Source organism: Melanerpes formicivorus, unplaced genomic scaffold, assembly GCF_026170545.1.
Source record: "Melanerpes formicivorus ecotype bairdi unplaced genomic scaffold, bMelFor1.0.p_v2 SCAF_80, whole genome shotgun sequence".
NCBI classification, from domain to species: domain Eukaryota; kingdom Metazoa; phylum Chordata; class Aves; order Piciformes; family Picidae; genus Melanerpes; species Melanerpes formicivorus.
Window position 1 is genome coordinate 2256973 of NW_027142432.1, and position 139790 is coordinate 2396762.

Sequence of the window (139790 nt, forward strand, 5' to 3'; positions counted from 1 at the left end):
AGGAGTCACCTGATTTCTCACTCCCTCTCTGTCCCCCTTGCTCTCATCAGCTGCTGCCTGAGGTGTCTGCAGGGTCCCTCCCCAGCCCTCATCTGTAACCCCCCTTGGCTTGGTGCTGTTCTTTCAGCCCTCCAGCTGATCCCAGCCTTTAGTCTCAGGCCCCTTCCATTCTTGTGCTGCTGCTTCCAGCCCAGTTCCTTAGATGCTTCCTCAGCCACAGCATTTCCCACTCCACCCTTCCAGCTGCAGTGGCAGTGGAGGTGGGGGACCCAGGGCCATGGGACAGCCAAGGCAGCAGGGACATGGATGGGCTGGGAATGAGGGAAGGGCCTGGGAGTGGTCAGGCAGGAATTAGGCCTTGTCCCCTCCAAAAGGGGAGAGGATCCAGGGCCCAGGTGGCAAATGTGTGTGCAGGAAATGGCAGAATCTGGCAGCATTGGAGGAGGTGAAAGGAGTGAATTGTGCTGCAGCTCTGCATGTGTCAGCTGGGAGATGAACAGCAGCCCATGGGCACTGTGCCCTCCCATCCAACATCATTTTCTCTTTGGGATGTGGAGAGGCAGCTCCAGGAGAACTGCAAAGAGCAAGGTGAGAGAAATGGTCAGGGAGAGAAGGAAGCCAAACCCTTTCCAGTGAGTCTCTTTGGACTGCAGGTGTGTGAAGGGTGCTGGAGGTGTTAGGTGTGGGCAGGAGCCAGAGACTCCTCCAGCATCCCAGTGAGGGCTGAAGAGGTTTAGCAAGAAGCTGCCCAAGTCCCTTCCCCCTCATGAAGCTCCCTTTGTGTGTGTCCTGAGGGCTGCTGTGATCTTCTCTTGGGGAGTGGCCAGCAGAAAGGTGTATTCAGGGCAGAGCTGAGCACAGAGTGGGTGTGGTGGGGGCAGGGCCAGGGAGGGGAACTGGGACCAGAGCAAAATCTACTGTCAAATGCAGCTGCAGGCAGCAGAGCCCTGGGCAGACAGTGTGAGGAAGCTTTAGGCAAGGCCTGGGAGAGGCTGTGTGGAGGCAGCTGTGTTGTGGTGCTGCCCTGCAGCTGTGTGCTGGGCAAGGAGCTGAGTCTGCACTTTTTGAGGCCTCCCATCTTGAGCAGCCCTGGCTGTGTGCTGTGGCTGTGCTGCTGGGCTTGGGAGCTGCCCCCAGCAAGGCTGAGCTGTGCTGCCTGGTCCTGGGCAGTGCTGAGTCATCCCTTGCAGATCAGTGCTCTCCTCTGAGCCCTTTGCTTCTCTCTTGCAGGAGTTGTGTCCCTCTCTCTCCATCATCCCTGCCCCTTTGTGGGGGGGAAGAACAGTTTGCAGATTTGTCCGTTGGAGCAGCCCAGCAGGTAAGAAACCCAGAGTGGGTTGACAGCAGGATCCTAGGCCCCCAGGGCAGCTCTTAGCCTCCTCCACCTCCTCCTGTCCAGCATATTTCACCTCTCTAGGAGCTCTGAGGCACATCAGGTGTTATGGGAGTTGATAAATGCTCCTGGCTGCTGGGGGTCAGTTGTATGGCAGGAGGTGATGTTTAGGGGTTGGGATCTGGAGGGTGGTGAGAGAAGGTTGGAGGTGGTTTGGTGTTCCATGTTCATTGCTGCTGCCTCCATTGTCTGAGCCAAGGGAGATCAAAGGACAGGGCCTAGGCCAGGAACCACCCTGCCAATGTCACCAGGCTCAAGGAGAGTAGGACAAGACCACTTGTAAGCCCCAGGGTACCTCAGGGCACTGATCACAGGAACCTGGGGTCTCAGCAGAGGTATTGGAGGTCTGTGCCCATACTGTGGCAAAACCTGAAGGTTTGAAGTCCCCTCTGCATTCTCTTCTCCAGCTGGGTGTTGGGAGTCAGGGAGTGTCATGACCCAGGCAGGATCTGAGGGTTTGAGGTCCTGGGCTCAGGTGCTTCCATCTTCCCTATTGCAGAGCTGTGACCCCTCCCTCCCACAGTATGGCCTCACAGAAGGACCCAGACAAGAGCTGGGAGGAGAAGCAGCACCCAGAGATCAAGTTGGAGAAGCCAATATGCAGTACAAAGGTAGAGGAGGATGGGGAGGAAAAAGAGGACAAGATGGAGGACAATGCTGAGAATGACAGCTATGAAGAGGAGGATAATGATGGTGATGAAGGTGAGCAGGATGAGGGGGAGGAATGTATGGAGGAGGATGAAACCAGAGCAGGTCCCTCAGTGTCACCCAAAGAGCTGAATGAGTGTGGGCAGAGCTTCCCAGGTGGCTCAGAGCTAGTGAAGCACCACTGCCCACAGCCTGCCTCCCGGCCCTTCGTTTGTGGTGACTGTGGCAAGAGGTTCCGCTGGAACTCTCAGCTCATCAAGCACCGCCGCACCCACACTGGAGAGAAACCGTTCACTTGTGCTGACTGCGCTCAGAGCTTCACCCAGCGCTCTCAGCTCACCCGGCACTGCCTCACCCACACTGGAGAGAAGCCCTTCTCTTGTGACAGCTGTGGCAAGCGGTTCAGGCAGATCTCTCATCTTATGCAACACCACCTCACCCACACTAGGGAGAAGGCCTTCAGATGCAGGGACTGCGGCAAGAGCTTCAAAAGCAGCTCCAGTCTCACCATCCATCGCCGCATCCACACTGGAGAACATCTGTTCCCCTGTGCTGAGTGCGGCAAGAGCTTCACCACGAGCGCTGCATTCATCCAGCACCAACTCATCCACAGCGGTGAGAAGCCTTACAGCTGTGCCGACTGCGGCAAGAGCTTCAGTAAGAAGGGAGACCTCACAGAGCACCGTGGTGTGCACACTGGAGAGAAGTCTTTCAGCTGTGCTCAGTGTGGCCAGGCCTTCAGACATAAGAGCACTCTCATTCGCCACCACCGCACTCACACCGGTGAGAAGCCTTACAGCTGTGATGACTGTGGCAAGAGCTTCAGACAGAGGCAACATCTCAGGCACCACCGCAGCACCCACACTAGTGAGAAAGCGTTCAGCTGTGCTTACTGTGGGAAGAGCTTCAGCCGCAGGGACAATCTCTTTCATCACCGCCGCACCCACACCGGTGAGAAGCCGTTCACTTGTGTTGATTGCGGTAAGAGCTTCACCCGGATGGGGCACTTCAAGAAGCACCGCTACATCCACACCAGAGAGCAGCCTGCACTGGAGGGGAGGCATAACTCCTGCTAGAATCTGTGGGGTAGTCATGATCCTTCTGTGCGGGCCTTTCCAGCACCAAAATCATCCCTTTTTACTTTGCAGTTCTCAGGGACTGGGGACACCAGCAGGAACAAACACCTCCTGCCCATCTGAACACCAATTATTGCTAATGAGAACAATTACAGTGCTGAGTCGGCACAGCTGGAGCTCCCAGTGGAGCTCAGCAGGGCTTTGCCAGGGTCTGTCTGGTTCTTCCCTAGGGTCTGTCTGGTTCTTCCCCAGTGCTTTGTGTCTCCCTGGGGTTGGAAATCCTCTGTCCATTGACCAATTGTCTCAATAAACCCCAAAAGTTACCCAAATCCTGTCTGTTTGCTTTTATTTCAGATATCTCTGCCTCAATGACTGAATTTTGGGGCCATTTGCTCCCAAGGGATGGGGTGGAGCTGTGTGCCCAGTTGAGGGAGGGGAAAATGAGGTTCTCAGAGGAGTCTTGAGGGGCATCTCAGAGGCATTCTGCAGGGGCTTTCAGGTGATCTTAGGTGTTTGGGATTTGGATGGTCCTGGGACTGACTCTTGGGATCTTTGGAGGGTGTAGGGGGAAGCTCCTGGAGATCTTTGGAAGGACTCAGAAAGCTTCTGTTGGCTTTCCACTCTGGGGCTGGAACAGGTTGAAGAGCTGAGAAGAGGTTAATCTGCCTCTTCCCCCCAAAACAGAAGTGAGGGAAAAATAACACACAGAGGAACCAAAAAACCCTCTGGGTTGAGATAATGACTTGAGATAAGATCAAAAGAGTTGAATCCAAAGGAGATCCCATAGTGCACACTGACCTGAGGCTGTTTGCAGAAAGAAGCACAGCAGTAAGCAGCAGCAGCGAGCAGCAGCCAGGAGTTAAACCCCTACAGCCTTCCCGCTCAGCAAAGAGTCAGCACCTGAGAGCCAGAACCCAACAGCAGCAACCAGAACAGGAAGCCTCTCATGTTGCCATCTGAACTTCAAGCCCTGTAGTACTTTGCTCCAGCCAGCACTGTCCCTGTGAAGGTGGCATGAGGCAGGATGGAGTAATGGCAGCAAATTTCCAGCTTAACCTTTGATATTCCCAAGCCCTCATTCAGTGCCACCTGCACCATGCCCAGCAGCAATCAGCAGCACACCTCAGGCACTGTCCATTCTCACTCCACAGGAGGTCGCTTTGCAGTACACAGAGGGCTGCTCACTGCAGGTGCTCTGCAGCTCCACTCTGTTCCAGCACAGTCTGGATCAGTCCATGCCCAGGCCAAATGCTGCAAATGCTGGGGCTGTGTTTCCACCTCTGGGGCAATCGAGTCCAGTGACTCCTTCCATGCCTCCAAGTGAAAGCAAACTGTGGCTTGCATCCCAGTACTCAGCTTCCAACACATCCAGGTGTGGGGATCCTCCTGTCACACCAGAAACACAGATGGGTTCCACCCCTCGTGGTCTGATGGCGTCAGAGCACTCTGGGCACCTGTATCTACTAAAGCTTTATTCTCTCATGGCTTCAACTTGCCAGGCCATTGGTTCTGTGTGGTCCAACAAACCAATTGGTCTCTCCCTTGCATCTGGTTGGAGGCAGAGCCCCTCTAATTCTGACTAGGGTCACTTGCATCTTGTGAAGATGCTTTGGGAGTTCCTTCAGCAGGACCAGAATCAGTTTCAGCTTCCCTGCTCTTCTTAGGCCATTTCCCACTGGAAACTGAGGCAGCATCTCTGGGGGGACAATTCCCTTGTAAGTCACAGACTCCTGCAGCCCGGACTAGATTGGGTTTTCCTTTCCACTTCCTCACGTCCTCCCCATGGTCACACAAGTAAAGCAGAGGGTGTGCTGTGCTGTGTGCCTCCCAGATTCTCTCCCTTGGACAGGGGAGCAGCTGCTCCTCATGGCTGAAACACAGGACAATACAGGTGGGGAATAAAAGCTTCTTCTGGAGCTGATGGAACTCCTGGGACAGTTCCTTCACAGCTGAAACACAGACCTGGACAAAGGACCTGAGATTTCCTTTGCCTTGCTGAGGCCTGCTGCTTGTTTCATCCACTGTTTGTCCTTGGCCATCTTCCAAAGCCAGAGATAAGAACCAAGCCAGCAGCCATGACTCTTTCCCTTGTTCCCATGGGGATCCTGATCCCTCCTGGTCCTTTGCAGGATCAGCTGCTTTCCTTATAGGCTTCTTTATCCCTACAGGAGTGTTGCAGATGTGCCCTGGGGAATGAGCAGCAAGGATATCAATGAATAGATATATTGGTAGTCTATTGATATACAAACTGTGCAGCAGGGGATTTAGTTTCTGTTCACAGGCAGCAGTATTGGGTTGGTGGAACCACCTCTGCAGAACGTTTGTGCCTGGGCACTTCAGAGGAACCAAATGAGTTCTAGAATTTAGAGTTGAAACTGATTGGAGAAGCAGTGGGGGAGGGGTTGGTCGGTGACCGAAAAACCCTCAACCCAGGACAGTTTCAGCACTACCTGAACCCAAATTCTATAAAGCAAAGGTTTGGCTTCCTCACGAGCTGAGAACCTCATGAAATCTTTCCTTGGTGATGTGTTTAGAGTCCTGACAGTGCGGAACAGCTGTGCCCTCATGAGGAACTAGAGAACGGCGCCGACCGCGTGGCTGTGCCGCGGGGTTGCTGCTTCTCCCAGAGCACAAAGGTCCTGGAGCCTCCCAGGGGAAGCTTCAGAGGCTTTTGCTGCTGGCTCCACGAAGCGCAGCACCTGGCAAAGGTTCCCCGCTCTGGGGGCTGTAGCACTTCAGGACCGGTGGTGCACAGGGGCTGCCATGGTTTCCTCCCGTGGCGATGGCTCATGCGGCAGTTGACCCCACGCTCCACGGCACTGCCCCCAGCCGGGCAACAGTGGCAATGTGCAGCGAGGCCTTCTGGAGCTGCTTCAAGTCCCGGGCGAGGCGGACCGTAGCGGCACAGAGACGCACGCAGGCATAGGCACGGACAGCAGCGTGGGGGGCACTTGTTTACCAAACAACTCCTATTTACCATTTGCCCCAAAGAATGCTGCTCCAGTCAGCACCCACTGCTAACACAATAATTAACCAATCAACTGAGACTTTGCCAAATGAGCATAAGCACACGCCGTAAACAGGGCAAACAAACATGTAGCCTGGGCCTTGTTTGCCACAGGGGTGGAAACATGCCCAGGCAGATTGTTGTCCTGGACTCAGTGGTGCCAAGGTGCCCCCGCCCAACTCCAGAAGGGAGGGGGGACAAAGGGGGTTTGAGTCACACACACAGAAGCATGTTCTGGTAATATTTGGGGCACAATCCTGGTCATAAGCACCACTCGCTATGAGGGGCTTCTGATCCTGGCATGAACTGGTTCTCTGACACAGCTGCCATGCCTGTGGCACTGTCTGTAGGTTCAGAGACCTTCTCTTGCCCCTGAGCCCTCTGCACAGAGATGAGAAGGGCTCGAGAGGCATGGGCCAGGCCCAAGCACATTGCAGTGATTTCTGTCTCTCAGGAACTCCCAGGCTGACAACAGACTTTTCCCAAACCTTTCCCTAGCTGGGGAGGATTTAGCACTTACTCAGAGCTGAAATTCCAAAGCACCAGTGGTGACCACCAGCCTAAGAATTTGCCCCTTCCCTCTCCCACCCCCTGCCACTCCTCAGTATCGAGTATCTGGGCAGATCTCACAGTGGTTTCCTTGGGAGTGTCGTGTATTGCTCTGGATGAAACCAGAGCAAGCTGCCCAGCAGTGGACAGCACATCTCTGAGCCATCACCCTAAGCTAACACTTAGCACCATCAACAGTATAAACAGGGCTGCCACTCATCAGATCCCCCAAAGCAAATCCATCAACAATGTGAACACACCACAGGAAAGAAAACTTCTGTCAAACTGTGTTGACAAGGCTCAAGCCTTAATTGAATCCTCTTCTTATCTCTTTTTGTTAGCACAATCCTTTTGTCTCCTGCCAAAATCTGTCCTCATTAAGGCAGCTGCTTTCCTGCCCCCCGTTGGGCTCCAGAAAAGGAATATAATGGGTTCAGCTGAACCAGGAGCTTAACCTCTCTGCCTCCCCCAACACAGAATGCAGGGAAAAAGAACAACACACAAAACCTCTATGTGTTAATACAGGTACAAATGAGAGAAGAGTTTCCTGAGCAAATCAGAGCATCAGAATACAAAAGTACAGTGACCTCAGCCTGTGTGCAGAAAAGGCACAGTGGAAAGCAGCAGCAAGCAAGGCAAAAGCCCAAAGCAGGGAGCTGCTTCCCTACCCTTCCCTGTCCCACTGCCATCCCAGCAGAGCAGCCAACACCCAAAAAATCCCAGAATCCAGAAGCAGCAAGTGGAACAGGGAGCCTCCCATGTTGCAACCTGAACTTCAAACCCCATCATCCTTTGCTCCAGCCAGCACTTTCATTTCTGAGGCTGGCATGGCTGCAGCATGGTCTGGATAACAACAGCAGAGTCAACTCAACCCATGACAATCAGGAGCCCTCCAAGCAAAATGGAAAGAGCCTCTCAGCTTCTGTGAACAACTTACACTGCTTTGAAGGCAGCTGGACTTGCCACATGGATGCATTAGCTGAGAGCCCAGAAGAGTCCAAGGGGGCAGTGGAAGGTGACTTCAGAAGGATCCTTGAAGATGAGGCTCAAACAGACTTCATGATTTGTAGCTGGAACCTTGGTATTTCCTACTGGGATCTCCTTTGGATTCAGAGCCCTGTGACAACTCACAGGGTTAGGGTTTGGGAGTGACCTCTGGAGATCCCTGAGTCCCCCTGCCAGAACAGGACCATTGAATCCAGTGCAGGTCTCACAGGAACACATCCAGACAGGACTGGCAAGTCTCCAGAGAAGGATACTCCACAACCTCTCTGGGCAGCCTGTTCCAGGGCTCTGTCACCCTTACAGTAAAGTTCTTCCTTCTGTTGAAGCGGAACTTCCTGTGCTGCAGTTTCCATCCATTGCCCCATGTCCTATCCCAGGGCACAAGTGAGCAGAGGCTGTCCCTGCCTCTTGCTTCCTGACACCCAGGCCTCAGATATTGATAGACATTGATCAGATTCCCCCTCAGTCTTCTCCTTTCCAGGCTAAACCGACCCAGGGCTCTCAACCTCTTCTCATCAGGCAGTGCTCCAGTCCCTTCAGCATCCTCACAGCCTTTGTAGCAGATCCCTGTGCCTCTTGAACTGGGGAGCCCAGAACCGGATGCAATATTCCAGGTGGGGCCTCCCCAGGGCAGAGTAGAGGGGGAGGAGAACCTCCCTGAATCTGCTGGCCACACTCTTCCAAATGCACCCCAGCATCCCATTGGCCTTCTTGGCCACAAGGGCACATTGCTGTCCCATGCAGAACTTGCTGCCCACCAGAACTCCCAGGCCCTCCATGGGGCTGCTCTCTAACTCTTTGTTCCCTTGAGTGCTGTAGGGTTCACATTGCTCTGGACATTGCATGGGGCAGATCAGCTCCAGTGAATCTGAGGCTCCCCAGAAATTGCCAGTGGGTTCCTCTTAATCACATGGATCCTGTCCCAGCAGGCACTAGTGCAGGAGAAGGAACACCAGGCTGAAGAGAAGGAGAAAGGGAACTGAAACTCTCATCACCTCAATCTAGAAAGAAAGCCCTTGGTAGCAAATGTCCATTCTGGATTGACACAGAACACAACACAGAGAGCTGATGAGAGCAGCTGCTGGGGGTGCAGCAACTGCCCTGAGAACCCTAAGGAAGGGCTGGAGGGGGGAGGGCATTCACTGGAATTCCAACACCTGATAATACCTCTTGGGCATACTGAGAATCACAGAATTGTCAGGGTTGGAAGGGACCTCAAGGATCATCCAGCTCCAACCCCCCTGCCATGGTCAGGGACACCTCACACCAGAGCAGGTTGCTCAGAGTCACATCCACCCTGGCCTTAAAATCCTCCAGGGATGAGACTTCCACCACCTCCCTGGGCAACCTGTGCCAGTGTCTCTCCACCCTCATGGGGAAGAATTTCTTCCTAACATCCAATCTCAGTCTCCCCACTTCTAGTTTTGCTCCATTCCCCCCAGTCCTATCCCTACCCAACACCCTAAGAAGTCTCTCCCCAGCTTTCTTGTAACCTCCTTCAGATATTGGAAGGTCACAAGAAGGACTCCTTGGAGCCTTCTCTTCTCCAGGCTGAACAGCCCCAACTCTCTCAGTCTGTCCTCATAGCAGAGCAGCTCCAGCCCCCTGCTCATCCTCATGGTCCTTCTCTGGATACCTTCCAGCACCCCCAGATCCTTCTTGTAATAGATGCTCCAGAACTGGACACAGAGCTCCAGGTGGGGTCTCACCAGGATGGAGCAGAGTGGGAGAATCACCTCCCTGGCCCTGCTGGCCACATCTCCCTTGCTGCAGCCCAGGATACAATTTGCTCTCTGGGCTGCAAGTGCACACTGGTGGCTCCTGTTGAGCTTGTGGATGAACACTTCCCTTAAGGATAATCCAGAATTAGAAGCACAGGATGGGGATGGAAGAGGCTCCTGATCCAAAGAAGAGACATTCCAAATGTGTCCAGAGTTGCAACCTAACTGATTAGCAAACATTGACTGCCTGAAGTCAAGGCACCTCTGTGGGAAAAACACTCAGGGTGTGCATCCATCCAGGCTGTCAACATCCCATAATAAGGAACAAACACACAGGGTGGACAGCACCAGGAGGAAAGGGAAAGTATTGGAGATGTGGCAGTAAAGGCAGGAAAAGATTACCCCTCAGCTGGTCAGGAATCTGTGCCCCTGGGGCAGTGCTCCCAAATACAACTGTGGCTGATCAGTGAGAGACTCCAAGTTGGGTCCAAGGAGATGTGAAATGGCACAAATGAAACAATGCTGCAAAGGAAAGGGCCTCTGCTTGGCACAGCTTTGCCTGATGCTTTCTGCCTTGCTCAGGAGAAAGTGAAGCACAAAAGGCCATGGTGAAGATCTCTGCTCTCCCAGTCCTCTGGAACAGGACTGCTGCTGCAGGATCAGCTTCACAGGGAGGAGGGAAACAGGTTGCAGAAAGAGCTGCTCAGGAGGGAATGGCTCCAGGCATGGTCTTTGCCTCAGAAGGAGGAGTGGGCACAGCACTGAACACAAGCTGTTGTGTTTCCATGGATCAGAGAGGAAGGACATCCATAGACATGGGTGAGAGATGGGAACAAAGCAGGATTGTGCAGGAAGGAGGAGCCGGCACAAGTTCTGCACTATGAGGGTAGTGAAACAGTGGAACAGGTTGCCCAGAGAGGTATTTGTGGTGCCATCCCTGGAGATATTGAAGGTGAGGCTTGGCAGGGCTCTGGGCAACCTGATCTAGTTGAAGATGTCACTGGGAAAGTTAGACAAGATAACCTTTGGAGGTCCCTTCCAGCCCAGCCCATTCTATGATCAGTGAGATATGTGAAGCAAGCAGATTCTGCATGAAGTGTGTGATGAATATACTGGTGATTTATGTTAAAATGATAAGACTTAGAGTGCACTGGGATTAAGGGTCAGGATCTTGGGAGGCCTGTTTTGAGAGTAAAGGGAAAGAAACATATCTTGCAGACTTGCAAGGATACTGTCTGGTTAGTTGGAGACATCACAGCTGAGAAGGAGCTGTCTTAAAGATAAGCATAGTATCATAGTATCATTCAGGGTTGGAAGGGACCACAAGGATCATCTAGTTCCAACCCCCCTGCCATGGGCAAGGACACCCCACACTAGATCAGCCTGGCCAGAGCCTCATCCAGCCTGGGCTTAAACACCTCCAGGGACGGGGCCTCGACCACCTCCCTGGACAACCCATTCCAGGGCTTCACCACTCTCATGGTGAAGAACCTCCTCCTCACATCTAGCCTGAATCTCCCCACCTCCAGCTTCATTCCATTCCCCCTAGTCCTGTCACTACCTGAGATCCTGAGAAGTCCCTCCCCAGCCTTCCTGTAGGCCCCCTTCAGATACTGGAAGGCGACAATTAGGTCACCTTGGAGCCTTCTCTTCTCCAGACTGAACAGCCCCAACTCCCTCAGTCTGTCCTCATAGGAGAGGTGCTCCAGCCCTCTGATCATCCTCCTGGCCCTTCTCTGGACACGTTTCAGCAGGAATTTGTTTTCTTCAGATAAGAAGCCTGGACAACTGAGCATGGGTGAAAGTGGATGCTTTGACCCTTGAAGGGATTTGACCACCTATTCTAAGACTCATTATCATATGCCTGCCTTCTATTTAGCATAAGTTTGTTTATGTAGATGATGTAACTATGTAAGATGAAGAAAGCTATTGTAAGGCTGCTGTGGAGATGGAGTTTTGTCCCCTCTCCAGCCCAGCATGCTGCTTTGCTTGCCTTTTATTGCCTTTTATTACCTTTTTATGATCTTTTAGTGCCAATAAAACTGTTACCAAAAACTTTTACCTGGAGTCATCTCTAACACTCTGACCAGCTGTGCTCTGTCTGTGCTGGCAGGTGCTGACCTTCAACTAACCAGATGAGAAACTAATTCTTGCATATGCTTTGAGCTAACAGAATTTCCTCCTTAATAATTACCTTTTGTCTCTCTAACCCTTTCTGGGACAAAAGGGAGGAATGGGTAGAAGGGGGGATAGCTGGGGAGACCCTCCTCCAGTTGGAGGTTTTCTCTGTTATGTTCTTTGCTGTATATTTCTGTATATATTGTAAATCCTGTATATTGCATATAGATTCACTGCATCTCATCCTGATTGTAAATAAAGCTTATATTCAGTTTTGCTTCTCCAACTGAGTTAGCCGTGGTTTCTCTGTGGGGGGGAGAACTGAACTTTCTCTCACCACCACAGGGAATGTTGGGGAAGACACCACACAGCAGGCTATGGAAAGCTGTCTATGCCCTGAATTATTTAACCATCTCTCTGAGTGGTATGAACCCTGCCATAGTAACTCATTTCTTGTCATTGCAGTCTGTGAGCAATCCTTTGGCAATATAAGGCCCCAGTGTAGGTCTGCAATTTACAGACCCTTGACTGGGAAGGCCCCTGGGATCTTGTGACCTGGGGCCATGGCTAGGCTTGTGTTTCCACAGGTGCCAGGGTCCAGCAGGTCTCTGCATGTTGTGTTTGGCCTACTGAAGAGCATGATCAATGGAAACAATGCCCTCAGCCCACATCAACTAGCTCCACGGGATAGCAAAACATGTGGGCAGCACTGCTGCATGCATTAAATCAAACCTGGAATTTAAATGCCTGTCAAGATTAAATTGTAGCACAACAGTAAGGTATTTTGAGAACCAGGACATGTGGGATGATAATTTGCTCTTGGCCCCATTAGAGCCTCAAGAATTAGATATTTCAGGGACTTTCCAAGCAGACAGCTGTGTGTACCTGCAGCATAGATGTGGAGCTGATCTAGTACTATGATCTTTAATCACACTCCCTTTGCCTTAAAGCCATGCAGGCTTAGCCTAACAGCTGAATGAGATGATCATGGAGGTATGAAGAACAAAGCTGAACACATAGCAGTCAGGGTAATCTTGCTTCAAATTGCTACAGCAAAGCACCAGCTCAGCTAAGGGAACTGGCATCTTGGGTTGCAAAACAAGACAAGGAAACATCAAAAGTGTTGCTTGAATTAGCCACTGATGAGGACAGTGTCAGCCATGCCAGGCTGCAAAATCGAGCTGCTGTTGGTTCTTTGTTATCAGCTCACGGTCAGGGCTGGGCAGAATTTGATGGTCTGTGTTGTACACACTGAAGTGATCATTCTAAACATAGACATAAGAGTATTACAAACTGGGTTGTGAATATTGCTGATTGGATTAATCCTGGTGTTGGCAGTGCCCTGTTCATTCTCATGCCTGCAAAGGGCCCTGCAGAAGAGAATGAGCCCTGGGCAAAAAGGAGGAATTGTAGATAAAGCAGGTGGCCATGGGCAGCTTTAACCTTGAACTAAGCAGAGCTCTGCCCTTGAATCAGGAATGTAAACAACTCCAGGAAAGAAGATCTGTGAACAACAAAGGAAGAAACAGAGAGAACTCCCCAGGCTACCAAAAGGGGGAGAGAGGTGCCTGGACACCAAGCCTAAACCAACCACTTAAGGACAAAGGGCACATGGACACAGAAAGAAAAATATATAAGCCATGATGTGTATGAATCAAGTGGCCTCTGCTGAGGGCTGGTACTTGAGCACATCTTGGTGTCATCCTTTTTCTCAGCCACCAACACTGCACAGCCTTAGCTATCGAGTTTTTCCAGTTCTCTGAGTCCCTTCTTCCTGTTGTTTGTTTGGAGAACCTTGAGTTTTCCCTTCCATCAGCTAGCCAGGAGAAGTTCTTATCACCTTTCACTGCCTGTTTTGGAATCTCTTTGTTTTGTCACAAGACATTGGTTTGGTCACCATCTGTTCCCAGACTTCTACAAAACCTTCACAAAGTGCAGCTCAGAAAGTTCAGAGTGGAGATGAGACCAAAGAAATGTCCTTCAAAGGGCAGAGCTGCTATGCATGAGGCCATCCAGAGATATAAGGAAATGGCAGGGAGAGCTGAGACAGCTCAGGGAAGGGATGGAAATGGCAGGGGGAGAGCTGAGTGGGGAAACAAGATTGGTGTCAGCAGCCTGAAGGGGAAGAGCTGCAGGCATGGGTCTGTGTAGGAGAGGCTGCAGTGGGGATGGCCAAGGGCTCTGGCAAGGATAAGAGGCCCAACAGGACCAAGGCCTTTGTCCCCTTGGCTCTGCCAGTTGCCTCTGCCACCAAGGCCTGTGAGGAGAAACTTTGCTTTGAGGCTTTGAGGCTCTTCTGTTCCAAGGGCAGTGGTCAGAGCTTGGCCTTTCTGCTTCCTAGACCAAAGGCAAGTTTTTCTCCCCTGTACTTTGCCTTTGTCTCCCTGCAATCCTGGCCTCTAACAAGCTGCTCTAACGAGTCCCTGGGGAGCCTTTGTCAGTAACAAGCCTCAGTGAGGCCAATCAGTGCTTCAAGGTACTTTGGAGTTTTCTTCTGACTTGGACTTCTTGAGAGGCTTCTTGGCAGTACCTTGGCAGAGTCTCCTGGCAGTACCTCAGGATGATGTAATCAGCCCCAAATACTCCATGGGGCTCATTAAATACTGCTGAACCTCTAATTATTGCCAAGGTTTCTGCAGCTAATTATCATAGTATCATAAGATCTGCCTTGCCAGGGGCTGGGGCTCAGGGCTTGGCCCTTTGGATCAATGAAACCCCTCCAGGTTTCCTCAGCAGCAGAGCCACCTTTAGCTACTTGTCCTGACCTGTCAGCACTGCCTCAGTTCTCTGCTCTCACCACAGCCTGGAGGTGCTTCAGTGCCTCCAGTGATGCTTCCCTTGCATCCACTCTCTCCTTCTGCTCTAAGCAGACCCTGGGGACCCTTTCCCAGTATGCTTCACTGGGACCCATTAACAGTGGAAGAAACTTCAGAGTTTGACTCTGACTTTGACTTCTGGAGAGGTTTCATCAGCTTCTCAGACTCTGAGGTTCAAGGACTCAGCACCAAAGCCACCGGAGGGCTCCTATAAATGCCTTGGGCTGGTCCTGAGCTGCTGAGCCATGCCAGGCTCCTGGGTGGGAGGTTGCTGCTGGCAAGAAGCCTGCGCTGAAGGAGACAGCTCTGTCCAGGAGCAGCTCCTCTGCACAGCACAGCAGGGCTGAGGACACTGCCAGAGGATCTCAGGGAGATGGGGAAGGCAGAAACAGCTTCGAGGTGGCCAGAACTGGGAGGATGCTGAGAGCTCACTGGAGGAGAACTCACCGCAGTCACAGACATGGTGAGGCTGTGGGTGCAGGACACTGCAGCTGTAGCTCCTGGAGGCATCTCCATCTCAGCAGCGGACGCTCAGCTGAAGGCTCCTGGAGAGTGCACACAGAAGGATGACCAAAGCCCTTCAGTTCCATCCTGTGAGCAGCAGTGAGCAGAGCTGGGGAAGGAGAAGGCTTCACCCCCAGCCCTTCTGCCTTTCTCTCTTTCCTTCACTGTCTCTGCAGCACTGCAGGCCTGCTCCCTGTTTCTCCACCTCTCCATGGCTGTGGTGGTTTTAGGCAATGCCTTTAAAATTTAGTTACAGATTTTGAGCAGAAAAGTAGAAACAAAATAAATAGATCACTCTTGGGTGTAAAAAGGAAAAGAAAAGATTATTCTAAGCAAATTCATTGGATAAATATCTGGAATCAGAGGAGCTGTACCATAACAATTCTCTCTCTTCTCTTCTGATCTCAGCTGTTTTGCTTCGCTCGGGAGAGATCACCTGCTTTGGCTGCCCTTGGCTAAGTCTAACCCACTGCTTTTTTTCTCTCTCCACTCCTCCTTTCTTTCTTGGAACAGGGGATTAGGGGCAATGGAACAGCTTCCCTGGTCTATGACCAGGAGGGTTTCATGTCGTGTTAATTTGAAATACCTGTCTAATATTGTCACTCCTGTATGTTCTGTACCTGTTCATTGCATTCCATTGTAGAGTGTAGCACTTGCTTGTCCATACAGCTTCATTTGCTTCTAACTGAGCTGCTCTAGAAAAGCTACTGATGGAGGGGAAAATTCAACCCACCACAATGGGACTCTTGTTCCAGGGGATTGGGCTGTTGGTCACTTTCTGTTCTGACACCAGAGGAATCTTCATGGCAATGCTTGATCCCTGCTGCATTTGAAGTTGTCATGAACTCTGCCATGGGTTGGTAGTGATGGGACTGAGCTGATCCATTGCTCAGGCAGCTCAAGGACAGGGGTTACAATGAGGCTGAGAGAAGTGTGCCCTAACTTGTCACTGCCTTTCCCTCCTTGGACAGGTCTCCATGGCCAGAGGCAGCAGATGGCCAACAGCAGCTCCATCACCCACTTCCTCCTCCTGCCATTCCCAGGCACAAGGCAGCTGCAGCTCCTGCACTTCTGCCTCTTCCTGGCCATCTACCTGGCTGCCCTGCTGGGCAATGGCCTCATCATCACCACCATAGCCTGGGACCACCACCTCCACACCCCCATGTACTTCTTCCTCCTCAACCTTGCCCTCCTTGACCTGGGTGCCATCTCCACCACTGTCCCCAAATCCATGTCCAATTCCCTGAGGGACACCAGGGACATCTCCTATGCAGGATGTGTTGCTCAGGTCTTTCTCTTTGCATTTTTCATGCAAGCAGAGTTTTCTCTCCTCACCACCATGTCCTACGATCGCTATGTTGCCATCTGCAGACCCCTGCACTATGAGACCCTCCTGGGCAGCAGAGTTTGTCTCCACATGGCCGCAACTGCCTGGGCCTGTGGGGTTCTCTATGCTATGCTGCACACAGCCAATACATTTTCCCTGCCCTTCTGCCAAGGAAATGCTGTGGACCAGTTCTTTTGTGAAATCCCCCAGATCCTCAAGCTCTCCTGTTCCACATCTTACTTCAGGGAGGTTTGGCTTATTGTGGTTGGTGCCTGTTTAGTCTTTGTCTGTTTTGTGTTGATTGTGGTGTCCTATGTGCAGATCTTCAGGGCAGTGCTGAGGATCCCCTCTCAGCAGGGACGCCACAAAGCCTTTGCCACCTGCCTCCCTCACCTGGCTGTGGTCTCCCTCTTTCTCAGCACTGGCATCTTTGCCAACCTGAAGCCCTCCTCCATCTCCTCCCCATCCCTGGACCTGGTGGTGTCAGCTCTGTACTCAGTGGTGCCTCCAGCAGTGAACCCTCTCATCTACAGCCTGAGGAACCAGGACCTTAAGGCTGCACTGAGCCAACTGATCACTGGATACTTTCAGAAGCAATAAACTCTTTGTCTTCTCCTGCAGAGCAGTTCTGACGTCACTCAGTGCAGGCCCAGCCTGGCTGCTCCAGTTCTGGCTGCTGCTGGTGCTGTTCCCCTTGTGAGAATGTTGTACTTTCTTCAGACCATTTCTGATTCAGTGTTGTCCTGTCTGGTGTGACCCAGAGGCTGCAGACATGAGGAGCTGTGCTCTCTGTGTTCAGCACAATAAAAGACTTTGCAGCGAGTTGTTTCTCTGAGCTTCTTCCTCCAAGGCACCTTCCTCTAAGGCCTCTCCTGCTGAGCCTCTGTGATGGGGCAAGGCCAGAGTGCTCTGGCAGCTTGGGCATTTTGCTGCTGTGTGGTAGCGCTGGGACTGCAGTCAGGCCCAGGCCAGGGTTGCTTGTGGGACAGAGCTGGGCTCCATAGCAGCACTGCCATCAGAACAGGAGGTCTCCTCATGCCTTCATACCCCAACCCCCTCCCATTACACATTGCACCTGGGTTCCATCCAATCACGGAATGTACTCCCTGGCTCCCTTCCCAGTACCATCTGCATCCATCCCAGTACAAACTGCACACCCTCATGCCCTCCCAGGACAGTCTGTGCCCTGTCCCAGTCCGAACAGGATCCCTGTCATCCCTCCAGGTACACATTAGTTATTGTCCCAATAAAAAGTGGAACCACTTATGCCCACCCATTACAGCCTGGACCCTATTCCAGTACAAGCTGCATTCCCTGACTCCCTTCCAGTATAGACTGGGCCCTGTCCAAGTACAAACTGTTGTCCTGATCCAATCCCAGTATAGTCCAAGACCTGTCCCAGAAAGTAGATCCAATGGCATCACCCAGTACAGACTGGGGACCATCCCAGTGCAAACTGCATCTCCTGATCTCCTCCCAGTACAGACATGGGCAAAGTTGAAGCTCTGGCCACCTCCCAATACCCACTGCCAGGCAGACTGGGCCCCATCCCAGTACAATCTGAGTCCCCTGGCCACATCTCAATACAGTCTGGGACTCATACCAGTACATACTGGATTCCTTTAAACTCTCTGAGATGGGTTACACCATCCTGGGGTTGGGTTGCAAGAACCCTGCCTCGCCCAGGGGACAAAAGAAACCTGATCCTAGTGGATCTGCTTTCTCCGTCCTGGGAGGAGGGGACCCTGGGACTAAATCGGTCTGTGTTGCTCCTACTTCCCATCCAGCAAGATTAACCCTACCCCTAACTGAACTCTAACCCAAACCCTAAACCTAACCCTATCCATAAACCTAACCCTATCCATAACCCTAACCCTAAACCTAACCCTAATGGACCCCAACCCTAACCCTAACCTAACCCTAACACAAACCCCCAACCCTAACCCTAAACCTAATCCCTAACCCTAAACCTAACCCTGACCATAATGCACCCTAACCCTAACCCTAACCCTAACCCTAACCCTAACCCTAACCCTAACCCTAACCCTAACCCAATCCAGCAAGACTATAATGGTGAGACCATGGCAGCCATGTGCTCTTTTTGTTCCTGCCTTGCCTGTTTGAAAGGACCCACAGCTTCTGGTGACTTCCTGGTTCTGCCACATGGTCAGGACTTATCCTCTCCCTGCCGCATCCACACTTCTCTAGAGCACTGAACTCCACATGCACTGAGGGAGATACAAGGCCATCCACATTTGGGGTTGCATATTCTCCTATCCATCCTTACTCCTTACCCTTGTACATCCCCCTCTGTTATTGCTATAGATATTTTGTTTAAAAATTTACTTCTACTTCCAAACTGACTCCAGGTTATTTACTTTTTTTGGCAGATTAAACTCCAGTGAAAGCTTAAACCACTACAATATTTTGGTGCTCCAATGCCAGCACTTTGGAAAGAAAGGATTGGAAGCAGAGATGTTGATCTTGAAGGCTCTAATGTTCCAAGCTTTTGGACAGGTTTTTGGCTGGATCTTTTGGACCCATGTCACGTGGTTTGGTTAATGACAGAGATGCTGCTTGACTGGATAAAAGCTTTCCCAATGCAGTTGGGCATGGACCTCTTAAATTCTATGAATTTCACTGGCAGTGAAACTTCTCTGACATAGAGAATGTTTCTGAAGCAGGCTATGAAACTAACCCTGTAGACAAAAATGTCTTTGTGGGGAAACTGCATTCTATAACAATATATTCTTTATTTATAAATGTAATAATCATAACAGCATTCACTCCACTGTGTGGAGAGGGGGGAGGTGCTAACCCATTAAGAGCTCTATGCAGACCTACAGTGAGCAGATACAGTCCTTTGTGAGCTCTGATGGCCAAGGGGTGGGGATGTTGTGAACACTGTAAGCACTGTAAACAGGGACACAAAGAGGGAGGGGTTGGGTTGAGTGAGTTCTGCCCAGTGAAAAGGGCTGCTCCATCTCAGCCCCAGGCACAAAGGTTTGCCCCACCACCAGCAGACCCACACTTAAACCCTGATGCTCCTGCCTATGAAGCTTCTGTAGCATCTGTCACCACACGCAGGAAAAGGAGACAAAAATCATCTCCAAGCAGGGATGGAAAATTGCCATACATTGCAATATGCTCTCTATGCTTAAACATAATCCTTATAGGGGCATTTGTGACGATGTTGGGTGGGGGAAGAGCTAACCCATGAAGAGCTCTTTGCAGAGGGACAAGGCAGTCTGTCGTAAGCTCCAACCACATGGGTGGGTGTGTGCTGTGAGCACTGCAAGCACTGTGCAAACACAAAGAGGGAAGGGTTGGGTTGTAGTGAGTGTGCCAGATCTCAGCCTGAGCCCCAGGCACAAGGGTTTGCCCCACCACCAGCAGTTCTACATGTAACTCCTGAAGCTCTAGCACTTGTCACCACACACAGGAATAGGAGGCAAAAATCATCTACAAGCAGGGATGGTGAGGAAGTCACACTAGAGGGGCCTAGGACCTCGCAGAACCCAGCAAGCCAATCAGGGGATGTCAAGGGGGTCTCTGTGGAGGATCCTCTGTGACCATGGAGAGGACATGGACACCTGGCATGGCCAACCCACCTCTGCCCTCTAGGACAGAGTGTGGGAACTGCAAGGTGGCCACACTGGGGATAACTCATCCAGGAGAAGGGCTGCCCCACTTTCCCGGAGGGGTCCCTCTCGCTCAAGAGACCCTTCCCCTAGTAACACAGGACCATGTGACAAGTGTGGACATTGCCGCCAGCATTAGAGGTGCCCTACCTCCAGCCAGGTGGAGGCCAGGGATAACAGAGTATACTGGGATGTGTACGTGAAATGGCCTGGCACTTCAGAAGCCCTGAAGTACCGAGCTCTGGTGGACACAGGGGCCCAATGCACCCTGATACCATCGGGGTACAAAGGGGCTGAGTCCATAAGCATTCAAGGAGTCACAGGAGGCTCACAAGACCTGACTGTACTGCAAGCTGAGATAAGCCTGACCGGGAATGAATGGGGAAAGCACGACATAGTGACTGGTCCAGATGCACCTTGCATTCTTGGCATTGACTTTCTGCAGGAGAGATGCTTCAAGGACCCTAGGGGGCACAAGTGGGCGTTTGGGGTGGCAGCTGTGGAGACTGCAGGCAAAGAACAGCTGTCCACCATGCCCGAGCTTTCAGATGACCCCTCCGTAGTGGGCAGCCATAAGGTGCAGGATTTGAAGTTCCCTCTTGCCTCTCACATAGTACATCACAGGCAATACAGGACCAACAGAGACTCTCTGCACCCCATACACCAACTGATTCGATGACTGGAGAGCCAGAGGGTGATCAGCAAGGCTCACTCCCCCTTCAACAGCCCGATATGGCCAGTGTGGAAGGTAAATGGGGAATGGAGACTGACTGTGGACTACCATGGCCTGCATGAAGTGACTCCTCCAATCAGTGCTGCCATGCCGGACATGCTGGAGCTCCAGTATGAGCTGGAATGGAAGGCAGCCAAGTGGTATGCCACAAGGGACATTGCTAATGCCTTTTGCTCCATTCCCATTGCAGAAGAATGCAGGTCACAGTTTGCTTTCACCTGGAGGGGAGTACAGTATCAATGGAATAGGTTGTCTCAAGGCTGGGTCCATAGCTCAACCATCTGCCATGAGGTGATCCAGACTGCCTTAGAGAAAGGTGGAGCCCCTGAGCATCTGCAGTTGATTGATGACATCATTGTATGGGGTGACACAACAGAGGAAGTTTACCAGAAGAGTAAAAGGATAATTGATATCCTGTTGGAGGCTGGCTTTGCCATAAAAAGAAACAAGGTCAAAGGGCCTGCCAGGCAGATCCAGTTCCTGGGTGTTCAATGGCAGGATGGCCGTTGCCACATCCCTCAGGAGGTGGTGAACAGGGTAGCCACTATGGTGCAGCCCACGAACAAGAGAGAGACACAGTCGTTTTTGGGGCTTGTGGGCTTCTGGAAAATGCACATTCCCGGGTACAGTCAAATTGTGAAGCCTCTCTTCCATGTAACAAGGAAGAAAAATGATTTTGTGTGGGGACCTGAGCAGCAGGTGGCGTTTGACCAGATCAAACGAGAGGTGGTCCAGGCTATGGCTCTGGGACCTGTTCGAACTGGGCCAGAGATCAAGAATGTGCTGTACACTGCGGCTGGTGAGAATGGTCCTACATGGAGCTTGTGGCAGAAGGCTCCTGGTGAAACCAGGGGCAGGCCCCTAGGTTTCTGGAGTAAGGGGTACAAAGGCTCTGAGGCCAACTACACCGCGACAGAGAAGGAAATCCTAGCTGCCTATGAGGGTGTCCGGGCTGCCTCTGAGGTAATTGGGACTGAGTCACCTCTATTTCTAGCTCTGAGACTTCCAGTCCTGACCTGGATGTTCAAAGGGAGAGGCTCAACCAAACATCATGCCACAGATGCTACCTGGAGTAAGTGGATGGCCCTGATAACTCAGCGAGCTTGGATGGGGAGCTTCAAATGCCCTGGCACAGTGGAAGTGATCCCCAACAGGCCAGAGGGTGCTGACTTGTGAATGCCACCAGGGCAGACAGTGAGCTGTGCTGAGGAGGCTCCCCCATACAATGATCTCCCTGACAACAAGAAGGGCTATGCTCTCTTTACAGATGGGTTCTGCCAGCTTCTAGGCAGCAAGCGGAGATGGAAGGCAGCTGTCTGGAGCCCAACAAGGCAAGTGGCAGAAGCAAGGGATGGAGAAGGTGAATCCAGTCAGTACGCAGAGGGAAAAGCTGTCCAGCTGGTCCTGGATGTGGCAGAATGAGAAAACTGGCCAGTGCTGTACCTCTCTGCTGACTCCTGGATGGTAGCCAATGTCTTGTGGGGGTGGCTGAAGCAATGGAGGAGGAACGAGAGGCAGAGAAAAGGGAAGCCTGTTTGGGCCGCTGACCTGTGGCAAGACATCGCTGCCCACCTGGACAGGCTGCCAACAAAGGCATGACACATGGCTGCACACATCCCCAAGAGCAGAGCCACAGAGGAGCACAAACACAACCACCAAGCAGATCTGGCTGCTAAAATCTCCCAAATAGCCTTGGCCTGGGAACACAAGGGTGAGCTGTTCATAGCTCACTGGGCCCATGACACTTCTGGCCACCAAGGGAGAGATGCCACATCCCGGTGGGCTGGGGACAGATCAGTGGACATCTCCATGGAGGACATCTCACAGGTCATCCATGAGTGTGACATCTGTGCTGCCATCAAGCAGGCCAAGTGCATGAAGCCTCTGTGGTATGGGGGGAGATGGTTGAAATATAAATATGGAGAGGCCTGGCAGATCAACTACATCACCCTTCCTTGGTCTCACAGCAGCAAACATCACCTACTGACCATGGTGGAGGCAAGTACATGGTGGCTGGAAACCTACCCAGCACCTCATGCCACTGCCTGCAACACCATCCTGGGCCTAGAGAGACTTGTCCTGTGGAGACACGGCACCCCCGGGAGGATTGAATGGGACAATGGAAGCCACTTCAAGAACCATCTCCTAAGGGACTGGGCAAAGGAACATGGGATTGAATGGATTTACCACATCCCATACCATGCACCAGCTGCAGGGAACATCAAGCGCTACACTGGCTTGCTAAAGACCACCCTAAAAGCCATGGGGGGTGGAACCTTCAGGAACTGGGAAAAGCATCTAGCTCAAGCCACTTGGTTAGTGACCAGCAGAGGAGCTGTGAACCGAGCTGGTCCTGCCCAGTCCGACCTGCTGCAAACAGTGGATGGAGATGGAGTTCCTGTGATTGCTGAGAAGAACCAGCTGGGGAAGTCAGTGTGGGTTTTCCCTGCTGCTGGTGGGGGCAAACCAACCCGAGGGGTGGTCTCGGCTGAGGGGCCTGGTCACACGTACTGGGTTATGTTAGAAACTGGGGACATTCAGTGTATCCCACAGCAGAACGTGACTCTGGCTGAGAGAGGATGAACTCGGAGGAGGCAACACTCATCAATGTAATTATGTGAATAGTTATAAGTTGTTCTAAGTTTCTCCATCCTAGCTTAATACCAGCCCAGCATCCAGGACTCAACGTACCCACTGCACAGCAACCCAGAGAGCTCCTGCATCATCTCACCTGCACCTGTCCCTGATGTCCTTACAGAAATGGACTGTTCCTGATGTCCCTACAGCAACAGACTGTTCCTGACTTTTTCCTTTCCCTTTCAAAGACAGACTGATTCCTGATTCTTTTCCACATGCCTGCCCAGTTCAAGCACCACCTACAGTGACCATCACCAGAGAGAGAGACTGCCCTGGGAGAGAGCAAGCAGGGATAGCAAGAGACTTGCACCAAGGCTTCAAATACCATGTGTCAAAATCACATGAAGGGGCTGTGGCAGGAGAGAGGAAGTGGAACAGAGGGTTGGATTGTGGTGGGTTAACACCTTTTTCTGAAAACAAAAGAAGAAAGCAGGGTGGAGGGCTTGCGGGTACTTTACACTCCCTGAAGGGCGTTTCCCCCCTGGGAAAGCTGAGTCTGTTCCACTCCCCCCTCCCTGCCCAGCTAGGGTATAAAAAGCAGGACATCATAGCTGTTGGATCTCCTTTTTGGCTCCTGCCTGTGCTGGATGAGAGCTACTGCAGCTGCCCTCCTGCTCCTCAGCCACGTGGCCGGACCTGATCCTTTTCCCTGCTGCCTCTGCACCTCCTCAGAGAGAGACTGGTTTTGTATTATTCTTTTCTGTCCCCCTCCCATCCATCCTTGTTCCTTGCCCTTGTGAATCTTTCCTGTTATTGTTATATATATTGTTTAAAGAAAATTCTTCACCTCTCTACTTCCAAGCCGACTCCAGATTATTGTTCAGTGGATTTGCTCCTTAGCCTTTTTTTTCCCTCTCTGTTTGGAGGGAGGAGGGGGGAGTGGGGGAGAGATTCTCAGCCTTTCCCCCATCTGGGCCTTTAACTCCCAGTTAAGGCTCAAACCACTACAACCAGGGAAACTGTTCCACTGCTGCCCCTCCCCCTGTCCCAGGAGAGAAAGGAGCAGAGAGAAAGAAGTGGGTTAGACTTATCTAAAACAACGCAGCCAAGGTCAGCCGACAAGCAGGTTAATCTCTCCCGAGTGAAGCAAGAAGAGAAGAGATCAGAAAAGAGAAAGAATTGTTATAATAATAATAATAATAATAATAATAATAATAATAATAATAATAATAAACAACCAGGTTGGAAGAGACCTTCAAGATCATCGCATCCAACCCATCAACCAATCCAACCCACCTAAACAACTAACCCATGGCACCAAGCACCCCATCAAGTCTCCTCCTGAACACCTCCAATGATGGTGACTCCACCACCTCCTCGGGCAGCCCATTCCAATGGGTTTTGGTACAGCCAAGCTTATAGCAGATATCTCTCCAATGAATTTGTTTAGAATAATCTGTTTTCCTTTTTACAACCAATAGTGATTCATTTATATTTTTCTACTTTTCTTCTCAAAATCTCTAACTAAATTTTAAAGGCATAGCCTTAAACCACCACACTCCCCCCCTTCTATTCAATTCCAGCATTTTCGAGTCTGTCCAGCAGTCGGGCAATTTGATTTAAGGTGCCCAGGTTTCTCAGAAGCACAATATTTTCCACCCAGGTTCTTTCACTTTTGCAAAAATATAAGATAAAAAAAAAAAAAAAAAGATTAAAACTAGGTAAAAAAATAAATTTAAAAAAAATGATGAAAAAATGAAGCTATGCCAACCATGCTCTCTGAGTCTATATAAGCTGTAAAGGTTCCCTTAATAAGCACTCTCTATTATTAGCTCTCCATATTAGCTCTAAATTAGCACTATACAATGCTATACTCGCACTATACTCGTACAACACTGGAACAATAAAGGAACAATACTAGATCGTATTGGTCATTCATATTGACACCCATCCATCCTTGTTCCTTGCCCTTGTGAAAACTTACCTACTATTGTCACATATATATATATATATATATATATATATATATATATATATATATATATATTGTTTCAAGAAAATTCTTTACCTCTCTACTTCCAAGCCAACTCCAAATTATTTCTTGGATTTGCTACTTCCCTTTCTTTTTCCTGTCTATTGGGAAAGAGGTAGGGGGGAGCAGGGGAAGCATTCTCAGCCTTTCCCCTATCTGAGCTCTTAAGTACTAGTTAAGGCTCAAACCACCCAATCAGAAAGGCTCCACAGGGTTTGAGGGGAACCATTCCAAATGCCGTGGGAGGGAGTAAAGGCCAACCACAGTGGAAAAGGCCAACTGAGGCTGGGCTGCAGAAGGAGGAGTGTGGCCACCTGAACACAGAAGTTGTCCTCCCCCCAGACTCAGCACTGCTGTGGCCACATCTGGATGCTTGGTGTCTCACTTTGGGAATGTCCACTCTGAAGGAATGAAGAACAACTGCAGAGGCTGGAGAGGAGATCTGACAGGACGGAGGTTGACGTCTCTGTGGAGAGCCTGAGGCACTTGGGCTGCTTCAGCCTGCTGAATGGAGGCGCAGGGCACTGCCATAGCAGTGTGCAGAAGTCTGAAGGGTGGTTTCAGAGAGGATGAAGCTCTTCTGAGGAGTGTGAAGAGGCTAAAATCTCCACAAAGTGCAGCTTGGATGGTTCAGACTGAAGATGAGGCCAAAGAAATGTCCCTCAAAGGGCAGAGCTGCTATGCATGAGGCAATCCAGAGGTGTCAGGAAATGGCAGGGAGAGCTGAGACAGCTCGGAGAAGGGATGGAAATAGCAAGGGGAGAGCTGGGAGGGGAAGCAAGATTGGTGTCAGCAGCCTGAAGGGAAAGAGAAGCAGGCATGGGACAGTGTAGGACAAGCTGCAGTGTGGATGGCCAAGGGCTCTGGCAAGGCTGAGAGGCCCAACAGGAACAAGGCCTTTGTGCCCTTGGGTCTGACAGTTGCCTCTGCCACCAAGGCCTGTGAGGAGAAACTTGGCTTTGAGGCTTTGAGGTTCTTCTATTGCAAGGGCAGTGGCCAGGGCTTGGCTTTCCTGCTTCCTAGACCAAAGTCAAGTTTTTCTGCCCTGTCCTTTGCCTTTGTCTCCCTGCAATCCTGGCCTCTAACAAGCTGCTCTAACAAGTCCCTGGGGAGCCTTTGTCAGTAACAAGCCTCAGTGAGGCCAATCAGTGCTTCAAGGTACTTTGGAGTTTGCTTCTGCCTTGGACTTCTTGAGAGGCTTCTTGGCAGTACCTTGGCAGAGTCTCCTGGCAGTACCTAAGGATGATGTAATCAGCCCCAAATACTCCATGGGGCTCATTAAATACTGCTGAACCTCTAATTATTGCCAAGGTTTCTGCAGCTAATTGGAGAGGTTATTATTACACAAAGCATCTGATAAAAATGATTTCACAGGGTGAATCAGAGCCCTGAGCCACAGGTGAGGGATAGGATTTGCCTTGCCAGGGGCTGGGGGTCAGTGCTTGGCCCTTTGGATCAATGAAACCCCTCCAGGTTTCCTTAGCAGCAGAGCCACCTTTAGCTGCTTGTCCTGACCTGTCAGCACTGCCTCAGTTCTCTGCTCTCACCACAGCCTGGAGGTACTTCAGTTCCTCCAGTGAAGCTTCCCTTGGATCCACTGTCTCCTTCTGCTCTAACCAGACCCTAGTGACCCTTTCCAGGTATGCTTCACTGGGACCCATTAACAGTAGAAGAAACTTCAGAGTTTGAATCTGACTTTGACTTGTGGAGAGGTTTCATCAGCTTCTCAGTCCCTGAGGGTTACAGGGCACCGAAAGCCACTACACGAGTCATTAAAACACCTTGGGCTTGTCATCTGCTGCCCTATTGGGCCAGACTCATGGGCTGGAAGGTGCTGCTAGCAAGCAGGCAGTGCTGCAGGAGACAGCTCTGGCAAGCAGCAGCACAGCACATCAGGGCTGAGGACACTGCCAGAGGATCTCAGGGAGATGAGGAAGGCAGAGAGAGCTTCAAGCTGTCCAGGACTGGGAGGATGACTGAGAGCTCACTGGAGGAGAAGTCACTGCAGTCACTGATACAGTGAGGCTGTGGGTGCAGGACACTGCAGCTGTAGCTCCTGGAGGCATCTCCATCTCGGCACCTGATGCTCAGCTGAAGGCTCCTGGAGTGTGCACACAGAAGGAGGACCAAAGCCCTTCAGTTCCATCCTGTGAGCAGCAGTGAGCAGAGCTGGGTAAGGAGAAGGCTTCACCCCCAGCCCCTCTGCCTTTCTCTCTTCCCTTCACTCTCTCGGCAGCACCACAGGCCTGCTCCCTGTTTCTCCACCTCTCCATGGGTGTGGTGGTTTTAGGCTATGCCTTTAAAATTTAGTTACAGATTTTAAGCAGAAAAGTAGAAACAAAATAAATAGATCACTCTTGGGTGTGAAAAGGAAAAGAAAAGATTATTCTAAACAAATTCATTGGTTAAATATCTGGAATCAGAGGAGCTGTACCATAACAATTCTCTCTCCTCTCTGCTGATGTCAGCTCTTTTGCTTCGCTCTGGATAGATCACCTGCTTTGTCTGCCCTTGGCTAAGTCTAACCCACTGCTTTTTTTCTCTCTTCACTCCTCCTTTCTCTCTTGGAACAGGGGGCAGGGGGTACGGGCAGTGGAACAGCTTCCATGGTCTCTGGTTTTGTGTTGTTGGGTAATTGTAAATAGCTGTCTAATATTGTCACTCCTGTATGTTTTGTACCTGTTCATTTCATTCCATTGTAGAGTGTAGCTCTTGCTTGTCAATACAGCTTCATTTGCTTCTAACTGAGCTTCTCTGGCAAAGTTAATGCTGAGGGGAAATTTTAACCCACCACGATGGGACTCTTGTTCCATGGGATTGAGCTGTTGGTCACTTTCTGTTCTGACACCAGAGGAATCTTCATGGCAATTCTGGGACCCTGCTGCATTTGAAGCTGCGATGAACTCTGCCATGGGTTGGTAGTGATGTGACTCAGCTGACCCATTCCTCATGCCGCGCAGGGAGGGAGGTTACCATGAGGCTGAGAGAAGTGTGCCCTAACTTGTCACTGCCTTTCCCTCCTTGGACAGGTCTCCATGGCCAGAGGCAGCAGATGGCCAACAGCAGCTCCATCACCCACTTCCTCCTCCTGCCATTCCCAGGCACAAGGCAGCTGCAGCTCCTGCACTTCTGCCTCTTCCTGGCCATCTACCTGGCTGCCCTGCTGGGCAATGGCCTCATCATCACCACCACAGCCTGGGACCACCACCTCCACACCCCCATGTACTTCTTCCTCCTCAACCTCGCCCTCCTTGACATGGGTGCCATCTCCACCACTGTGCCCAAATCCATGGCCAATTCCCTGAGGGACACCAGGAACATGTCCTATGCAGGATGTGTTGCTCAGGTCTTTCTGCTTCCCTTTTTCATGGCAGCAGAGTATTTTCTCCTCACCATCATGTCCTACGATCGCTACGTTGCCATCTGCAGACCCCTGCACTATGAGACCCTCCTGGGCAGCAGAGTTTGTGTCCACCTGGCAGCAGCTGCCTGGGCCTGTGCTTTTCTCAATGCTCTGCTGCACACAGTCAATACATTTTCCCTGCCCCTCTGCCAGGGCAATGCTGTGCACCAGTTCTTCTGTGAAGTGCCCCAGATCCTCAAGCTCTCCTGCTCCACATCCTACCTCAGGGAACTTGGACTTCTTGTGCTCACTGCCTGTTTATTCCTTGTCTGTTTTGTGTTCATTGTGGTGTCCTATGTGCAGATCTTCAGGGCAGTGCTGAGGATCCCCTCTCAGCAGGGACGCCACAAAGCCTTTGCCACCTGCCTCCCTCACCTGGCTGTGGTCTCCCTCTTTCTCAGCACTGCCTTCTTTGCCTACCTGAAGCCCTCCTCCATCTCCTCCCCATCCCTGGACCTGGTGGTGTCAGTTCTGTACTCAGTGGTGCCTCCAGCAGTGAACCCTCTCATCTACAGCCTGAGGAACCAGGAGCTCAAGGCTGCCCTGAGCCAACTGATCTGTGGCTGGTTTCAGAAGCAATAAACTCTTTGTCTTCTCCTGCAGAGCAGTTCTGATGTCAGTCAGTGCAGGCCCAGCCTGGCTCCTCAAGTTCTGGCTGCTGCTGGTGGTGTTCCCCTTGTGAGAATGTTGTTCCCACACAAATGTCTTTCTCCAGACCATTTCTGGTTCATTGTCCTGTCTGCTGTGACCCAGAGGCTACAGACAGGAGGAGCTGTGCTCCCTTTATGTTCAACACAATAAAGGACCCTGCAGGGAGTTGTTTCTCTGAATTCCTTCTTCCAAGGCTTCTGTGGAGCTGCAGGGCAGTGCCTGTGTGCAGAGATGGAGGAGCAGAGTCTCAGCACAGCAGCAGTGCCAGGGAGCCCCAGAGCCTATGCTGTCCTCAGCTGCTCTTTCTTCTCTTCCACCCTCTCCTGCTGAGCCTCTGTGCTGGGGCAAGGCCTGAGTGCTCTGGCAGCTTGGGCACTGTGCTACTGTGTGGCAGTGCTGGCACTCCAGGCAGGGAGAGTCCAGGGCTGCTTGTAGCACAGAGCTGCTCCAGAGCAGCACTGCCATCAGAACAGGAGGTGTCCTCATGCCTTCATACCCCAAGCCCCTCCTATTGCAGACTGCACCTACTCCACTGTCCAGACTGGATACCTTGACCCCCTTCCAGTGTAGACTCAGTCTGAACATGGTCCCTTTAACCCCTCCCAGTACAGTTGTGGCCTCATCCCAGCACAAATTGGATCATACTGTCCTCTAGCACTGCAGCCAGGGTCTCATCCCAGCACAGAATCTATCCATCCCCTGGCTCTTTTCCCAGTACTGAATACATCCATCCCAGTACAAACTGCACACCCTCATGCCCTCCCAGTACAGTCTGGACCTTGTCCCAGTCCAAGCAGGGTCCCTTTAATCCCTCCAAATGCCCATTAGCCCTTGTCTCAACAAAAGCTTTATCCCCTTATGCAGTCCCAGTACAGACTAGGCCCTGTCCGAGTGCAAACTGATGCCCTGATCCCATCTCAGTATAGTCCAAGACCTGTCCCAGAGGAAATACATCCACTGGCATCACCCAGTACAGACTGGGGACCATCCCACTGCAAAGTTGAAGCCTTGACCTCCTCCCAGTTCCAGCTGCTTCCCTCCCAATGCAAACCAGAGAACAGGACTCCTTCCCAGAACAAACTGTGCCTGCTCCCAGGAAAACCTACATCACCTGAACCCTTCCCAGGACCAGACTGGGACCCCTCCCGGTACAACCTGAGTCCCCTGGCCACATCCCAATACAGTCTGGGACTCTTCCCAGTACATACTGGGTTCCTTTAACCCCTCCTGCCACAGGCTGGGCCCTGTCACAGTCACAACTCCATACCCTAAGCACACCAGAGTCCAGTCTGGGCCATCTCTTATTTCAAACTGGGTCCTATTAACATCTTCAATACAGCCCAGGCCTTGTCCCAGTACAAATTGACTCCACTCATCCCATCCTGTGCTGTTTCATATTTTTATCAGTGCTATAGACAGAGGGATGGAGACACCACCAGCAAGTGTGCAGATGGCACCAAGCTGAGTGGTGCTGATGAGATGCCAGAGGGCAGGATGGCATCCAGAGGGACCTGGACAAGCTGGAGAGGTGGTGCCCAGGTGACCCTCATGAAGTTCAACAAGAGCAAGAGCAGAGTCCTGCAGCTGGGCTGGAACAATCCTCACTATCAATGCAGGCTGGGAGAGGAGGTGATAGAAAACAGCCCTGAGGAGAAGGCCTTGGGGGTGCTGGTGGGGGAGAAGCTGGCCAGGAGCAGGCAGTGTGAGCTTGCAGCACAGAAGGCCAAGGGCAGCCTGGGCTGCATCCAAAGCAGCATGGCCAGAGGTGGAGAGAGAGGATGCTGCCACTTTGTGATACTCTGGTGAGACCCTCCCTGGAGTACTGCATCTAGCTCTGAAGTCTCAACACAGGAAGGACATGGAGCTGATGGAGCAGGTCCAGGGAAGGGACACAGAAATGGTCAGGGGCTTGGAGCAGCTCTGCTATGAGGACAGGCTGAGGGAGCTGGGGTTGATCAGACTGAAGAAGAGAAGGCTCTGGGGAGACCTAGTAGCAGACTTCCTGTGCCTGAATGGTACTGGATGGAGAGAGATTGTTTGCAAAGACCTGCAAGGACAGGGCCCCGGGCAATGGCTTCGAACTAGATCAGAGCAGATTTAGATTGGAGGTGAGGAAGAAGTTTTTTACCATGCAGATGGTGGAACACTGGAACAGGTTGCCCAGGGAGGTGGTTGAGGCCCCATTGCTGGAGATACTCAAGGTGAGGCTCAACAGGGCTCTGAACAACCTGATCTGCTTGAGGATGTCCCTGCTGGCTGCTGAGTGGATTACACTAGATGACCTTCAGTGGTTCCTTCCAACCCAGACCATTCTATGATTCTATCATCCCAGGACAGACTAGGCTTCAGTGAAGTAAAACTGGATCCCCTCACCCCTTCTCCGTACCACCTGGGTCTCTCCCAGTGCAAAATGGATGCTCTGCACCCTTCCTAGGACAGACTGAAATCCTGCCCAGGACAGAATGCATCCACACACCTCCTCTCAGCACACACTGTGCTCTCAGGACAAACTGGACCCATCCCAGTTCACTCTGCAACCTCTTCTTGTGGAAATCAGATCCCATGGTCCCCTCCCAGTTTAGACTGGGCCATGTGACAACACAAACTGCTTTGCTTTTGCCCCTCCCCGTTCAGACTTGGCTCTCTCCCATTCCTAACTTGCTTCCCTGTCCCACTCCCAGTACAGACTGGGACAAAGGCTGAGGTGGCACAGATCCCTGTGCACACCTGTGGCATGGGATGATGGTGCTGATGCCAAGTATGGCATAATTCCAGCTTCATGCCTCCCATAGGCTGCAGCCAGTTTTTTATGAGAGTGCCCTTTGGCCACATCCAGCCTCCAGAAACCTATCAGTATTACCCCAGCTTGTAAATATGTTGCCCTCTTTCTCTTTGTTCTCTCTCCTTGCTTGAGTCTAAGGTTGTGCCTTAGCCTTACTATTAAGCCAGCATCTGGGCAGGCCTGTTGAGCCTCAGCCCTGAGAGTATCTCCAGAGGAGAGACCAACACTGAGAGTCTGAGAAGCTACAGCATTGTGTTGCCAGCCTCACCGGTCGGAAGAGCCTGATGTGCCTTCAAGAGGACTGGACCCCCGAGGGTAAGATCTGCCCAGTTGCCAGGGAAGGGACTTAGCCGAGTCCGGCAGTGCAAACATCTGCCGCAGCCTGAAGCAGCTGACTGAGGAGCTGCACAACCCTGTGTGTCAGCTCAGAAAGCAGGACCAGCACTGCCTGCGTGACCCTGCCATTGAGGGATGAGAAGAGGAGCTGATGCTTCCACTGCTCCGTGCCCAGTGAACCCCAGGGGAATCCAAAGCACCGTTCATGCCCTGTGCTCCAGGGCCAGGACCACTCTAATAGGCTCCTCCCAGCTCCTTCAAGCCAAGCAAAAAGGAAGTTGCCATGCCACACAGCTGTGCTTCTTCCCTGGGGCTGCCCTCACCAGCCCTGAAGATCTTTGCCACGAGGGCCAGCCCCATCCCAGGATCAGCCCTATCAGCCCTGCCAGGCCAACCCTGCAGGACCACTCCCTGCTGTCCAGAGGGAGCTGCCTGAGTCCTGCGAAGGGAGCCTGCCTAACAGCAAGCCTACATTCCATCCCCTCTCTGCTGCCGTGGGAGGGAGAAGGTTGTCTCCGCCATTTCTGTCCAGGTCAGCCCAGGAGCCAGCCCTGGCAGCAGCAGCCTGCCGGAACCTAACCTTGCTACAAACAAAGGACACAGTGTATCTTCCACCTGATTCCCACTCACTGACATTCAGTTCAAAGCACCTGCACCTAGCAGCACATTTCTAGTTCCAGCCTCTGACACATTGTAATGCCTCCGAATAGAGTTAAGCAGCTGCCAGCATCTCATCGAGTCACCACCTGGTGGACAAGCAGCAGAATTGCAGCCTGAGTTATATTAATAGAAATTAATTCTGTAAATATTCTAATTGAGTCCAAATGATCAATACTGAACCACTTCTGGGATGTATTTCACAATCATGCACTAGAATATGGATATAAAATAGTGATTCATTGGTTAGTGATAATTTTAATAATTAATACTAATTAATATTTATATAATTCATATTTCATCTTCATAAATTAATAACCTCTTCATCACACCAAGAAATTTAATCTCTTGTCTGGGATCTTGACATTGGCAAGGTGGAATGTCTAACCCACTCTTGGTGGGCTCATAGGAAGGGAAGTCTCTCCCTCTCTCCCCACCCAGTCCTCTGCAGTGCAGGAGTCTTACTGGTGTCTGAATTGAAAATACCACACCTCACAGTACAGACTGGGCCCCGCCCATCCTCTCTACTCAGTCCCCTGCTCTAACACAGTGGAGCTGAACCCCCCCTGCATCTCACCCCTTACAGCTCATCCCCTCCCAAACCCACTCCTGACCCTGACTCTGCCCCCATTGCTCATCTTGGCCCCAGCCTTTACCCTTGGCATTGATCCTTTGACCTTAACCCTAGGCCTCAACCTAGCCCAAACACAACCCCTGCCCCTCAGAGCTGGCCCTCACCTGAGGCCTGCCCAGCACTCTCTGCAGGACATCTGAAGGAAGGAGACTCATTAACTCCTCACTAACTGTTAGAAACTTTCCCACTCATTAGAGTAGCTTTCAGCCATCAATAAAGGAACCATTGAGCTTGGTAGAGTGGAGGGACATAAGGCAGCTGCCCACAGCCCTAGACATCAGAGGGAGAGATAAGGCTGAGTCTGGAAAACAGGATGGGGTCTCACCCACCTGGGCCTCAGTACCAAGATGAGAACAATCCTGCGGGATTGGCAGAGGACCAACAGGAAAAATACAAGATGATGACACAGTGACTACAACATTGACACAAGGACAGAAGAGGGCAGCAAAGAGCAAGAAATGGAAGGATTTTAGCTCTTCAAAGAAGTTTTTATCACTCTAATGCATATGTATTACTAAGTCCTCTATGAGGAATATATTTAACCTTGTTTAGCACTGTTATGAATTGTTAATATTTATTCAAATACATTAATACAAATATATTAATTCTTTATGAATATAAACATAATTTAAATCAATTTATTAATATAAAATCTCAACAATGTGTATAAATAAATACCTGAGGGGTGGGTGTCAAGTGGAGGGGGCCAATCTCTTTACAGTGGTGCAAAGTAATGAGGCAAGAAACAACAGGTTCAAGCTTGAACACAGAAGATTTCACCTCACCATGAGGAGCAACTTCTCTGCAGTGAAGGTGACAGAGCACTAGAACAGGCTGCTCAGAGAGGTTGTGGAGTTTCCTTCTCCTGAGACTTTCAAAACCCACCTGGGTACACTCCTGTGTGGACTATCCTAAGTGATAGGGGGGATTGGACCTGATAGTTTCTTGAGGTCCCTTCCAACCTCAAATGTGACAGTGATACCGCCCACACAGGTACAGCTGTTTGGTTGTGGTTAATTGTGGAAATGGTGGCAGTAAGCAGTGTAACCAATCTGGCAGTATATGCTTAGAGCCTGACATGGTGGTAGGCCATGCTTACCATAAACACAAACGTAGCTAGCAGTTTAGCAAAACAGTGCTGTGCCTGCAGCATGTAACTAAAGCAGGGCACTGGTAGCTATAAACACAGAGAGTTATCTGGGAATAACAGCATGCATACATCGATCAACAACCTCATGTGATATTAGTAGTTTAACCAATGGTGTATAACAGTAGGACATGTGGACAGTTGCAGAGAACCAATGAACTTATGCCAGCTATGCTCTGTGAGTCTATAATAAGCTGTAGAGTTTCCTTAATTAATCTGAACAATACTTAGATCATATTGGTCGTCCGTATTGATTCCGTACTCTGTCATCAACAACTGGCACCCAAACTCATGGATGGGACCCTCGGACTACGATGCTGCTCAGCCCAGCATAAGAGGTACGCTGCGAAAGGGGATAGAAAGCCGGTCGGATCAGCACTGCCCCAGTGCTGGAGAAATAAGCAGTGTGCGCTCAGAGAAGGAAGAGAATCTCACCAGGATCTGGTGAGCGGACAGGGAGGAAATGGGTGTAGAACTCAGTAAAGAAGAAGAGGCTGTGCTAAAAGTCCTCCAAAGTATCCTCTCCATGAGAAGTATTACTTATAATTCTGGGATTTTAAAAGGGGTATTAGCCTGGGCCCGGATCAAGGTCTTATCCCCACAGTAAAAGAAGCTTTTACTTCTGAAGCCTGGGACAAAATTGGAGTCCAGCTGCGGGATGAGGTGTCTAAAGGCTCAAAAGGAGCTTTTTGCTATAGCACCCTGTGGCACATTGTCACATACACTGCAATCTATAAAAGCAGAAAAGTCTACTCTTGATTCAGCTGCTGCGGTGCTGGTTCTAACTGAGATCAAAAAGGGAGACTTGGAAGGCTCCGCACCCTCCACCCCCCACACCCCCTACACACATTGTCTGCCGCTCCATCAGCGATACCTTACATATGGCATTCAATACTAATCCAGATTTGACTCGTGAGATGAAGGTAAAAATGCTGGATGTTCTGGCATTTGACAAGGTGAACAAAAACAAAACTAAAAAATAAAACTAAAATTAAAAAAAAAAAAGGAAAAAATATATTAAAAAATAAAATTTAAAATATATTAAAAAATATATTAAAAATTATTTAAAACAACAAAATATAGATTAACAAGTAACATTTTTTAAATAGATAAAATAAATAGATAAGAAATGAAAATTTTAAAAAATTAATTAAATTTTAAAAGTAAATTAGATTAAAATTAAAGGAAAAATTAGATTAAAATTTAAAAATTACAAAATAGTAAAAATTATAGATAAAAAATACATATAATGAAAAAATAACTTTATAAAATGCATTAAAAAGGTATAAAAAATAAATTAAAATATTGAAAAATAATAATATTGAAAATTAAATTAAAAAGTAAGAAAAAAATTTAAAAAATTAAAAATAACATTGAACAAAATTAAAATAAAAATTTAAATAAAAATAAAATAAAACTAAAATGAAAAAATAAAAAGGAAAATACAATTAAAATTAGATTTAAAAATTAAAATAAAATAAAAATATAATTAATTTTTTTTTTAAAAAATAGATTAAATTTTAACAAATCAAAACAAAGTAAAATAAAAATAAATGAAATTAAAAATTTTAAAAATAAAAATTTAAGATTTATTAAAATTTTTAAAAATTAAAAATTGAAATAAAAAAGTAAAATTAAAAAGTAGATTAAATAAAACAAACAGGCAAAGAATAAAAATTAATTAAAATAAAAAATTTTTAAAAATATAACAAATAGAAAAATAATTAATTTTTTTAACATTTGAATTTAAAAGTGGATTAAAAAATTAGTTTTAAAAATTAAATAAAAAAAATTAAAATACAGAAAAAATCTAAAAATATTAGAATTAAAAGTTAAAATAAAATTTTTTAAAAATAATATAACAAAATAAAAAAATAAAATTCAAAAAATGTTTGCAATATATATAAAAACCCCATAAAAAAGCAAAAAGAGGATGTTTATTTTATAGCTAAAGGTTTTTATTGACACCAGCAAGAAACAACTACCCCATGTCAACTGCAATCATCACAATAAACAACAGTGGAAGAATCAAGGCCATGAGCACACAGCATTTCCCATGCAGTCGAACATCGATCACAGTAACTGCTAGGATAATCTGGGATCAAAAGCATCAATCAGAAGAATTTACCACAGCATCATGTGAATTAGGACTGAATATTATGGTGGTTTGATTGTTGTGTGATAAGAGAAAATGTTCATATGGACTTACACGTTATCTCACCAGTTTGCTATAATTTTAAACACTTAGAGGGAAAATCAAAATTCATTATAACACAACATGCATTCTCATTGTAGGCTGAAAACAAACACAGTATCACAGTATCACTTAGGTTGGAAAGGACCTCGAGGATCATCGAGTCCAATCTATCAACACAGACCCCATGACTAGACCATGGCACCAAGTGCCACGTCCAATCTCCCCTTGAACGCCTCCAGGGTCGATGACTCAACCACCTCCCTGGGCAACCGGTTTGTGGCCGGTTGACGTTGCCCCCTTAAGAAAGGGAATATGGTGGACGGAAGTTGGTAAACGGAAGGAATAGTCTAAACTAATTTCATTGGATGAGTGGGAGGAAGCACTTCTGAGCTGGGACTATACTGGACATTTCCAGCACTTCTCAGTCAGTCTTGCTTCCGCCTCTTCTTCAGGCAACAGCTTTCCTGTGCTGGGCTTTCTGCCAAGGCCTCGTCCTTGAAATCCAGACACCAGGCCTGTATACTAACTCCCTTCCAATTAACACGAACTGCTCCTAACTTTTTTTTCCTCTCTTCTCTTTCTCTTTCTATCCCATTCTGGGGAAAGGGGGGGAAGAGAGGGGAGAGCGGAGGTGGGGGACCCCTCTCTGCCGAGGGGGGGGGCACTCTCATTTCTGTGTTACTCTGTTGTATATCTTTGTATATATTGTAGATATTGTAAATTTGTAAATATCTCCCTGCAAACCCTACATCACTTTGTAAATATAGCTCCACTGCTTTGCTAATTCAGCTTGCGAGTTTTTTTTTCCTTTCCCTTCAATTTTTTTTTCCCTTTTACTTTACAAAGGGGGAAGGGAGGAGGCTTCTCGGCCTTACCTTCCATCCCACCACACGGTTCCAATGCCGAATGACTCGCTCGGTGAAGAACTTCCTCCTCACCTCGAGTCTGAACCTCCCCTGGCGCAGCTTGAGACTGTGTCCCCTTGTTCTGGTGCTGGTTGCCTGGGAGAAGAGGCCAACCCCCTCCTGGCTACAACCACCTTTCAGGTAGTTGTAGAGGGCAATGGGGTCACCCCTGAGCCTCCTCTTCTCCAGGCTAAACAATCCCAGCTCCCTCAGCCTCTCCTCATAGGGCTTGTGTTCAAGGCCTCTCACCAGCCTTGTTGCCCTTCTCTGGACACACTCAAGTGTTTCAATGTCCTTCTTAAACTGAGGAGCCCAGAACTGGACACAGTACTCAAGGTGCGGCCTAACCAGAGCAGAGTACAGGGGCACTATGACCTCCCTGCTCCTGCTGGCCACACTATTCCTAATGCAGGCCAGTATGCTATTGGCCCTCCTGGCCACCTGGGCACACTGCTGGCTCATATTCAGGTGGCTGTCGATCAGCACCCCCAGGTCCCTCTCTGTTTGGGAGCTCTCCAGCCACTCTGACCCCAGCCTGTAGCTCCGCATGGGATTGCCGTAGCCAAAGTGCAGCACTCGGCACTTGGACTTGTTGAAAGCCATCCCATTGGACTCTGCCCATCTGTCCAGTCGGTCGAGGTCCCTCTGCAGAGCCAAATAAATACCCACAACCACCCCAAAAAAAAGGGGAAAGACAGAATACCCCATAGCAAAAAAGAAGTTTGTTAGTGCTACCAACAAGAGATAGTTAGCTCATGGCAACACCTAGAACCACCAACTTTGCAAAGTGCTGCAACCCTCTCACCACAGGACACACCAACACGGCACAACTGTCATGAAAATGACAGTCAGCAAACCTGCCTAGCACTGACCTCAACGACTGTCACGATAATCCAAGATGTCAACGGAAAGCATCTAACATAACTTTGCTGTATATTTCTGTATATATTGTAAATCCTGTATATTGCATATAGATTCACTGCATCTCATCCTGATTGTAAATACAGCTTATATTCATTTTTGCTTCTCCGACTGAGTCAGCCGTGGTTTCTTTGTGGGGGGGAGAACTGAACTTTCTCTCACCACCACAGGGAATGTTGGGGGAGACACCACACAGCAGGCTGTGGAAAGCTGCCTATACCCTGAATTATTTAACCATCTCTCTGAGTGGTATGAACCCTGCCATAGTAACTCATTTCTTGTCATTGCAGTCTGTGAGCAATCCTTTGGCAGAAAAGGCCCCAGTGTAGGTCTGCAATTTACAGACCCCTGACAGAGAAGGCCCCTGGGATCTTGTGACGTGGGGCCATGGCTATGCTTGTGTTTCCACAGGTGCCAGGGTCCAGTGAGTCTCTGCTTGTTGTGTTTGGCCTACTGCAGATCATTTTCCATGGAAACAGTGCCCTGAGCCCACATCAACTAACTCCATGGGATAGCAAAACATTTGGGCAGCACTGCTGCATTCAGTAAATCAAACCTGGAATTTAAATGCCTGTCAAAATTCAATTGTAACACAGCAGTAAGTTGTTTTGAGCATCAGGACATGTGGGATGATAATTTGCTCTTTGCCCCATTACAGCCTCAAGAATTAGATGTTTCAGGGACCTTACAAGCAGAAAGCTGTGTGTACCTGCAGCATAGATCTGGAGCTGATCTAGTACTATGATCTTTAATCACACTCCCTTTGCCTTAAAGCCATGCAGGCTTAGCCTAACAGCTGAATGAGATGATCATGGAGGTTTGAAGAACAAAGCTGAACACAGAGCAGCCAGGGTAATCTTGCTTCAAATTGCTACAGCAAAGCACCAGCTCAGCTAAGGGAACTGGCATCTTGGGTTGCAAAACAAGACAAGGAAACATCAAAAGTGTTGCTTGAATGAGCCACTGATGAGGACAGTGTCAGCCATGCCAGGCTGCAAAATCGAGCTGCTGTTGGTTCTTTGTTATCAGCTCACAGTCAGGGCTGGGCAGAATTTGATGGTCTGTGTGGTACACACTGAAGTGATCATTCTAAACATAGGCATAAGAGTATTACAAACTGGGTTGTGAATATTGCTGATTGGATTAATCCTGGTGTTGGCAGTGCCCTGTTCATTCTCATGCCTGCAAAGGGCCCTGCAGAAGAGAATGAGCCCTGGGCAAAAAGCAGGAATTGTAGATAAAGCAGGTGGCCATGGGCAGCTTTAACCTTGAACTAAGCAGAGCTCTGCCCTTGAATCACGAATGGAAACAACTGCAGGGAAGAAGATCTGTGAACAACAAAGGAAGAAACAGAGAGAACTCCCCAGGGTACCAAAAGGGGGAGAGAGGTGCCTGGACACCCAGCCTAAACCAATCACTTAAGTACAAAGGGCACATGGACACAGAAAGAAAAAGATATAAGCCATGATGTGTATGAATCAAGTGGCCTCTGCTGAGGGCTGGTGCTTGAGCACATCTTGGTGTCATCCTTTTTCTCAGCCACCAACACTGCACAGCCTTAGCTGTTGAGTTTTTTCAGTTCTCTGAGTCACTTCTTCCTGTTGTTGGTTTGGAGAACCTTGAGTTTCCCTTCCATCAGCTAGCCAGGAGGAGTTCTCCTCACCTTACACTGCCTGTTTTGGAATCTCTTGGTTTTGTCACAAGACATTGGTTTGGTCACCAGCTGTGTTCAGACTTGTCCAAAACCTTCACAAAGTGCAGCTCAGAAAGTTCAGAGTGGAGATGAGGCCAAGGAAATGTCCCTCAAAGGGCAGAGCTGCTATGCATGAGGCCATCCAGAGGTGTCAGGAAATGGCAGGGAGAGCTGAGACAGATCAGGGAAGGGATGGGAATGGCAGGGGGAGAGCTGGGTGGGGAAGCAAGATTGGTGTCAGCAGCCTGAATGGAAAGAGCTGCAGGCATGGGACAGTGGAGGACAGGCTGCAGTAGAGATGGCCAAGCGCTCTGGCAAGGCTGAGAGGCCCAACAGGAACAAGGTCTTTGTGCCCTTGCCTTTGGCAGTTGCCTCTGCCACCAAGGCCTGTGAGGAGAAACTTTGCTTTGAGATTCTTCTATTGCAAGGGCAGTGGTCAGGGTTTGGCCTTTCTGCTTCCTAGACCAAAGGCAAGTTTTTCTGCCCTGCACTTTGCCTTTGTCTCCCTTCAATCCTGGCCTCTAACAAGCTGCTCTAACGAGTCCCTGGGGAGCCTTTGGCAGTAACAAGCCTCAGTGAGGCCAATCAGTGCTTCAAGGTACTTTGGAGTTTGCTTCTGACTTGGACTTCTTGAGAGGCTTCTTGGCAGTACCTTGGCAGAGTCTCCTGGCAGTACCTAAGGATGATGTAATCAGCCCCAAATACTCCATGGGGCTCATTAAATACTGCTGAACCTCTAATTATTGCCAAGGTTTCTGCAGCTAATTGGAGAGGCACAAAGTATCTCATGAAAAGTATTTTTAAAGGGACATTTCATTACTTCTCAGCAGCAAACCACAGCAAAACCTGACAAGTTTCTACCCTGCTCACTGCTCACCCTCATTCCCCACCACCCCCAGAGGATCCCTGAGCCACAGGTGAGGGACACGATCTGGCTTGCCAGGGGCTGGGGGTCAGGGCTTGGCCCTTTGGATCAATGAAACCCCTCCAGGTTTCCTCAGCAGCAGAGCCACCTTTAGCTGCTTGTCCTGACCTGTCAGCACTGCCTCAGTTCTCTGCTCTCACCAGACCGTAAGGACATTTTCCCTGTAGTGTCCCCCAGTGGAACCAATTAACACTACAAGAAACTTCAGAGTTTGACTCTAACTTTGACTTCTGGAGAGGTTTCATCAGCCTCCTCTCAGTCCCTGAGGTTTACCTGGCACCAAAGCCACCAGAGGGCTCCTTCAAATGCCCTGGGCTGATCATCTGTGCTGAGCTAGGCCAGGCTCCTGGGCTGCATGGAGCTCTGGCCAGGAGCAGCTCCCCTGCACAGCACAGCAGGGCTGAGGGCACTGCCAGGGCATCTCAGGGAGATGAGAAAAACAGAAAGAGCTTCAAGACAGCCAGGACTGGGAGCATGCTGAGAGCTCACTGAAGGCGAAGTCACTGCAGGTGTTGACATGGTGAGTCTGAGATGCTCTTGAGCCTTTCCTGGCAGGGTCAGCTCCAGGCAGGAGAGACATGGGCTGGGGATGAGGGGAAGCTGCCAGGAAGCCCTGAGGGAGGCTGTGTTCAGGCTGCTCTCTCAGTCCTTCTCTGCAGATGTCTCTGGGTGCTCTCTGCTGAGCAATGACTCTTTAGAACATCTCATCTCCAGGATCCCTGACTGCTCTGCCTATCCTGCTGGGCTTGGAGCAGCCCCCAGGAAGGCCCAGCTCTGCCACAGGGCACTGGGCAGTGCTGAGCCTTTCCTTGGGGGTCAGCACTCTGTTCCCAGAGTCCTTTGATTCTCTTCAGGAGAGGCTGAGTCCTGCTCTGTCTCTCACAGCTGCACCTCTGGGCTGGGACAGAGAAGAGTTCACAGAACTGTCCTTTGAAGCAGAGCTCTCCTGCTCTCCTCAGAGCACAGAGAGCTGGGGGGGTCCTAAAGGCTAATTTGGGCAGAACATCTGCAAGGCAGCACAGGGGAAAGTGCAAGGCAGAGGGAGCAGCCTGATGGGCACAGTAGCTCCACTGTAGCAGAGCCAAGATGAGTCCTTGGCAGTACATGGCCTGAGCTCCTGCTCCTCACAGCAGCCTCAGCCAGAACAAAGCAGATAACAAAGCCATTTCAGCTGGGGGATTGCTGTGCCCCCTGGAGTGCTTCTTCTCAGAGGAGTCTGTCATCAAATTTTGCTTTCTTTTCTTTCTTAGACATTCCCACAGGCAGCAGATGGCCAACAGCAGCTCCATCACACACTTCCTCCTCCTGCCATTCTCAGGCACAAGGCAGCTGCAGCTCCTGCACTTCTGGCTCTTCCTGGCCATCTACCTGGCTGCCCTGCTGGGCAATGGCCTCATCATCACCACCATAGCCTGGGACCACCACCTCCACACCCCCATGTACTTCTTCCTCCTCAACCTCGCCCTCACTGACCTGGGTGCCATCTCCACCACTGTTCCCAAGTCCATGGCCAATTCCCTGAGGGACACCAGGGACATCTCCTATGCAGGATGTGTTCTCCAGGTCTTCTTTTTAGTATTCCTAATTGGTGCAGAGTATTTTCTCCTCACCACCATGTCCTATGATCGCTATGTTGCCATCTGCAGACCCCTGCACTATGAGACCCTCCTGGGCAGCAGAATTTCTCTCCACCTGGCAGCAGCTGCCTGGGCCTGTGGCTTTCTCTATGCCCTTCTGCATACAGCCAATACACTTTCCCTGCCCCTCTGCCAGGGCAATGCTGTGGAGCAGTTCTTCTGTGAAATCCCCCAGATCCTCAAGCTCTCCTGCTCCACATCCTACCTCAGGGAACTTTGGCTTATTGTGGTCACTGCCTGTTTAGTCTTTGTCTTTTTTGTGTTCATTGTGGTGTCCTATGTGCAGATCTTCAGGGCAGTGCTGAGGATCCCCTCTCAGCAGGGACGCCACAAAGCCTTTGCCACCTGTCTCCCTCACCTGGCTGTGGTCTCCCTGTTTGTCAACACTGTAATCCTTGCCTACCTGAAGCTCTCTTCTATCTCATCCCCATCCCTGGATCTGGTGCTTGCAGTTCTCTACTCAGTGTTGCCTCCAGCCGTGAACCCTCTCATCTACAGCCTGAGGAACCAGGAGCTCAAGGATGCCCTGAGGAAAATGATGACCAGATGCTTTCAGAAGCAATAAACTTTTTGTCCTCTCCTGCAGAGCAGTTCTGATGTCACTCACAATCTGGTTTCTCTCTGGTTGGGTGCTGCTGGTGCTCTTACCCTTGTGAGAATGTTGTTTCCCCACCACAGTCTTTCTTCAGACCATTTCTGATTCAGTGTTGGCCTGTCTGCTGTGACCCAGAGGCTGCAGACGGGAGCAGCTGTGCTCCCTGTGTGTGCAACATGCAAGGAAAAATTCTTCCCATCTAGAAGTTCATAACAGAGACAGAGGAGTCTTGTAAAACTTCCTTTGAATAAAGGGAGAGTCCACAGAACAATTCCCTGTGGGGTCTCTCTCATTGCTGAAGGCACAGCTCCCCTTTCATCCTACATTTCTGGACACGAACCTCCCTCTCCCTTTCCCCACTGGCTCAGGTACTCAGGATTTAGTCTTTCCCAAAACCCCTACTCCATGTCCCACTTCACATGAACCCTCCCTGCTTCATACATCCTATCTTCATTTATATTAGGTTCGGCACTTCCCTGGGTGGAGAAGTTAATATTCAGTAGTCTGTTAAGCTTGTGCTCTGGCCTAAAATTTCAGCAGTTCAGGCTGTGTTCAGTGTCTGCTATCTGCAGACAGACCCCTACTGATTTACAGCAAGGTTCAAGGGGCCCCTTTGTGATTTACATACACATAGAGAAGGTGAACTGTCTGGTTCCTCCCTTTCTCTTCCAACTCCCTCTTAGCCAATTCTTCCTTTGTAAGGACACTCCCTCCTTTTGATCCCATCAATCCCTCCTCTCCCTGCTTTAATAATTGCCTTTACAAAATTCATTCACCATTAACTAAATCCTTTCCTCTTGGCTCATTTCTGATGTTGGTCTGATTTGCAGATACGTCATACTGCTCTTTTTTATAGCCTTTTCAGGCTCACTTGATATGGCTACAACCTGCACCTGCCTGACTGCAGAATAGATAAGCCATATAAACCAGGGTATCAGACATGGTAGAAAGATTAGAGCTGCTGTTGCACAAAGAGAGAAGAATGACACTTGTTTGACCCATGGCCCACCAGGCAACCAAGACAATGTGTCCCATTCCAGTCCTTTCCAGGTTTGGACTGGTCCATGAGCTATTTCCCTGCTGTTGGTGGCTATATTTATTGCTGCCTCCCCATTGTCCTCAATCTTTAGGCACCAATCAGATGGATTAAACTTTCCACATCCACCTCCTTCCTCAGCTAACAGAAAGTCTGGAGAGTCCATTTTGGTGCATTACCTCTCACGCCTGAGTTTGGTGTTTGACTAATAGCACAAAGTACTACTACAAAGTAAAAGTACAAAATAACAACAATAATAATAATAATAATAAAAAAGCAAATTATAAAAAAGAAAGAAAAAATATTTAATATAAAAAACAATTTAACATAATAATAATTTAAAAAAACCCAAACAAATAAACCCCATAAGGATTACTAACAAAAAATAACTATTAACAAAAAACATAAGGATTATTAGCAAAATAGAAATTTACAAAAGTTAAAAATGAAAAATAAGGACAAAATATTAAATACAAAAAAGGTTAAAAAGAAAATAAAAAAGGAAAAAATAAAATAAAATAAAAAAGGAAAAAATAAAATAAAATAAAAAAGGAAAAAATAAAATAAAATAAAAAAGGAAAAAATAAAATAAAATTAAATTTAAAATTAAATAGAAAAGTAATTAAAAGATTAGATTATAAAATAACATTAAAAATTAATTAATACAAGATTAAAGTATGTTAAATAGAATTCAAGAAAAACTAAAAGCTATAACAAAATCAATAAAGATTTAAAAGAAAAATAAAATTATCTTAAAAAAATTAAAAATTATAGACCAAAAAATACAGATAACAACAAAAGAAAAAATATTTAAAAGGCATATTAAAAACATTAATTGCAGTAAAAAGCTTTAATTATATTAAAAATTAGATTATAAAAATTAAATAAAAATAATTAAAATTAAAATTAAAAAATAAAAATTAATTAAAAATGTATTAAAAAATGAAATAAAAATATAAATAAAAAAATGTAAAAAATAAATTTTTTTAAAAGGTAAAAAAATAAAACCAAAACAAAATAAAATTAAAATATTAAAAAATAGATTAAATAAAAAATTAATATATTTAAAAAATGATTAATTTTTAAAATTGAAATAAAAAATATAGAAAATTTAAAAATAGATTAAATAAAGCAAACAATACAAAAATAATTAAAATAGTTTTTAAAAAATATTATAAGATCAAAAACAATAAATTTTAAAAATTGGATTAAAAATTAAAATTAAGAAAAATATTTTAAAATAAAATACTTAAAAATTAAAATTAAAAATAAAATTTAAAAAAATAAAAATAATAAAAACCAAAATTTAATAAAAGTAAAAAATCTATCAAGAAAAAATCAACAAAACAAAAAAAGAGGATGTATATGTTATAGCTAAGGGGGTTTAGTGATAGCAGCAAGAAATGTCTACCCCATGCCAACTGCAATCATCACAACAAACAACGGCAGAGGAATCAAGGCCATGAGCACACAGCATTTCCCATGCAGTCGAACATCGATCACAACAACTGCTATGGTAATCTGGGATCAAAAGCATCACTCAGAAGAATGCACCACAGCACCGTGTGAATTAGGACTGGCTGTTATGATTGTTTAATTGTTGTGTGACTAGAGAAAATGTTCCTATGGATTTCTATGTCACCTCACCAGTTTGCCTTAGTTTTAAATAGTTAATGGGAAAGTCAAAATTCCTTATAACACAACATGCATTCTCATTTTAGGTTAAAAACAAACAAACAAACAAAAGGCCTAGGCCATGAAGTAGCCCAGGGTAAGCCAGGGATGGATCAGGACAGAGAGAAATAGAGAACTGAGAAGTGTCCTTGCTGTGCTGCACCCTTGCTCTCCCAGCCTTGCACTGCTCTCCCTATGGCTTGGGGGTTGGTCACCTCCTGCCAGCTCAGAATTAGAATTAATGGAATAGAATAAACCAGGTTGGAAGAGACCTTCAAGATCATCGCGTCCAACCTATCATCCAACACCACCTAATCATCTGTGCTTGGACCACAGCCAACAGGGAGGTGATAGAAAACATTGGAGGTCAAAACCTTCAGGGTCTGTACAAGTGGCAAAAGATCCCAGCATGATTCAGCATCCAAGGTTCTCCAGCTCAGAGAAACACCTGATGGAAGTCAATGATCTCCCCCTCTAAAAGCAGTGACCCTAAAGCCAGAGTCTTGGAGCTCTCCTGGATCACAGCAGCTGTGTCCAGCATCTCCCCCAGTCAGACATCTCTCAGGCACAACCTGCACCAAGAGCCAGCACCAAGTCAGACTTCTCCAGGCTCAGTTCTTTTGCCCTAAGAATGCCAAAGCTTTGTGAGTGTTTGCCCTGAGCTCCAGCAGAAGGAACCTGAACTCCCGGGCACCCTCTGCCAGCCTCCTCTCCACCACTCTGTGTCTTTGGACAGACACCTTTGCTGTCACCACGGTCAAGGTTTATATCTTGCACTGAACCCAGCCAGCTCTGTCCCTGTATCTTTGTCCTTGGTGCTTCTCTCCAGGCACAGCCATAGAAATAGATTTGAATTCAGGATCCCTTGCAGCCAGTCAGGGTCAGCCTTGTCCTTATCCACTCTGTCATTCAGAGGCTCTTGGATTAGAACACATTCTGCTGAATCACCTTGTAAGCCCCAGGTGGGCAGTGACAGCAATGGTGAGGTTGGGGAGGGTGAGGAGCAAAGTTGTCCATTCAATGTCAGACTGAAGGACAGATGTTCCTGCAAGTGCAGATGTCCTGCTGAGACAGCCTGGGTCAGTGTCACTTGGGGAATTATCATCTCTGCTCTAAACTGAAATGGAGTAAAATATTATATCTTTGACATAAAAAACTGAGCTTTGTGAGGTGCACTTTGAAATCCTGAAGAAGATTGCAGAGACAAAAACATCTCCTCAGGGCACTTGGGAATCATTGCAGGAACCTCAAGTACTGAGAGGAGACTGAAGAAACTTCTTCAGAAGTCAGAAGGAAAACACAAAGTCCCTTGAAGCACTGATTGGCCCCACTGAGGGGCATTACCAACAAAGCCTCCCAAGGGCTCCTTAGAGCAGCTCAGTGGAGGCCATGATTGCAGCAGACAAAGGCAAAGTGCAGGAGAGCAAACTCTGGGTTTGGTTTATGGAGCAGAAAGGCCAAACCCTGACCACAGTGCCTGGGCAGGCAGATCCTGTCCCTCATGTATGGGTCAGGGCTCCCCAGGCGCTGTGGGGTGTGGGGTTTGTGATGCTGAGAGAAGGACAAGGGGATGACAGTCCCCAGCCTTCCTGGGGGTGTTTAAGGAAGCACTGAGGACCCCCTGGTGCCTTAGGAAGTCTCCTCACAGCCCTTGGTGGTGGATGACTGCCACAGTGAGGAAGGCAAAGCCTTGGGTTCTCTTGATGACTTCCAGCCTTGCCAGTGCCCATTGCCATCCCCACCACAGGTTGTCCTACACTGTCCCCCACACTGGGTTTGGTTTCTGCAGCAGAAAGCCCTGACCACAGAGCCTGGGCAGTCAGATGCAGAGAGGCTCAAGCTAAAGTTTCACCTCCCTGGCCTTGGAGGCAGAGCCAACTGCCATAGACAGGAGGAGAAAGACCTCAGTCCTGTTGAGCTTTCAGTCTTGCAGGTGGTGCTACACTGCCCCATGCCTGCAGCTCTTTCCCTTCATGCTCTTGACACCCATCTTGCTTTCCTAGCAGCTCTCAGCATCACATTTCTGTACCCTCCCTGCTCTGTCTGTTCTCCATGGCCATTTCTTGAAACACATAGCCAGGGCCTCTTGGACCATGAGGATCCCCTCTGAGTGACTTTTCTTTGTCCTCACCTCCACTCTGAACCCTAAAATTTGCACTCTATGGAGGTTTTCTTCCCTTCCCACAACCACCAGATGCTCCATCATCACCAGATTTCAATCAGGTGCACACTGCATCTGTAATGCCCTGAACTGGGACTTCACCAGGTTCCAGAAGCCCCAGTCCCTCAGGCTGTCCACCCCAGTCCTTGCAGATATCCTCTGAAGCTTCTCAGGATCGTCAAAACACCTTCAGAGCAGGAGGTCCATAACCAGACACTAAGAATCCAGATGTGGCCACAGCAGTGCTGAGTGCAGGGGAGGACAACTCTCTGTCTGGGTGGCCACACTCCTCCTACCACAGCCCAGCTGCACTTGGCCTTCTTCACTTTGCTCAGGCTCTGCTCCAGCCCAGGCCATTGGCAATGGTCGCTGCCAGAGGCCTTTCTGCCTGAGCAAAAAACAGAACCTCCAGCTCCAAAGCAACAGCCAAGGCACCTCCCTGCTGCTTCCTCTCAGCTTGGCAGGCACAAGGGATGGCACAGTCCCCAGCCCAGCCCTGGGCTTGCTGCTGGCCAATGACACAAAGGGATTGGATTTTGCAGTGACCTCAAACTCACCTCATGGCCATGTGGCTCCTCCTGCCCTAGTTGCTCCTCAGCCATCCCTGATGTCCCAATGCTGGCCCAAGGCCTCAGCCTGCTTGTGGCCTGGCAGCTGAGCAGCCACAAGAAACCTCTGCATGGGCTTCCAAGGCAGGTCCCTGCTGCTGCCTTGCAGCTTCTCCAGCAGCCACAGCCAAGCCCTGTCCCTGCTGCTGTCCCCTCAGGCCCTCAGGTGGCAGGGAGTTGACAACCCAGCTCCAGGGCTCTTCCTGCAGGGGCCACCAGCTGCTTAGGGACAGGGAGTCACATAAGTCCCTTACCCACCACATGCCTTCTGCTGGCCTGTTGGGGACTCTGGCACCTGGGAGGCCAAAAGCACAGAGGCCAGGAAGGAGTCAGGGGCTGCCCTCTCAGTTGCTGCAGCAAGAAGTGACCTCCCAGTCCCTTTCCTGCCCTCTCCCTGCTGCTACCCTCTCAGCTGCAGAGCCAGCAGTGACCTCTCAGCCCCTGCCCAGCCTTGTGGCTGCTGCTGTGCAGGAGATCCTGAGGCACAGATGAGCTGCCCATGGCATTGCCACCCATCTGCTCCTGGTGTCCATTAGCTGCTCAGCCACAGTTCACTTCCTGCTCTTCTTCCAAGGCCATGAGGCTGCTCTGAGAGTTCCCCTCCCCTGCCCTGTGCCAGAGGCCAAGCAGAATCCCTCAAGAGTGGGGGGGGATGCAGGTGAGGAGACAGAGCAGAGGATGGAGGACTGGGGCTGAGGTGTCAATATTGGGGCTGAGGGATCAGATCTGTCCTTCAAGTCTGTGGTTCAGGCCAAGGCTGAAGAGAGGCTTTGGTGTCCTGCTGAGGGTGCTGGATAGGGCTGAGGGGAGAACCAGCTCTGAGTTGCACAGCTTGGGCTGGGGATCTGTTGAGGGTTGGGGTAAAGGGCAAGGCCTCAATGGCAAGAGTAATGGCCTGGACCAGGATGAACAATGATTACAAAGTCAGGGTCAGAGGTAGGTGTGGGAGAGGCTGAGTTGGGATGGGTGAGTTGAGGAATGAGCTCACTGCCTGTGAGTTAGAGCAGGGGACTGGATTCAGGGGAGGAGCAGGGATGGTGGGGACTGATTAGAGTGTGAGGGGTCCAGGCTGTACTGTGAGGCAATCAGAGGATGGATTTTTTATTGGGGCAAGGCCTAATGTGTATTTGGAGGGATTAAAGGGATCCTGTTTGGAGTCAGGCAGGGCCCAGACAGTACTGGGAGGGCATGAGGGTGTGCAGTTTGTACTGGAATGGATGCATTCAGTACTGGGAAGGAAGCCAAGGGATACATTCTGTGCTGGGATGGGACAAGACTATAGAGGAAGAAGACAATATGAGCTAGCTTTTACAGGGATGAGACCACATCTGTACTGGGAGGGGTTAAAGGACTAATATTTGGCTGAGTCTATACTGGAAGGGGGTCAGGGTATCCAGTTTGAAGTAGGTGCAGTCTGTAATTGGAGGGGGTTGGGGTATGAAGGCATGAGAAGACCTCCTGTTCTGACGGCAGTGCTGCTCTGGAGCACAGCTCTATCCAACAAGCAGCCCTGGCCTCTCCCTGGCTATAGTCCCAGCACTGCCACACAGAAGCAAAATGCTCAAGCTGCCAGAGCACTCAGGCCTTGCCCCAGCACAGAGGCTCAGCAGGAGAGGGTGGAAGGGCAGAAAGAGCAGCTGAGGACAGCCCAAGCTCTGGGGCTCCCTGGCACTGCTGCTGTGCTGGGACTCTGCCCCTGCACCTCTGCACACAGGCACTGCCCTGCAGCTCCACAGAAGCATTGGAAGAAGGAACACAGAGAAACAACTCCCTGCAGGGTACTTTATTGTGTTGAACAGACAGAGGGAGCACAGCTCCTCATGTCTGCAGCCTCTGGGTCACAGCAGACAGGACAACACTGAACCAGAAATGGTCTGAAGAAAGACATTTGTGTGGGAACAACATTCTCACAAGGGGAACAGCCCCAGCAGCAGCCAGAATTCGAGCAGCCAGGCTCGGTCTGCACTGAGTGGCATCAGAACTGCTCTGCAGAAGACAAAGAGTTTATTGCTTCTGAAAGCATCCAGGGATCAGCTGGCTCAGAGCAGCCTTGAGCTCCTGGTTCCTCAGGCTGTAGATGAGGGGGTTCACTGCTGGGGGCACCACTGAGTACAGAACTGACACCACCACATCTAGGAATGCAAAGGAGACAGAGGAAGGCTTCAAGTAGGCAAACATGCCAGTGCTTGTAACCAGGGAGACCACAGCCAGGTGAGGGAGGCAGGTGGCAAAGGCTTTGTGGCGTCCCTGCTGAGAGGGGATCCTCAGCACTGCCCTGAAGATCTCCACATAGGACACCACAATGAACACAAAACAGACAAAGTATAAACAGGCACCAACCACAAGAAGCCAAAGTTCCCTGAGGTAGGATGTGGAGCAGGAGAGCTTGAGGATCTGGGGTACTTCACAGAAGAACTGGTGCACAGCATTGCCCTGGCAGAGGGGCAGGGAAAATGTATTGGCTGTGCACAGCAGAGCATAGAGAACCCCACAGACCCAGGCAGCTGCTGCCATGTGGAGACAAACTCTGCTGCCCAGAAGGGTCTCATAGTGCAGGGGTCTGCAGATGGCAATGTAGCGATCGTAGGACATGGTGGTGAGAAGAAAATACTCTGCTGAAATGAAAAAGGGAAAGAGAAAGACCTGAGCAACACATCCTGCATAGGAGATGTCCCTGGTGTCCCTCAGGGAATTGGCCATGGACTTGGGGACTGTGGTGGAGATGCAGCCCAGGTCAAGGAGGGCAAGGTTGAGAAGGAAGAAGTACATGGGGGTGTGGAGGTGGTGGTCCCAGGCTATGGTGGTGATGATGAGGCCATTGCCCAGCAGGGCAGCCAGGTAGATGGCCAGGAAGAGGCAGAAGTGCAGGAGCTGCAGCTGCCTTGTGCCTGGGAATGGCAGGAGGAGGAAGTGGGTGATGGAGCTGCTGTTGGCCATCTGCTTCCTCTGGCCATGGAGACCTGTCCAAGGAGGAGAAGGCAGTGACAAGTTAGGGCACACTTCTCTCAGGCTCATTGTAAGCCCTGTCCCTGAGCTGCATGAGGAATGGATCAGCTCATTACCCATCACTACCAACCAGGGATGGTTCATCCCAGCTTCAAATGCAGCAGAGACCCAGAATTGCCATGAAGATTCCTCTGGTGTCTGAACAGAAAGTCACCAACAGCCCAATCCCAGGGAATGAGAGTCCCATGGAGAGGTGGAGAACCAGGGACCAGCTCTGCAGTGCTGCAGAGACAGTGAAGGGAAGAGACAAAGGCAGAGGGGCTGGGGGTGAAGCCTTCTCCTTACCCAGCTCTGCTCTCTGCAGCTCACAGGATGGAACTGAAGAGCTTTCATCCTTTTATTTGCACACTCCAGGAGCCTTCAGATGAATGTCAGCTGCCAAGGTTGTGACTCCTGACGTGGAGCCCATAGCTTTGAGGGCACTGCCCCTGCTAGGTAGAAGAAGAGAACAAAATGTTGCATTGGGAAATGTGTCTGCAGTGCAGAGAATGGCACAGAGGTGCCTGATCCCCCTTGCCAGGGCAGCTCTGCCACCCTCTCCCCACCCTGCCCAAGTCCCTGCTGCCAACACTTGTCCCTGCCAGAAGCTGCATCTCTGTGCCCAGCTCTCCTCCCTGTCCCTGCTGACAGAGCTCATCCCACCTGCTGTGTGCTGAGCTCTGCCCTGCAGACCCCTCCCAGCAGCAGGACACAGCCCAGGGGCAGCTCTGGGTGTGCAGGGGCTCAGGAGCAAATCAAAGGCTGATGAGAGTCTTCTCCAGAGTGGAGAAACAAACTCTAGTATCACACAGCCCACCCAGCACACCAAGGGGATCAACATTCAAAGCCAAGACTCCTTCCCTTCCAGCAAAATGCTGCCTTGATGCTCCTCTGGAAAGCCTCCTCAGAAATGCCCAGGGGGGAGCCAGGACTGTGAGCAGCTCTGGCCAGCACAGCTCCCTCCCCACAGCAGAAGGACCCTGCCCTGCCCTGCCCTGCCCTGCCCTGCCAGGACTGTCTCCTGCCACTCACAGCTTCTCCCCACAGCACTGTGTGGAGCTCCCTGGGCAGGCTGAGAGCTGAGCCTGGCAGGCAGCACAGTCCCTGCCCTAGCACACAGCCCCTGGGCCGCAGGGACCCTGCTCTGAAGGACAGCCCTGACCACCCCTGCCTGCACCCCAGGGCTCCACAGCTCTTCAGAAAAGCCTGAAAAGAGCCTCTGCACAGGAAGATTTCCTTCCAGCCCCCAGCAGCTGTGGCTGTGCCAGCTTTAGGAGATGCCTCTAGGAGCTGCACCTGCACTGCCCTGCTCCCACAGACTCACCATGTCAGTGCCTGCAGTGACTTCTCCTCCTGTCAGCTCTCAGTCACCCTCCTGGACACCTCCAAGCTCTCTCTGCCTTCCTCATCTCGCTGAGATCCACTGACAGTGCCCTCAGCCCTGCTATGCAGAGCAGAGGAGCTGCTCCTGGGCAGAGCTGACACTTTTCATTGCTGCCTACTTTCCAGCAGCTCCTTCCAGCCATGGAGCTCAGCCCAGCTGAGCAGCAGAGGACAAACCCAAGGGCATTTTAATGACCCTCTGGTGGCTTTGGTGCCAGGTAAACATCAGAGACTGAGAGGGAGATGATGAAACCTCTCCAGAAGTTGAAGTCACTTTCAAACTCTGAAGTTTCTTCTCTTGTTGATGGGTCCCAGTGAGGACACTGCTGGGAAAGTGTCTCCAGGTTGTGGTTAGAGCAGAGAAGTGGAGGCAGTGCTGAGAGGTCAGGACAAGCAGAGGAAGATGTCTCTGATGCTGAGCAAACCTGGAGGTGTTTCATCAATGCAAAGGGTCAAGCCCTGAGCCCTGGTTCCTGAACAGGCAGATCCTGTCCCTCACTCACTCCTTGGGGTTCTTCCTGGAGCAGTGAGGTGTGGAGAGGACCAATGCCATGGGCAGGACTATGGCACAACCCCTCCCAGGCTCCTGAGGATGGACAAGGAGGCAATGAGGCCCCAGGGCTGCAAGGAGGAGTTGTCTCCTCAGAGGCATCAGTGGCACAGACCACAGCCAGAACCAAAGGCATGAAGAGCTTGGCTCTGCCAGGAGCCTTTCAGCTCTTCCACAGCCCTCTGTCATCTGCCCCTCAGGCTGTCCTCTGCTGCTGCATCAGCTGAGCCTCTTTCCCTGCAGGCTGTAGTCACCCAGCCAGCTGCCCCACCTTGCTGGCACCTTCCTTTGCTGCTCTCTCTCCATCCTCCCTGGGTGTTCCTTGAAACTCCAAGCCTTGGAGTGCTTCAGGCTCCTGCTGGGGGATGTCTTGCAGTGACATTTCTTTCTCCTCATCTCCAGTCTGGACCTCCCCAGCTGCACTTTGTGGCTTTGTTTCTTTCTCTTGCACTTTGTCAATGTGCAGAAAAGTTTCTCCATGTCTCAAACCACTCCCCAAGCACTCTCAGGCTACTCTGATCTTGTCCTCATTCTTCACACTACTGAGCCCATGGCCTTCAGCCTCTACCTACTAGTTATGTACTTGAGGCCTCCCAAGCACATCTTGGGAGATCTCTGGGCACTCTCCAAGGTCTTTGTAGATGGAGATGTGGTGCTCATAGGACAACAAAGAGACTTTTGACCAAGTGCTGTAGTGGGTGGACAAGGGGAAGTGGTTTTGAACTGAAAGAGGAGACTAAGATTGCATAGAAGAAAGAAATGTTTTGCAAGGAGGGTGGCAGGAGACTGGAACAGGTTGCCCAGAGAAGGGGATGTCCATCCCTGGAAGTCTCCAAAGTCAGGAGTTTCAGCAACCCAACCTAGTGGGAGATGTCCCTGGCCATGGTCAGGGTGTTGGACTCAATGCTCTGTTCCATCTCTGCCAATCCAAACCATTCCAGGATTCCTTGATTCCAATATCCCCAACCCTTTCTCCAGAGGGCTGCAGCTACCTCCCTACACCATGGGGATGTTTGCATCTCCCCTAGGCCCCTGCACCCCCATACAAAGGAAATTGTTGCCATTCCTGGCTATGAATGGCAATGGCTTGGGCAAATCCACTCCAATCCCAAAGGCACCTCCCTCAGAAGGGAAAGCAGCAGTGAGTTCTGCTGAGACAGGAGGAGAATCTGAGACATTGGAATTAATTGGATGGAATTCAGCAAAGGGAACAGAGATGTCAACAGGTTCAGTTTGGTGCCAAGGGTCACTCTCTCACCTTCACCATGGGAGAATCCTGCAGAGGAAAATCAGTTTGGGGGAGGATTAGAAAGATTGTGAAAGGAAAATCTCCTTGGGGCTGGAACGATTTTACATGGAGCCTGGGAAGAAAGGCCTCAAGGAAGCCCTTCTGTTGCCTCACAAGGCTCTGAATGGACTCCCTCACTCTCTCAACAACTTGAGAGAGAAGCCTGTCTGGGGTTAAATTCAATCCTAGTGCCAGACTCAGTCCCTGGTTTATGACTCAGAGTGTTTGGGTGCAGGGATTTCAGGGGCAGTGCTTTCCCAAGGCACTGTGGCTCCTGTAGAACTTGAAGGCAGCAGCAGCAGCAGTTTGAAATCCCTTCAACAGTCCTGGTGAATCATGAGCTCAGGCTGTGGGATTTCATAGCAACACTTAACAAGTCAAACCCCAACAGCTGGTTACAATCAATGCAGGGATTTAGATCAGGATTCCACAGGCTTTGACCCACGGTCCCCATCTTGAGGTCCAACAGCTCAGGAGATGTGAGGAGAGAAGCTGCCAGGGGAGACTGAAGCTAAATGTGTTTGTGTAGCTCAGCCTTCTCCTCATGTGTTGTTACCAGCTGTCCAGTCTGACTCATCACAGAGGACATCCTTCCTTTGACTTTTGTTCTCTGGCTGGCAGGCCTGGAGAATCTGCTTCTTGTTCTTTGCATGCCTAGGAAGGTTCAGCTCCAGCCATAGCTTGGCCTTCCTGACCCCATGTGGGGAAGGCACATTATGCCCAGAATTATGCCCAGATACTGAAACTTGTCCCAGCACGTGGACAAGTTCCCCCTTCTTTCATGAGGAGAGCAAAAGCCAAGGTGGCACAGACCCCTGCACACCTCCATGGCATGGGATGCTGGTGCCAATACCAAGCATGGCATAACTCCAGCTTCACACCTCTCATAGGCTGCAGCCGGTTGTTTATGAGAGTTCCCATTGGCCATTGGCCACTTGTTTGTCCAGGGCTCTTCTCTTTCTACCTCCACACTCTCCTGCTGAGTCCCTGTGTTGGGACAAGGCCTGAGTGCTCTGGCAGCTTGGGCACCATCCTGCTGCGTGGCAGTCCCATGACTACAGGCAGATACAGGCCATGGGAACCTCTTTGGCTCAGATGACCTCCACAAGAGCAGTTCCACACAGACAGGTGATCTGCTTGGGGCAGTGCCTGAAGGCTTAGGTCTTCTTCCAAAGTTTCCTTCAAGAGCATGCCCAAGAAATTGTCAAACAGATGCAAACAGCAGGGAACAGCTAAAGTGTGTGAGTGTGCAGGGCTGGGGCACACAGCAGCATCCTCACCCAGCCAGGCCTCCTGCAAGTGACCTGAAGGATCAGCAGAGAAGGCTCTGGACTGTGTCTGTGTTCACTGGACACCCTGGGGAAGCTGTCCCAGGGCAGTCATCCTAGACTGGGCTTCACAACCACTGTTTCCAGCAGCAGCCTCACACTCAGCTTGGATAGACTCTTTGTCCCTCCACAGGAGGACATGGCCTCAGGAGGTCAGCAGTGCCTGTTTGCATTGTGCAGATGAGATGTCAGCAGATGAGCTGAGGTGAACCTGAGTGAGCACAAACACCATCAGCTATTGCTGGGGGTGCCAAGGCACTGGAGGTGTGAGAAGCCTCCCAGCCTCTGGCAAGGGCAGCAGGAGGCCAGGGAGACTCTCCACTGCTGCAGGACAGGGTCTGTGTGAGTGATGGGGAAAGACTCTGTCTCTGAACATCCCACACTCCATTAGGGGTCCACCAGGACAGCTCAGATGTGGACACCTGACAGAGCTGGGACATTGCTGTGTGTCACTCCAGAACGAATCCTACTGGCCCAGGGAGATTCATCTCAGATGTCTTGGGCAGGCTGCGGTCTGCTCACATCACCCTTGCTGGACTGTGCCCTGAGATGTGCACAGAGCCATCCAAGAGTTTCTGGGCTCCTTGGAAAAGGCCTCTTCAAGAACACCAAAAAGGAGGGTGGGGAACATTGCAGGCTGGTCACCCTCAGCACAGTGCCTGGGAAGGTGAAGGCTCAAACACCTTTGCAGCCATTTGCAGGCCCTTGCAGGACAAGAGAGGTATTGCTGAAGCCATATGGGTATGGACAAGAAGGGGATGTTTTGTCCCTGGACATTAGCCAGCGCTTTGCCATGGTCTCCCATAGCCTCCTTAGAGCCAGACTGCTGAGAGCTGGAGTGCAGACATGGATGAGGTGGTGGCTGGGTGGTGGATGAAACCCAAATGTCACCAGTGGAGAGTCCTCCTTTCAGACACTTCCCAGTGGCATCCCTCAGGGCAAGCCCTTGGGCCAGCACTGGGGAATGTCTTCATGAACTCCCTGCACCATCTGAGCCAGGGCCTTTGCAGCTCCTCTGGAGATGAAGCCAAACTGGGTAGAGGCCTTGAGGGACCTCATCTGCTTAACCCTGCCCTGAGCAGGATCATTGGACAAGAGGAAGTGCAGGAGTCTGCTGCCCAACTGCAACAGGACAGAGCCAGCAGCTTCTCCACTCAGACCCTTGGTAGGAAATCTCCCAGATGGATCTGGTGAAACTTGGATCTGCTCAGGCTCTGGCCACAAGGAGGCTGAGGGCTGAGTGTGCAATCCTGTGCTCAGTTGTGTCTCAGGAACTCACCATTCAGTAGGAAGACAAGGACTGGGAAGGGGGAGGTGAGGCCACTTCTGCCTCCTGAGAGAATTGGCCAACAGCAGGAACACAGCTGGGAAAGGGACTGTGAGGTCAGTTGTGTCTGCAGGAGCTGTTAGGGCAGCCCTGGGCTCATGGCTGGCAGATGGGCACAGTGATCTGGGAGATGCCCTCTGCCAAAGGGCCTGGGCTGACTGCAGGAAGGGGCTGATGGGTTGGTTGCTGTGTCTCTGCTGCCTGAGTACCTGATGGGACAGCAGCAGGCACAGGGCTTGGTGCTGTCTATGCAAGAAACTGCAAGGCCAGCAGCCTTGGGAGCTCCTGGTGAGGTAGGAAAGAGCAGGAGAGAGGAACACTGCCAGATGGTGCAGCCTGGCAGGTGGAGACGGGCCATGAGGATCAAGAAACCTCCCTCAAAGGGTAGTGCTGTGGCCTGGGAAGTTCTCCAGCATGAGTCTGGGATCAGCCCTTCTCTTTGTGTCCCAAGGAGCAGAGTGTGAGTGTGGGCAGGTGTCAGTGAAGGCATGGAAAGGCCAAGGTGGGGAAGTGAGATGAGTGTCTGCAGCCTGCAGGGCAGGAGAAGCAGCTGTGAGACAGTGCAGGACAAAGCTGTGGTAGAGCTGGCAAAGGCCAATGGCAGTGGTGGGAGTGATGAAGAGAAGCCAAGGCTGTGCGCTCTTGACTCTGGCAATTCTCTGCCCCCAAGGCCTGTGAGGAGATGTTGTCCTAAGGCACTGGGAGGGCCTCACTGCCTCTTTCCACAGCCCCAGGAAGGCTGGGGACTGTCAGGCCCTTGTCCTCCACTCAGCATCACAAATCCTACAGGGATCCTAAAGGAAGGCTGGAGAGGAACTTTTCATGAGAGTGTCTGGTGACAGGACAGGAGGGAAAGGTTTGAAGGTGAGGAAAAGGAGGTTTAGACTGGGTCTTAGGAAGAAAGTTCTTCAGTATGAAGGTTGTGGGACTCTAGAATAGGCTGCCCAGATAGGATGACCTCTCCTGAGGGTGTTGAAGGCCAGGCTGGATGAGGCCTTGAGCAGCTGAGTCTATTGGAGAGGCATCCCTGCCTATGGCAGGGAGGTTGGAGCAGAGGAGCTCTGAGGTCCCTTCCAACCTAGGCCATGCTATGCTGCTATGAAACCCACACCCCACCCCCACTGCACCTGAAGAGCCTTGACCCACATATGAGGGACAGGATCTGCCTGCCCAGGGGCTGTGCTCAGGCCTTGGCCTTTGTGCTGCAGAAAGCAGAGCCAGAGTTTGCTCTCCTGCACTTTGCCTTTGTCTGCTGCAATCACAGCCTCTCCTGAGCTGCTCTAACGAGTCCCTGGGGAAGCTTTGGCAGTAACAAGCCTCAGTGGGGCCAATCAATGCTTCAAGGTACTTTGTGTTTTGCTTCTTGCTTCTTGCCCAGTTTCTTCACTCTTCTCTCAGTACCTGAGGTTCATGGAATGATCCCCAAGTGCCCTAAGGAGCTCTTTGCGTCTTTGTTGTTGACTTCCAGATTTCAAAGTGCACCTCACAAAGGTCAGATTTTGATGGCAAACTCTTTGATTCTTTCTCAGATGAGGGCAGAGGTGACAGCAGCATCCACCAAGCCAGAATGATGCAAGGTGTCTGCTCAGGAGGTCTTGACTGGGAGGAGAAGCTGTCCTTTGAGGGCTGACATTGAGTGGACAACTTTGCTCCTCACCCTCCCCAACCTCCCCATTTCTGTCACTGCCCACCTTGGCCTTACATCCCTGCTCCTTGCATCAGACTTCTCCACTGCTCTCTGCAGCTGGAGCTCACTGCTCTATGGCACCAGCTGCCCCCTGCTCTCCTTAGAGAGCTGCCTGCACACAGCCACAGAGAATTGTTGCTCTTTGGAAGCTAAGCAAAGTGAAGGCTGAGAAAGTTCCTTCAGCAATCCAAGCCCTCTGGAACCATCTGCTCAGCACAAGCTGTCTCTCAGCAGCTTGCCTGTCCACAAGGCTGAGGCAAAGCCAACAAGTTCTGCCATGGCTGTGATTTCTCAGCCAGTCAAGAGTTCTTGAGAGTGAGAAGCAGAGGAAAAGGTTGGATCCTAGCAGCCCTTCCTCATGAACCAATCCTGAATTCAAATCTCTTTCTATGGCTGTGCCTGGAGAGCAGCACCAAGCACACAGACACAGGGACAGAGCTGGCTGCCTCCAGTTGAACATTGTGATGTCGTGATATGGTGACAGCAAAGGTGTTTGTCCAAAGACACAGAGAGGTGGAGAGGTGGCTGGCAGAGAGGCTGCCCTGGAGTTCAGTTTCCTTCTGCTGCAGCTCAGGGCAAACACTCACAAAGCTTCAACAGTCTCTGAGGATCAGACCCGAGCCTGGAGAAGTCTGACTTGGTGCTGGCCCTTGGTGCAGGTTGTGCCTGAGAGATGTCTGAGTGGGGGAGATGCTGGACACAGCTGCTGTGATCCAGGAGAACTCCAAGGCTCTGGCTTTAGAGTCGCTGGTTTTAGAGGTGGAGATCATTGACTTTCATCAAGTGTTTCTCTGAGCTGGAGAACCTTGGATGCTGAATCATCCTGGGATCTTTTGCCACTTGCACAGACCCTGAAGTTTTTGACCTCTAAAGTTTTCTATCACCTGATTGTTGGCTGTGATCCAAGCACAGATGCACTGAGCTGGCAGGACGTGACTAACCCCCAAGCCATAGGGAGAGCAGTGCAAGTCTGGGAGAGCCCTGGTCAGGGCTGAGTCATTCCTTGCAGGTCAGTCCTCTCCTCTGAACCGTTTGCTTCTCTCTGCCTGGGCTCATATCCTGCTCTTCTCTCCATCAGCCCTGCTCCTCTGTGCTGGGCAGGAACAAAGTTTGCAGACCTGCTCCTTGCAACAGGCCTGAAGGTAAAGAACCCAACTTTGGAACAGCAGCAAGATCCCAGGCTCCAGCTGACCCCTGAGCACCACCCAACCTTCTCCAGACCCTTCTCCCAAAACACACTTCACTTGTGGAGCTTTGAGGGTCATTGGCTATGATGGGAATTTAGGAGTTCATCTCCCTGACCCCCAGGTGATCAGGTATCAGTTGTATGGGCAGAGGGGGATGGTTGGGATGGCTACATCCTGGGGGTGTCAGCCCCATCAGCACTACAACCAGAGGACTCAGCACAGGAGTTAGGGCTCTGATCCCTCCATTGCAAGAAGTCACACACAGTGTCCTTACTTCTCAGTCACTTGGTCCCCAAGAATTTGTTCAAGAGCACAGGGGTGACCATTCCTCTCAGCAGCATGGCCTCCCAGAAGGACCTGGACAAGATCTTGGAGGAGAAGAATATCCTGGAGAATAATTTGAAGGAGCCAAATCTCGGCCTTGAGGAAGAGGAGAAGTGGTTGATGAAGACATGGATGAGGACAGCAAGGATGAAGTATATGAGGATTAGGAGGAGGGTGACAATAATTATGAGGACAAAGGGGATGATGTGGAAGAAGAGGAGGATGATATGGAATAGGACAAATAACAGAAGGAGGAGGAATATGAAGAGGAGGAAGATGGGAAACCCATATCATCCGCTCTGTGACACCCAAGCAGCCACATTAGTGCCCTGAGGGTGGGCAAAGCTTCCCACCCAGCTACTGGAGCTGCTGAAGCCCCACTGCCCCCAGCCCAGTGCCCAACCCTCTGTCTATGGTTACTACAGCAAGAGCTTCACCTTCAGCTCCAACCTCATCCGGCACTGCTGCGTCCACAGCCAGAAGCAGCTGCACCTCTGAGCTGCCTGAGGCCAAAGCTCCACCCAGATGGCCACCCTCAGCCAGCACCGCTGCACCCACACGGTGCCAGCCCTTCTCCTGCACAGGTTGCAGCAAGGGTTTCATCCACAGCTCCTCCCTCACCTGGCATATTCACCCCCACACCGGTGACCAGCGTGCCCCAGGGGACACAGCAATACACCGACCCCAGCACTGCCAGGCCAAATGTGACCCCCCGGGGGGGTCTTCTTACAGGCATTTCACACCTTCTTTCCTCAGAAGCAAATGTGTCTCTGCCCTTCTCAAAACCAGCCAGTGCTGAGGTGAGTAATGACAGTGCTGAGTCAGCACAGCCAGTGCCACCACTGCAGCTGGGCTGGGATTTGGCTGTTTGTTCAGTATCACTAAGGTTGGAAGAGACCTCAAAGATCATCGAGTCCAACCTGTCACCACAGACCTCATGACTAGAGTAGGGAGGACACTACTGCCCACTGCAGGCTTGAACTCACGACCTTCCCATTAAGGGTCTTATGCACTACCAACTGAGCCACATGCTGTCAACTGTCAAATGTTCCTCAACAGTTTGGGTTTCCTAGAGGTAAAAGAAAAACCTCATCCCAAGGATAATGCCTAATTAGAATGGAAACCCCAACCCTAATAAAGTATCACCTTTGGAAGCGAGGGGAGGCAACCCACAGAATGTTTAAGGATGTTGCTAGGTCTTGTAGGAAGAGAATTAGGGAGGCAAAAGCACACTTGGAGCTTAAACTGGCCTCTACTGTGAAGGACAACAAAAAGTCCTTCTATAAATACATTAATAGTAAGAGGAAGGGGAAGGAAAACCTCCACTCCTTGGTGGATACGGAGGGGAACATTGTAACCAAGGATAAGGAAAAGGCAGAGATACTTAACACCTTCTTTGCCTCAATTTTTACTAGAAGGGCAGAACGTCTTCCTGACAGCTGGCCTGCAGAGCTAGCAGAAGGAGCCAGGGAGCTGCACAGTTTCCCTATGTTCCATGAGGCGGTGGTTGGAACTCTCCTTAGCAGCTTGGATCCCCACAAGTCCATGGGACCAGATGGGATTCATCCTAGGGTGCTGAGAGAGCTGGCAGATGAGCTGGCCAAGCCACTCTCCATAATTTTCCAGCAGTCCTGGCTCACTGGCGAGGTCCCAGAGGACTGGAAGCTGGCCAACGTGGTGCCCATCCATAAGAAGGGCCGGTTGGATGAGCCAGGGAATTACAGGCCTGTCAGCCTGACCTCAGTGCCAGGCAAGATCATGGAACAGGTCATCCTGAGTGCAATCACACAGCACTTACAGGATGGCCAAGGGATCAGGCCTAGCCAGCATGGATTTAGGAAGTGCAGGTCCTGCCTGACCAACCTGATCTCCTTCTATGATCAGGTGACCCGCCTGGTGGATGTGGGGAGGCCTGTGGATGTAGTCTACCTGGACCTCAGCAAGGCCTTTGACACCGTCCCCCATAGCAAACTGCTGGCCAAGCTGTCAGCCCATGGCTTGGACGGGAGCACACTGCGATGGGTTAGGAACTGGCTGGAGGGCCGAGCCCAGAGAGTGGTGGTGAATGGTGCCACACCCAGCTGGCAGCCAGTCACTAGTGGTGTGCCCCAAGGATCAGTGCTGGGCCCTGTGTTCTTTAACATCTTTATTGATGATCTGGATGAGGGCATTGAGTCCATCATCAGTAAATTTGCTGACGACACCAAGCTGGGGGCAAGAGTTGATCTGCTGGAGGGTAGAGAGGCTCTGCAGAGAGACCTCGACAGGCTGGACAGATGGGCAGAGTCCAATGGCATGAGATTGAACACATCCAAATGCCGGGTTCTGCACATTGGCCACAACAACCCCATGCAGTGCTACAGGCTGGGGTCAGAGTGGCTGGAGAGCAGCCAGGCAGAGAGGGACCTGGGGGTGCTGGTTGATGGTAGGCTTAACATGAGCCTGCAGTATGCCCAGGCAGCCAAGAGGGCCAATGGCATCCTGGCCTGCATCAAGAACAGTGTGGCCAGCAGGAGCAGGGAGGTCATTCTGCCCCTGGACACTGCACTGGTTAGGCCACACCTCGAGTACTGTGTCCAGTTCTGGGCCCCTCAGTTTAGGAAGGATGTTGACTTGCTGGAACGAGTCCAGAGAAGAGCAACAAAGTTGGTGAGGGGTTTGGAACACAAGCCCTATGAGGAGAGGCTGAGGGAGCTGGGGCTGCTTAGCCTGGAGAAGAGGAGACTTAGGGGTGACCTTATCACTCTCTACAACTACCTGAAGGGAGGTTGTAGACAGGCTGATGATGGTCTCTTCTCCCAGGCACCCAGTACCAGAACAAGAGGACACAGTCTCAGGCTGCGCCAGGGGAGGTTCAGGTTGGATGTTAGGAAGAAGTTCTATACAGAAAGAGTGATTGCCCGTTGGAATGGGCTGCCCAGGGAGGTGGTGGAGTCGCCGTCATTGAAGGTGTTCAGAAGGAGACTTGACGGGGTGCTTGGTGCCATGGGCTAGCTGTTTGGGTGGGTTGGATTGGTTGATGGGTTGGACACGATGATCTTGAAGGTCTCTTCCAACCTGGTTTGGTTTATTCTAATAAAGGTTTATTCTAATAAAGGTTTATTCTATTGTCTTTGGTTGGTTTTTCTTTGACATTTCTGTCCCAAAAGGCCACTTTTGGGGGCATTTCTTCCCCAGGGCCAGGGATGAAGCCATGTGCCCACTTCAGGGAGGTGTCCTTGGGGGGTCCTGGGAGGGTCTTGGTACTGAAGTGAGGAAATCAAACTCAGTGCCTCCCATAGCCATACAGCAGTATTCTTCACTAACCTGCATTGACACAGAATGATGCCTCCAAAATGTAGCTGTGCTGAAAAGGTTAACCATGGTCCCCATCTAGGACTCAGTAACACACAGGCATTAGAAGCCTAAAGCCTTATTTGATAGACAAAGTGCTTCCATGTCTTGGCCTTTGCTGCCATCTCCTCTCCTCTTAACAGCATTGCAGTCCCCATGTCTTCTGCCATGTATTTTTCCTGTTGGTCCTCTGCCAATCCCACAGAACTGTCCTTCTCTTGCTAGTGAGGCCCAGGGGTGTGAGAACCCAGCCTGCTTTCCAGACTCAGCCTTATTTCTCTCTCTGTCTAGAGCTGCCATCTGCTGCTCTATCTCCATTTGCTCTCCTAAGCTCCAGGTTTACTTTCTTGATGTCAGAAAGCCAAGCTCTGAACCAGTGGGAGAGTTTCTACCAGTTAGTGAGAAAGTTAAGGAGCCAGATGTCCTTCAGATGTCCTGCTGAGTGTTCTGGGAAGGGCTCAGGTGAGGGCCAGTTCTGAGAGGCAGAGTGTAGGTTGTGCCTGGGTTGAGGCCTGGGTTAACACCCAAGGGTCAATGCCAAGGGTAAAGGCTGGCTGGAGGCAGGATGAGCAATGGGGACAGTGTCAGGGTCAGGAGTGGGTTTGAGAGGGGCTGAACTGTAAGGGGTGAGGTGAGGAATTGGCTCAACTCCACTGCATTCAAGCAAGGGACTGAGTAGAGAGGATGGGAGGGGCCCAGGCTCTACTGGGAGTGCAACCTAGGATCCAGCCTGTACTGGGAGGTGATAAAAGCATTCAGTCTGTAATGGGAGGTGTGTCAGTTTCAATTCAGACCCTGAGGAGACTCCCACACAGTGGGGGAGGCCTGGGTGGGGAGGGAGGGATACACTTCCCTGACAAGGAGCCCTGCACCCATGCCTGGTGAAGGAAGACAATGATCCCCTGATGAGAAGCAAGCTGCAGGGCTGGCCAGGAATGGATCTTGATCAGATTCCTGATGTCTTCTTTTTGTCTTGTCTCTCTTGGCTTGAATGCTGCTCACTGGACAGTCACTGGAAAATGGGAAAGGCTCCAGCAGAAGTTTCCAACCTACCACAGCCTGGGACTGCAGACACAGTGCTGTTAGGTCTGCCCTATGAACTGTCTCCAACTAAGGCAGCAGCTGAGCTGACCACAGACTCAAATGCAGGAAGAGTGTGGTTCACAGCTGACTCCACCCACTGTATGGGATGCAAATGGCAACAGAGAGCTGCAGTGCTGGAGGTTGATACTGGGAAGACTGTGACAGAGGAAGGTGGTGCACAGGAAGGAGAATTGCCCTGCATTCATGCTGGCAGCAGAGAATGGTGCCACTGCTATTCACACTGATTCCTGTGCAGCCTACAAGGATGTCACTGAATGGATGTGTCAGGGGGAATCTAATCAATCTGGAGAGCTGGAGACTGGCAATGATTCTGAGAAATAGGTCAGTCAAGACCGTCAAAGGTAGGATGGGTCAAAGGCCATGCCCAGAAGGGAAGAGCTGCTGCAAAATGGAACCAGCAGGCAGATCACCCAGTAAAAATTCCTGTGGTGAACAATGAAGGGGAAGATTGAGCAAGACTGGCTGAGTGGCTGCACATAAGAAGAGGCCACTCAGGGAAGGCCAACCTGTATTCTGAGTGTCAACCTCAAGGATAGTCAGTTTGAAACATTTGAAACAATTATCACAGCTTGTCCACAATGTTGGGTAAGGCTTAAGGCCAACCACCCAAACCAAGCCTCTGCCAAACAGATCAGACACAAGAAGACTCTGTGGAGCCCCTGGCAAATAGATTATGCTGGCCCTTTGAAGACCTCTCCTGGGAAAAGTTATATCCTGGTAGGAGGAGAAGTGGTTTCAGGATGAACCATGGCCACAGCTCTCAGTACTGCCACAGGAGCTCAAAGGAATGAAGCTCTGGAGAAATGGTTCAGCATTCTACCTGTGCCTGAGTGTGTGCAAAGTGCCAATGGATCACACTTCACAGTGAGCACAGTGCAAGACTGGGAGCAAGAAGAATGAATTAAAGGAGTGTTCCCTACCCCATATTATCCTCAGGCTAATGGTGTAGCAGAACAGACCAATGGTCTTATTAAAAGACATGCTGATAGCTCAAGGCACAGCTGGGACTCATGGTTGGCACAAGCAGTTTTTACTGTCAGCAGCTGATGAGGAATATATGGAAGCCCCAAAATTCAATCATTCAGTCCCATGGAACTAGTGATGGCTACTGCCCATGGACCTGATGGACAGAGGAGTGAATCCCTACCACAGCTACAGATAGCCCAACCTGTACTAGTGAAGCTACTGTCCATTGGCATTGTGCCCATGATATTGGCAAAACCCAGAGGCTTCTATGCCTGGGAAGCCTTGGATGGGATTAGGATTGGGCAGGGACAACAATGGGGAGGCTGGGGAGGGTGAGGAGCAAAGTTGTCCATTCAGTGTCAGACCTGAAGGACAGATTTCCCTGCAAGTGCAGATGTCCTGGTGAGACAGCCTGGGTCAGTGTCACTTGGGGAATGATCATCTCTGCTCTGAACTGAAAGCTAACAGAATATTCTACCTTTGATATAAATAAATAATAAAGGAGCACTTTGAAATCCTGAAGAAAACTACAAAGACACAAATAGCTCTTAGGACACTTGGGGATCATTGTCTGAGCCTCACACACTGAGAGGAGACTGAAGGAATCTGCTCAAGAATTAGAAGCAAAACAAAAATTCCTTCAAGTATTAATTGGCCTCACTGAGGGCCATTAGCAACAAAGCCTCCCAGGGGTAGTCAGAGAAGCTCAATGGAGGCTATGATTGAAGGCAGAAAAAGGCAAAGTGCAGCTGAACAAACCCTGGCCTTGGTTTAGGAAAGAGAAAGGCCAAGCTCTGACCCTCAGGCCTTGCAAAGGCAGATCTTGAGAGCCTCCAACTACAACTTCGTCTCAGCAGCCATGGTGGCAGAAGCTGCTGCCAGAAGGAAGAGGATCAAGACCTTGTCCCACTTGAGCCTTTCAGCCCTGCCAGAGCCCTTGGCCATCCCTCCTGCAGGCTGTGCTTCACTGTCCCATGCCTGTAGCTCTTTCCCTTCAGGCTGTTGACATCCATCTGGCTTCCCCAGCCATCTCTCCCCTTGACATTTCCACACCTTCACTCAGGGACCTCCATTCTTGCTGCCTGTTCCTTGACACACAAAGGCAGACATGGGCTGTCAAGACTCCTTCTGGGTCGCCTCTTGCACCACAGCTCTAGAATTTGTCCTGACCTCCAGTCTGAACCTTTAGGTTGCACTTGCTGAAGGTTACCTTCTGTGTCCACAAGCAATAAAAGCTCCATCACCTGACACCCCCCTTCAAGCAGGTGCACATCACCCCTGAGCCTTCACTTCACCAGGCTAAAGAAGCTCAGCAGCTTCAGGTTCTATGTGGAGACTCCAAACTGCATCCAGGCAGATCTCCTACAGAGCTTCTCCAGTACCTGTCCAGACTAAGAAACTCCACAGCCAGACATCAATATTGCAGATGTGGTCACAGCAGTGCCGAGTGCAGGGGAGGACAACCTCTGTGTCTGGGTGGCCACACTCCTCCTACCACAGCCCAGCTGCACTTGGCCTTCTTCACTCTGCTCAGGCTCTGCTCCACCCCAGGCTATTGGCAATGGTCCCTGCCAGAGGCCTGCTGCTGGCCAATGACACAAAGGGATTAGAGTTTGCAGTGAGCTCACACTCACCTCCTGGCCATGTGGCTCCTCCTGCCCTAGGAACTTCTCAGCCATCCCTGATGTCCCAATGCTGGCCCAAGGCCTCAGCCTGCTTGTGGCCTGGCAACTGAGCAAGCACAAGAAACCTCTGCAGGGCCTTCCAAGGCAGGTCCCTGCTGCTGCCTCTCAGCTTCTCCAGCAGCCACAACCAAGCCCTATCCCTGCTGCAGTCCCCTCAGACCCTCAGGTGGCAGGGAGGTGACAACCCAGCTCCAAGGTTCTTCCTGCAGGGGCAACCAGGTGCTTAGGAACAGGGAGTCACATAAGTCCCTTGCCCACCACATGCCTTCTGCTGCCTGCTGGGGACTCTGGCAGCTGGGAGGCCAAAAGCGCAGAGGCCAGCCAGGAGTCAGGGGCTGCCCTCTCTTGTGCTGCAGCAAGAAGTGACCTCCCAGTCCCTATCCTGCCCTCTTTCTGCTGCTGCCCTATCAGCTGCTGAGCCAGCAGTGACCTCCCAGCCCTGCCCAGCCTTGTGCCTGCTGCTGTGCAGGAGATTCTGAAGCACAGCTGAGCTGCCCATGGCATTGCCACCCATCTGCTTCTGGTGTCCGTGAGCTGCTCAGCCGTAGTTACCCTCCTGACTCTCTTCCAAGTCCATGAGGCTGCTCTGGGAGCTCCCATCCCCTGTCCTGTGCCAGGGGCCAAGCAGAATCAGTCAGGGTTGGGGGAGTGCAGAGCAGGGAGGTCAGAGCTCAGGAAAGAAGTTTGAGGTTGTTTTTGCACTGGGAGGGGGGAAGGGATTCCACTCTGCTCCAGGATGAGCCCATGTCTGTACTGGGAGATAATCTGGGATTTGCACTGGGATGGTCCCCAGTCTGCAGTGGGGGATGCCATTTGATCCAGTTCCTGGGACAGGTCTTCAGTTATAATGGGGTGGGATCAGGGATGCAGTTTATAATGGGTGGGGTGAGCAGTCTCTACTGGGTTTAAGTCAGGATACAGTTAACACAGGGAGGGATGCAGTAGGTACTGGGAGGGGATCAGGGAATTCACTTTGCACTGGAATGGGACCCAGTGTATACTGGGATGGAATAGTTACATTCAGGGTTGGAAGGGACCACAAGGATCATCTAGTTCCAACCCCCCTGCCATAGGCAGGGACACCCCACACTAGATCAGCCTGGCCAGAGCCTCATCCAGCCTGGGCTTAAACACCTCCAGGGATGGGGCCTCGACCACCTCCCTGGACAACCCATTCCAGGGTCTCACCACTCTCATGGTGAAGAACCTCCTCCTCACATCTAGCCTGAATCTCCCCACCTCCAGCTTCATTCCATTCCCCCTAGTCCTATCACTACCTGAGATCCTGAGAAGTCCTTCCCCTGCCTTCCTGTAGGCCCCCTTCAGATACTGGAAGGCCACAATGAGGTCACCTGGGAGCCTTCTCTTCTCCAGACTGAACAGCCCAAACTCCTTCAGTCTGCCCTCACAGGAGAGGTACTCCAGCCCTCTGATCATCCTTGTGGCCCTTCTCTGGACACCTTCCAGCACCTCCACATCCCTCTTGTAATAGGGGCTCCAGAACTGGACACAGTACTCCAGGTGGGGTCTCACCAGGGCTGAGTAGAGGGGGAGGATCACCTCCCTCGACCTGCTAGCCACACTTCTCCTGATGCAGCCCAGGATCTGATTGGCTTTGCGGGCTGCAAGTGCACACTGAGAGCTCATGTTGAGCTTTTTGTCCACCAGCACCCCCAAGTCTCTCTCTTCAGGGCTACTTTCCAGCCAGTCACTGCCCAGCCTGGATTTGTGCCTGGGATTGCCTCGACCCAGATGCAGGACCCTGCACTTGCTCTTATTGAACTTCATGAGGTTGGCTTGTGCCCACCTCTCCAGCCTGTCAAGGTCCCTCTGGATGGCCTCCCTTCCCTCCAGCGTGTCTGCTGCACCACACAGCTTGGTGTCATCAGCAAACTTGCTGAGGGTGCACTCAATGCCACTGTCCATGGCACCCACAAAGATGTTGAATAAGACAGGTCCCAGGACTGATCCCTGAGGGACTCCACTTGTCCCTGGCCTCCACTGGGACATGGAGCCATTGACAGCCACTCTTTGGGTGCAGCCATCAAGCCAGTTCCTTATCCATCTAGTGGTCCACCCATCAAACCCATGTGTCACCAGTTTGGAGACCAGGATGTGGTGTGGGACAGTGTCGAAGGCTTTGCTCAGGTCCAGGTAAACGACATCAGTTGCTCGCCCCTCATCTATTAATTTTGTCACCTGCTCATAGAAGGCCACCAGGTTGGTCAGGCAGGATTTGCCCTTGGCAAAGCCATGCTGACTGTTCCCAATCACCTCTTCACTATTCTTTTGAGCGAGTAGTGACTCCAGGAGGATCTGCTCCATGATCTTTCCAGGCACAGAGGTGAGACTGACTGGCCTGTAGTTCCCTGGTTCCTCCTTCTTACCCTTTTTGAAGATGGGGGCAATGTTTCCCCTTTTCCAGTCTGTGGGGACTGCCCCAGATTGCCATGACTTTTGAAATATAATAGAGAGGGGTTTAGCAACCTCATCTGCCAGTTCTCTCAGTACCCGTGGGTGTAACCTGTTGGGTCCCATGGACTTGAACACTTTCAGGTTCTTTAGGTGATCACCAACCTGATCCTCACTTACAATGGGCAGTTCTTCCTCCCCGTCCCTGGCTTTGACTTCCATAACATCAGGAGTGTGGCTAGAGGCCCTTGCAGTGAAGACTGAGGTAAAGAAGTTATTAAGTACCTCAGCCTTTTCCTCATCACTTGTGACCATGTCACCATTTTCCTTTCTGAGGGGGCCCACACCTTCCCTAGTCTTCTTCTTCCCATTCATATACCTGTAGAAGTTCTTAGTGTTCCCTTTAATCTCCCTGGCTAGATTCAATTCAAACTCTGCTTTGGCTTTCCTAACCAGGACTCTTGCTGCTCAGGCAGCTTCCTTATATACCCCCTGTTCTACCTGTCCTTCTCTCCACTTCCTGTAGAGTTTCCTTTTAAGTAATAGTGTGTCCAGTAGCTCCTTGCCCATCCAGGCAGGCCTCCTAGCATTCTTACCTGCTTTTCTCTTTGTTTGGTATACAGAGCTCCTGGACACAGAGGAGGTGGTCCTTGAATGTCCTACTCTTATACACCATTGGTTAAACTACTAATATCACATGAGGTTGTTGATCGATGCTTGCATGCTGTTATTCCCAGATAACTCTCTGTGTTTATAGCTGCCAGTGCCCTGCTTATAGTTACATGCTGCAGGCACAGCACTGTTTTGCTAAACTGCTAGTTACTTCTGTGCTTATGTTGAGTGTGGCCTACCACCATGTCAGGCTCTAATCTTATACTGCCAGATTGCTCACACTGCTGATTGCTACCATTGCCACAGTTTCTGGGACAGGTCTTGTACTATACCGGGATGGGATCAGGAGACTAGTTTGTACCTGGACAGTGTCCAGTCTGTACTGGGTTGGAATCAGAATACACAGTTAACATGTGGAGGGATGCAGTAAGTACTGGGAAAGGACCAGGGAATCTACATTGTACTGGGATGGGACCTAGAGTATACAGGGATGGAGCAAGATGATGCAGTTTGTGCTAGGAAGAGGCCATGTCTGCTCTGGGAGGAGACCAGAGGATTCAGCTTGTTTTGGAATAAGGCCCAGTCTGTACTGGGAGAGCTCAGAGAGGTTCTGTTTATAGCTGGAGGGGGCCCCAGTCTGAACTGGGATGGCATCAGGGGATCAGTTTGCAGGGATGGCTCCTGGTCTATGCTGGGATGGAATCAGGGTTTCAGGAGATGCACTTTGTACTGGGATGAGACTCAGACTGTGCTGGAAGATGGCAATGGGCTCCCATTGGTACCAGGATCAGGCCACAGCTGCACTGGGATCAGAATATCCACTTTGTGCTGTGCTGGGTGCAGTTGGGACTGGGAAGGGATGCAAGGGATGCACTTTGTACTGGCACAGGAAACTGTATGGGAGATGAGAAAGAGATGCAATTTATTCTGAGATAAGACCACATCTGAGCTGGGAGGGGTTCAGGTGATGAAGTTTGTACTGAGGTGTGACCAGGCCTGTACAGGGAAGAGTTAAAAGGATCCAAATTGTACTATGTATGGACCAGGCTGTACTGGAATGGGCCCAGGGAATGCAGTTTGTACTGGAAAGAGTTCCAGTCTGTATTGGGAGGGCACGAGGGGATTCAGTTTTTATTGGGACAAGGCCAAATGTGTACCTGGAGGGATTAGAAGGACTGGGACAGGGCCCACGCTGGATTGGGAGGGCATGAGGGTGTGCAGTTTGCACTGGGATGGATGCATTCAGTACTGGGAAGGGAACCAGGAGGTAGATTCTGTGCTGGGATGGGACCTAGGCTGCAGTGCTAGAGGACAGTGTGATCCAGTATGTACTGGGATGATGCCACATCTGTACTGGGAGGAGATAAAGGAACCATGTTTGGAAGGAATCTCTACTGGAAGGGGGTCAGGGTATCCACTTTGGACTCTCAGTAGTACTGAGAGGGGATAAAGGAACCATCTGTACTGTACTGGGAGGCAATAAAGGAACCATACTTGGAAGGAGTCTATACTGGAAGGGAGTCAGGGTATCCAGCCTGAAAGCTGAGTAGGTGGAGTGTGTAATGGGAGGGGGTTGGGGTATGAAGGCATGAGGAGACCTCCTGTTCTGATGGCAGTGCTGCCCTGGAGCACAGCTCTGTCCCACAGGCAGCCCTGGCCTGCCCCTGCCTGCAGTCCCAGCACTGCCACACAGAAGCACAGTGCCTAAGCTGCCAGAGCACTCAGGCCTTGCCCCGGCACTAAGGCTCAGCAGGAGAGGGTGGAAGGGAAGAAAGGACAGCTCAGGATAACCCAAGCTCTGGGGCTCCCTGGCATTGCTGCTGTGCTGGGACTCTGCCCCTCCACCTCTGCACACAGGCACTGCCCTGAAGCTCCACAGAAGCCTTGGAGTAAGGAACTCAGAGAAACAACTCCCTGCAGGGTCCTTTATTGTGTTGAACACCCAGGGAGCACAGCTGTCTGCAGCCTCTGGGTCACAGCAGACAGGACAACACTGAACCAGAAATGGTAGTGCAGCTGCAGTATCTATTTACAGGGGGAATGTACAGTGCTTAGGTAATATTTAACAATTTAAAAGACTTTAAGCAAACTGGAAAAATAGTACAGAGCAGAATGACCTCCCTGCTCCTGCTGGCCACACTATTCCTGATACAGGCCAGGATGCCATTGGCCTTCCTAGCCACCTGGGCACACTGATGGCTCATGTTCAGCCTAGTATATACCAGTAGCCCCAGGTCCCATTCTGCTTGGCTGCTCTCCAGCCACTCTGACCCCAACCTATAGCCGCAGAGGGATCAGGATATTCACTTTGTGCTGTGCTGGGTGGAGCTGGGACTAGAAAGGGGTCCAAGGGATGCAGCTTCTACTGGCACAGAACACTGAACATGAGATGGCAAAGTGATGCAGTTTGCACTGGGATAAGACCACATCTGAGCTGGGAGGGGTTAAAGGAACCGTGTTTGGATTGAGTCTATACTGGAAGGGGGTCAGGGTATATAGTTTGGACTCTGAGTAGGTGTAGTCTGTAATGGAAGGGGTTGGAGTATCAAGGCATGAGGAGACCTCCTGTTCTGATGGCAGTGTTGCTCTGGAGCACAGCTCTGTCCAACTAGCAGCCCTGGCCTGTCCCTGCCTGCAGTCCCAGCACTGCCACCCAGCAGCACAGTGCCCAAGCTGCCAAAGCACTCAGGCCTTGCCCCAGCACAGAGGCTCAGCAGGAGAGAGTGGAAGAGAAGGAAGAGCAGCCAAGGAAAGTCCAAGCTCTGGGGCTCCCTGGCACTGCTGCTGTGCTGGGACTCTGCCACTCTACCTCTGCACACAGGCACTGCCCTGAAGCTCCACAGAAGCCTTGGATCAAGGAACTCAGAGAAACAACTCCCTACAAGGTACTTTATTGTTGAACAACCAGGGAGCACAGCTCCTGATGCCTGCAGCCTCCGGATCACACCAGACAGGACAACACTGAACCAGAAATGGTCTGAAGAAAGACATATGTGTGGAAACAACATTCTCACAAGGGGAACACCACCAGCAGCAGCCAGAACTCCAGCAACCAGGCTGGACCTGCACTGACATCAGAACTGCTCTGCAGGAGAAGACAAAGAGTTTATTGCTTCTGAAAACATCCAGTGATCAGTTGGCTGAGGGCAGCCTTGAGGTCCTGGTTCCTCAGGCTGTAGATGAGAGGGTTCACTGCTGGAGGCACCACTGAGTACAGAAATGACACCACCAGGTCCAGGGATGGGGAAGAGATGGAGGGAGGCTTCAGGTAGGCAAAGAAGGCAGTGATGATAAACAGGGAGACCACAGCCAGGTGAGGGAGGCAGGTGGCAAAGGCTTTGTGGCGTCTCTGCTGAGAGGGGATCCTCAGCACTGCCCTGAAGATCTGCACATAGGACACCACAATTAACACAAAGCACACAAAGTATAAACAGGCACTGGCCACAAGAACCCAAAGTTCCCTGAGGTAGGATGTGGAGCAGGAAAGCTTGAGGATCTGGGGGATTTCACAGAAGAACTGGTCCACAGCATTGCCCTGGCAGAGGGGTAGGGAAAATGTATTGGCTGTGTGCAGCAGTCCATGGAGACTCCCACAGCCCCAGGCAGCTGCTGCCATGTGGAGACAAACTCTGCTGTCCAGGAGGGTCTTATAGTGCAGGGGTCTGCAGATGGCAATGTAGCGATCGTAGGACATGGTGGTGAGGAGAAAATACTCTGCTGCAAACAAGCAGAATACAAAAAAGACCTGAGCAGCACATCCTGTGTAGGAGATATTCCTGGTGTCCCAGAAGGAATTTGTCATGGATTTGGGGACAGTGGTGGAGATGCAGCCTATGTCAGTGAGGGCAAGGTTGAGGAGGAAGAAGTACATGGGGGTGTGGAGGTGGTGGTCCCAGGCTATGGTGGTGATGATGAGGCCATTGCCCAGCAGGGCAGCCAGGTAGATGGCCAGGAAGAGGCAGAAGTGCAGGAGCTGCAGCTGCCTTGTGCCTGGGAATGGCAGGAGGAGGAAGTGGGTGATGGAGCTGCTGTTGGTCATCTGCTACCTCTGGCCATGGAGACCTGTCCAAGGAGGGAAAGGCAGTGACAAGTTAGGGCACACTTCTCTCAGCCTCATTGTAAGCCCTGTCCCTGAGGTGCATGAGGAATGGATGAGCTCAGTCCCCATCACTACCAACCCATGGCAGAGTTCATCACAGCTTCAAATGCAGCAGGGACCCAGAATTGCCATGATGATTCCTCTGGTGTCAGAGCAGAAAGTGACCAACAGCTCAATCCCAGAGAACAAGAGTCCCATCGTGGTGGGTTGAAATTTTCCCCCCTCATTAGCTTTGCCAGAGCAGCTCAGTCAGAAGCAAATGAAGCTGCATGGACAAGCAAGACCTACACTCTACAATGGAATGCAACAAACAGGTACAGGACATACAGGAGTGACAATATTAGACAGGTACCAAATGACACGAAATCCCCCTGGTCAGAGTCCTGGGAAGCTGTTGCACTGCCCCTACCCTCTAACCCCCTGTTCCAAGAGAGAAAGGAGGAGTGGAGAGAGAAAAAAAGCAGTGGGTTAGACTTAGCCAAGGCCAGCCAAAGCAGGTGATCTCTCCAGAGTGAAGCAAAACAGCTGAGAACAGAAGAGAGAGAATTGTTATGGTACAGCTCCTCTGATTCCAGATATTTATCCAATCAATTTGTTTAGAATAATCTTTTCTTTTCCTTTTCACACCCAAGAGTGATCTATTTATTTTGTTTCTACTTTTCTGCTCAAAATCTGTAATGAAATTTTAAAGGCATAGCCTAAAACCACCACACCCATGGAGAGGTAGAGAAACAGGGAGCAGGTCTGCAGTGCTGCAGAGACAGTGAAGGGAAGAGAGAAAGGCAGAGGGGCTGGGGGTGAAGACTTCTCCTTACCCAGCTCTGCTCACTGCTGCTCACAGGATGGAACTGAAGGGCTTTGCTCATCCTTCTGTGTGCACACTCCAGGAGCCTTCAGCTGAGCGTCAGCTGCTGAGATGAAGATGCCTCCAGGAGCTACAGCTGCAGTGTCCTGCACCCACAGCCTCACTGTATCAGTGACTGCAGTGTCTTCTCCTCCAGTGAGCTCTCAGTCACCCTCCCAGTCCTGGCCACCTTGAAGCCCTCTGCCTTCCTCACCTCCCTGAGATCCTCTGGCAGTGTCCTCAGCCCTGCTGTGCTGTTCTGCTCCTGGCCAGAGCTGTCTCCTGAAGTGCTACCTGCTTGCCAGCAGTTCCTTCCAGCCCAGGAGTCCAAACCAATAGGGCAGCAAATGACCAGCCCAAGGTGTTTTAATGACTCTTCTGGTGGCTTTTGGTGCCCTGTAACCCTCAGGGATTGAGAGTAAGCTGATGAAACCTCTGCAGAAGTCAAAGTAAGAGTCAAACTCTGAAGTTTCTTCTACTGTTAATGGGTCCCAGTGAAGCATACTGGGAAAGGGTCCCCAGGGTCTGGTTAGAGCAGGAGACAGTGGATGCAAGGGAAGCATCACTGGAGGCACTGAAGCATCACCAGGTTGTGGTGAGAGCAGAGGACTGAGGCAGTGCTGACAGGCCAGGACAAGCAGCTCAAGGTGGCTCTGCTGCTGAGGAAACCTGGAGGGGTTTCATTGATCCAAAGGGCCAAACCCTGACCCTCAGCCACTGGCAAGGCAGATCCTGTCCCTCACTTCAGGGCTCAGGGCTCTGCTGGGGGCAGTGGGGAGTGAGGATGAGCAGTGACCAGGGTAGAAACTTGTCAGGTTTTGCTGTGGTTTGCTTGCAAAGAGACAACTCCTGCTGAAAAGGAATGAAATGTACCTTTAAAAATACTTTTTATCAGATGCTTTGTGCAACAAAAACCTCTCCAATTAGCTGCAGAAACCTTGGCAATAATGAGAGGTTCAGCAGTATTTTAATGAGCCCCATGGAGTATTTGGGGCTGATTACATCATCCTTAGGTACTGCCAGGAGACTCTGCCAAGCTACTGCCAAGAAGCCTCTCAAGAAGTCCAAGGCAGAAGAAAACTCCAAAGTACCTTGAAGCACTGATTGGCCTCACTGAGGCTTGTTACTGCCAAAGGCTCCCCAGGGACTCGTTAGAGCAGCTTGTTAGAGGCCAGGATTGCAGAGAGACAAAGGCAAAGTACAGGGCAGAAAAACTTGCCTTTGTTCTAGGAAGCAGAAAGGCCAAGCCCTGACCACTGCCCTTGCAATAGAAGAACCTCAAAGCCTCAAAGCCAAGTTTCTCCTCATAGGCCTTGATGGCAGAGGCAACTGCCAGAGCCAAGGGGACAAAGATCTTGGTCCTGTTGGGCCTCTCAGCCTTGCCAGAGCCTTTGGCCATCTCTACAGCAGCCTGTCCTGCATTGCCCCATGCCTGCAGCTCTTTCCCTTCAGGCTGCTGACATCAGTCTTTCTTCCCCTCCCAGCTCTCCCCCTGCCATTTCCATCCCTTCCCTGAGCTGTCTCATATCTCTTCGCTATTTCCTGACACCTCTGGATGGCCTCATGCATAGCTGCTCTGCCCTTTGAGGGACATTTCTTTGGCCTCATCTCCACTCTGAACCTTCCAAGCTGCACTTTGTGAAGGTTTTGGTCTCTTCCCACACCCTAGAAGAGCTCCATCCTCTCTGAAACCTGCCTTCACCCATGTGCACACTGCTTTGGCAGTGCCCTGTGCCTCCATTCAGCAGGCTGAAGCAGCCCAGGTCCCTCAGCCTCTCCACAGAGATGTCAATCCCCGTCCTGGCAGATCTCCTCTCAGCCTCCCCAGTTCCTTCTATGCTCTTTTAGTCTGGAGAATGCAACATTCAGACACCAAGCATCCAGATGTGTCTACAACCGTGCTGAGTCCAGGGGAGGACAATGTCTGTGTCTGGGTGGCCACACTCCTCCTGCTGCAACCCAGCTGCAGTTGGCCTTCTTCACTCTGTGCAGGGTTTGCTGCATCCCAGGGTATTTGGAATGACTCCTGCAGGCCCTGTGGTGCCTCTATGCCTGGAGCTGGGACACACCAGAACCTCCAGTTCCAAACCAACAGGGAACCAGTTTGTCCTGGGATGGGCTTGTTCCCATGGCAATGGCAAGCTCCATTTGCTTCAGTGCAGGTTGTGCTTTTGCAGTCAGGTATCAAGAAGACAAAAGATCAGGGTCTCCCTTCAGTAAGTCAAATAAGGGAGCTAGCAGGGTCATGCTAAGACCTAGCAAGGGTCTTATCCAGTTTATGACTCCAAGTAATTTCTGCAAATCATTAAGGGTGGTCACAGATTGCTGAATTTGTATCATTTGTGGCTCAATTGCTTGATCTAAGATTTTTAGTCCCAAACATTTCCAAGGTGCTTGGTGCTGCACCTTCTCTGTGGCTGTTTCTAGCCCATATTTCCTCAACACTTCTGTCACATCAGGCACAACTGCACTCAGCACGTCCTCTGTCTGTGTAGCAATTAGCACAGCATGCATATAGTGGTAACACTACATGGTGTGATATTGTGCTCTGACATGGGATAATGCCTGTGCTACATACCATTGACAAATTGTGGGGCTGGTTTTCATGCCTTGAGGCAACACAGTCCACTGACTGGGTTCGCTATTATTAGTCACAGGGACTGTGAAGGCAAATTCTGGAGCATCATCAGGATTCAGTGGGATGATAAAGAAACAATCTTTCAAATCAATAATACAGCTATTCCATTTCTCAGGCATCATTGCTGGTGAGGGCATTCCAGGCTGTGAAGAACCCATACTTTCCAGTGCATTATTCACTTGTCTCAAGTCCTGAAGCAGCCTCCAGTTCCCTGATTTTTTTCTTAAATACAAGGCCAGAGTATTCCACAGGCTCTGAGATGGTTCTAAATAGGATTGTTGCACCAGTTCCTTTGGCAGTTCTTTGATGGCTCAGTGATTTTCATTGGGTAGGTGGCGAGAACGGAGACAGGGATGACAGCACTGAATATGAGTGATAGTAATCATCCAACTTTATTGTTCCACACTTCATTATTCATAGTCTTATCTTATGCATAGTTAATTCTGTTCTAATTTAACACATACTATTGGTTTCTCTCTAAAAGGTTACATCATTGTTTTCACTACTCTGTGGAATTTTTCTACTCAGTCTAATTGCTCTTTTTCCCAGACCTCGCCTCCTCCTTATCTTGCTTGCCTCTTCTCAGGGGCAGCTTGACCTCAGCATACCAAAGCAATCAGCACTTCCCCACAGCTCCTACTCCATTGCTATATTATCAACAGAGAATCCTTCAAGGCCTGAATTGCACAGGTGTTCCTGGGACCCATGTCCTCTCTTGTTTAAACCAAACCCCAACAGGTAGGGGCCACTGGTCCATCCACACAAGGGTTGATGTTAGCCACCATAATGGGATAGTAGGCCTGCATGTGCCCTCAGTCACAGTGGCCCCTACTAAAAATCCTGGGCATTGGTAGTGATAGTCACCTCCCACATACTTAAGATGCCTCGACCCCATGGATTCAGAGGCACTACAGCTATGTGAGGATGAACAGCAGCCACTTGCTCCTCAGGGCTGACTACCTGGACAGGGAGCACACTTTGTGGACTGGTTGTTGTGCCACCAGCTCCTGCCACAGCAGCTGATGTGGACATCATTGTCCAGGACGAAGGCCAATGCCTGGAGGATATGATTGTAACATCCACACCTGTATCAATCATCCCCTTAACCGTCACCTCTTTAGGCTGTTCACTCTGAGGATACACATCATTGTTGGCTGAGAAGTGGAAATAGTCTGTGCCCAAAAGCCTTCAGGCTTCCCTGTGGAACTGAAACCTCACATTCCCCTTTCCTGGGCTTCAGCTGCCAGGACCTGTGTGGTAAAAGGCACTAACTGCGTGATTCAACTCCCTGCAGGGATAGTTACTGGAGGAGATGGTATCCACACCATGGCAGAGATTTGTCCTTGGCAATCAGAATCTATCACCCCTGGGAGCACAAAAAGTCCTTGTAAGGTAGTGCTAGATCTTCCTAACAGTAAGACACTTAGCCCATGTCCTATGTCCAGAGAAGGGCAACAAAGTTGGTGAGGGGTTTGGAACACAAGCCCTATGAGGAGAGGCTGAGGGAGCTGGGGTTGATTAGCCTGAAGAAGGGGAGGCCCAGGGGAGACCTTTTTGCTCTCTACAACTACCTGAAGGGAGGTTGTAGACAGGTGGGGGCTGGTCTCTTCTCCCAGAACAAGAGGACACAGCCTCAAATTGTGCCGGGGAGGTTTAGACTGGATGTTAGGAAGAAATTCCTCATAGAGAGAGTGATTGCCCATTGGAATGTGCTGCCCAGCGAGGTGGTCAAGCACTAGTGATGGAAGTGTTTAGGAGGAGTCTTGATGGGGTGCTTGCTTGCATGGTTTAGTTGATTAGGTGGTGTTGGATTATAGGTTGGATGCAATAATCTTGAAGGTCTCTTCCAACCTGGCCTATTCTATTCTATTCTATTCTAGTCTAGTCTAGTCTAGTCCCAAAGGTCCATGTGCCTTTATGCACCTTTTCATGTGTTATGGTGAGTGAAATGTCTGTGGTGACATCCACTCCGGCACTGCCGCTGGTTCTTGGTTGCAATTGACTCCACAGGCCTGAAAGGTGCTGTGGGGAGGCACTTGTGTCTGTGTGCAGGGTCCCACGGCCCTCTGCTTCCTGTTTCCCAAATTATTTCTCGGGGGAGGAGGTTATCTTGGGTTATTAAACCCAAAGCAGCCATCTTTAGTGAGGTTTCATTCTTACCATATTGTGCACAGGGGCCAGAGAGGAACAGGCTCCCACACCCATTATTGCTGCTACCTTTTGGTGGACAAGTTTTCTTCTAATGTCCCAGCTGCCCACATCTGAAACAAGGTTTACATGCATGAACAGCAGCAGCAAACATTTTCACCAAAGCCTCCATCTGATAAGCAGTGGAAGTGTAGGAGAAGGGTTGTTTTCAGATAGCTTTGGGACAGCTATGTTTTTTCTTGAGTCCAGGGGTGTATACCTTATCAGGAACTGAAAAGAAAGATCAGGCAGGATTGGGCTGGATATGTTCAGAAGCTTGTTTGCTAGATTGACTTATTGTATGCTTTGCTTAAGTGCTTGGCAGTAGAAATGTAACCAATCAGAGTGTGACAACACTGCAATAGAAACATAAATAAGTCAACTGTGTGACAATAAAGGTCTTCACCTGGAAACATCTTGTGTTGGGTCTAGGTAAGAATGTCAAAATATAGGCAAGAATGAGTGCTTATAAATCTTTAGTGATTGTGCTAAGCTATGTTCCCTAAGGAATAAGCACAATTCTGTGTCAGTGCTACTGGGTGAAAGTCAAAATGGATCATAGCACAAAAGACATTTTCATTTTAGGTTATAAAAAAACAGAAAAGGGGCAGCTCAGGCATTATGTCACAAGAAAGAAAAGTTAAAGCATGTGATGTTCTCAAATTTTCATTTTATATGTGGTTTTAAGGGTGGTCTAATAAAATTTATTGAGGATATAAAGATGTTGGAGGCTTTACTTGGGAGAAATTTGAAAGGAAAGAAAAAAAACCCCAGGAGTAGGAACAATAGGACTCAATACCTTTCCTTAGCAAAACAGAGCATCAGGAGAGCAGTGTGGTAGGCAGAGTGAAAATGGATTATTGTGTTGTGTTTAATTTTACACTGAGCAGAACTATGAATATTCAGGATGTCATCTCCCACCCAGCGAAGAGGCCTTCTCACTCTTGCTGTCTGCCCACAGGTATTTTCCTTATTTGTAGAGATAGAGCCTGGCCAGCCCTACCTTCATGGGTCAAGGGAGGACCTTGCTGACACTAAACACTTCTATGATGTTTGGCCATCTTAGGAAAAGGCAAAGGTGTGACATTCATGCCCTTGAAGCAGATTGTAAAAGACAATGCTGAAGATTGGGTTTGCTGTGTTTGTAGGTCTGTATCTAAATCCCTGTGCACAGTGTGTTCAGGGCAGAACTGGTATGGTTAATCTTCTTTATTAATAAGAAAAGGGAAATGTAAGAATTGAAACTGGCAAAATCTAGGTTCTCCTTTGAGAGATCAGGCAGGAAACAAAGAATAGAATAGAATAGAATAGAATAGAATAGAATAGAATAGAATAGAATAGAATAGAATAGAATAGAATAGAATAGACCAGGTTAGAAGAGAGCTAACCTATCATCCAACACCACCCAACCAACTAAACCATGGCACCAAGCACCCTGTCAAGTCTCCTGAACACCTCCAGTGATGGTGACTCCACCACTTCCTTGGGCAGCCCATTCCAATGGGCAATCACTCTCTCTGTGTAAAACTTCTTCCTAACCTCCAGCCTAAACCTCCCCTGGCACAGCCTGAGACTGTGTCCTCTTGTTCTGGGAGAAGAGACCAGCCCCCACCTGTCTATAACCTCCCTTCAGGTAGTTGTAGACAGCAAGAAGGTCTCCCCTGGGCCTCCCCTTCTTCAGGCTAAGCAATCCCAGCTCTCTCAGCTTCTCCTCATAGGGCTTGTGTTCCAAGTCCCTCACCAACTTCGTTGCCCTTCTCTGGACACACTCCAGCAAGTCAACATTCTTCCTAAACTGAAAGAGTTGTGCTTGTAAGTTCAAAACTGTGGGATGAAACCTTTCTGGTGACTGAAAGAGGCAACTGTCCTGTTTGTGCCCTGACCTGGTAAGATAAGTGGGAAGCAATGCATGCTTGTTATTGTAGTGTAGCTGCAAGGCTTGTTCTCTTTACCCATATTTTATGCCAGTTGTGTTAGAATGAGCTAATTGGTGCAGCTCTGGGCTTTGTATCTTTGATGTGTTACATCACCCATTTTTGTGCAGGTATAAAAGGACCCTCAGATGCTATCATAAATGTCTTCAATTATCATATTATAGTCCAACCAAGTGAGTTGCTGGTTGGCAAAACAAAGCAATCTCATGCTGGCAGCATTCAGTGATTTAGCTACTGACCATCAGTCTGTCAGATGCTGTGGGACAGAAGAGGGAAGCTATAGATTCCTTGATCCTTGTCCATGGACATGGGTGTGAAGACTTGATGGGATGTGTTGTTACCAGGGTAGACATAGTCTCTTATCAAAATTGGATTGTTGATTTCATTGATTGCTTTTGCTATATAGTTAATTTTAACTTGCTTGCTTCTACGGGTGCAAAGAATGTGAGAAAGGTCAACCAACAGTGTGGTTTTATTAGAATGTTCCTTCAAGGATCCCCCCAAATAAAACCAAGATGGAACCAAGGAGCCGTTGTCAAACAGACTTTAAACTTATCTTTGCTTCTGAGTACCAAGGGAAAAGTGAGAAGAAGCAGGGAATTCTAAAGCAAGGGATTCATAGCACCAATAGAACCCAGCCCTGTGTACAAACTAAAGCATGCTCCAATCAAAGGTGCCAGCACCTCTGGCTCATGCAGGATGTTGTTCTTGGCTCACACAGGAAAACAACATTGCAGCTTGGAGTTGGTCAGCAAAGAATCAGAGGCTCTACACACGGCCCAGAAGTTGCCATGGTTTGCAGAACAGCAGCTGCAGGATAGGAAAGGAGGACAAGCAGGGAATTCTAAAGCAAGGGATCAGCACCACCTGGCATCCAGCGCTGGCTCACCAGCCCTAAAGGCTTCCTGCAGTAGGGCAGCTCCACACCCCCAAGTTGCTCTCACAGTTTGAGAGTTTTCCAGTCCCACCTGCAGTGACAGTGGGTGGAAAGGCTGAGGGAAGCCCCAGGTCAGCAGGAATGCATCAGGAACACTGCTGAGCTAGGGAGAAGGCTTTTGGAAGCCCCAGGCCTGCTGGAAAGAACCAGAGCCCTGTAGTAGAAAACTGACAGAAGCTTTCCAAGGGCTTCCAAAGACATCCCTACCATCCCCTCTACACCCTCCAATGACTCTGAAAATCAATCCTTCAACTCTCCAGGTCCCCCAAAACAACTAACATCCCTTGACAAATAAAAAAACCACTCTGAGATTTCCCTAAGAACACTCCCAGCAAGACACTCTCAAGACTCTTCTGAGAACCTCACTTTTACCTCCCTGAACACAGCTTCAGCTCCATTCCTAGGGAGCAAATGCCCTCAGCATCTAGGCATTGTGGGCAGGAATGTCTGAAATAAAAGCAAATAGACAGGATTTGGGTAACTTTGGCCTTGAATCAACGCAACTGAGCAACAGACAGAGGGATTTTTACCCCAGGGAGACAGAAATTGGGGAAGAACCAGACAAACCCTGTCAAAGCTCGGCTCAGCTCTAATGTCAGCTCCATTTTTGCTGACTCAGCTCTGTAATTGTTCTCATCAGCACTAATTGGTGTTCAGAAAGGCAGGAGGTGTTTGTTCCTGCCGATCCCCCAGCCTCTGGAAAATGCAGAGGAAAAAGAAGATATTTTGGTTCAATCTGCTGGAATGTCTCTCAGGCAGGCTAGGATTATGCCAATCGACCCAGGGTAGATCTATTTGCACCTCCTCTGCACTGTGGCCTGCTCACTGGTGTGGCTGCAGCAGTGATTGGTGAGGTGTCCCTCTAGTGTGCACACGATGGTGCTGGTTCAGGTATCGCTTCTGGGTGAATCTCTTTCCGCAGTCAGCACAGGTGAAAGGCTTCTCGCCTGTGTGCAGAAGACGGTGCTGGGTGAGTTGTCCCTTCCGAGTGAATCTCTTGCCACAGTCGGCACAGGTGAAAGGCTTCTCGCCTGTGTGCACAAGATGGTGCTGGGTGAGTTGTCCCTTCCGAGTGAATCTCTTGCCACAGTCGGCACAGGTGAAAGGCTTCTCACCAATGTGCACAGGACGGTGCTGGGTGAGGTGCGAAAGGAATCTAAATCTCTTGCCGCAGTCGGCACAGCTGTACGGTTTGTCACCGCTGTGGATGAGTTGGTGCTGGATGAATTTCGTGCTGTTGGTGAAGTTCTTGCCACACTCAGCACAGGGGAACAGATTCTCTCCGGTGTGGATACGGCGGTGGATGGTGAGGGTGGAGCAGCTTTTGAAACTTTTGCCGCAGTCTCTGCAGGTGAAGGACTTCTCAGTACTGTGCACACTGTGGTGCTTGGTGAGGGAAGACTTGTGAGGGAAAGTCTTGCCACACTCAGCACAGCTGTACGACCTCTCACCGGTGTGGGTGCGAAGGTGCTGAGTGAGGTTAGAGCTGCAGGCAAAACTCTTGCCGCAGTGGACACAGCTGTACGGCCTCTCACCAGTGTGGGTACGGAGGTGCTGAGTGAGGTTAGAGCTGCAGGCAAAGCTCTTGCCGCAGTCGGCACAGCTGTAGGGTTTGTCCCCGCTGTGGATGAGTTGGTGCTGGATATACACGGTGCTGGTGGTGAAGCTCTTGCCGCACTCAGCACAGGGGAACCACTTTTCTCCAGTGTGGATGCGGCGGTGGATGGTGAGACTGCGGCTGGTTTTGTAGGTTTTGTTGCAGTCCCTGCAGGTGAAGGACTTCCCACTGCTGTGTACACTCTGGTGCTGCCTGAGGGTGGACATGTGAGTGAAGCTCTTGCCACAGATGTCACAAGAGAAGGCCTTCTCCCCAGTGTGGGTGAGGCAGTGCCGTGTGAGATGACAGCGCCGAGTAAAGCTGTAGCCGCAGTCAGCACAGGTGAAAGATTTTCCTCTAGTGTGAGTGAGGCAGTGCCGGGTGAGATCACAGCTCCGTTTGAACCTCTTGCCACAGTTCCCACAGACAAAGGGCCGGGGGCCAGGGTGGGGGCAGTGGTGCTTCAGTGGCTCTGAGCCAAGTGGGAAGCTCTGCCCACAGTCAGGGCACTGATTCAGCTGCTTGTGTGGCACGGAGGGACCTGCTCTGGCTTCAGCCTCCTCCATACATTCCTTCTCATCCTGGTCACCTTCATCCTCATCCTTATCTTCCTCTTCATACTCATTCTCCTCATAGTCATCATTCTCGTCAGCAGCAGCATCCTCCATCTTGATCTCTACCTCCTCATCCTCCTCTCCCTTGGGGTTGCATGTTGGCTGTTCCAACTTGATCTCTGGGTGCTGCTTCTCCTCCCAGCTCTTGTCTGGGTCCTGTGAGGCCATGTTGTGGCAGGAAGGGGTCACAGCTCTGCACTAGGGAAGATGGAAACACCTGAGCCCAGGACCTCAAACACTGCGATCCTGCCTGGGTCATGACAGTCCCAGACTCCCAACACCTCCCAACACCCAGCTGGAGGAAAGAATGCAAAGGGGACATCAAACATAAAATTTTTGCAGTGGTGTGGGCACAGAACACTAATACCTGTGCTGAGACCCCAGGTTCCTGTGATCAGTGGCCAGAGGTACCCTGGGGCTTACAAGTGGTCTTGTCCCACTCTCCTGAAGCCTGGTGGCATTGGCAGGGTGGTTCCTGGCCCAGGCCCTGTCCTTTGATCTCTCCTGCTTCATGCAATGGAGGCAGCAGCAATGACCAAGGAACACAAAACCACCTCCAACCTTCTCCCACCACCCTCCATATCCCAACCTCAAAAATCACCTCCTGCACAAAACTGACCCCCAGCAGCCTGGAGAGTTCCCAGGCTCTCATCACAGCTGATGTCCCTTAGAGACCCTGGTGGGTAGGAGCAGCTGGAGAAGACTGAGAGATGCTCTGGGGCCTGGGGTCCTCCTGTTGCCCCACTCTGGGTTCCTTACCTGCTGGGCTGCTCCAAGGGGCAGATCTGCAAACTCTGCTGTTCCCCAGCACACCGGGGCAGGGATGATGGTGGGAGAAGGACTCAGTCCCTGCAAGAGAGAAGCAGAGGGCTCAGAGGAGAGCACTGACCTGCAAGGGATGGCTCAACACTGCCCAGGAGCAGGCAGCACAGCTCAGCCTTGCTGGGGGCAGCTACCGAACCCAGCAGCACAGCCACAGCACACAGCCAGGGCTGCTCAAGATGGAAGACCTCAACAAGTGCAGACTCAGCTCCTTGCCCAGCACACAGTCCCCAGCACACAGCTGCAGGCCAGCACCACAACACAGCTGCCTCCACACAGCCTCTCCCAGGCCTTGCCTAAAGCTTCCTCCCACTGCCTGCCCAGACCTCTGCTGCCTGCAGCTGCATTTGACAGCAGATCTTGCTCTGGCCACAGCTCTCCTCCCTAGCCCTACCCCCACCACACCCACTCTGTGCTCACCTCTGCCCTGCACACACCTCTCTGCTGCCCACTCCCCAAGAGAAGTTCACAGCAGTCCTCAGGACACACACAAAGGGAGGTTAACGATCTCTGCAGATGCAGCAAAGGGGGAAGGGACTTGGGCAGCTTCTTGCTAAACCTCTTCAGCCCTCACTGGGATGCTGGAGGACTCTCTGGCTCCTGCCCAAACCTCACACCTCCAGCACCCTTCACACACCTGCAGCCCAAAGGGACTCACTGGAAAGGGTTTGGCACCCTTCTCTCCCTGACCATTTCTCTCAGCTGTCTCTTTGCAGTTCTCCTGGAGCTGCCACTCCACAGCCCTAAGAGACAAATGAGGTTTGGTGGGAGGGTACAGTACTCATGGGCTGCTGTTCATCTCCCAGCTGACACAGGCAGAGCTGCAGCACAATTCACTCCTTTCACCTCCTCCAATGCTGCCAGATTCTGCCATTCCCTGCACACACATTTGCCACCTGGGCCCTGCATCCTCTCCCCTTTTTGGGGGACAAGGCCTAATTCCAGCCTGACCACACCCAGGCCCTTCCCTCATTCCCAGCACATCCATGGCCCTGCTGCCTTGAGTGTCCCATGACCCTGTGTCCCCCACCTCCACTGCCACTGCAGCTGGAAGGGTAGAGTGGGAAATGCTGTGGCTGAGGAAGCATCTAAGGAACTGGGCTGGAAGCAGCAGCACAAGAATGGAAGGGGCCTGAGACTAAAGGCTGGGATCAGCTGGAGGGCTGAAAGAACAGCACCAAGCCAAGGGGGGTTACAGATGGGGGCTGGGGAGGGACCCTGCAGACACCTCAGGCAGCAACTGATGAGAGCAAGGGGGACAGAGAGGGAGTGAGACCTCAGGTGACTCCTGCCATGGGGAATGGCTGGGCTGTGTGGCTAGGAGCCCTGAGTGCCTGCTTGGGCTGTGCTGGATGTCAGGAGGGGTCAGGGGACTGTCCTCAGCCAGGCAGGGTTTGGGGCTTTGAGCTTCTGGGGTCAGCTGCTGCCAGCACCATTGGAGGTAGGAGCCAGGCAGAGCCACACAGCTGCTGAACTAAGCCCTCCCACCCCCTGCAGCCTTCACCCTCCATCTCTCCATCCATTGCTCCAGCTCCACTCACTTACTGCCCCCTCAGAGTCCCAAGGGTCCCACAACATCACCAGGGCTGATCTTTACAGCCAGTAGGTTCCAACAGAAGCCCCTGGATGAGAACATGGAGGAGAATCCCTGTGGTGGGTGGAAGGCACTGGGATGTCTTACACCAGAGAGTAGAGACCTCCAGAAGGGACAGCAGAGTCCAGAGGGACACCACAAAGTGTCATCTAGCTTAGTTCATTCCCACAAGGCCTGCACCCACTCTCTACAAAGGAACAGCACAGGATCTCCAACCTCCTTTGCCCTTCCTCTCTGCTCCCAGGAACAGCTTCTGGGATCTCTCTCTGCAGAGGAGCTTTCAGGCCTTGGCAGTGCTGCCAACTGCGGCCTGCAGCGGCCTGGCTCACCTGGGAGCTGCCTACCTGAATCTGTAACTGCAGCTCTTGGGTATGGGGGAGGAGGGGCAGAGAGGCATGGGGGAGGGGGAAGGCATTTAGGGCCTGGGATTCTGGCCTGCTTTGGTGGAGCTCTGGAGGAAGCTTTGGCCTAGGGAGGTTGCTTGGCTCCCGTGGCCCAGGCACACTATGGATTGTTGTGGATTGGATGCTTTGCACTGTAGGATGCAGCTCTGAACAGCACAGCCATGGAAACTGCCCAATTCTATCCAACCCTCTGGCCACAGCTTGGCATCAACTCCTTTCACAAGGCTCAAAGAGAACCTCTCTGCCTCCTGAAACCTAAGGCAATACCCTGCAGAACAAGTTGGAGGAGCTCAAAGGGACAAGCTGCAGAGGGGGCCCAGGGCAACCTCCTGAGCTTCAACAAGAGCAAGGGCAGGGTCCTGCCTCTGGCCTGGCACAATCCTCACAATCAGGACAGGCTGGGGGAGGAGGGGATAGGAAGCAGCCCTGCAGAAAACCACTGGGGGGTGCTGCTGGACAAGAAGCTGCACAGGAACAGACAGGGGGAGCCTGCAGCCCACAAGGCCAAGGGCAGCCTGGGCTGCACCAAAAGCAGCAGGGCCAGAGATGGACAGAGGCCATCCTGGCACTTGGCTCTGCTGAGACTTCACCTGCAGCACTGCAGCCAGCTCTGGAGCCCTCAGCACAGGAAGGACATAGACCTGATGGAGAAGGCCCAGAGGAGGGACACAAAAATGATCAGGGGCTTGGAGCAGCTCTGCTACCAGGACAGGCTGAGGGAGCTGGGGGTGTTCAGCCTGCAAAGGAGAAGACTCTGGGGAGACCTAACAGTGACCTTCTGGTACCTGAAGGGGGACTACAAGAAGGCTGTAGAGGGACTGTTTGAAGCCATTGCCTCTGGTCCTGTCCCTGCAGGCTTATGCAAACTAGAGCAGAGCAGATTGAGATGGGAGGTGAGGAACAAGTTCTGTACCAGGAGGCTGCTGGAACACTGCAACAGGTTGCCCAGGGAGGGGCTTGAGGTCCCAGCCCTGCAGAGGTTCAAGGTGAGGCTGGACAGGGCTCTGGGCAACCTGAGCTAGTGCAGGATGTCCCTGCTGACTGCAGAGGGGCTTGGACTGCAGCACCTTTGCAGCTCCCTGACAACCCAAACCACTCCAGGATTCTAGGAGTCTAAGTGCAGCCTCCAGGGAGAGCAGGAAAAAGATGAGGCAGAGGAGGACAAGGAAGAGGACAAGGAGGAGGAGAACCAAAATCCCTTCCTAACTCCTCCAAACCTCTGCCAAATTCCTGGAAAGCTCTTCCAGCTCTGCAGAGTTCATTCTGAAGAGAGCTGAGGGAGTTGCTAGGCTCAGGGATGTCTTGCACACTCTGCACAAATGCTCCAGAAGCTTTCCAAGTGCCCTCAAAACCAGCAGCACAGCTCTGCTGCCACACAATGCCAGGCTGCAAGGGACCCCAAGGCTCAGCTGCTCCAACCTTGCCAGCTGACACTGCACTGGAAAGGAGCTGGCCCAGCCCCCTGCCAAGCTGAGCCTTCCAACTCTGCCCTGCAGGGCAATCCACCACTGCCCTGGGGAGAGGATTCCAATGGCTGACTGGCAGGGAAAAGCTTTTGCCTCTGCAGGGCACTGTGCCACTTCAGCTCAACTCTTGCAGCAGCTCTTTGAGATCTGCCTTTGGAGCACCACAAACTCTGAAGCATTGCAGTGCAAAGCAGCTCAGCTTCAACTTCCAACTGGCTGAACTCTCACATTTTAAACTCAAGGCAGGGGCCAAGCTCACACCCAGCCCCCAAGCTCACACCCAGCCCCCAAGCTCAAGAACCAGCAACTAAGTTCAGAGTCAGCTCCCAAGCACAAGAATCCAGATCAGAAATGCAGAACCAGCCCCCAAGCTCAAGGACCAGCTCCTATGTTCACATCCAGGCCCCAAGCTCAAGAACCAGCAGCTAAGATCAGAGCCACCTTAAAAAGCTCAAGAACCAGCTCCCAAGCTCCACAACCAGCAACTAAGGTCAGAACCAGCCTCCAAGATCCAGAACCAGTAACTAAGGTCAGAACCACTTCCCAAGCTCAAGAGCCAGCCCCCATGAGCTCAAGAGCCAGCAACTAAGGTCAGAACCCTTTTCCAAGCTAACACCCAGTCCCCAAGCTCAAAAGCAGATCCCGAGCTCCTGTACAGGCAGCTAAGATCAGAACCACTTCCCTGGCTCAAGAAATAGCTCCAGGCTCTGAGCCAGCTCCCAAGCTCATAACCAGCCCCCAAGCTCAAGAACCAAGATCAAAAGTGTGGAACCAGCTCCCAGCTCAGACCCAACTCCCAAACTCAAGAATCACCAACTAAGCTCACACCCAGCCCCCAAGCTCAAGAACCAGCTTGCAAGCTCCCAAGCCAGCAAGTGAGGTCAGAACCCCTATCCAAGCTCAAGAACCAGCCCCCAAGCTCCAGAGTCAGTGACTAAGGTCAGAACCACATCCCAAGCTCAAGAACCAGCCCCGGACCTCAGAGACAGGCTCTGAACTCAATAACCACACCCCAAGCCCAGAGTCAGCAACTAAGGTAGAATCCCTTTCCAAGCTCACACCCAGCAGCTAAGCTCAGAAGCAGATCCTGAGCTCAAGAATAGGCAACTAAGGTCAGGACACTTCCCAAGTTCCCACCCAGGCCCCAAGCTCCAGAGCCAGCAACTATGAACAGAACGGCTTCCCAAGATCAAGAACCAGCTCCCATGCTCGGGAACCAGCCCCCAAGATCAAGAACCAGTTTCAGAGAATGCTTTGGGCTGGAAGGGACCCCAAAGAGCAGACAGCTCCAACCCCCTGCCATGCCCACAGACACCTTCCACCACACCGGGCTGCTCAAGCCCTCATCCAACCTCACCCTCAGCACCTCCAGGGAGGGGGCAGCCAGCACCTCCATGCCCAACCTGCTCCAGGCTCTCACCACCCCCACTCCAAACAATTTCCTACCAAGCTTCACTCCAAATCTGCCCTCCTCAACCTTCAATCCAGTCCCCCTCAGCCCATCACTCCCAGCCCCTCACAAAAGTCCCTCCCCAGCTCTCCTGCAGCCCCCAGCAGCTACCACAAGGCTGCTCCAACCTCTCCCCACAGCCTTCTCCTCTCCAGCCTCAGACACAACTCTTATAGCTGACCCTCACAGGGGAGCTGCCACAGCCCTCCCACCACCCCCAGGGCCTCCTCTGCACCCCCTCCAACAGCTCAACCTCCTGCCCCTCTTGGGGGCACCACAGCTGCACACAGCACTCCAGCTGCCAGCACACAATGCTGCCAGCACAAAAACCATTGCAGCAAAAGCCTCAAGCTGTGCTCAGCTGCCAAAACCAAAGGGACCTCAACTTGGCCACAAGAGTAAGGACCAAACTGAGCCAAGACACTGATCCAACACCCAAGGCTGCACAAAACAACCATCAGCAGAAGCTCCTCCTGCCCTGAGCCTTTCTGTGCTCAGGAGGCCTGCAGAGAAACTGAGAATCACTCTGCAAGCCCCCAGGGAATCTTTGTGCCTCAAGAGCTTGCAGAGCACAGAGGCCTTGGATGCCACCACCCCCAGCACAGCCAAACCGCCCCACAGCTGACACCAGCCCCAGGCGCTCCCAAGCTCAGGCTCAGCACAGCACCCACGCCTGACACCCCCACGGCACCCAGCACACAGCCTGCCCACAGCTCCCCCCCGCGCCTGGCCCTCAGCCCAGCCGCTGCCCTTCAGCACAGCAGCCGCCCGGCACCTGCCAGCTACCACACTGCCCACAGACACACACAGCAGGTGCAGCTCCAGCGCCATCCACACACACATGCAGCATAAAGAGCCTCAACTCAAAGGGTTTTTTGTTGCCTTCTCTCCCTGCCCCTTTCTCTCTGCAGTTCTCCTGGAGCTGCCACCCCACATCCCCAAAGTGAAGATGAGGTTGGATGGGAGGGCACAGTGCCCAGGGGCTGCTGCTCATCTCCCAGCTGCCACATGCAGAGCTGCAGCACAATTCACTCCTTTGGTCCCCTGCAGTGCTGCCAGGTTCTGGCATTTCCTGCACACACAGCTTCCAGCTGGGCACTGGAGCTCTTCCCCTTTGGTGGGGGACAAGGCCTAACTCCTGCCTGACCACCCCCAGGCCCTTCCCTCATTCCCAGCCCATCCCTGGCCCTGGAGTCTTTGCTGTCCTGTGGCCCTGGGAGGGGAAAATAAATGTGGGGGCTGAGGAAGCCTCTAAGGGACCTGGGCTGGAAGCAGGAGCACAAGAATGGAAGGGCCCCGAGGCTAAAGGCTGGGATCAGCTGGAGGGCTCAAGCCAAGGGAGAGGCTTACAGAGGAGGGGTGGGGAGGGACCCTGCAGCCCCCTCACACAGCAGCTGATGAAGGGGAGGACAGGGAGGGAGTGAGAGCTCAGGTGACTCCTGCCCTGGGGTGTGGGGTGAGGTGTAAGGAGTGGTCTGAAAAGCATCATCTGCCTCATCACTGACATCAGGAACCAGGACACAGCCAGGGCACAGCCTGAGCACAGCCAAAGCATAACCTGGGCACAGCCAAAGCATAACCTGGGCACTGCCTGGGCACAGCCTGGGTGCAGCCAGGGCATAGCCTGGGCTCCCCCCTGAGCCTGGCTCACAGCCCAGGCACTGCCCTTTAGCACAGCAGCTGCCAGCAAAAAGGCTCCAACCCCCCAGAGCCCCCCCCAGAGAAGCCTCTGCTGCAGCCCAGCCCCCACGCTGCCCACGACCCCTGCTGGCCACAGCAGCCCCCACAAGGCAGCAGTGAGCAGGGGAGAGGGGGGCCAGGGACAGCTCCTGCAGAGCACCAATAGCTCCTGCTGCAACACAGCAGCAACCAGAGGGAGTCTGCAGCTGGCCGAGCAGGGGGATTCAACAGCACAAGGAACCCCACCGAGCCCCCACCTCAACCCCACCGGCGGCCCCGCAACCGCACAGACCCCTCCCAGAACAGCACAGACGATGCCCAGCGAACCTGCACACCTCTACCCTAGCCCACCACCACCCCCCACACACACCACAGACCCCTACAGCTGCACAGAGGTCCACGCAATCACAACGTCCCCCTCCCCCAACCGCATGGACCCCAAGCGCCAAGCGTGCAGAGCTCCCCCGGACCCCACAAACCCACCCCCACCCCGTACCCCACGGATCTCCCCCGGATCCCACGGACCCCCAACCAATTCCCCCTAGATCCCTGCAGAGGCTCCCCGCCCCAGCCCCACAGACTCATACCCAACAAACCCTTCCCCAACCCAAGCGACCCTCCCGACCCCTCCCAGCCCCACAGAGAGCATTCCCTGATCCCCACCCCACCACCCCCAACTCAGCCCCACAGACTCCCTCACCCCACCTGGACCCCGGGAAGAGTGCGAAGCGAAGAAGGAGAAGGAGGAAGAGCTCAGCGCACAGGAGCCGCCGGCCCCGGCAGGCTGCTGGCGAGCAGAGAGCGCTGCCAGGGAGACCCCGGCCCGGCCCCTCCGGCTGCTGCGGCCACGTGGGACGGGGAGCGGAAGCAGGGAGCAGTCTGGAACGGAAGCCCCGCCCACGGCCGGGCAGCCGCAGCCAATGAGAGGCGGCGGGAGCGCGGCAGCTCCTCCCCCTGGGCGCTGCCGAGGCCCAGCCAGGAGCTGCCCCTGCCGGCCGCGGCCGCCATTGCTGCACCCACGGCCGGGCAGCCACAGCCAATCAGAGCCGCCGAAACAGCCCAACCACGCCTCCAAGTCTCAGCCGGTCGCGGGCACCACTGTGGCCGCCTCCTGCCAAGAGGCTGCGGAGCGCTGGAGCAGTGCCTGGGCTGTATGCGCGGACAGCGCTGTCGCGATAGAGCTGCGGGGTCGAGAGGTGTGGCGGGGCGGGAGGGGCTGCGGGGCCGGGGAGCGCTGGGGGCGGCTATGGCTCAGGGACCTATTTGTGTCTCTGCCCTGCACAAGCGCTCTGGGCTCCTCCAAACCCCTCCTCAAACTTCCTCCTGCGGCCCCAAGTCCTCTCTCTCCAGCCTGCAGTCAGAACTTTCTTCCTGAGCTGCCTTCAGCTGACAGCCTAAGGGAAAAAGCTCAAAGCCAACCTGAGACCAAACCAATCTGAGTGCAACCCGAGAGAGGCTGCTGCGAGGGCTGGAGGCAGCCCCAAGATGTTCCGCAGCAGGCAGTGGGAACCTGGGGACTCCAAGACAAAGGCAGGAAGGAAAACCTCAAGGCTGAGCTCCGCACGCCCCGCGCAGCGCCGGGGCCCAGCAGCTCAACGCTCCCCGGCTCTCAGCATGCCCCGGGGCCCGCCCAGACCCTTCCCCGCTCCGCTGCCGCCGCCCGCAGCGCTCCGGCACCGCTGCCGCTCCCTTGGGCACTGCTGTTGGCTCTCTCGGCTCTAGGGGGAGTTGTACAGCTCAGAGAGAGATGAAGCTGATCCACAGCCATCGATATCCCCACGGAGCCCTTTGCATCGCCCCAGCACACTCCCACCCCCGGTGCCAGTGCCAGCCCCGCCTGGTGCTGAGTGCGGGCAGCAGGGCTGGGATGAGAGTTGCACTCTGGACCCCGTCCCTCCCGGCCGCTCTCTGACACCTCACCGCCCCCCCCCCATTGCTGTCCCAATGCACATCCTGCACAGCACAGACTGCAAACAGCCAAGAACTTCAGGAGCCAACCCCGCGGCCCCCAGCACCGCCGGCACCCCCCTGCCCCTGGCCAAAGCCAAACAGAACAATTCCTCACCCTCCCCGACCCTGCCCCAGCCCCACGGAGCCCCCTGCCCCCCGCGCCCCTCCCGACCCCCAACTCCACACACGCCCCCGGCAGCCCCACGCAGCCAGAGCCTTCCCCGCTGCGCTGCCGCCGCCCTCAGCGCTCCCCGGCCCCCTCAGCCCCTCCCGCCCCGCCGCAGCTCACCAGCCGGCAGCTGCCGCTCGCCCGCCAGCACCTCCGGCACTTCTCCCGCGCTCCGGCCCCGCTGCCGCTCCCCACGGGGCAGCACCAATGGCGGCCGCGGCCGGCAGGGGCAGCTCCTGGCTGGGCCTCGGCAGCGCCCAGGGGGAGGAGCTGCCGCGCTCCCCGCCGCCTCTCATTGGCTGCGGCTACCCGACCGTGGGCGGGGCTTCCGTTCCGGACTGCTCCCTGCTTCCGCTCCCCGTCCCACGTGGCCGCAGCAGCCGGAGGGGCCGGGCCGGGGTCTCCCTGGCAGCGCTCTCTGCTCGCCAGCAGCCTGCCGGGGCTAGCGGCTCCCTGTGCGCTGAGCTCTTCCTCCTCCTCCTCCTCCTTCTCCTTCTCCTTCTCTGCTTCGGTCTTGTCCCGGGGTCCAGGTGGGATGAGGGCGTCTCTGGGGCTGAGTTGGGGGTCGTGGGGTGGGGATCAGGGAATGGTCTCTAGGGGGCTGCGAGGGGTGGGGAGGGTCACTTGAGTTGGGGAAGGGTTTGTGGGGTAGGGGTCGGTGGGGCTGGGGCGGCGATTCTCTGTGGGGATCTAGGGGGAACCGGTGGGGTTTGGGGGTGGGGCACGGGGCGGGGGGCTGTGGGGCCTGGGGGAGCTCTGCAAGCTTGGCGCTTGGGGCCTGTGCGGTTTGCGGGGGTGTCGCTGTGATTGTGGGGACCTCTGTGTGGCTGTGGGGGTCTGCGGTGTTGGGGGTAAATCGTGGGGGGGGCTGTGGGGTAGGACAGAGGTGTGCAGGGTCGGTGAGCGTCGTCTGTGCTGTTCTGGGAGGGGTGTGTGTGGTTGCGGGGCCCCGGGTGGGGTTGAGGTGGGGGTCGGTGGGGTTCCTTGTGCTGCTGAATCCCCCTGCTCGGGGCAGCTGCAGACTCCCTTTGGTGTGGTGGAAGGTGTCAGTGGCCATGGCAGGGAGTTGGAGCTGTCTGATCTTTGGGGTCCCTTCCAGCCCAAAGCATTCTCTGAATGCTTCAATTTGGACACTTAGCAGAAGTGCAATGAAGGGAACTTGAAATAAGCAAAGTTGTGGAACTGGCTCTGAGCCTGGGGGCTGGGTGTGAGCTTATTTGCTGGTTCTTAGCTTGGTAGCTGCATCTGAGCTTGGGATCAGTTTCTGCACTTTAGATCTACTTTTGAGCTGGGGGGCTGGCTGTGAGCTTTGGAAGTGGGTCTGAGTTTATTTTGTCTTCTTGAGGTTGGTAGCTGTGTTGGAGCTTGAGATCTGGGTCTGCATTTTGATCTGAGTGAGACTGGGGGCTGGGCCTGATCTTGATGGCCTGGTCTGAGCTTTGGAGCTGCTTCTGAACATGGGAGCTGGGTCTGAGCTTGAGCAATGGTTCTGAGCTTATTTGCTGGCTCTAGAGCTTGGGGGCTGGCTCTGAGTTTGGGGGCTGGTCCTGGACTCTTGATCTGGGTCTGAGCTTGGGAGCTGAGTCTTAGATTAGGAGGTGGCTCTGACCTTGGGAGCTGCTTCTGATCTTGGAAAGTGGTTCTGAGCTTATTTGCTACTGGTTCTTGAGCATGGTGACTGCATCTGAGCTTTGGAGCTGGTTCTGCCCTTTTGATCTGACTCTGAGATTTGGATGTTCTCAACTTCGTTGCTGGCTCTGAGCATGGGGGCTGGGTGTGAACTTGTGGGCTGGGTGTGAGCTTGAGCCCTGCCCTGAATTTAAAATGAGAGAGTTCAGCCAGTTGGAAGTTGAAGCTGAGCTGCTTTGCACTGCAGTGCTTCAGAGTTTGTGATGCTCCAAAGGCAGATCTCAAAGAGCTGCTGCAAGAGTTGAGCTGAAGTGGCACAGTGCCCTGCAGAGGCAAAAGCTTTTCCCTGCCAGTCAGCCATTGGAATCATCTCCCCAGGGCAGTGGTGGATTGCCCTGCAGGGCAGAGTTGGAAGGCTCAGCTTGGCAGGGGGCTGGGCCAGCTCCTTTCCAGTGCAGTGTCAGCTGGCAAGGTTGGAGCAGCTGAGCCTTGGGGTCCCTTGCAGCCTGGCATTGTGTGGCAGCAGAGCTGTGCTGCTGGTTTTGAGGGCACTTGGAAAGCTTCTGGAGCATTTGTGCAGAGTGTGCAAGACATCCCTGAGCCTAGCAACTCCCTCAGCTCTCTTCAGAATGAACTCTGCAGAGCTGGAAGAGCTTTCCAGGAATTTGGCAGAGGTTTGGAGGAGTTTGGAAGGGATTTTGGTTCTCCTCCTCCTTGTCCTCTTCCTTGTCCTCCTCTGCCTCATCTTTTTCCTGCTCTCCCTGGAGGCTGCCCTTAGACTCCTAGAATGCTAGAGTGGTTTGGGTTGGCAGGGAGCTGCAAAGGTGCTGCAGTCCAAGCCCCTCTGCAGTCAGCAGGGACATCCTGCACTAGCTCAGGTTGCCCAGAGCCCTGTCCAGCCTCACCTTGAACCTCTGCAGGGCTGGGACCTCAAGCCCCTCCCTGGGCAACCTGTTGCAGTGTTCCAGCAGGCTCCTGGTGCAGAACTTGTTCCTCACCTCCAATCTCAATCTGCTCTGCTCTGGTTTGAAGCCATTGCCTCTGGTGCTGTCCTTGCAAGCTTTGCAAACAGTCCCTCTGCAGCCTTCTTGTAGTCCCCTTCAGGTACCAGAAGGTCACTCTTATGTCTCCCCACAGCCTTCTCTTCTCCTCTCCAGGCTGATCACCCCCAGCTCCCTCAGCCTGTCCTGGTAGCAGAGCTGCTCCAAGCCCCTGATCATTTTTGTGTCCCTCCTCTGGGCCCTCTCCATCAGGTCCATGTCCTTCCTGTGTTGAGGGCTCCAGAGCTGGCTGCAGTGCTGCAGGTGAAGTCTCAGCAGAGCAGAGCCAAGTGCCAGGATGGCCTCTGTCCATCTCTGGCCATGCTGCTTTTGGTGCAGCCCAGGCTGCCCTTGGCCTTGTGGGCTGCAGGCTCCCCCTGTCTGTTCCTGTCCAGCTTCTTGTCCAGCAGCACCCCCCAGTCCTTTTCTGCAGGGCTGCTTCCTATCCCCTCCTCCCCCAGCCTGTCCTGATTGTGAGGATTGTGCCAGGCCAGGGGCAGGACCCTGCCCTTGCTCTTGTTGAAGCTCAGGAGGTTGCCCTGGGCCCCCTCTGCAGCTTGTCCCCTTGAGCTCCTCCACCTTGTTCTGCAGGGTATTGCCTTAGGTTTCAGGAGGCAGAGAGGCTCTCTTTGAGCCTTGTGAAAGGAGTTGATGCCAAGCTGTGGCCAGAGGGTTGGATAGAATTGGGCAGTTTCCATGGCTGTGCTGTTCAGAGCTGCATCCTACAGTGCAAAGCATCCAATCCACAACAATCCATAGTGTGCCTGGGCCACGGGAGCCAAGCAACCTCCCTAGGCCAAAGCTTCCTCCAGAGCTGCACCAAAGCAGGCCAGAACCCCAGGCCCCAAATGCCTTCCCCCTCCCCCATGCCTCTCTGCCCCCCAAGAGCTGCAGTTACAGATTCTGGTAGGCAGCTCCCAGGTGAGCCAGGCTGCTGCAGGCTGCAGTTGGCAGCACTGCCAAGGCCTCAAAGCTCCTCTGCAGAGAGAGATCCCAGAAGCTGTTCCTGGGAGCAGAGAGGAAGGGCAAAGGAGGTTGGAGATCCTGTGCTGTTCCTTTGTAGAGAGTGGGTGCAGGCCTTGTGGGAATGAACTAAGCTAGATGACACTTTGTGGTGTCCCTCTGGACTCTGCTGTCCCTTCTGGAGGTCTCTACTCTCTGGTGTAAGACATCCCAGTGCCTTCCACCCACCACAGGGATTCTCCTCCATGCTCTCATCCAGGGGCTTCTGTTGGGCCCTGCTGGCTGTGTAGATCAGCCCTGGTGACGTTGTAGGACCCTGGTGACTCAGAGGGCAGCAAGTGAGTGGAGCTGGAGCACTGGATGGAGAGATGGAGGGTGAAGGCTGCAGGGGGTGGGAGGGCTTAGTTCAGCAGCTGTGTGGCTCTGCCTGGCTCCTACCTCCAATGGTGCTGGCAGCAGCTGACCCCAGAAGCTCAAAGCCCCAAACCCTGCCTGGCTGAGGACAGTCCCCTGACCCCTCCTGACATCCAGCACAGCCCAAGCAGGCACTCAGGGCTCTTAGCCACACAGCCCAGCCATCCCCCATGGCAGGAGTCACCTGAGGTCTCACTCCCTCTCTGTCCCCCTTGCTCTCATCAGTTGCTGCCTGAGGTGTCTGCAGGGTCCCTCCCCAGCCCTCATCTGTAACCCCCCCTTGGCTTGGTGCTGTTCTTTCAGCCCTCCAGCTGATCCCAGCCTTTAGTCTCAGGCTCCTTCCATTCTTGTGCTGCTGCTTCCAGCCCAGTTCCTTAGATGCTTCCTCAGCCACAGCATTTCCCACTCCACCCTTCCAGCTGCAGTGGCAGTGGAGGTGGGGGACACAGGGCCATGGGACAGCCAAGGCAGCAGGGCCATGGATGTGCTGGGAATGAGGGAAGGGCCTGGGAGTGGTCAGGCAGGAATTAGGCCTTGTTCCCCAAAAAAGGGGAAAGGATCCAGGGCCCAGGTGGCAAATGTGTGTGCAGGGAATGGCAGAATCTGGCAGCATTTGAGGAGGTGAAAGGAGTGAATTGTGCTGCAGCTCTGCCTGTGTCAGCTGGGAGATGAACAGCAGCCCATGGGCACTGTGCCCTCCCATCAAACCTCATTTTCTCTTGGGGATGTGGAGTGGCAGCTCCAGGGAACTGCAAAGAGACATCTGAGAGAAATGGTCAGGGAGAGAAGGAAGCCAAACCCTTTCCAGTGAGTCCCTTTGGGCTGCAGGTGTGTGAAGGGTGCTGGAGGTGTGAGGTTTGGGCAGGAGTCAGAGACTCCTCCAGCATCCCAGTGAGGGCTGAAGAGGTGTAGCAAGAAGCTGCCCAAGTCCCTTCCTCTATGCTGCATCTCCAGAGATAATGAAGCTCCCTTTGTATGTGTCCTGAGGGCTGCTGTGATCTTCTGTTGGGGAGTGGGCAGCAGAGAGGTGTGCAGGGCAGAGCTGAGCACAGAGTGTGTGGGGTGGGGGCAGGACCTGGGAGGAGAGCTGTGGCCAGAGCAAGATCTGCTGGCAAAGGCAGGTGCAGGCAGCAGAGGCCTGGGCAGGCAGTGGGAGGAAGCTTTAGGCAAGGCCTGGGAGAGGCTGTGTGGAGGCAGCTGTGTTGTGGTGCTGGCCTGCAGCTGTGTGCTGGGGGCTGTGTGCTGGGCAAGGAGCTGACTCTGCACTTAGTCTCATAGTATCAGTCAGGGTTGGAAGGGACCACAAGGATCATCTAGTTCCAACCCCCTGCCATGGGCAGGGACACCCCACACTAGATCAGCCTGGCCAGAGCCTCATCCAGCCTGGGCTTAAACACCTCCAGGGATGGGGCCTCAACCACCTCCCTGGACAACCCATTTCAGGGCTTCACCACTCTCATGGGGAAGAACCTCCTCCTCACATCCAGACTCAACCTTGTTGAGGTCTCCCATCTTGAGCAGCCCTGGCTGTGTGCTGTGGCTGTGCTGCTGGGCTTGGGAGCTGCCCCCAGCAAGGCTGAGCTGTGCTGCCTGGTCCTGGGCAGTGCTGAGCCATCCCTTGCAGGTCAGTGCTCTCCTTTGAGCCCTTTTCTTCTCTGTGGCAGGAGTTGTGTCCCTCTCTCTCCATCATCCCTGCCCCTGTGTGCTGTGGAAGAGCAGAGATTGCAGATCTGTCCCTTGGAGCAGCCCAACAGGTAAGAAACCCAGAGTGGGGAAACAGCAGGATCCTAGGCCCCCAGGGCAGCTCTTAGCCTCCTCCACCCCCTCCTGTGCAGCATATTTCATCTCTCCAGGAGCTCTGAGGCACATCAGGTGTTGTGGGAGTTGATAAATGCTCCAGGCTGCTGGGGGTCAGTTGTATGGCAGGAGGTGATGTTTAGGGGTTGGGATCTGGAGGGTGGTGAGAGAAGGTTGGAGGTGGTTTGGTGTTCCTTGTTCAGTGCTGCTGCCTCCATTGTCTGAGCCAGGGGAGATCAAAGGACAGGGCCTGGGCCAGGAACCACCCTGCCAATGCCACCAGGCTCGAGGAGAGTAAGACAGGACCACTTGTATGTCCCAGGGTGCCTCAGGGCACTGATCACAGGAACCTGGGTTCTCAGGACAGGTGTTAGAGGTCTGAGCCCACACTGTGGCAGAACCTGAAGGTTTGAGGTCCCCTCTGCATTCTCTCCTCCAGCTGGGTGTTGGGAGTCAGGGAGTGTCATGACCCAGGTAGGCCCTGGAGCCCTTCTGGAGTGGTTTTCTTCTGCAGAGCTTTGCAGCCCAGCTGCAGGTCTGCAGTTGCTGGAAGCTGTTGGTGGTTGTTTTGTGCAGCCTTGGGTGTTGGATCAGTGTCTTGGCTGAGTTTGGTCCCTTCCTCTTGTGGTTAAGTTGAGGTCCCTTTGGTTTTGGCAGCTGAGCACAGCTTGAGGCTTTTGCTGCAATGGTTTTTGTGCTGGCAGCATTGTGTGCTGGCAGCTGGAGTGCTGTGTGCAGCTGTGGTGCCCCCAAGAGGGGCAGGAGGTTGAGCTGTTGGAGGGGGTGCAGAGGAGGCCCTGGGGGTGGTGGGAGGGCTGTGGCAGCTCCCCTGTGGGGGTTGGCTGTGAGAGCTGTGTCTGTTGAGGCTGGAGAGGAGAAGGCTGTGGGGTGAGGTTGGAGCAGCCTTGTGGTAGCTGCTGGGGGCTGCAGGAGAGCTGGGGAGGGACTTTGGTGAGGGTCTGGGAGTGATGGGCTGAGGGGGACTGGATTGAAGGTTGAGGAGGGCAGATTTGGAGTGGAGCTTGGGAGGCAATAGTTTGGAGTGGGGGTGGTGAGAGCCTGGAGCAGGTTGGGCAGGGAGGTGCTGGCTGCCCCCTCCCTGGAGGTGCTGAGGGTGAGGTTGGATGAGGGCTTGAGCAGCCTGGTGTGGTGGAAGGTGTCTGTGGGCATGGCAGGGGGTTGGAGCTGCCTGATGTTTGGGGTCCCTTCCAGCCCAAAGCATTCTCTGGCTGCTTCAATTTGGACACTTAGCAGAAGTGCAATGAAGGGAACTTGAAATAAGCAAAGTTGTGAAACTGGCTCTGAGCCTGGGGTCTGGGTGTGAGCTTGGAAAGGGTTCTGACCTTAGCTGCTGGCTCTTGAGCTTGTGGGGGCTGGCTCTGGAGCTTGGTTCTGGCCTTTGTTGCTGGTTCTGGAGCATAGGGGCTGGCTCTTGAACTTGGGGGCTGGCTGTGAGCTTGGGAATTGTTCTGACCTTAGTTGCTGCTTCTTGAGCTTGGGAAGCAGTTCTGATCTTACTTGCTGGTTCTTGAGCTTGTGGGGGCTGGCTCTGGAGCTTGGTTCTGACCTTTGTTCTGGTAGTGGAGCTTGGAGGCTGGTTCCTGAGCTTGGGAAGTGGTTCTGACCTTAGTTGCTGGCTCTGAGCTTGGGAGCTGAGTCTGCACTTTTGGTTTAGGTTGCTTGGGGGCTGGTTCTGGAGCTTGGGGGCTGGGTGTGAGCTTGGGAAGTGTTCTGACCTTAGTTGCTGGCTCTGGGCTTGGGGTGTGGTTCTTGCCCTCAGGGCCTGTCTCTGAGGTCAGGGGTTGGTTCTTGAGCTTGGGAAGTGGTTCTGACCTTGATTGCTGGCTCTGAAGCTTGGTTCTGGCCTTTGTTGCTGGTTCTTGAGCTTAGGGGCTGGCTCTTGAGCTTGGGAATTGTTCTGATCTTAGTTGCTGCTTCTTGAGCTTGGAAAGGGGTTTTGAGCTTAGTTGCTGGCTCTGGGCTTGGGGTGTGGTTCTTGACCTCAGGGCATGTCTCTGAGGTCAGGGACTGGTTCTTGAGCTTGGGGGCTGGTTGTGAGCTTAGGGGCTGGCTCTGAGCTTGGAAAGTGGTTCTGACCTTTCTGGCTGGCTCTTGAGCTTGTGGGGGCTGGCTCTGGAGCTTGGCTCTCACCTTTGTTGCTGGTACTGGAACCTGGGAGCTGCTTCCTGAGGTTGGAAAATGGTTCTGACCTTAGGTGCTGGCTTGGGAGCTGTTTCTTGAACGTGGGGTCTGGATGTGAGCTTGGGAAGTGGATCTGACCTTAGTTGCTGGTTCTGGAGCTTGGAGGCTGGCTCTTCAACTTAGGGGCTGGCTGTGAGCTTGGGAAGTGGTTCTGTCCTTATTTGCTTATTATTGTGGTTATTATTGTGGCTCTGACCTTATTTGGAGACTTGATGAGGTACTTGGTGCCATGGGTTAGCTGTTTGGGTGGGTTGGATTGGTTGATGGGTCTTGAAGGTCTCTTCCAACCTGGTTTGGTTTGGTTTGGTTTGCTGGCTTGTGAGCTTGGGGCCTGGGTGTGAGCTCTGGAGGGGGCTCTCAGGTTGGGAAGTGTTCTGACCTTAATTGCTGGTTCTTGAGCTCAGGGGCTGGCTCTGAGCTTGGGAAGTGTTCTGATCTTAGCTGCTGGTTCTTGAGCTTGGGGCCTGGATGTGAACTTAGGAGCTGGCTCTGAGCCTGGGGGCTGGCTCTGCATTTCTGATCTGGATTCTTGTGCTTGGGAGCTGACTCTGACCTTACTTGCTGGTTCTTGAGCTTGGGGGCTGGGTGTGAGCCTGGCCCCTGCCTTGAATTTAAAATGTGAGAGTTCAGGCAGTTGGAAGTTGAAGCTGAGCTGCTTTGCACTGCAGCGCTTCAGAGTTTGTGGTGCTCCAAAGGCAGATCTCAAAGAGCTGCTGCAAGAGTTGAGCTGAAGTGGCACAGTGCCCTGCAGAGGCAAAAGCTTTTCCCTGCCAGTCAGCCCTTGGAATCCTCTCCCCAGGGCAGTGGTGGATTCCCCTGCAGGGCAGAGTTGGAAGGCTCAGCTTGGCAGGGGGCTGGGCCAGCTCCTTTCCAGTCCAGTGTCAGCTGGCAAGGTTGGAGCAGCTGAGCCTTGGGGTCCCTTGCAGCCTGGCATTGTGTGGCAGCAGAGCTGTGCTGCTGGTTTTGAGGGCACTTGGAATGCTTCTGGAGCATTTGTGCAGAGTGTGCATCTTTTTCCTGCTCTCCCTGGAGGCTGCACTTAGACTCCTAGAATCCTAGAGTGGTTTGGGTTGGCAGGGAGCTGCAAAGGTGCTGCAGTCCAAGCCCCTCTGCAGTCAGCAGGGACATCCTGCACTAGCTCAGGTTGCCCAGAGCCCTGTCCAGCCAAATCTTGAACCTCTGCAGGGCTGGGACCTCAAGCCCCTCCCTGGGCAACCTGTTGCAGTGTTCCAGCAGGCTCCTGGTGCAGAACTTGTTCCTCACCTCCAATCTCAATCTGCTCTGCTCTAGTTTGAAGCCATTGCCTCTGGTGCTGTCCCTGCAGCCTTCTTGTAGTCCCCTTCAGGTACCAGAAGGTCACTCTTAGCTCTCCCCAGAGCCTTCTCTTCTCCTCTCCAGGCTGAACACCCCCAGCTCCCTCAGCCTGTCCTGGTAGCAGAGCTGCTCCAAGCCCCTGATCATTTTTGTGTCCCTCTTCTGGGCCCTCTCCATCAGGTCCATGTCCTTCCTGTGCTGAGGGCTCCAGAGCTGGCTGCAGTGCTGCAGGTGAAGTCTCAGCAGAGCAGAGCCAAGTGCCAGGATGGCCTCTGTCCATCTGTGGCCATGCTGCTTTTGGTGCAGCCCAGGCTGCCCTTGGCCTTGTGGGCTGCAGGCTCCCCCTGTCTGTTCCTGCCCAGCTTCTTGTCCAGCAGCACCCCCCAGTGCTTTTCTGCAGGGCTGCTTCCTATCCCCTCCTCCCCCAGCCTGTCCTGATTGTGAGGATTGTGCCAGGCCAGGGGCAGGACCCTGCCCTTGCTCTTGTTGAAGCTCAGGAGGTTGCCCTGGGCCCCCTCTCCAGCTTGTCCCCTTGAGCTCCTCCACCTTGTTCTGCAGGGTATTGCCTTAGGTTTAAGGAGCCAGAGGCTCTCTTTGAACCTTGCCAAAGGAGTTGATGACACTTTGTGGTGTCCCTCTGGACTCTGCTGTCCCTTCTGGAGGTCTCTACTTTCTGGTTTAAGACATCCCAGTGCTTTCCACCCACCACAGGGATTCTCCTCCATGCTCTCATCCAGGGGCTTCTGTTGGACCCTAGTGGGTGTGTAGATCAGCCCTGGGGACTTGCTGTGGCCCTGTGGACTCTGAGAGGGCAGCAAGTGAGTGGAGATGGAGCACTGGATGGAGAGATGGAGGGTGAAGGCTGCAGGGGGTGGGAGGGCTTAGTTCAGCAGCTGTGTGACTCTGCCTGGCTCCTACCTGCAATGGTGCTGGCAGCAGCTGACCCCAGAAGCTCAAAGCCCCAAACCCTGCCTGGCTCAGGACAGTCCCCTGACCCCTCCTGACATGCAGCACAGCCCAAGCAGGCACTCAGGGCTCCTAGCCACACAGCCCAGCCATAGCCCATGGCAGGAGTCACCTGAGGTCTCACTCCCTCTCTGTCCCCCTTGCTCTCATCAGTTGCTGCCTGAGGTGTCTGCAGGGTCCCTCCCCAGCCCTCATCTGTAACCCCCCCTTGGCTTGGTGCTGTTCTTTCAGCCCTCCAGCTGATCCCAGCCTTTAGTCTCAGGCCCCTTCCATCCTTGTGCTGCTGCTTCCAGCCCAGTTCTTTAGATCCTTCCTCAGCCACAGCATTTCCCACTCCACCCTTCCAGCTGCAGTGGCAGTGGAGGTGAGGGACACAGGGCCATGGGACAGCCAAGGCAGCAGGGCCATGGATGTGCTGGGAATGAGGGAAGGGCCTGGGAGTGGTCAGGTAGGAATTAGGCCTTGTCCCCCCAAAAAGGGGAGAGGATCCAGGGCCCAGGTGGCAAATATGTGTGCAGGGAATGGCAGAATCTGGCAGCATTTGAGGAGGTGAAAGGAGTGAATTGTGCTGCAGCTCTGCCTGTGTCAGCTGAGAGATGAACAGCAGCCCATGGGCACTGTGCCCTCCCATCCAACCTCATTTTCTCTTGGGGCTGTGGAGTGGCAGCTCCAGGGAACTGCAAAGAGCAAGCTGAGAGAAATGGTCAGGGAGAGAAGAAAGCAAAACCCTTTCCACTGAGTCTCTTTGGGCTGCAGGTGTGTGAAGGGTGCTGGAGGTGTGAGGTTTGGGCAGGAGCCAGAGACTCCTCCAGCATCCCATTGAGGGCTGAAGAGGTTTAGCGAGAAGCTGCCCAAGTCCATTCCCCCTTTGCTGCATCTGCAGAGATCATGAAGCTCCCCCTGTGTGTGTTCTGAGGGCTGTTGTTATCTTCTCTTGGGAAGTGGGCAGCAGAGAGGTGTGTGCAGTGCAGAGCTGAGCACAGACTGGATGTGGTTGGGGCAGAGCCAGGGAGGAGAGCTGGTCCAGAGCAAGATCTGCTATCAAATGCAGCTGCAGGCAGCAGAGGTCTGGGCAGGCAGTGGGAGGAAGCTTTAGGCAAGGGCTGGGAGAGGCTGTGTGGAGGCAGCTGTGTTGTGGTGCTGGCCTGCAGCTGTGTGCTGGGGGCTGTGTGCTGGGGGCTGTGTGCTGGGGGCTGTGTGCTGGGGGCTGTGTGCTGGGCGAGGAGCTGAGTCTGCACTTGTTGAGGTCTCCCATCTTGAGCAGCCCTGGCTGTGTGCTGTGGCTGTGCTGCTGGGCTTGGGAGCTGCCCCCAGCAAGGCTGAGCTGTGCTGCCTGGTCCTGGGCAGTGTTGAACCATCCCTTGCAGATCAGTGCTCTCCCCTGAGCCCTTTGCTTCTCTCTGTCAGGGGCTGAGTCCTCTCTCCATCATCCCTGTCCCTGTGTGCTGGGGAAGAGCAGAATTTGCAGACCTGTCCCTTGGAGCAGCCCAACAGGTAAGAAACCCAGAGTGGGTTAACAGCAAGACCCCAGCCCCCAGGGCAGCTCCCAACCTCCTCCACCTCCTCCTGTCCAGCATATTTCACCTCTCCAGGAGCTCTGAGGCACATCAGGTGTTGTGGGAGTTGAGGAATGCTCCAGGCTGCTGGGGTGAGTTGTGAGCAGGGGATGATGTTTGGGGGTTGGGATCTGGAGGGTGGTGGGAGAAGGTTGGAGGTGGTTTGGTGTTCCTTGTTCAGTGCTGCTGCCTCCATTGTCTGAGCCAGGGGAGATCAAAGGACAGGGGCTGGACCAGGAACCACCCTGCCATGGCCACCAGGGTCGAGCAGAGTAGGACAAGACCATGTGTAAGTCCCAGGGTGCCTCAGCGCACTGATCACAGGAACCTGGGGTCTCAGCACAGGTATTAGAGTTCTGTGCCCACACTGTGGCAGAAACTGAAGGTTTGAGGTCCCCTCTGTACTCTCTCCCCCAGCTGGGTGTTGGGAGTCAGGGACTGTCATGACCTAGGCAGGATCTGAGGGTTTGAGGTCCTGGGCTCAGGTGCTTCCATCTTCCCTATTGCAGAGCTGTGACCCCTCCCTCCCACAGTATGGCCTCACAGAAGAACCCAGACAAGAGCTGGGAGGAGAAGCAGCACCCAGAGATCAAGTTGGAGAAGCCAATATGCAGTACAAAGGTAGAGGAGGATGAGGAGGAAAAAGAGGAGAAGATGCAGGATGATGCTGAGAATGACAACTATGAAGAGGAGGATAATGATGATGATGAAGGCGAGCAGGATGAGGGGGAGGAATGTATGGAGGAGGATGAAGCCAGAGCAGGTCCCTCAGTGTCACCGAAAGAGCTGAATCAGTGCCCTGAGTGTGGGCAGAGCTTCCCAGGTGGCTCAGAGCTAGTGAAGCACCACTGCCCACAACCTGGCACCCGGCCCTTAGTTTGTGGTGACTGTGGCAAGAGGTTCCGCTGGAAGTCCGAGCTCATCCAGCACCGCCGCACCCACACCGGAGAGAAACCTTTCACCTGTGCTGACTGCGGCCAGAGCTTCACCCAGCGCGGCAATCTCACTCGGCACCGCCGCACCCACACTGGAGAGCAGCCGTTCTTGTGTGGACTGTGGTCAGAGCTTCACCCAGCGCGGTCATCTCACCCATCACCGCCACACCCACACTGGAGAGAAACCTTTCACCTGTGCTGACTGCGGCCGGAGCTTTACCCTGCGCGGCCAACTCACCCAGCACTGCCTCACTCACACTGGAGAGCAGCCCTTCTCTTGTGACAGCTGTGGCAAGCGCTTCAGACAGCTCTCTCACCTTAGGCAACACCACCTCACCCACACCAGTGAGAAGGCCTTTACCTGCAGGGACTGCGGCAAGAGCTTCAAACGCAACTCCACTCTCACCATCCATCGCCGCAACCACACTGGAGAGCATCTGTTCCCCTGTGCTGAGTGCGGCAAGAGCTTCACCACGAGTACTCGATACATCCAGCACCAACTCATCCATAATGGTGAGAAGCCCTACAGCTGTACTGACTGCGGCAAGAGCTTCACCAACAAGCGAGCTCTCACAGAGCACCGTGGTGTGCACACTGGCGAGAAGTTGTTCAGCTGTGCTGCGTGCGGTCAGGCCTTCAGCCGTAGGGACACTCTCATTCGCCACCACTGCACCCACACCGGTGAGAAACCTTTCACCTGTGCTAACTGTGGGAAGAGCTTCGGCCAGAGGAGCACTCTCATTGCTCACCGCCGCACCCACACTGGTGAGAATCCTTTCACTTGTGCTGATTGTGGTAAGAGCTTTAGCGAGAAGCGATCCCTCAACCATCACCGCTGCACCCACACCAGAGAGCAGCCTGCACTGCAGGGGAGGCATAAATCCACCTAGAATCTCTTGAGTAATCGTGACCCCTCTGAGAAGGCCTTCCCAGCACCAAAAGCATCTATTTTTCCATTGCAGTTCTCAGGGACTGGGGACACCAGCAGCAACAAACACCTCCTGCCCATCTGAACACCAATTATTGCTAATGAGAACAATTACAGTGCTGAGTCGGCATACCTGGAGCGCCCAGTGGAGCTGGGCAGGGCTTTGCCAGGGTCTGTCTGGTTCTTCCCCAGTGCTTTGTGTCTCCCTGGGGTAAGAAATCCTCTGTCCATTGACCAATTGTCTCAATAAAACCCAAAAGTTACCCAAATCCTGTCTGCTTGCTTTTATTTCAGATATCCCTGCCTCAGTGCCTGAATTTTGGGGGCATTTGCTCCCAAGGGATGGGGTGGAGCTGTGTGCCCAGTTCAGGGAGGGGAAAATGAGGTTCTCAGAGGAGTCTTGAGTGGCATCTCAGAGGCATTCTGCAGGGGCTTTCAGGTGATCTTAGGTGTTTGGGATTTGTATGGTCCTAGGAGTGACTTTTGGGGTCTTTGGAGGGTGTAGGGGGAAGCTGATGGAGATCTTTGGAAGAACTCAGAAAGCTTCTGTTGGCTTTCCACTCTGAAGCTGGAACAGGTTGAAGAGCTGAGAAGAGATTAAGCTGCCTGTTCCCCCCAAAACAGAAGTGAGGGAAAAATAACACACACAGGAACCAAAAAACCCCTCTGGGTTGAGATAAGGACTTGAGATAAGAACAAAAGAGTTGAACCCAAAAGAGATCCCATAATGCACACTGACCTGAGGCTGTTTGCAGAAAGAAGCACAGCAGTCAGCAGCAGCAGCCAGGAGTTAAACACCTGCAGCCCTCCCCCTCAGCAAAAAGCCAGCACCTGAGAGCCAGAACCCAACAGCAGCAACCAGAACAGGAAGCCTCTCATGTTGCCATCTGAACTTCAAGCCCTGTAGTACTTTGCTCCAGCCAGCACTGTCCTTGTGAAGGTGGCATGAGGCAGGATGGTGTGGAGTAATGGCAGCAAATTATCAACCTAACCTTTGACATTCCCAAGCCCTCATTCTGTGCCACCTGCACCATGCCCAGCAGCAATCAGCAGCACACCTCAGGCACTGTCCACAGGAGGTCGCTTTGCAGTACCCAGAGGGCTGCTCACTGCAGGTGCTCTGCAGCTCCACTCTGTTCTAGCACTGTCTGGGTCAGTCCATGCCCAGTCCAAATGCTGCAAATGCTGGGGCTGTGTTTCCAGCTCTGGGCCAATTGAGTCCCGTGACTCCTTCCATGCCTCCAAGTGAAAGCAAACTGTGGCTTGCATCCCAGCACTCAGCTTCCAACACATCCAGGTGTGGGGATCCTCCTGTCACACCAGAAACACAAATGGGTTCCACCCCTCATGGTTTGATGGTGTCAGAGCACTCTGGGCACCTGTATCTATTAAAGCTTTATCCTCTCATGGCTTCAACTTGCCAGGCCATTGGTTCTGTGTGGTCCAACAAACAAATTTGTCTCTCCCCTCCATCTGGTTGGAGGCAGAGCCCCTCTAATTCTGCCTGGGGTCCCTTGCATCTTGTGAAGATGCTTTGGGAGTCCCTTCAGGAGGACCAGAAGCAGTTTCAACTTCCCTGCTCTTAGGCCATTTCCCACTGGAAACTGAGGCAGCATCTCTGGGGGGACAATTCCCCTGTAAGTCACAGACTCCTGCAGCCAGGACTGGATTGGATTTTCCCTTCCACTTCCTCATGTCCTCCCCATGGTCACACAAGTAAAGCAGAGGGTGTGCTGTGGTGTGTGCCTCTCAGATTCTCTCCCTTGGACAGGGGAGCAGCTGCTCCTCATGGCTGAAACACAGGACTGTACAGGTGGGGAACAAAAACTTCTTCTGGAGCTGATGGAACTCCTGGGACAGTTCCTTCACAGCTGAAACGCAGGCCTGGACAGAGGAGCAGAGATTTCCTTTGCCTTGCTGGGGCCTGCTGCTTGTTTCATCCACTGTTTGTCCTTGGCCATCTTCCAAAGCCAGAGATAAGAACCAAGCCAGCAGCCCAGGCTCTCTCTCTTGTTCCCATGGGGACCCTGATCCCTCCTGGTCCTTTGCAGGATCAGCTGCTTTCCTTGTAGGCTTCTTTTTCCCTACAGGAGTGTTGTAGATGTGCCCTCAGGAATGAGCAGCAAGGATATCAATGAATAGATATATTGGTAGCCTATTGATATACAAACTATGCAGCAGGGGATTTAGTTTCTATTCACAGGCAGCAGTATTGGGTTGGTGGAACCACCTCTGCAGAACGTTTGTGCCTGGGCACTTCAGAGGAACCAAATGAGTTCTAGAATTTAGAGTTGAAACTGATTGGAAAAGCAGTGGGGGAGGGGTTGGTCGGTGACCGGCAAACCCTCAACCCAGGACAGTTTCAGCACTACCTGAACCCAAATTCTATAAAGCAAAGGTTTGGCTTCCTCACGAGCTGAGAACCTCATGAAATCTTTCCTTGGTGATGTGTTTAGAGTCCTGACAGCGCGGCATGGCTGTGCCCTCATGAGGAACTAGAGAACGGCGCTGACCGCGTGGCTGTGCCGCGGGGTTGCTGCTTCTCCCAGAGCACAAAGGTCCTGGAGCCTCCCAGGGGAAGCTTCAGAGGCTTTTGCCGCTGGCTGCACGAAGCGCAGCACCTGGCAAAGGTTCCCCGCTCTGGGGGCTGTAGCGCTTCAGGACCGGTGGTGCACAGGGGCTGCCATGGTTTCCTCCCGTGGCGATGGCTCATGCGGCAGTTGACCCCACGCTCCACGGCACTGCCCCCAGCCGGGCAACAGTGGCAATGTGCAGCGAGGCCTTCTGGAGCTGCTTCAAGTCCCGGGCGAGGCGGACCGTAGCGGCACAGAGACGCACGCAGGCATAGGCACGGACACCAGCGTGGGGGGCACTTGTTTACCAAACAACTCCTATTTACCATTTGCCCCAAAGAATACTGCTCCAGTCAGCACCCACTGCTAACACAATAATTAACCAATCAACTGATACTTTGCCAAATGAGCATAAGCACACGCTGTAAACAGGGCAAACAAACATGTAGCCTGGGCCTCGTTTGCCACAGGGGTGGAAACATGCCCAGGCAGATTGTTGACCTGGACTCAGTGCTGCCAAGGTCCCCCCCCCCAACTCCAGAAGGGAGGGGGGACAAAGGGGGTTTGAGTCACACACACAGAAGCATGTTCTGGTAATATTTGGGCCACAATCCTGGTCATAAGCACCACTCGCTATGAGGGGCAGCTGATCCTGGCACAGGCTGCTTCTCTAACCCAGCTGCCATGCCTGTGGCACTGTCTGTAGGTCCAGAGACTTTCTCTTGCCCCTGAGCCCTCTGCACAGAGATGAGAAGGGATCGAGAGGCATGGGCCAGGCCCAAGCACATTGCAGTGATTTCTGTCTCTCAGGAACTCCCAGGCTGACAACAGACTTTTCCCAAAGCTTTCCCCAGCTGGGGAGGATTTTGCACTTGCTCAGGGCTGAAATTCCAAAGCACCAGAGGTGACCACCAGACTAAGAATTTGCCCCTTCCCTCCCCCACCCCCTGCCACTCCTCAGTTTCCAGTATCTGGGCAGATCTCACAGTGGTTTCCTTGGGAGTGTCCTGTAGTGCTCTGGATGAAACCAGAGCAAGCTGCCCAGCAGTGGACAGAACAGCTATGAGCCATTGCCCTAAGCTAACACCCAGCACCATCACCAGTACAACCAGGACTGTAGCTCATCAGCCCCCTGAAAGCAAATCCATCAATGTAGTGAACACACCACAGGAAAGAAAACTTCAGTCAAACTCTGTTGATAAGCCTCAAACCTTAATTGAATCCTCTTCTTCTCTCTCTTTGTTACCTCAATCCTGCCAAAATCTGTCCTCATTAAGGCAGCTGTTTTCCTGCCCCATGTTGGGCTCCAGAAAAGGAATGTGCTGGGTTCAGCTGAACCAGCAGCTTAACCTCTCTGCCTCCCCCGAACACAGAACTGAGGGGAAAAGAATACCACACAAAACCTCTTTGTGTTGATACAGAAACAAATGAGAGAAGAGTTTCCTGAGCAAATCAGAGCATCAGAATACAAAAGTACAGTGACCTCAGCCTGTGTGCAGAAAAGGCACAGTGGAAAGCAGCAGCAAGCAGCAGCAAGCAAGGCAAAAGCCCAAAGCAGGGAGCTGCTCCCCTATCCCTCCCTGTCCCACTGCCATCCCAGCAGAGCAACCAACATCCAAAAAGCCCCAGAACCCAGAAGCAGCAACTGCAACAGGCAGCCTCCCATGCTGCAACCTGAACTTCAAGCCCCATCATCCTTTGCTCCAGCCAGCACTTTCATTTCTGAGGCTGCCATGACTGCAGCACGGTCTGGATAACAGCAGCAGAGTCAACTCAACCCATGACAATCAGGAGCCCTCCAAGTGAAATGGAAAGAGCCTCTCAGCTTCTGTGAACAACTTACACTGCTTTGAAGGCATCTGGACTTGCCACATGGATGCATTAGCTGAGAGCCCAGAAGAGCCCAAGGGGGCAGTGGAAGGTGACTTCAGAAGGATCCTTGAAGATGAAGCTCAGACTTCATGATTTGTAGCTGGAACCTTGGTATTTCCTACTGGGATCTCCTTCGGATTCAGAGCCCTGTGACAATTCACAGGGTCACAGGTGACAGGATGTTAGGGGTTGGGAGGGACCTCTGGAGATCTCTGACTCCCCCTGCCAGAACAGTACCATAGAATCCAGTGCAGGTCTCACAGGAACACATCCAGACAGGGCTGGCAAGTCTCCAGAGAAGGAGACTCCACAACCTCTCTGGGCAGCCTCTTCCAGGGCTCTGTCACCCTTACAGTAAAGAAGTTCTTCCTCTTGTTGAAGTGGAACTTCCTGTGCTGCAGTTTCCATCCATTGCATTTGTCCTTGCAGGGCACAACTGAGCAGAGGCTGTCCCTGTCCCTTCCTTTCTGACCCCCAGCCCTCAGATATTGATAGACATTGATCAGATGCCCTCTCAGTCTTCTCCTCTCCAGATTAAACAGCCCCAGGCCTCTCAGCCTCTCCTCATCAGGCAGTGCTGCAGTCCCTTCAGCATCCTCACAGCCTCTGCAGCAGATCCCTGTCCCTCTTGAACTGGGGAGCCCACAACTGGATGCAATATTCCAGGTGGGGCCTCCCCAGGGCAGAGTAGAGGGGGAGGAGAACCTCCATGGAAGTGCTGACCACAGTCTTCCAAATGCACCCCAGGATCCCATTGGCCTTCTTGGCCACCAGGGCACATTGCTGTCCCATGCAGAACTTGCTGTCCACCACAACTCCCAGGTCCTCCATGGGGCTGCTCTCTAACTATTTGTTCCCTTGAGTGCTGTAGGGTTCACATTGCTCTGGACATTGCATGGTGCAGATCACCTCCAGTGAATCTGAGGCTCCCCAGAAATTGCCACTGGGTTCCTCTTAATCACATGGATCCTGTCCCAGCAGGCACTAGTGCAGGAGAAGGAACAGCAGACTGAAGAGAAGGAGAAAGGGAACTGAAAATCTCATCACCTGAATCTAGAAAGAAAACCCTTGGCAGCAAATGTCCATTCTGGATGGACACAGAACACAACACAGAGAGCTGATGAGAGCAACTGCTGGGGGTGCACCAACTGCCCTGAGAGCCTTAAGGAAGGGCTGGAGGGGGGAGGGCATTCACTGGAATTCCAATACCTGATAATACCTCTTGGACATACTGAGAATCACAGAATTGTCAGGGTTGGAAGGGACCTCAAGGATCAGCCAGCTCCAAACCCCCTGCCATGGGCAGGGACACCTCACACCAGAGCAGGTTGCTCACAGCCACATCCAGACTGGCCTTAAAACCCTCCAGGGATGAGACTTCCACCACCTCCCTGGGCAACCTGTGCCAGTGTCCCTCCACCTTCATGGGGAAGAATTTCTTCCTCACATCCAATCTGAATCTCCCCACTTCTAGTTTTGCTCCATTCCCCCCAGTCCTATCCCTACCCAACACCCTAAAAAGTCCCTCCCCAAATTTCTTGTAACCTCCTTCTGATACTGGAAGGCCACAAGAAGGAATCCTTGGAGCCTTCTCTTCTCCAGGCTGAACAGCCCCAACTCTCTCAGTCTGTCCTCATAGTAGAGCAGCTCCAGCCCTCTGCTCACCCTGGTGGCCCTTCTCTGGACACCTTCCTGCACCTCCAGATCCTTCTTGTAATAGATGCTCCAGAACTGGACACAGAGCTCCAGGTGTGATCTCACCAGGGTAGAGCAGAGTGGGAGAATCACCTCCCTGGCCCTGCTGGCCACACTTCTCTTGCTGCAGCCCAGGATACAATTGGCTCTCTGGGCTGCAAGTGCACACTGGTGCTCCTGTTGAGCTTGTGGATGAACACTTCCTTTAAGGATAACCCAGAATTAGAAGCACAGGATGGGGATGGAAGAGGCTCCTGATCCAAAGAAGAGACATTCCAAATGTGTCCAGAGATGCAACCTAACTGATTAGCAAACATTGACTGCCTGAAGTCAAGGCACCTCTGTGGAAAAAACACTCAGGGTGTGCACCCATCCAGGCTGTCACCATCCCATAATGAGGAACAAACACACAGTGTGGGCAGCACCAGGAGGAAAGGGAAAGTATTGGAGATGTGGCAGTAAAGGCAGGAAAAGATTACCCCTCAGCTGGTCAGGAATCTGTGCCCCTGGGGCAGTGCTCCCAACTACAACTGTGGCTGATCAGTGAGAGACTCAAAGTTGGGTCCAAGGAGATGTGAAATGGCACAAATGAAACAATGCTGCAAAGGAAAGGGCCTCTGCTTGGCACAGATTGGCCTGATGCTTTCTGCCTTGCTCAGGAGAAAGTGAAGCAGAAAAGGCCATGGTGAAGATCTCTGCTCTCCCAGTCCTCTGGAATAGGACTGCAGGTGCAGGATCAGCTTCCCAGGGAGGAGTGAAACAGTTTGCAGAAATAGCTGCTCAGGAGGGAATGGCTCCAGGCATGGTCTTTGCCTCAGAAGGAGGAGTGGGCACAGCACTGAACACAAGCTGTTGTGTTTCCATGGATCAGAGAGGAAGGACATCCATAGACATGGGTGAGAGATGGGAACAAAGCAGGATTGTGCAGGAAGGAGGAGCCAGCACAAGTTCTGCACCATGAGGGTAGTGGAACACTGGAATAGGTTGCCCAGGGAGGGGGTTGGGGTGCCTATCCCAGGAGATATTGAAGGTGAGGCTTGACAGTGCTCTGGGCAACCTGATCTTGTTGAGGCTGTCCCTGGGAAGGTTGGATAAGATAACCTTTGGAGGTCCCTTCCAGCCCAGCCCATTCTGTGATCAGTGAGATATGGGAACCAAGCAGATTCTGCATGAAGTGCAAAAGGAAGACACCACCTGGGGCTTCTCAGAGCTCTGGGCCTGGCTATGGTTGTGGATTCCTGCCTTGGGCTTCAGTCTCAAGCAGTTGGTTGGAGCAATAACCCTGAGCTTGTTCACCTTTGTTTGCATGGCTGTTAGAGTGCAGGGCATGTGTGAGTGCTGGTCTGCTTGAGGGAGCAGAACAGGGGACAGCAAGGACCTCCCTGGGAAGAGCTGGGGCAAAGGTCACCTTCAAGAGCAGGCCCTAAGCCTCTGTCTTCTCCTAAGCTCCCATTGCAAGGACCAGGCCTAAGGCCTGTCTGCATTTCATAGAGCAATGCTGAGCAAGACTTTCCTGAGGTTCTTTTCCCTTCTTTCTGTTGCTTTTGGGAGCCTCTTGAGTTTCTCATTCCATCAGCTGGGCAGGAGATGTTCTCCTCACCTTTCACTACGTTTTGGAATCTCTTGGGTTTGTCACCAGACATTGGTTTGGTCACCTTCTAACCTCAGAAACACAGAATCAACCAGGTTGGAAATGACCTCAGAGATCATCAAGTCCAACCTACCACCCAACATCCCCTGACATCTAAACCATGGCTCCAAGAGCCACATCCAATCTTGTTTTGAACACCTCCAGGGACAGTGACTCCACCACCTCCCTGGGCAGCACATTCCAGGGACTAATTCCTCTTTCTGAGAAGAATTTTCCCCTCACCTTGAGCCTAACGTTCCCTTGGTGCTGCCAATTATTAAATATCAATAACAGCCATAACAGGACTCCTTCCCAGTACAGATTGTGTCCACTCCAAAGAAAGGCTACACCACCTGAAGCGCTCCAACCACTCTTCCAGATGTGTCAGGAAATGGCAGGGGGAGAGATGGGAGGGGAAGCAAGATTGGTGTCAGCAGCCTGAAGGGAAAGACCTAAAGGCATGGGACAGTGTAGGAGAGGCTGCAGTAGGGATGTCCAAGGGCTCTGGCAAGGCTGAGAGGCCCAACAGGACCAAAGTCTTTGTGCCCTTGGCTCCAGCAGTTGCCTCTGCCACCACAGCCTGGGAGGAGAAACTTTGCTTTGAGGCTTTCAGGTTCTTCTATTCAAAGGACAGTGGTCAGGGCTTGGCCTTTCTGCTTCACAGACCAAAGGCAAGTTTTTCTGCCCTGTACTTTGCCTTTGTCTCCGTGCAATCCTGGCCTCTAACAAGCTGCTCTAACGAGTCCCTGGGGAGCCTTTGTCAGTAACAAGCCTCAGTGAGGCCAATCAGTGCTTCAAGGTACTTTGGAGTTTGCTTCTGACTTGGACTTCTTGAGAGGCTTCTTGGCAGTACCTTGGCTGAGTCTCCTGGCAGTACCTAAGGATGATGTAATCAGCCCCAAATACTCCATGGGGCTCATTAAATACTGCTGAACCTCTAATTATTGCCAAGGTTTCTGCAGCTAATTGGAGAGGTTTTTATTACACAAAGCATCTGATAAAAATGATTTCACAGGGTGAATCAGAGCCCTGAGCCACAGGTGAGGGACAGGATCTGCCTTGCCAGGGGCTGGGGGTCAGTGCTTGGCCCTTTGGATCAATGAAACCCCTCCAGGTTTCCTTAGCAGCAGAGCCACCTTGAGCTGCTTATCCTGACCTGTCAGCACTGCCTCAGTTCTCTGCTCTCACCACAGCCTGGAGGTGCCTCAGTGCCTCCAGTGATGCTTCCCTTGCATCCACTGTCTCCTTCTGCTCTAACCAGACCCTGGGGACCCTTTCCAGGTATGCTTCACTGGGACCCATTAAGAGTAGAAGAAACTTCAGAGTTTGAATCTGACTTTGACTTCTGGAGAGGTTTCATCAGCTTCTCAGTCCCTGAGGGTTACAGGGCACCGAAAGCCACTACACGAGTCATTAAAACACCTTGGGCTGGACATCTGCTGCCCTATTGGGCCAGACTCATGGGCTGGAAGGTGCTGCTAGCAAGCAGGCAGTGCTGCAGGAGACAGCTCTGGCAAGCAGCAGCACAGCACAGCAGGGCTGAGGACACTGCCAGAGGATCTCAGGGAGATGAGGAAGGCAGAGAGAGCTTCAAGCTGTCCAGGACTGGGAGGATGACTGAGAGCTCACTGGAGAAGTCACTGCAGTCACTGACACTGTGAGGCTGTGGGTGCAGGACACTGCAGCTGTAGCTCCTGGAGGCATCTCCATCTTGGCTGCTGATGCTCAGCTGAAGGCTCCTGGAGTGTGCACACAGAAGGACGACCAAAGCCCTTTGGTTCCATCCTGCGAGCAGCAGAGAGCTGAGCTGGGGAAGGAGAAGGTTTCACTCTCAGTCCCTCTGCCTTTCTCTCCTCCCTCCACTGTCTCTGCAGCACTGCAGGCCTGCTCCCTGTTTCTCCACCTCTCCATGGGTGTGGTGGTTTTAGGCTATGCCTTTAAAATTTAGTTACAGATTTTGAGCAGAAAAGTAGAAACAAAATAAATAGATCACTCTTGGGTGTGAAAAGGAAAAGAAAAGATTATTCTAAACAAATTCATTGGATAAATATCTGGAATCAGAGGAGCTGTACCATAACAATTCTCTCTCTTCTCTTCTGATCTCAGCTGTTTTGCTTCACTCAGGAGACATCCCCTGCTTTGGCTGGCCTTGGATAAGTCTAACCCACTGCTTTTTTTCTCTCTCCTCTCCTCCTTCTCTCTTGGAACAGGGGGGTAGGGATTACGGGCAGTGGAACAGCTTCCCTGGTCTCTGACCAGGGGGTGTCATGCCATTTGCTAATTGTAAATTCATGTCTAATATTGTCACTCCTGTATGTTTTGTACCTGTTCATTGCATTCCATTGTAGAGTGTAGCTCTTGCTTGTCAATACAGCTTCATTTGCTTCTAATGGAGCTGGTCTAGAAAAGCTAATGATGGGAGGGAAAGTTCAACCCACCACCACAGGACTCTTGTTCCCTAGGATTGGGCTGTTGGTCACTTTCTGTTCTGACACCAGAGGAATCTTCATGGCAATTCTAGGTACTTGCTGCATTTGAAGCTGTGATGAACTCTGCCATGGGTGGGTAGTGATGGGACTGAGCTGATCCATTCCTCCTGCAGCTCACGGACAGGGGTTACAATGAGGCTGAGAGAAGTGTGCCCTAACTTGTCACTGCCTTTCCCTCCTTGGACAGGTCTCCATGGCCAGAGGCAGCAGATGTCCAACAGCAGCTCCATCCTCCACTTCCTCCTCCTGCCATTCAGAGGCACAAGGCAGCTGCAGCTCCTGCACTTCTGGCTCTTCCTGGCCATCTACCTGGCTGCCCTGCTGGGCAATGGCCTCATCATCACCACCATAGCCTGGGACCACCACCTCCACACCCCCATGTACTTCTTCCTCCTCAACCTCGCCCTCCTTGACCTAGGTGCCATCTCCACCACTGTGCCCAAATCCATGTCCAATTCCCTGAGGGACACCAGGGACATCTCCTATGCAGGATGTGCTGCACAAGTCTTTTTAATCCTATTTTTCCTTTCAGCAGAGTATTTTCTCCTCACCACCATGTCCTACGATCGCTACGTTGCCATCTGCAGACCCCTGCACTATGAGACCCTCCTGGGCAGCAGAGTTTGTCTCCACCTGGCAGCAGCTGTCTGGGCCTTTGGAGCTCTCAATGCTGTGCTGCACACAGCCAATACATTTTCCCTGCCCCTCTGCCAGGGCAATGCTCTGCACCAGTTCTTCTGTGAAATCCCCCAGATCCTCAAGCTCTCCTGTTCTACATCCTACTTCAGGGAACTTTGGCTTCTTGTGCTCAGTGCCTGTTTATCATTTGTCTGTTTTGTGTTCATTGTGGTGTCCTATGTGCAGATCTTCAGGGCAGTGCTGAGGATCCCCTCTCAGCAGGGACGTCACAAAGCCTTTGCCACCTGCCTCCCTCACCTGGCTGTGGTCTCCCTGTTTCTCAGCACTGGCATCTTTGCCTGCCTGAAGCCTCCCTCCATCTCCTCCCCATCCTTGGACTTGGTGGTGTCAGTTCTGTACTCAGTGGTGCCTCCAGCAGTGAACCCTCTCATCTACAGCCTGAGGAACCAGGAGCTCAAGGCTGCCCTCAGCAAACTGATCACTGGATGCTTTCAGAAGGAATAAACACTTCTGCAGAGCAGTTCTGATGTCCCTCAGTGCAGGCCCAGCCTGGCTTCCGCATTTGGTGGTGGTGCTTTTTTACTCTTTATAAAACTGTCATCCCTTTTCTTACACATTCTCTGCTGTGCTGACCAAGAGTTTGTGCAGCAGGACCTCTGCTCTTTCTTTGGTTAAGAAATAAAGAACTTTTCATTAAAATTCATTCCTGAGATCTTTCCTCCAGAACATCTCGACAGCTTTTAGGCCAAGTGCTGTGCAGATCTGGGGGAGGGAAATAAATAAAGAGCCTTTTAGTAACAGTTTTATTTCCTGAGTGCCTTCCTCCAAGCCTCCTCTGGAGCTTCAGGGGCAGGTCCTGTGTGCGGAGGCAGAGGGGCAAAGAGTCCTGGCATACCAGCACTGCCAGGGAGCACCAGCACCTGGACTCTCTTTCCACTTCCAGCCTCTCCTGGGTCAGTGCAAGCCCTGAGTGTTGTGGCAGCTTGGTCATTGTTCTGTGAGCACAGGCAGGGACAGGCCATGGGAGCTACTCTGATTGAGCTGGCCCCCAAGAGCAGTTCCGCAAAGACAGATCTGCTCAGGGCAGAGTCTGAAGGCTTAGGGCTTCATCCAAAGTTTCTCTCCAGAGCAGGCCCAGGAAAGTGTCCCAGGGATGCCAACAGCAGGGAACAGCTACAGTGTGAGTGTGCAGGGCTGGGGCACACAGCAGTCTCCTGACACAGACAGGCCTCCTGCAAGAGCCCTGAAGAAGCAGCAGAGGAGGCTCTGATCTGTGTCTCTGTTCACTGCACAGCCTGGGGAAGCTGTCCCAAGGTAATCATCCTGCTCTAGCCATTCATCACCACCATTTCCAGCACTGGTCTCTCTCCACAACTTGCAAAGTTTCTTTGTCCCCCAGTTGCAGGTCACAGGATCAGGAGGTCAGCAGTGGCTGCTGGCATTGCACAGATGAGATGCAAGCATGGACATGGTGTGTGGGGTGAGAGGAACCTGAGTGAGCACAAACACCATCAGCTGTTGCTGGGGTACCAAGGCAGTGGAGGTGTGAGAAGCCTCCCAGCCTCTGAGAGGCTGCTGCAGTGCAGAGCTTGTGTAAGTGGTAGAGAAAGACTGTATGAACATCCTGAGGTGCAAAAGGAGTTCACAATGCCTGGCAGAGCCCTGACAGTAGATGTAATCTACCTTGACCTTAGTAATGCTTTTGACTCTGTCTCCCATAACATCCTTGTCAGTAAGCTCAGGAAGTGTGGGATGGAAGATCAGACAGTGAGATGGATCAGGAACTGGTTACAAAATAGAGTCCAAAGAGTGGTGGTCAATGGTGGCAGGTCCAGCTGGAGAGCTGTAACCAGTGGAGTCCCTCAGGGATCAGTGCTGGGTCCTGTCCTGTTCAATATCTTCATCAATGATGAGTGGGCAGACAGAGTCTGCTCACTAAGTTTGCTGACAATACCAAACTTGGAGGCTTGGCTGAGACCTCTGAAGGCTGTGCAACCATTCACAGACCTGGATGGAGGCGGGCAGAGAGGAACCTCATGAGGTTCAACAAGGATGAGAGCAGAGTCCTGCTCCTGGGAAGGAAGAATAAACTGCAGCAGTACAGGCTGGGAGGTGATCTGGAGAGCAGCCCTTGGAGAAGGACCTGGGAGTGCAAGTGGACAGCAAGTTCTGCATGGGACAGCAATGTGCCCTGGTGGCCAAGAAGGCCAATGGGGTCCTGGGGTGCATTAGGAGGAGTGTGTCTAGCACATCCAGGGAGGTTCTTCTCCCCCTCTACTCTACCCTGATGAGGCCCCACCTGGAATATTGCATCCAGTTCTGGGCTCACCAGTTCAGGAGGGACAGGGATCTGCTGGAGACAGTCCAAGGGAGGGCTACAGGGATGCTGAAGGGACTGCAGCACTGCCTGGGGAGGAGAGGCTGAGAGCCCTGGGGCTGTTTGGTCTGGAGAGTAGGAGACTGAGAGGGGATTTAATAAATGTTTATAAATATCTGAGGCCTGGGGTTCAGGAAGGAAGGGACAGGGACAGGCTCTGCTCAGTTGCACCCTGGGATGGGACAAGGGGCAATGGCTATAAACTCCAGCACAGGAGGTTCCACCTCAACATGAGGAGGAATTTCTTCACTGTGAGGGTCACAGAGCACTGGAACAGGCTGCCAAGAGAGGTTGTGGAGTCTCTTTCTCTGGAGACTTTCCTGACCCATCTGGATGCCTTCCTGTGCATCTTGCATTAGATTCTATGGTCCTGCTCCGGCAGGGGGTTGGACTTCTTTGGAGGTTCCTTCCAGCCCCTCACATCCTGTGATTCTGTGACATTTCTGTGTGTGACTGCAGCACAAAGCTCCCTGCCCCAGGGAGATTCCTCTCAGGTGTCCTGCACAGGCTCATTGCAAATGTTGCTGTCTGCTCACATCACCCTTCCCGGGCTGTGTCCTGAAATGTGCACAGAGCCATTAGAGAGGTTCTGGCTTCTTGGAAAAGGCATCTTCAGGAAGGCCAAGAAGAGGGTGGGGCAAACTCCAGGCTGGTCACTCTCAGCACAGCTGTGGTGCTGGGTCAAAAGTGATAGGTCAGACACTCCTGCAGCCATCTGCAGGCCCTTGCAGGACAAGAGAGAGATCATCAAACCTCTCTGGGCAGGGGCAAGAAGGGGACATTTTGTGCCTGGACCTTAACCAGGGGTTTGCCATGGTCTCCCATGACCTCTATAGAGCCAGACTGGTGACAGCAGGACTGAGGAAATGGATGAGGTGTTGGGTGGGAAGGTGAGTGGTAGATAAAGCCCAAAAGTCACCAGGGCAGAGTCCTGCTGGCAGCCACTTCCCAGTGGCATCCCTCAGGGTAAGCCCTTGGGCCAGCACTGTGCAATCTCTTCATCAGCTCCCTGCACCTTCTGACCCAGGGCCTCTGCAGCTTCTCTGGGGATCAGGCCAAACTGGACACAGGCCTTGAGGGACCTCCTCTGTTTAACCCTGCCGTGAGCAGGGTCATTGGACGATGATGTGCAGTGACCTCTTCCACAGATCACCAGGACAGAGCCAGCACCTCCTCTGAGGAAGGGGCCGTGAGGTCACTTCTGCCTGGGGAGGTGGTTGGCCAACAGCAGGAACACAGCTGGAAAGGACTATGAGGTTTTTTCTGCCTATGAGGAAGAGGTTATTAGTTTATGAATATGAAATATTAATTATAGTAATAGTAATTTTATTAATTACTAAAATTATTAGTAAGCAATGAATCACCATTTTATATAGATAATCTAGTGAGCAATTGTGAAATACATCCCATAAGTGGTTTAGTATTTATAATTTGGACTCAATCAGGGTATTTACAGAGTTAATTTCTATTACTATAAGGCAGGCTGCAATTCCACTGCTTGTCCACCAGATGGTGACCTGACTCTGGCAACTGCTAAGTATATACAGAGCTCTTACACTGTGTATCAGAGGACTGGACTACAAAGATTATCCTGCTAGACTCAGGTGCTTTGAGCTGTTAGTGAGTACAAAGCAGGTGGAAGGTACTCTGTGTCCTTTGTTTGTAGCAATGTTAGGTTGTGGCAGACTGCTGACTCCTGGCTGGTCCAGACAGTGACAGTGGGTGGCAACCTTCTCCCTTCCATGGCAGTAGAGAGGGGATGGACCTTAGGCTAACTGTTAAGCAGTTTCCCTTAGCAGGACTTGGGTGGCTCCCTCTGGATGGCAGGGAGCAGTACTGCAGGGTCAACCTGGCAGGGGTCAGACCTCACAGAGTCGGCCTGCATGGCAGGGCAGGGCCACATTTCCCAGTAGGCAGGCTTGGAGGTTTCCAATCTGGTGCGATGGCAGGTGGGGCTGGACCCAGCAGGGGTCAGCCTGGTGGCAAGGGGCTTCAGGGCTGGCATGGATGGCCCTGGGGAAGAGGCACAGGTGCATGAAGCAGCAGCTTCCCCTTTGCTTGGCTCGAAGGAGCGGCCGGACTCTTATCGGAGCAGTCCTGGCTTTGGGGCACAGGGCACGAATGGTGCTCTGGATTCCCCTGGGGTTCACAGGGCACAGAGCAGCAGAAGTGGTGACTCCTATAATGTGATAGCAGGGTTACACAGGCATGAGGCTGACACTACTCTTGCTCTCTGAGCTGACACACACAGGGTTTGCCTCTTGTCAGTCTGCTGCTTCAGGCTGAGGCAGATGCTTGCACTGACAGACTCGGCTAAGTCCCTTCCCTGGCAGCTGGGCAGATCTTACCCTCGGGTGTCCAGTCCTCTTGAAGGCATGTTGGGCTCATCCAACCGGTGAGGCTGGCAATACAACGCTGTAGCTTCTCAGGCTCAGCAAAGGTCCCTCCTGAGGAGATACTCTCACGGCTGAGGCTCAACAGGCCTGCCTGGCTGCTGGCTTCTCCTCGTTGTGCAGAGGCCACTAGTTTGCATGCATATAGGAGAGAGACGTAATAGCAATGAGCTCAATGGCAGAGGCTGTGGCATGAGATTAGGCTCAAGCAAGGAGAGAGAACTCAGTGAAAGAGGGCAACGTATTTACAAGCTGGGGTAATACTGATAGGTTTCTGGAGGCTGGATGTGGCCAATGGGCACTCTCGTAAACAACCAGCTGCAGCCTATGGGAGGCGTGAAGCTGGAATTATGCCATGTTTGGCATCAGCACCAGCATCCCATGCCATGGGTGTGTGCAGGGGTCTGTGCCACTTTGACCTTTGTTCCCCTCATGAAAGGAGGGGGAACTTGTCCACGTGTTGGGACAGGTTTCAATATCTGAGCATAATTCTGGGCATAATGTGCCTTCACCCCATAAGGGTATGGAGTGAGGGGGAGATCATCCTGGTTTCAGCCTTGATGGAATTAATTTTCTTCACAGCAGCTCTTCTGGTGCTGTGCTTTTGATCTGTGACCAAGCCAGTGATGAGAGCAGACTCTGTCCTCACTGCATGGATCAGCTGGGGAGACACCAGTGGCAACTCTGTCTACAATGTACACCACTTGCCCACTCCTCCCTTCCTCCTCTTTGCAGTACGGACACTCACCATGGCCCAAGCACAAGCTCCTGGGGACCAGGTGCTGCTGAGGTCCACTGGAAGTGCTGAAACACCACAGAACAAGGCAGGCTAAGCTCTCTCTTGTTTTCCATGGAAATGAAAGGACAGCAAACCTGACTGGGGCTGGGGCAGCTCTCCTCAGGTGGCTCAACTGCAATCCATGGGAAAGGAGCAAATGCAGGCTGGATGCAGGTAGTCAATGGATCTACTCACCAGGAACCAAATGAAATGAGAATCTTCTACACCCATTTTACCAACCCAGAGCAAAAAGATTGTAACACAACAGCCCAACCAAATTCAGGTTGTTGGTGTAACATCACCATGACCAAACCCATAATTGGGTTTTTTATTTGGGGTTCCATGGACCCCACAGGACACTGTGCACAGAGACTATGTACATGGATCCTGGTATAGGCTGGGCAGGGACTGGCTTGAGAGCAGCCATGAAGAAAAGGCCTTGTGGGTGCTGGTGGATGAGAAGCTCAACAGGAGCCAACAGTGAGCACTTGCAGCCCAGAGAGACAACCAGAGCCTGGGCTGCTGCCTGTAGATCCATGTTGATCAATGACTTAGTTTGCAACTGAATCAATCTATAAGAACCCAAAAAGGGAGTGGTAATGAAATGTTGAGATGGCCTTCATGTCTGTGTGAGGCCCTGGAGGTGATGAGATGTGCAAGCCAAGCATGTGAGACAGGGTGTGAGTGAAAAAGAATCAAGTGCTGCAGCCCTGAAGCAGCTGGGAAAGGCAAGTGGGGAGAAGAGCCCCTGTTCAAATCAAGATACAACAGGGAGCTGAGTGGGGATAGGCTGTGGGAAAGGGGAACTGTAACATTCACCTCTGCCTGAAGAAGGAGCCACAGGCTCTGCAGGTCTGGGCCCCTTGTCTCCCCTTGCAGCCCTGGTCCTGCTCTCAACTGCTCTGTTAGTTTGTATCTCAGCTCATTGTGCTGGAACCAGCTGGGCCTGCACCACAATATTTGTCACAGTTCTGGAACACCACCACAGCAATCAGTTCAGTTTCTGTCTGTGTGATGTCTCTGTAATCATTGGTTGTGATTGGAAATTCTCTGTACCAATAACTCCTCACCAGGATGTGTCTTTGCTCACATGTTGTGTGGTTAGTTACAACCTACACCCATTGGAAAGAATTTCACTGCAGCCCAACAACTCCTCCAGCACCCTGATTTCATCAGCCTGCTACACCCACCAGGAGAAGCAGGACAAAAGACTCTGCCCAGAGTCCACCATGACACTGAAGAAATCCATTGAGTGCTAAAAGTAATCAAGAGGAATGAAGGACACTGCTGATGGGAAGTCCTGTTTGGTTGGTGTCCAGCAGCAGCTGGGACAGTGCCCCTGGTGTCACAGCCACTGTGATTTTCCTGCCTGCTCTGCTCTCTGCTTGCTGCTCCACATTGGTTTGCAGTTAGAGTTAGGAGGATGGCCAAGCAAGTCACACTGCTGCAGACATTTCCCATCATCAGTGTTTCCTGTGTGCTTTGTGCCACTGAATTACACTGCAGAAGACTTTGGAGACTAAGGAACCACCAAATTTCCTTCCCATTCTGATTGGATGATGACATTCTCTGTTGAGAGGCACAGAGACAAGAGGCAACCACACAGCCACTCTCTGGCTGAGAGAAATGCACTCAAGTCACAGAGCAGATTGTGGTGGCACAGTCCCCCTGTCACTGGGAACCTACTCAAGACCTGATGTGATTCCCCCTCCCTCCTTGCCTAGGCCATGAACTAGCCCAGGGTAAGCCAGGGATGGATCAGGACAGACAGAAATAGAGCACTGAGAGGTGTCCTTGGTGTGCTGCACCCTTGCTCTCCCAGCCTTGCACTGCTCTCCCTATGGCTTGGGGGTTGGTCAGCTCCTGCCAGTTCAGTGCATCTGTGCTTGGATCACAGCCAACAGGGAGCTGATTGAAAACTTTGGAGGCCAAAACCTTCAGGGTCTGTGCAAGTGGCAAAAGCTCCCAGGATGATTCAGCATCCAAGGTTCTCCAGATCAGAGAAACACCTGATGGAAGTCAATGATCTCCACCTCTAAACACAGTGACCCTAAAGCCAGAGCCTTGGAGCTCTCCTGGATCACAGCAGCTGTGTCCAGCATCTCCTCCACTCAGACATCTCTCAGGCACAACCTGCACCAAGGGCCAGCACCAAGTCAGACTTCTCCAGGCTCAGTTCTTTTGTCCTAAGAATGCCAAAGCTTTGTGAGTGTTTGCCCTGAGCTCCAGCAGAAGGAAACCAAACTCCAGGGCAGCCTCTCTGCCAGCCTCCTCACCACTTCTCTGTACCTTTGGACAGACACCTTTGCTGTCACCAGGGTCAAGGTTTCTATTTTGTACTGGACCCAGCCAGCTCTGTCCCTGTGTTTGTGTGCTTTGTGGTTGCATCCAGGCACAGCCACAGAAATAGATTTGAATTCAGGATCCCTTGCAGTCAGTCAGGGTCAGCCTTGTCCTTATCCACTCTGTCATTTGGTGGCTGAAAAAAAGAAATAATAAATTGGCTTTGTGAGGAGCACTTTGAAATCCTGAAGAAAACTGCAAAGACACAAATAGCTCTTAGGGCACTTGGGGATCATTGCCTGAGCCTCACACACTGAGAGGAGATTGAAGGAATCTGCTCAAGAAGTCAGAAGCATAACAAAAATTCCTTCAAGTATTAATTGGCCTCACTGAGGGCCATTAGCAACAAAGCCTCCCAGGGGTTGTCAGAGAAGCTCAATGGAGGCTATGATTGAAGGCAGAAAAAGGCAAAGTGCAGCTGAACAAACCCTGGCCTTGGTTTAGGAAAGAGAAAGGCCAAGCTCTGACCCTCAGGCCATGGAAAGGGAGATCCTGAGAGCCTCCAAGTAAAACTTCATCTCAGCAGCCATGGTGGCAGAAGCTGCTGCCAGAAGGAACAGGATCAAGACCTTGTCCCTCTTGAGCCTTTCATCCCTGACAGAGCCCTTGGACATCCCTCCTGCAAGCTATGCTACACTGTTCCATGCCTGCAGCTCTTTCCCTTCAGGCTGTTGTCATCTATCTGGCTTCCCCAGCCAGCTCTCCCCCTGACATTTCCACACCTTCACTCAGGCCTCTCCACTCTTGCTGCCTGTTCCTTGACACACAAAGGATCTCCAGACTCCTTCTGGGTCACCACTTGCACCACAGCTCTGCACTTTGAGTGACATTTTTTTGTCCTGGCCTCCAGTCTGAACCTTTAAGTTGCACTTTCTGAAGGCTTCCTTCTGTGTCCACAACCAAGAAAAGCTCCATCACCTGACACCCCCCTTCAAGCAGGTGCGCATCACCCTTGAGCCTTCACTTCCCCAGGCTAAAGAAGCTCAGCAGCTTCAGGTTCTATATGGAGACTCCAAACTCCATCCAGGCAGATCTCCTAAAGAGCTCCTACAGTACCTCTCCATTCCTCCAGACTAAGGAACTCCCCAGCCAGACACCAATATTGCAGATGTGGTCACAGCAGTGCTGAGTGCAGGGGAAGACAACCCTTGTGTCTGGGTGGCCACACTCCTACCACAGCCCAGCTGCACTTGGCCTTCTTCACTCTCCTCAGGATCTGCTCCATCCCTGGCCATTGGCAATGGTCCCTGCCAGAGGCCCTTTCTGCCTGGGCACAGAGCAGAACCTCCAGCTCCAAAGCAACACCCAAGGTACCTCCCTGCTGCTGCCTCTCAGCTTGGCAGGCACAAGGGATGGCACAGTCCCCAGCCCAGCCTTGGGCCTGCTGCTGGCCAATGACACAAAGGGATTGGAGTTTGCAGTGACCTCACACTCACCTCCTGGCCATGTGGCTCCTCCTGCCCTAGGAGCTTCTCAGTTATCCCTCACGTCCCCATGGTGGCCCAAGGCCACAGCCTGCTTGTGGCCTGGCAGCTGAGCAGCCACAAGAAACTTCTCCAGGGCCTTCCAAGGCAGCTCCCTGCTGCTGCCTCTCAGCTTCTCCAGCAGTCACAGCCAAGCCCTGTCCCTGCTGCTGTCTCTTCAGGCCCTCAGGTGGCAGGGAGGTGATAAACCAACTCTAAGGCTCTTCCTGCAGGGACTGCCAGGTGCTTAGGGACAGGGAGTAACACAAGTCCCTTGCCCAACACATGACTTCTGCTGCCTGATGGGGACTCTGGCAGCTGGGATGCCAAAAGCACAGAGGCCAGCCAGGAGTCAGGGGCTGCCCTCTCAGATGCTACAGCAAGAAGTGACCTCCCAGTCCCTTTCTAGCCCTCTCCCTGCTGCTGTCCTATCAGCTGCTGAGGCAGCAGTGACCTCTCAGCCCCTGCCCAGCCTTGGTGCCAGCTGCTGTGCAGGAGATCCTGAGGCAGAGCTGAGCTGCCCATGGCATTGCCACCCATCTCTTTCCTATGTCCATCAGCTGCTCAGCCACAGGTCACCTCCTGCTCCTCTTCCATGGCCGTGAGGCTGCTCTGTTTGCTCACAAGTCCTGCCCTGTGCTAGGGGCCAAGCAGAATCACGTGTGGAAGGGGATACAAAAGTGAAGTCAGAGCATAGGAAGAAGTTTTGGGGCTGAAGTATCCAGGGCAGGGCTGAGGCCTCAGAGATGCCTTTGAGGGCTGGGGCTCAGGCTAAGGCTTAGGAGGGGCTTTGGTGTCCTGATGAGTGTCTTGGGCAGTGCTCAGGCAAGGACAATCTCAGAGGGGCAAGGGTTAGTGTGGAGATGGGCTGAGAGCTGGGGTTAAGGGCAAGGAGTAGATGCCAAGGGTAAAGGCTGGGGCCAGGGTGAGCAATGATGGCAAAATCAGGGTTAGGGCTAGGTTTGAGAGGGCCTGAGCTTGGAGGGGAGAGGTAAGGCCTGAGCTGAGATAGAGATGGGGACTGGGTTCAGGGGAATAGAATAGAATAGAATAAAATAGAATAGAATAGAATAGAATAGACCAGACCAGGTTGGAAGAGAACTTCAAGATCATCGTGTCCAACCCATCAACCAATCCAACCCACCCAAACAGCTAACCCATGGCACCAAGCACCCCATCAAGTCTCCTCCTGAACACCTCCAATGGTGGTGACTCCACCACCTCCACGGGCAGCCCATTCCAATGGGCAATCACTCTCTCTGTATAGAACTTCTTCCTAACATCCAAACTGAACCTCCCCTGGCGCAGCCTGAGACTGTGTCCTCTTGTTCTGGTACTGGGTGCCTGGGAGAAGAGACCAACCTCTGCCTGTCTACAACCTCCCTTCAGGTAGTTGTAGAGAGTGATAAGGTCACCCCTGAGTGTCCTTTTCTCCAGGCTAAGCAACCTCAGCTCCCTCAGTCTCTCCTCATAGGGCTTGTGTTCCAAATCCCTCATCAACTTTGTTGCTCTTCTCTGAACTCATTCCAGAAAGTCAACCTCCTTCCTAAACTGAGGGGCCCAGAACTGGACACAGTACTCGAGGTGTGGCCTAATCAGTGCAGTGTACAGGGGGAGCAGAGGGTAGGGGTAGGGTTGGTGGGGACTGGTTAAAAAGAGTGTAAGAGGTCCAGTTGTTCTAGGAGGGGATGAGGGGATGGAGCTTAGTACTGTAAGAGGACCCACTCTTTGTTGTGAGGAGACAGTAGATCAAGCTTGTACTGGGAATGAGGCCAGTAGGTACTGAGTGAGGCTAAAGGAATCCAATTTGTACTGGGAAGGAGCTGATTTTGTACTGGGAGGAAGCCAGGGGATGCAATTTGTACAGGGACAAGGTCCAGTATCTACAGGTAGGAGATAGGATGATGCAGTTTGTGTTGGATATGGCCCAGCCTGTACTGGGAGGACTTAAATCACAGAATCACATAATATTAGGGACGAGACTCAGACTGTGCTGGGAGATGGCATTGGGAGCCCATTTGTATCAGAATCAGGGCACAGCTGCACTGGGATCAGGATATAGACTTTGTACTGTGCTGGGTGCAACTGGGACTGGGAAGGGGTCCAAGGGATGCACTTTGTACTGGCACAGGAAACTGTATGGAAAGTGATGCAGTTTGTATTGGGATAAGAGCACATCTGAGCTGGAAGGGGTTCAGAAGATGCACTTTACACTCAGATGTGACTGGGTCTGTACTAGGAGGGGCTAAAAGGATCCAAATTGGGCTGTGCAGGGACCAGAATGTCCTAGAATGTGGTCAGAAAATGCAGATTGTGCTGGGACAGGGCCCAGGCTGTGATGGGAGCGCATGAGGGTGTGCAGTTTGTACTGGGATGGATGCATTCAGCACTGGGAAGGGAGCCAAGGGATACATTCTAAGCTGGGATGAGACCCAGGCTGCAGTGCTAGAGGAAAGTAGGATCCAGTGTATACAGGGAAGAGGCCACATCTGTACTGGGAGGGGTTAAAGGAACCATGTTTGGAAGGGGGTCAGGGCATCCACTTTCGACTTTGCATAAGTGCAGTGTGTAAAGGGAAGGGGTTGGGATATGAAGGCATGAGTAGACCTCCTGTTCTGATGGCAGTGCTGCTCTGGAGCACAGCTCTGTCCTAGAAGCAGCCCTGGACTCTCCCTGCCTTCAGTCCCAGCACTGCCACACAGCAGCACAGTGCCCAAGCTGCCAGAGCGCTCAGGCCTTGTGCCAGCACAGAGGCTCAGCAGGAGAGGGTAGAGGGGAAGAAAGAGCATCTGAGGACAGTCCAAGCTCTAGGGCTCCCTGGCATTGCTGCTGTGCTGGGACTCTGCCCCTCTACCTCTGCACACAGGCACTGAACTGCATCTCCACAGAAGCCTTGGCAGAAGGAACTCAGAGAAACAGCTCCCTGCAGGGTCCTTTATTGTATTGATCACACAGGGAGCACAGCTCCTCAAGTCTGCAACCTCTGGGTCACAGCAGACAGGACAACACTGAAGCAGAAATGGTCTGAAGACAGACATTTGTGTGGAAACAACATTCTCACAAGGGGAACAGCACCAGCAGCAGCCAGAACTCAAGCAGCCAGGCTGGGCCTGCACTGAGTGACGTCAGAACTGCTCTGCAGGAGAAGACAAAGAGTTTATTGCTTCTGAGAGCATCCAAGGATCAGTTGACCCAGGGCAGCCTTCAGCTCCTGGTTCCTTAGGCTGTAGATGAGAGGGTTCACTGCTGGAGGCACCACTGAGTACAGAACTGACACCACCAGGTCCACGGATGGGGAGGATATTGAGGAGGGCTTCAGGTAGGCAAAGAAAGCAGTGCTGAGAAAGAGTGAGACCACAGCCAGGTGAGGGAGGCAGGTGGCAAAGGCTTTGTGGCGTCCCTGCTGAGAGGGGATCCTCAGCACTGCCCTGAAGATCTGCACATAGGACACCACAATCAACACAAAACAGACAGATGATAAACAGCCACTGGTCACAAGAAGCCAAAGTTCCCTGAGGTAGGACGTGGAGCAGGAGAGCTTGAGGATCTGGGGGACTTCACAGAAGAACTGCTCCACAGCATTGCCCTGGCAGAAGGGCAGGGAAAATGTATTGGCTGTGTGCAGCACAGCATTGAGGAAACCACAGGCCCAGGCAGCTGCTGCCAGATGGAGACAAACTCTGCTGCCCAGGAGGGTCTCATAGTGCAGGGGTCTGCAGATGGCAACGTAGCGATCGTAGGACATGGTGGTGAGGAGAGAAAACTCTGCTGAAAGCAAAAAGAAAAGCAGAAATACTTGTGCAGCACATCCTGCATAGGAAATGTCCCTGGTGTCCCTCAGGGAATTGGACATGGATTTGGGGACTGTGGTAGAGATGGCACCCAGGTCAGTGAGAGCAAGGTTGAGGAGGAAGAAGTACATGGGGGTGTGGAGGTGGTGGTCCCAGGCTGTGGTGGTGATGATGAGGCCATTGCCCAGCAGGGCAGCCAGGTAGATGGCCAGGAAGAGGCAGAAGTGCAGGAGCTGCAGCTGCCTTGTGCCTGGGAATGGCAGGAGGAGGAAGTGGGTGATGGAGCTGCTGTTGGCCATCTGCTGCCTCGGGGCATGGAGACCTGTCCAAGGAGGGAAAGGCAGTGACAAGTTAGGGCACACTTCTCTCAGCCTCATTGTAACCCCTGTCCCTGAGGTTCAGGAGGAATGGTTCAGCTCAGTCCCTTCACTAACAACCCATGGCAGAGTTCATCACAGCTTCAAATGCAGCAGAGACCCAGAATTGCCATGAAGATTCCTCTGGTGTCAGAAAAGGAAGTGGTGAACAGCCCAAACCCAGGGAATGAGAGTCCAATGGAGAGGTGGAGAAACAGGGAGCAGGCCTGCAGTGCTGCAGAGACAGTGAAGGGAAGAGAGAAAGGCAGAGGGGCTGGGAGTGAAGCCTTCTCCTTACCCAGCTCTGATCACTGCTGCTCACAGGATGGAACTGAAGGCCTTTGGTCCTCCTTCTGTGAGCACACTCCAGGAGCCTTCAGCTGAGCATCAGCTGCCGAGATAGAGATGCCTCCAGGAGCTACAGCTGCAGTGTCCTGCACCCACAGCCTCACTGTGTCAGTGACTGCAGTGACTTCTCCTCCAGTGAGCTCTCAGTCACCCTCCCAGTCCTGGACAGCTTGAAGCTCCCTCTGCCTTCCTCATCTCCCTGAGATCCTCTGGCAGTGTCCTCAGCCCTGCTGTGCTGTGTAGAGGAGCATCTCCGGGCCAGAGCTGTCTCTCTGCAGCACTGCCTGCTTGCCAGTAACAGCTTCCAGCCGAGGAGCCTGGCTTGGTTCAGCACAAAAGGACCACCCCAGGTATTTTAAAGGAGCCCTCTGGTGGCTTTGCTGTCAATTCCATGAACTTCAGAGACTGAGAAGCTGATGCAACCTCTCCAGAAGTCAAAATCATCTTCAAACTCTGAAGCTTCTTCTGCTTTTAATAGGTCCCAGTGCAGCATACTGGGAAAGGGTCCCCAGGGTCTGGTTAGAGCAGGACAGAGTGGATGCAAGGGAAGCATCAATGGAGGCACTGAAGCATCTCCAGGCTGTGGTGAGAGCAGAGACCTGAGGCAGTGCTGAGAGGTCAGGACAAGCAGCTCAAAGTGGCTCTGCTGCTGAAGAAACCTGGAGGGGTTTCATTGATCCAAAGGGCCAAGCCCTGAGCCCCAGCCCCTGGCAAGGCAGATCTTATGATACTATGATAATTAGCTGCAGAAACCTTGGCAATAATTAGAGCTTCAGCAGTATTTAATGAGCCCCATGGAGTATTTGGGGCTGATTACATCATCCTCAGGTACTGCCAGGAGACTCTGCCAAGCTACTGCCAAGAAGCCTCTCAAGAAGTCCAAAGCAGAAGGAAACTCCAAAGTACCTTGAAGCACTGATTGGCCTCACTGAGGCTTGTTACTGACAAAGGCTCCCCAGGGACTCGTTAGAGCAGCTTGTTAGAGGCCAGGATTGCAGGGAGACAAAGGCAAAGTGCAAGGGAGAAAAACTTGCCTTTGGTCTAGGAAGCAGAAAGGCAAAGCCCTGACCACTGCCCTTGCAATAGAAGAACCTCAAAGCCTCAAAGCAAAGTTTCTCCTCACAGGCCTTGGTGGCAGAGGCAACTGCCAGAGCCAAGGGGACAAAAACTTTGGTCCTGTTGGGCCTCTCAGCCTTGCCAGAGCCCTTGGCCATCCCTACTGCAGCCTGTCCTACACTGTCCCATGCCTGCAGCTCTTTCCCTTCAGGCTGCTAACACCAATCTTGCTTCCCCATCCAGCTCTTCCCTTGGCTTTTCCATCCCTTCCCTGAGCTGTCTGTGCTCTCCCTGCCATTTCCTGACACCTCTGGATGGCCTCATGCATAGCAGCTCTGCCCTTTGAGGGACATTTTTTTGACCTCATCTCCACTCTGAATCTTCCAAGCTGCACTGTGTGGAGGTTTTGGTCTCTTCCCACTCCCCAGATAAGCTCCATCCTCTCTGAAACCACCCTTCAGCCATGTGTACACTGCTGTGCCCAGTGCTTCAGCAGGCTGAAGCAGCCCAGGTCCCTCTGCCTCTCCACAGAGATGTCAACTCCCATCCTGGCAGATCTCCTCTGCAGCCTCTGCAGTTCCTCTCCATTCCTTCAGACTGGTCATTCCCACACCCAGGGATCAAGCATCCAGATGTGGCCACAGCAGTGCTGACTCCAGGGAACTCCTTTGTCTGGTTAGCCACACTCCTGCCACAGCACAGCTGTAAATGATCTTCTTGCCTGTGGTCAGGCTTTGCTCCATCCCAGGGCTTTTTGAATGGTTCCTCCCAGATCCTGTGGTGCCTTTCTGCCTGGGGGTGGGACACTCCACAACCTCCAGTTCCAAACCGACAGGGACCCAGTTTGTAGTGGGATGTGCTCTGACTTTGCTGTAGAACAAAACCATTTCTGGGCTGGGAGGAGATCAGGGGATGCAGCTTGCACTGGGATAATCCCTTGTCTGTACTTGGTGATGCCATTGGAAGCAGTTTATTCTGGGACAGGTCTCAAATTGTACTGGAATGGGATCAGGAGAAGCAGTTTGTACTGGGACAAGGCCAAGCTGTACTTGGAGATCTTTAAGGCACCCTGCTTGGAGTGGAATGGGACCCAGTCTATAGTGGGATGGGATCAGGGACTCCAGCTAGTATTTGGATGGAGTCTGGTTTGTACTGGGAGGGACTCAGGGTATGCAGTTTGCACTGGGGTGGCCCAGTCTGTGCTGAGATGGCATCAGAGTATCCGGTTCACAGGTGGAGGGAGGCAGTAGGTACTGGAAGGGGACCAAGGAATGCACTTTGTGCTAGAAGGGGACCCATCCCCTGGGATGGAGCAAGATGATAGAGTTTGTGCTAGAATGAGGCTGTTGCTGTTCTGGTAGGGCACCAGGGAATTCACTTTGTGCTGGCACAAAGCCCAGTCTGTACTGGGAGGGCTCAAAGAGATTCAGTTTGAGCAGGGAGGAGAGCCCAGTGTGAACTGGGATGGCATCAGGGTGTCCTGTGTACACTGGAACAGGGCTTAGGTTCTTCTGGAATGGAATCAGAGATTCTGGGGGATGCACTTTGCACAGGGATGAGACTCAGACTGGACTGGGAGATGCTGAGATGATGCTGCTGGTACTGGGTTAAGACCACATCTGTGCTGCAGCTCAGGAGATCCAGGTCGTACTGACAGGTGGCTCAGGCTGTGCTGGGAGGAGTCACAAAGATCAAGTGTGTGTTGCGTGGGGTACAGATTGTATTAGAATGGGGCCAGGGAATCCAGTTTGTGCTGGAACTGAGTCCAGTCTGTACTGGGAGGGGCCCAGGGGACTGAGTTTATCATCAGCCAGGCCCAGTTTGACTGGGAGGGGTAAGGAGGATGTTGTAATTGAATCACTCCTTAGGCACCGCTGAGCACAAGCAGCAGCATCTCTGTGTTCTCAGCACTGGGCACACTGGGGATGGCTCCAGAACCCAGGAGCCCCAGGGAAGAGCTCTTGTGGCTGTTTGGACCTGAGCTATGACCAACTCACCCCTGCCTCATGCAATTATTCCTCCTCCCTATTACATCTTCATGAGGCATGGTTCAGTGACAGATTTGTGTGTCTGTGCCTGAGTAAACAGTCTGGGGTCTCCCAAACACCCTCCTCAAGTTACCTTTGATGGCCACCAAGGACACCCTGGATGTTTTTCTCACCCACTTTTAGTTCCTGACAAATAAATTGTACCAGAACCTTTCTTTCTCACCTATGCTTTCTTTGCACACTTGTTGTAGGTTAAGGACTAACTCTCCTCCCATAGAGATCATCCCTCCAGGGGACAGCCCAGCCCAGTGGGAGGAACAGGACATTGTCAACTGTTATTCCATCCCATAATGCTGCAGCTATCTCTATAAGCAGAGCTCACAGCCAGTTCTCTCTCCTCTGCTCTGGGTGTGTAGCAGCTGCTGTCTCTTTGGTCTGTGTGGCAGTGCAGCCTCGCTGGCCAAGCTGTTTGCTTGCTGCGCAGCTGGGGCCTCATGCATCTAGCTTGAGGTGGGGCATTGAGGCCTGGTTGAGGCCTAGTGGGCTCAGCTTGAGGGGGCAGTGAGGCCTGCTCTGGGCCTTCTGAGGCTTAGCGTGGAGGGCAGGTTTTGGCTGGTTGAGTCCTAGTTGAGGCCTGGTGAGCTGCTGGAGAGTGTTGCAATATAGATGGTAGATTAATCTCAAACGTGCTTCCAGGACAAGCTGTAAGCAAGCAAAGACATTTATTACACTGTACAGTAAAGTGAGGTGTTGTCTTTAACAAATGGAAAACAAAAGGGAAAAATGAAAACTTTACCCTAAGTACAGTGACTGTTGGACTGGTCTTCAAATATTAATACAAGCTGCAACCTGCCTCCAGAGCCCAGCACTGTAAAGCACTGTCTAAAACCATGGACCTTTGTTTTTGAGCTCTCAAAATTTGATAGGGGCCTTGGCTGTAAGCTCTTCAGACATTGAGACACTTGAAGGTGTCCAGAGAAGGGCAGCGAGGCTGAGGAGAGGACTTGAGCACAGCCCTGTAAGGAGAGGCTGAGGGAGCTGGGGGTGCTTAGCCTGGAGAAGAGGAGGCTCAGGGGAGACCTCATTGCTCTCTACAACTACCTGAAGGGAGGTTGTAGCCAGGAGGGGATTGGTCTCTTCTCTCAAGCAACCAGCACCAGAACAAAAGGACACAGTCTCAAGCTGCACCAGGGGAATTTTAGGCTGGAGGTGAGGAGAAAGTTCTTCACTGAGAGAGCCACTTGTCTTTGGAATGTGCTGCCCAGGGAGGTGGTGGAGTCCCCATCCCTGGAGGTGTTCAAGAGGGGATTGGATGTGGCACTTGGTGCCATGCTTTAGGCATGAGGTGTTGAGTGACAGGTTGGACTTGATGATCTTTGAGGTCTCTTCCAACCTTAGCGATGCTGTGAAGTGTGTCAAAGCTCTCTAGTCTATCAGCAGGCACTTGTGTCACATCTCAACTGGTCATTCTCTACTGGCATGCCTGTCATTAAGGCAGACAATAGCTCAAAATAACAAAACAATATTTTACCACATCCAACCAAATTCTGCCCAGCTTCTCTCCTTCGGTTACAAGGTGTTTACATTACTCCCAGAGTCAAAGACAAAACATAGCTTTCTGTAATTCCAGCAAAGGCAAATCTTCCCTATAGCCTACCAAAGCTATCTGAAAACAACCTCTTCCCACATCTCCCCTTTCTGTTTTTCCATAGAACACCACTTTTGATTGGCCTTTCTAACATTCTTTGCATACACAGAAGCAAGCAAGTTAAAACTAACTCTATGGCATAAGCAGAAGCTGTGTAAGGCAGCGTGTCTAACAGACTGATGTAAGCCATACAAGACACAATGCTCAGGTTGAGATGATTAGAACATTCTAACAGAACTGGCATAATATATGGTTAAAGAGAAAAAACCTTCCAGCTGCATTTCAGTAACAAGCAGGCATTCCTTTCCACTTATCTTACAAGGTCAGAACACAGAACATTTACTCTTTTCAGACAGAAAGTTTCATCCTACAGTTTTGAACTCACTTCTTTGTTACCTGCCTGATCTCTCAAAGGATAACTTAGGCTATGTAGTTAGGCCTGGTCCTTTTCCTCCCTGCTACATCCAGGCCTCTTCAAAGGACTTCAAAGGACTGGTTTTGAATGCATTTTTTCCCCATCCATCCCTGTTCCTGACCCTTGTGAACCCTTCCTGTTATTGTCATAAATATATGTGTATATATACATCTATTTTGTGTATATATATATATATGTATACTGTTTAAAGAAACTTTTTACCTCTCTACTTCCAAACCAACTCCAAATCATTTCTCAGTAGATTTGCTCCTTGCCTTTCTTTTTCTCTCGATTGGGAGAGAGGAGGGGGAAAGCGAGGGAGGAATTCTCAGCCTTGCCCCCTATCTGAGCTCTTAATTCTCAGTTACGGCTCAAACCACCACGTGTCTCCCTCTTTGTGCTTTTTGCTTCTTCCTAAACTCAGCTGGGGAGCATCATCAGTGCCAGGCTTCCCTTCTGGCACAATCAGCATCTCACAGAGATTAACAGCTTAAAGTCTACCATCTGTGATGCTGCTAAACACAACC

The 139790-nt window shown here is 52.1% G+C and overlaps 9 protein-coding genes across 9 annotated transcripts; 5 read left to right on the forward strand and 4 right to left on the reverse strand.

Moving 5' to 3' along the window:
- The first annotated feature begins 1917 nt into the window (after positions 1–1917).
- Positions 1918–109496, forward strand: LOC137454440 (zinc finger protein 850-like). Its single transcript, XM_068164478.1, is given in 5 exon segments — positions 1918–2095; positions 2213–3087; positions 7252–7255; positions 108424–108595; positions 108597–109496. Coding segments are annotated over 5 exon segments (2004 nt in total). The 3' UTR covers positions 109372–109496.
- LOC137454333 (olfactory receptor 14A16-like) lies at positions 8042–16764 on the forward strand. The gene is made up of 2 exons (XM_068164383.1): positions 8042–8062; positions 15823–16764. The coding sequence occupies exons 1-2, from the start codon at positions 8042–8044 to the stop codon at positions 16762–16764; spliced, it is 963 nt and encodes a 320-aa protein (XP_068020484.1).
- LOC137454410 (olfactory receptor 14A16-like) lies at positions 28200–29132 on the forward strand. The gene has a single exon (XM_068164452.1). The coding sequence runs from the start codon at positions 28200–28202 to the stop codon at positions 29130–29132; it is 933 nt and encodes a 310-aa protein (XP_068020553.1).
- LOC137454411 (olfactory receptor 14J1-like) lies at positions 42668–43600 on the forward strand. Its single transcript, XM_068164453.1, has one exon. It carries the CDS (start codon positions 42668–42670, stop codon positions 43598–43600), a length of 933 nt encoding a protein of 310 aa, XP_068020554.1.
- Positions 51114–52046, reverse strand: LOC137454357 (olfactory receptor 14A16-like). Its single transcript, XM_068164405.1, has one exon. The coding sequence runs from the start codon at positions 52044–52046 to the stop codon at positions 51114–51116; it is 933 nt and encodes a 310-aa protein (XP_068020506.1).
- On the reverse strand, positions 74387–75319 carry LOC137454412 (olfactory receptor 14A16-like). Its single transcript, XM_068164454.1, has one exon. It carries the CDS (start codon positions 75317–75319, stop codon positions 74387–74389), a length of 933 nt encoding a protein of 310 aa, XP_068020555.1.
- Positions 84655–86298, reverse strand: LOC137454413 (oocyte zinc finger protein XlCOF6-like). Its single transcript, XM_068164455.1, has one exon. It carries the CDS (start codon positions 86296–86298, stop codon positions 84742–84744), a length of 1557 nt encoding a protein of 518 aa, XP_068020556.1. The 3' UTR covers positions 84655–84741.
- Positions 109497–120046: 10550 nt separating the features above from the next.
- Positions 120047–120811, forward strand: LOC137454441 (olfactory receptor 14A16-like; the record flags this gene model as incomplete). Its single annotated transcript, XM_068164480.1, has 1 exon — positions 120047–120811. A coding segment is annotated over one exon (765 nt), but the record flags the coding sequence as incomplete, so codon positions are not given.
- Positions 120812–132818: 12007 nt separating this feature from the next.
- On the reverse strand, positions 132819–133751 carry LOC137454442 (olfactory receptor 14A16-like). The gene has a single exon (XM_068164481.1). The coding sequence runs from the start codon at positions 133749–133751 to the stop codon at positions 132819–132821; it is 933 nt and encodes a 310-aa protein (XP_068020582.1).
- Positions 133752–139790: the final 6039 nt, after the last annotated feature.

Coding starts and splice junctions, on each gene's coding strand:
- LOC137454442 (XM_068164481.1), bottom strand. CDS start 133,751: ATGGCCAACAGCAGCTCCATCACCCACTTCCTCCTCCTGCCATTCCCA.
- LOC137454412 (XM_068164454.1), bottom strand. CDS start 75,319: ATGACCAACAGCAGCTCCATCACCCACTTCCTCCTCCTGCCATTCCCA.
- LOC137454333 (XM_068164383.1), top strand. CDS start 8,042: ATGTCCTATCCCAGGGCACAA. Junction 8,063..15,822: donor TGTCCTATCCCAGGGCACAA/GTGAGCAGAGGC, acceptor CTCCATGGCCAG/AGGCAGCAGATGGCCAACAG.
- LOC137454413 (XM_068164455.1), bottom strand. CDS start 86,298: ATGGCCTCACAGGACCCAGACAAGAGCTGGGAGGAGAAGCAGCACCCA.
- LOC137454411 (XM_068164453.1), top strand. CDS start 42,668: ATGGCCAACAGCAGCTCCATCACACACTTCCTCCTCCTGCCATTCTCA.
- LOC137454410 (XM_068164452.1), top strand. CDS start 28,200: ATGGCCAACAGCAGCTCCATCACCCACTTCCTCCTCCTGCCATTCCCA.
- LOC137454357 (XM_068164405.1), bottom strand. CDS start 52,046: ATGGCCAACAGCAGCTCCATCACCCACTTCCTCCTCCTGCCATTCCCA.